Source organism: Lampetra fluviatilis, chromosome 63, assembly GCF_964198595.1.
Source record: "Lampetra fluviatilis chromosome 63, kcLamFluv1.1, whole genome shotgun sequence".
NCBI classification, from domain to species: Eukaryota; Metazoa; Chordata; class Hyperoartia; order Petromyzontiformes; family Petromyzontidae; genus Lampetra; species Lampetra fluviatilis.
The window spans coordinates 2,222,771-2,366,949 of NC_136337.1; the positions used below are offsets into that span (position 1 = coordinate 2,222,771).

Here is a 144,179-nt window from a genome sequence, read left to right on the forward strand (position 1 = left end):
CGATGTAATCCCTTAAAAGCGAGTTGAGGGGGGAGGGAGAGGGAGGGGGAGCTCATCAGACTATGGTAGCCAATGAAAGGAACGTATCGGGAGGGAGGGGGGGCGAGGCCAAAAGGGTGGGCGATGGACGTGGAAGCGCTTGTGCGCAAGCGGCCAATTACTGCACACGCCAACACAATGGAGCGATTGTGCGCAAGCGGCCAGCCACTGCACCCGCCAACACAATGGGCAGAGAGGAGGAGGGGAGGTCTAATACACATGATAGACAAAAGAACGAAAATGATGATGGGTACAAACTTAGGGGGAGCTCATCAGACTATGGTAGGAAATGAATGGAACGTATCGGGAGGGAGGGGGGGGCGGGGGGGGGGCGAGGCCAAAAGGGTGGGCGACGGACGTGGAAGCGCTTGTGCGCAAGCGGCCAATTACTGCACACGCCAACACAATGGAGAGAGAGGGGGAGGGGGGGTCTGATACACATGATAGACAAAAGAACGAAAATGCCCATGTTTATACCAATGCTGGCTGAACAATGAAGAGAGTACTGTTAAAATAACTGGGGATGTTAACACTCGGTAAAGTACAGTAAAATAGTGCCTGTCAGATAAGATGGTCCAAAAAATTTGTGATTAAGTCTTTTTGGCGTGGTTGATAACATCTTTCCAATGATTACGAAGTTTGTACCCATCATCACTTCAAAAGCTTCAAATCTAGAATTATAGTAGTGTAGTGTATAGTGGAGTGTATAGTGTAGTGTATAGTAGTGTAGTGTATAGTGTAGTGTATAGTGTAGTGCATAGTAGTGTATAGTGTAGTGTATAGTGTAGTGTATAGTAGTGTAGTGTATAGTGTAGTGTATAGTGGAGTGTATAGTGTAGTGTATAGTAGTGTAGTGTATAGTGTAGTGTATAGTAGTGTAGTGTATAGTGTAGTGTAGAGTGTATAGTGTAGTGTATAGTATAGTGTATAGTGGAGTGTATAGTGTATAGTATAGTGTATAGTGTAGTGTATAGTATAGTGTATAGTGTAGTGTATAGTGTATAGTGTAGTGTATAGTAGTGTATAGTGTAGTGTATAGTATAGTGTATAGTGTAGTGTATAGTATAGTGTATAGTGTAGTGTATAGTGTATAGTGTAGTGCATCGTAGTGTATAGTGTAGTGTATAGTAGTGTAGTGTATAGTGTAGTGTATAGTGTAGTGCATAGTAGTGTATAGTGTAGTGTATAGTGTAGTGTATAGTAGTGTAGTGTATAGTGTAGTGTATAGTGGAGTGTATAGTGTAGTGTATAGTAGTGTAGTGTATAGTGTAGTGTATAGTAGTGTAGTGTATAGTGTAGTGTAGAGTGTATAGTGTAGTGTATAGTATAGTGTATAGTGGAGTGTATAGTGTAGTGTATAGTGAAGTATATAGGATGAACGTTGAGATCTATAAAGGGCATGGGGTGACCAACGAGATCTGAAATTGCTCTGTAATAAGGTAGGGCACTGATAAGGGGTTGTCCAGGTATGTCCCGGTGCCCCCGGGGGAAGACAAAGGTGGAAAGAGGGCGTGGAATTGCTCTGCCCCAACCCCCACCCGTCCGTTCCACCCCTAGGACTCCGCGAAGCTACGCAAGGGTTGAAACTTCCTTTTAAATTTCGATTTAAAGCTTTCGTGACTGCAGGGATTCATCTTCTTGGTTCTTTCGGTAAGTCACGTAGAATGGAAATAATAAAATAATAAAAATAAAACATAATAAAATAATTATCACGACGTTTTGGCCACAACGCAAGCAGCCGTCCTCAGGTGGAGAACAGGTCTGTCGAGAAGACAGAGTCCTGTTCTCCACCTGAGGACGGCTGCTTGCGTTGTGGCCGAAACGTCGTGATAATTATTTTATTATGTTTTATTTTTATTATTTTATTATTTCCATTCTACGTGACTTACCGAAAGAACCAAGAAGATGAATCCCTGCAGTCACGAAAGCTTTAAATCGAAAAGCAAGTAGCCTTTTGATATCAACCCGTGTGTAACTTTTGAGCGTTACCCCCCGAATATTGTGGGGGTTTCCCTCCAGGCTCGAACGTGAGATCAGAATTCTTCCGGAAAAGAGACAAAAAAAAAACTCTTATTGAGACTCGGCAAAACTTTGTGTTAACTGGGTAAAACACGATGCATCGATTGAAATATATAGCCAGTAATTTTTTTTTATATAATTTTATTTTATTTATTACAGGTGTAATGTGAGGATATATCCGGTTTCTGATGGATCACACCTCGTTACGATGATTGGCTCTACCGGTCCTGGCCCATAGCCAATGGGGGGAAGTCTAGGGGCGTGGCCCTGACGTAATGGGAAGGTGACATCTGTAAGTAGAGGATTGGTTCTGCTGGCTTTAGCCACAGCCAATGGGGGGACGAGTCAGGGGCGTGGTCCTGGGAGCGTACGATGGAGTCTAGAAGATTCCATAGAGGTTAACTAGGATTGGCGGAAAGGTACCACGTGACCCGGGTATTAAAAGGGGTGGAGACGGACAACACGTGGTCAGATCTGGAACGAACGGAGGGTGAGGCCACGCTGGAGCGTGGTCCAGGCTGCCACGTGGTCCAGGCTGCCACGTGGTCCAGGCTGCCACGTGGTCCAGGCTGCCACGTGGTCCAGGCTGCCACGTGGTCCAGGCTGCCACGTGGTTCAGGCTGCCACGTGGCCGCGCGTGTCTCTCTCTCCCTCTCACGCTGTCTGTCAGCAGCGTGAAGGAGTAAGATGGGAGTGTTGTGAACGAAAGACAAATAAAGACCGGATTCCAGAAGTCGCTTCCACGACCTTTATTACACAGCGCTCTTCGTCAATCCACTGCTGGTCGATAAGCCTCCCCACGCTGTTTCGGATCGTTGGCCGTTGTTCGACCAAACCTCACCACGCCGGTGACAACAGCGGGACCCTCAGGGCCCCGTCATCAATGACTGCACGAAAAATGACACGGGACCGTCTGTCGGTATCTGCTGAAGCCCTCTCTCTCTCGTCATGGCCAGCAGCAGCAGCAGCAGCAGAGGCCTCGACATTGGCATGAGGCTCCTGATCATCTCGCTGCTGCTGCTGCTGCTGCCATCATCGCGAGCAAGAACAGAATGGGATGACTGTACACACGCACGAAAGCAGACGCACCGCGACAATACATTTTGGTTTGGCAATTAATTTGGCGAACAAAAAATTCCAGCTCCGATAATTAAAAGGTGTGCCATGAAGCAGGGCCATTGCTTGAAACGTCACATACTTATTTTTCTTGTTGATCTTCTTTCGCACCGTACGTAGCTAACCGTGCTTATCAGACGTGCGGGGAAAGGACAACAAACGATGGGTCTCTGTGTGAGTCTATGGGTCCTTGTGTGAGTCTATGGGTCTCTGTGTGAGTCAATGGGTCTCTGTGTGAGTCAATGGGTCTCTGTGTGAGTCTATGGGTCTCTGTGTGAGTCTATGGGTCTCTGTGTGAGTCTGTGTGAGTCTGTGGGTCTCTGTGTGAGTCTATGGGTCTCTGTGTGAGTCTATGGGTCCTTGTGAGTTTATGGGTCTCTGTGTGAGTCAATGGGTCTCTGTGTGAGTCTATGGGTCTCTGTGTGAGTCTGTGTGAGTCTGTGGGTCTCTGTGTGAGTCTATGGGTCTCTGTGTGAGTCTATGGGTCCTTGTGTGAGTCTATGGGTCTCTGTGTGAGTCAATGGGTCTCTGTGTGAGTATATGGATCTCTGTGTGAGTCTATGGGTCTCTGTGTGAGTCTATGGGTCTCTGTGTGAGTCTATGGATCTATGTGTGAGTGTATGTGTCTCTGTGTGAGTCTATGGGTCTCTATGCCAGTCTATGGGTCTCTATGCGAGTCTATGTGTCTCTATGCGAGTCTATGGGTCTCTGTGTGGGTCTATGGGTCTCTGTATGAGTCTATGGGTCCCTGTGTGAGTCTATGGGTCTCTGTGTGAGTCTATGGATCTCTGTGTGAGTCTGTGGGTCTCTGTATGAGTCTATGGGTCCCTGTGTGAGTCTATGGGTCTCTGTGTGAGTCTATGGATCTCTGTGTGAGTCTGTGGGTCTCTATATGAGTCTATGGGTCCCTGTGTGAGTCTATGGGTCCCTGTGTGAGTCTATGTGTCTCCGTGTGAGTCTATGGATCTCTGTGTGAGTCTATGGGTCCTTGTGTGAGTCTATGGGTCCTGGTGTGAGTCTATGGATCTCTGTGTGAGTCTGTGGGTCTCTATATGAGTCTATGGGTCTGTGTGAGTCTATGGGTCCCTGTGTGAGTCTATGTGTCTCCGTGTGAGTCTATGGATCTCTGTGTGAGTATATGGGTCTCTGTGTGAGTATATGGGTCTCTGTGTGAGTATATGGGTCTCTGTGTGAGTCTATGTGTCTCCGTGTGAGTCTATGGATCTCTGTGTGAGTCTATGGATCTCTGTGTGGGTCTATGGGTCTCTGTGTGAGTCTACGGGTCTCTGCGTGAGTCTATGGGTCTCTGTGTGAGTCTATGAGTCTCTGTGTGGGTCTATGGGTTTCTGTGTGAGTGTATGGGTCTCTGTGTGAGTGTATGGGTCTCTGTGTGAGACTATGAGTCTCTGTGTGAGTCTATGAGTCTCTGTGTGGGTCTATGGGTCTCTGTGTGAGTCTATGGGTCTCTGTGTGAGTCTTTGGATCACTGTGTGAGTCTATGGGTCTCTGTGTGAGTCTATGGGTCTCTGTATGAGTCTATGGGTCTCTGTGTGAGTATATGGGTCTCTGTGTGAGTCTATGGGTCTCTGTGTGAGTCTACGGGTCTCTGTGTGAGTATATGGGTCTCTATGTCAGTCCATGTGTGTATGTTGAGCTTCTTTCGCACCGTACGTAGCCAACCATGCTAATCGGAGGTGCGGGGGGAAGGAAAACAAACTGAGCACAAAAATCCGTTTCAAATAAATTCATTTTCAATGCAGATTATTTAAACGTGCACAGCTCCAGTGGCATCCCCAACGTCGAAAGGAAGAGCGTTCCAGACGGGCGCGGTGGCGCATCATGAAAGCGCGCGACACGTGGGATCGAGTGCCACGCGACATTTACTTTACCACGTGGGCTGGAGCAAGGGACATAAGATGCGGAGAACAACGACAGAGGCAATTGTCAAATGATTGATGCAATCTCCCCTTCCGTGGGGCGATTCGCTCTCAGACACACAGGGTGGTGCACTGCTCACTGCGTGCATTCCACAGCCTGGATACGTTGGCATCTCGTCTCGTGGCGGCGCAATTAGGAATAAAATATTGGCAACAACAAATAACAAAATCTATATTCTTAAAAAAAACTTCCTGGCAATGATAGCGTTTTAAGAAACAAATATAAGGTCCGCAAATTAATTAGTCTGTTCCAGCCATCACATTAGGGGTAAGCGAATTAAATGTTTGACCAAATAAAACGGGCTAATTTTTAAGTTGATGATTTTGTATGGCCCGCGAATGACGTTATATAAACATCCAAATGGCCCTTGGCAGAATAAAGGTTCCCTGCCAATGATTGTACAAGAACGAGAACGCCCGACTAATAATCTTTCCCATCCTAGATTTGAAGCTTTCGTGACTGCAAGGATTCATTTTCTTAGGTTTTTTCGGCAAAGTCACGTAGGTAAAAAAATTTAAATTTATAAAAGTAAAATTAAAATTACATAAAAATCACGACGTTTCTGAGGCAACACAGACGGAAGCTGGAAGACGGAAGCTTGTGTTGCTTCCGAAACGTCGTGATTTTTATTTTATTAAATCCTTTATATTAAGTTCACTTGCTTGCTTGCTTAGGACCGTGCAAATCTTTCGGTCGTTTTTTAACCCACTTCCCGTGATTCAATCGAGCTGACATTTTGCACACAGACTCGTTGTGCGTGACAATTAATGTTCGTGAATTTTTTTTCCAAAATTTTGCACTTTTTAGGACAAAAATGTTATATTTAATTACCAATTGCTTAATGCTGCCATGCAATCATCTGACCCATAGGTGGCAGCCATCTCAAGCCAGAGGACGAGAGGACTCTAGCCGCCACGCATATAAAGGATTTATAGTGAAAAACTTTGTTTTTACGGGTTATACTTGTTTTTATTTTACTTTTGTTAACTTTAATTTTTTACCTACGTGACTTTACCGAAAAAACCTAAGAATATGAATATTTCCCATCCGCACGAACCACCACACGCTGCACGCGATGCCCGATGGTCTGAAATCGCTGGAATCTGCACCACGGCGGGGTCAAGAAGACCGGAGTTGAGATGCAGCGGTGGCAACGAATCGCCGACTCCCATGCACCGGAAGATTCCTGGGTTCGATCACAGACTTTAATCGCCTTTTCCGCGTGGAGTTTGTATGTCCCCCACCCTCTTCCGCGTGGAGTTTGTATGTTCTACACCTCTTCCACGTAGAGTTTGTATGTTCTACACCTCTTCCACGTGGAGTTTGTATGTTCTGCCCCTCTTCCGCGTGGAGTTTGTATGTTCTGCCCCTCTTCCGCGTGAAGTTTGTATGTTCTGCCCCTCTTCCGCGTGGAGTTTGTATGTTCTACACCTCTTCCGCGTGGAGTGTGTATGTTCTACACCTCTTCCACGTGGAGTTTGTATGTTCTACACCTCTTCCGCGTGAAGTTTGTATGTTCTACACCTCTTCCGCGTGGAGTGTGTATGTTCTACACCTCTTCCGCTTGAAGTTTGTATGTTCTACACCTCTTCCGCGTGAAGTTTGTATGTTCTACACCTCTTCCGCGTGAAGTTTGTATGTTCTACACCTCTTCCGCTTGAAGTTTGTATGTTCTACACCTCTTCCGCGTGAAGTTTGTATGTTCTACACCTCTTCCACGTGGAGTTTGTATGTTCTACACCTCTTCCGCGTGGAGTTTGTATGTTCTACACCCTCTTCCGCGTGAAGTTTGTATGTTCTACACCTCTTCCACGTGGAGTTTGTATGTTCTACACCTCTTCCGCGTGGAGTTTGTATGTTCTACACCTCTTCCGCGTGGAGTTTGTATGTTCTACACCTCTTCCGCTTGAAGTTTGTATGTTCTGCCCCTCTTCCACGGGGAGTTTGTATGTTCTACACCTCTTCCGCTTGACGTTTGTATGTTCTGCACCTCTTCCACGTGGAGTTTGTATGTTCTGCACCTCTTCCACGGGGAGTTTGTATGTTCTACACCTCTTCCACGTGGAGTTTGTATGTTCTGCCCCTCTTCCACGTAAAGTTTGTATGTTCTACACCTCTTCCGCGTGGAGTTTGTATGTTCTACACCTCTTCCGCGTGGAGTTTGTATGTTCTACACCTCTTCCGCTTGGAGTTTGTATGTTCTGCCCCTCTTCCACGTGAAGTTTGTATGTTCTACACCTCTTCCGCTTGGAGTTTGTATGTTCTACACCTCTTCCGCGTGGAGTTTGTATGTTCTGCCCCTCTTCCACGTGAAGTTTGTATGTTCTACACCTCTTCCGCTTGGAGTTTGTATGTTCTACACCCTCTTCCACGTGGAGTTTGTATGTTCTGCCCCTCTTCCGCTTGAAGTTTGTATGTTCTACACCTCTTCCGCGTGGAGTTTGTATGTTCTACACCTCTTCCACGTGGAGTTTGTATGTTCTGCCCCTCTTCCACGTGGAGTTTGTATGTTCTACACTCTCTTCCGCGTGAAGTTTGTATGTTCTGCCCCTCTTCCACGTGGAGTTTGTATGTTCTACACTCTCTTCCGCTTGAAGTTTGTATGTTCTGCCCCTCTTCCACGTGGAGTTTGTATGTTCTACACTCTCTTCCGCGTGGAGTTTGTATGTTCTACACCTCTTCCGCGTGGAGTTTGTATGTTCTACACTCTCTTCCGCGTGGAGTTTGTATGTTCTACACCTCTTCCGCGTGTAGTTTGTATGTTCTGCACCTCTTCCACGTGGAGTTTGTATGTTCTACACCTCTTCCGCGTGGAGTTTGTATGTTCTCCACCTCTTCCGCGTGGAGTTTGTATGTTCTACACCTCTTCCGCGTGGAGTTTGTATGTTCTGCACCTCTTCCGCGTGGAGTTTGTATGTTCTACACTCTCTTCCGCGTGGAGTTTGTATGTTCTACACTCTCTTCCGCGTGGAGTTTGTATGTTCTACACTCTCTTCCGCGTGTAGTTTGTATGTTCTACACCTCTTCCACGTGGAGTTTGTATGTTCTACACCTCTTCCGCGTGGAGTTTGTATGTTCTACACCTCTTCCGCGTGAAGTTTGTATGTTCTACACCTCTTCCACGTGGAGTTTGTATGTTCTACACTCTCTTCCACGTGGAGTTTGTATGTTCTACACCTCTTCCGCGTGGAGTTTGTATGTTCTACACCTCTTCCGCGTGGAGTTTGTATGTTCTACACCTCTTCCGCATGAAGTTTGTATGTTCTACACCTCTTCCGCGTGGAGTTTGTATGTTCTACACCTCTTCCGCGTGGAGTTTGTATGTTCTACACCTCTTCCGCGTGGAGTTTGTATGTTCTACACCTCTTCCGCGTGGAGTTTGTATGTTCTACACCTCTTCCGCGTGGAGTTTGTATGTTCTGCCCCTCTTCCACGTGGAGTTTGTATGTTCTACACCTCTTCCACGTGGAGTTTGTATGTTCTACACCTCTTCCACGTGGAGTTTGTATGTTCTGCCCCTCTTCCACGTGGAGTTTGTATGTTCTACACCTCTTCCACGTGGAGTTTGTATGTTCTACACCTCTTCCACGTGGAGTTTGTATGTTCTGCACCTCTTCCACGTGGAGTTTGTATGTTCTACACCTCTTCCGCGTGGAGTTTGTATGTTCTGCCCCTCTTCCGCGTGGAGTTTGTATGTTCTACACCTCTTCCGCGTGGAGTTTGTATGTTCTACACCTCTTCCGCGTGGAGTTTGTATGTTCTACACCTCTTCCGCGTGGAGTTTGTATGTTCTACACCTCTTCCGCGTGGAGTTTGTATGTTCTACACCCTCTTCCACGTGGAGTTTGTATGTTCTACACCTCTTCCGCGTGGAGTTTGTATGTTCTACACCTCTTCCGCGTGGAGTTTGTATGTTCTGCCCCTCTTCCACGTGGAGTTTGTATGTTCTACACCTCTTCCGCGTGGAGTTTGTATGTTCTACACCTCTTCCGCGTGGAGTTTGTATGTTCTACACCTCTTCCGCGTGGAGTTTGTATGTTCTACACCTCTTCCACGTGGAGTTTGTATGTTCTACACCTCTTCCACGTGGAGTTTGTATGTTCTACACCTCTTCCGCGTGGAGTTTGTGTGTTCTACACCTCTTCCACGTGGAGTTTGTATGTTCTACACCTCTTCCGCGTGGAGTTTGTATGTTCTACACCTCTTCCGCGTGGAGTTTGTATGTTCTACACCTCTTCCACGTGGAGTTTGTACGTTCTACACCTCTTCCGCGTGGAGTTTGTATGTTCTACACCTCTTCCGCGTGGGCGTTTTCCTCCGGAGTCTCTGCTTTCCTCCCGCAATAACATTTTGTTTTCAAATTAAAAAAAAACCCCACATTGCATTGCGACTGCCGTGAACCGAAAAACATCCCCAAGCTGCGAATATCCCCTGCAAATCGCTCGATTGGGAGCGCACAAACTCGGCTTCCCCATCCATACATTGCGAAAAACTTCACAGGACATTCCTGCAAAAGAATCTTGAGACCTCTTCCCGGGCGAATGCTCTCTGGGTTAAACGAGTTCGGCGAAATCACCGACGCTGAGTCTTCGGGCCTTCAAATGGCGAGCACACACGCACACAAAGACCCCCCGCATAGCCTTAACAGACTGTAGGGGCAAGTGCTGTTAGCGAGCACCTATGAAGGCCGGAACGGTACACAGCACCACGCTCGACCGCCTTTGTCTCCCCAGTGGCGATGTTTCCACACTGCACCAGGTACTCATTTCAGGCTGAGTCGACCTAGGGGAGGCCCAGGACCGGTTCAGATCATCGTCACCGGTGTTGGCCGTGAGCGAGAATCGAACCCGGGTCGCCAGGTTCGTAGCGCAGCGCGCTAACCGCTGCACCACCGCTCCCCGCACACACACACACTCAAACGCACACACACACCCACACACACACTCGCACACACACACCCACACACACACGCGCACACACACACATGCACACACACACCCGCACACACACGCGCACACACACGCGCACGCACACACGCACACACACGCACACACACACACGCGCACACACACACGCACGCACACACACACACGCACGCACACACACGGGACATCTCCTAAAATTGCAGGGACCGAGTCTTTGAGCTGCAGTGGTCCCAACGATTAGCAGTGAACAGACGCACTCATGTCTGACACGGCTGCCGTTGACGATTTGCACTCCAATAAAACTAAAAATCATAGCAACAAATGTAGATTCATACTAATAAAGGTGTTTTTTTCATGTTCGCGAGAGCCTACGTGTTAAACTTAAAATGTAGATACATTTTTTTATCGTTGATTTTTTTTTTATTCCACACAATCCCCCCCTCCCCACGCCGCCCGCTCCCCAATCCTCGTGTTCATCCCTGTTGACACCGGAGCACCGCCGCCGTTGCCGGTCACCGGCCATGGAAGCACCTTCGCTTCCATGGCCGGTGACCGTGAAGACGCGGCAGGAGTTGAACATCACCCCCCGCGCCGGTTGCTGTTTGGCCGCCCTCCGTCACATCTTCTTGCGAAAGCTGAAGGGGTTGTCCTTGATGGGCAGCACTTGCACCGGCTCCGTCTGCGTTGCGACCGTCGCAGTCCTCTTGCCTCCCTGCGCACGCGAGGTCAACACCCCCACACCCACCCCGCACACAAAGATAAAGTAGTCTTAGTTATTTCGGTAAAGTCACGTAGGTAAAAAAATGAAATTATTTGTTATTATTTATTATTAATTTTCTATATAGTTCTTTATAAAATAGTTATCATTTATTAATTAGTTTTTCCATTTTTTATTTATTTTTGTTTTACTTTTTTATTTGTATTAATTTTAATTTCATTTTTTTACCTACGTGACTTTATCGAAAGAACTAAGAGTATGAATCCTTGCAGTCACGAAAGCTTCAAATCTAGAAATAAAGATAAAGATCCCCCGTATAGCCTCAACAGGCTGTTTAACAGGCTGTAGGAGGCTTTCACGACCAATACCAACACAGGTTTTTTTGGGGCGTTTGATCGAGTAAATATATGAATGTTGTGTCGTTAAACCCGCCACCACCCAACACAGCCAATTAGTAAGGGTTGTCACGTAAACAGAACGTGCCAATTCGTCACTAGTACAAAACTAGTGTATAGTGTAGTATATAGTGTAGTGTATAGTGCAGTGTATAGTGTAGTGTATAGTAGTGTAGTGTATAGTAGTGTAGTGTATAGTAGTGTAGTGTATAGTGTAGTATACTAGTACAGCACACGGAGAGCGCACGAGTTTTGTCGTCACATCTACGCCTCTATATGAGGAACGAAACAGGTGGACTTCTCCACACATCTGGCTGTCGCCTGATGAAGCTGGTTGTAATTACTGGCGAAACGTCGTACTCAGATTGTAAATGTTGAGGCTTGGCTCTCCAACACACCAGTGTGCTGTACTAATAATATACTACACTACACACTACACTATACACTACACTACTATACACTTCACAATACACTACACTACTATACACTCCACTACTATACACTACTTTACACTACACTATACACTTCACTATACACTACACTACTATACACTACACTATACACTTCACTATACACTACACTACTATACACTACACTACACACTAGTGCTGTACTAGTGACGAATTGGCCACGTTCTGTTCACGTGACAACCCTTACTAGTTGGCCGTGTCGGGAGGTGGCGAGTTTTAACGACGCATTTATATCTTTACGCGATCTCACCCGGCACCTACGAAGGCCGGCACGGCACACGAGGGGGTGGGTTGCCAGCACCACGGCCGGCCGCCTTTGTCTCCCCAGTGGCGATGTTCACTCTCTCTCCCTGCCGCTCATCTTGAGCCTCCTTCTCCATCCGTATCGGGGGGCTTCTGTCCAGGCCCCCCTGCCCTTCCCTCCCCGCTCACCCTGCCCCCCCCCCCACCCCGCCCTGCCCCCACGTCTGCTGCCCTTTGGAAGATTTGCTGGTGTATCCAGGATGTTTCTGTTGCACGTCGTCGCTTTAAGGTGTTCGCAGTTCATATTTAGTTTGTTGCGGTTGCACCCGACTCAAGAGCCGCATGGCTCACAGGGCTTATACCTAATAAACGAAACTTGAAAACTTGAAACAACCGACTCTACCCCCCCCCTCCCCCGTCCGGCGGTGCGCGTGGCCCGGACTTGACGTCGAATCGACACGAAAAGTAAAATAAGCAAACGGATCCCACGGCAGGATTTTCCCGCGCCCTCCGATGAGCACGGCCGGCTACGTACGGCGCGAAAGAATCTTCTTGGTTCTTTCGGTAAAGTCACGTAGAAGGGAAGTAATAAAATAATTAAAACAAAACATAACAAAATATATGCAAATATATGTTGCTAAGGCGCTCTTCTTCCCACCTCCCCCCCTCCAACCCAGCTTATATATACGCTCCTAGCTTGGTGGTGTTTCATTTTTCACCTGAGGACGGCTGCTTGCGTTGTGGCCGAAACGTCGTGAGAATTATATTATTTTGTTATGTTTTGTTTTTATTATTTTATTACTTCCCTTCTACGTGATTACTTTACCGAAAGAACCAAGAAAATGAATCCCTGCAGTCACGAAAACTTTAAATCGGTGCGAAAGAAGTTCCACGCATGCACGTACGCACGTGGGCACGCGGACACACACGCGGGCACGCACGCGGGCACACACACACACGCACGCACACACGGACACGCACGCGGGCACGCACGCACGCACACACGGACACGCACGCGAGCACGCACACACACGCACACACGGACACGCACGCGGGCACGCACGCACGCACGCACACACGGACACGCACGCGGGCACACACACACACGCACGAACACACGGACACGCACGCACGCACGCATGCACGCACACACGCACGCACGCGGGCACACACACACACGCACGCACACACGGACACGCACGCGGGCACGCACGCACGCACGCGGACACGCACGCACGCACGCGGACACGCACGCACACACGGACACGCACGCACGTCCTCACGCGCTCACCATGGACCTGAAGAAGCCCCCGAAGGCCGCGGCTGACGCGGACGAAGAGGAGCGAGCGTCGGAGAGGGACGCGGAGTCGGAGGGGAGCCCCTCGTCCGCCGGCTCCTGCAGGCTCACCGACTGCAGCCTCAGCAGCCCGCCACTGTGGCCCGCCCCGTCTGTCATGTCGCTGGGACCCTGGGGGTGGAGGGGGGGTGGAGGGGGGGTGGAGGGGGGGGTGCATGAGGGGGGGGTGCACGGGGGAGGGAGGGGGGGCACGGGGGGAGGGGGGGCCAAGGAGGGAGGTGGGGGACGCATGGGAGAGGGGGTGGGGTGTAAGGGTAGGTGGGGGGCGCATGGGGGAGGAAGGGGGGCACAGGGGGTGGGGGAGCGCATGGGGGAGGGGAAGTCACACGGGGGGAGCGGGGGGGCACGGGGCAGGGGGGGCACAAGGAGAGGGGGGGTCACACGGGGGGAGGGAGGAGGGTACAGAAGAGGGGGGGCACATGGGGAGGGAGGTCACAGGGGGGGAGGGAGGGGGGCACAGGGAGGGAGGGGGCACAGGGGGGAGGGGGGGCACAGGGGGGGAGGGGGGGCACAGGGGGGGAGGGAGGGGGGCACAGGGGGGGAGAGGGGCACAGGGGGGGAGGGGGGGCACAGGGGGGGAGGGGGGGCACAGGGGGGGAGGGGGGCACAGGGGGGGAGGGGGGGCACAGGGGGGGAGGGAGGGGGGCACAGGGGGGGAGGGGGGCACAGGGGGGGAGGGGGGGCACAGGGGGGGAGGGGGGGCACAGGGGGGGAGGGGGGATGCGAAGCGACGTGAAGCAGGAAGAGAGCAGCGGCGGCCGTTGTGTGGAAGAGGGGGGGGGGTACGGGGGGTAGGGGGAGTAGGGGGGGGGCCGTTGTAGAGGCGGTGGCATCCATTCGGGTTGCCACCGTCCTGGTTCTCCCAGGAGGTCTGCGTCTTCGAGGGACGTCACAAGCCCCGGTCTTGTTTTTGTCAGTGGCGTTGACAACGACAACGGCAGTGGTGGTAGCGACGATGATCCAAACAATCACGAGCAGATTTGTGCCGCGGAGTGTCACACCACGGGAATAGGAGGAGAGCCAAGCCTATAATAATAGTGTCATGTGCCGACCATATTCCTTGGGGTCTTTCGGTAAAGTCACGTAGATAGGTTCAAAGAAAATAACAAAACAAAAAACTACGACGTTTCGATCGCAACACAAGCGCGCAGTAATGTCTGTCCTTAACGCTCGTGACTTCGCTCCACGTCGAACAGCCCCCCTCATTAATATTCATGAGCAGGTGACGTCTTACAAATGGACACCCCCCCCCACCATTCATAATAATTAGCGGGTGACGTCACTCCACATGGGGGGGGGGGGGCCGAGGCGTCTCCTCCCCCCTCCTCAGCGTCAACTTACAACCCTCGCTACAAAGGCAGAACCCTCACGTCACGCGATCTCCGTCACGCTGTTGAGACATCGAAGTAAAAAGGACGTCGTGACGAACAAGGGATTATAACCTTAAAATAAAAGAGGTCTGTGTCACCGCGCCGCTTACAAATTGCACACGAATTGATGCAATGAATATATCACGTCGCGGTCTGCTTTTCGCTTGCAAGTTTCACGGCAATACACCCGTCCTTGGACAGGCAAAAGGCGAGTTTATATAACACGCACCTTCTTCAGGAAGCTGAAGAAGCCCTGCGGCTCCTTCCCGCTCGCGTCCGAGCCTGCCGCCTCTCCCGCCGCTTCGTGGACGTCCGCTCCGACCTCTGCCACCGGCTGCGGTGCGACACGCCGTGGTTGGTTACCCTTGCAGCGGTAGTAGTAGCGATGGCAGCAGCGGCAGCGGCAGTAGCAACGGTAGTAGCAGCAGCAGTAGCAGCAGTAGTAGTAGCAGTAGTAGCAGCAGTAGTAGTAGCGGTAGTAGTAGCAGTAGTAGCAGCAGCAGTAGCAGCGGCAGTAGCAGCGGTAGTAGTAGCAGTAGTAGCAGCAGTAGTAGTAGCAGCGGCAGTAGCAGCGGTAGTAGTAGCAGTAGTAGCAGCAGTAGTAGTAGCAGCGGCAGTAGCAGCGGCAGTAGTAGTAGCAGCGGCAGTAGCAGCGGTAGTAGTAGCAGCAGCGGCAGCAGTAGCAGCGGTAGTAGCAGTAGTAGTAGTAGCAGCAGTAGTATCAGCAGTAGTAGTAGCAGTAGCAGCAGTACTAGCAGCGGTAGCAGCAGCGGTAGCGGCGGCGGCAGCAGTAAGGTTCAGTTTCAGTTCATTCTGAAGAGCCCTGTGAGCTAAGATGCTGTGAAGTCGCGTGTCACACACCGTGTCCGTGACGGACGTAACGCATCAGAGAAAAAAAAGATAACAAGAAGTTTAGCACGTGGTGGTAGTAGTAGTAGGAGGCGTTCATGACCAATGTAATACACAACAGAGGTTGTTTTGGGTTATATCGCGTAAATATGAATGTGTCGTTAAACCCGCCACAACCCGACACGGCCACTTAGTAAGGTTTGTTGCGTAAACAGAACGTGCCGATTCGTCACTAGTTCAGAACACACCGGTGTGCTGGAGAGTAAACCCACTACGACGTTTTACAATTCGAGTATTATGGGGGGGAAATGGTAAGAAATCATATCAATGAAAAAATATTTTAAAAGAACAAAAATACCTTAAATTTTGATTTAAAGCTTTCGTGACTGCAGGGATTCATATTCTTGGTTCTTTCGGTAAAGTCACGTAGAAGGGAAATAAAATAAAATAATATGAAACAATAAAAATTCTCACGACGTTTCGACTGCAACACAAGCAATTATCATCAAGTGTGAAATGCATGGCAAGAAAATCTGAAAAAAATTTCAAATTTTCTTTACCGAAAGAACCAAGAATATAAAAAAAAATACACTAATAAATCACGACGTTTCGATAGGCACACAAGCAATCATCATCAGGTGACACACCACAGCAGACGGACTGCCGAGGAGGAAATGTTTGTGGTGGGTACAACCCAAGGGTAGGTGGGCGGGGCTAGGGATGGAATTTGCAAGTGAATGTAAGATCGCAGAGAGGGTAGGGGTAGGCGACCTCGGTTGTTTTTACACGCTTATATTTAACTCACTCTGTCTGTTGTCGTTGTTGTTGTTTTCGTCGTTGTTGTCGTTGTTGTTGTATCCTCAAATCTTGTAACTCGATTTTTACACACTTCCCAATGTGGTATCGACTGCAAACTTGGTATACTTGTGTCGTACTGATGACAATACTATATTCTATCATAAAAAATAAAAATAAAATATTTTAAAACATTATTTTTTACATGTTATGTTTCGGCTTGGGTCTATTTGTCCACGCTCAACTGACGTTGGCTGTAATTGACCACGGCCCCTTACGTTTGGACAAGCCTCGGGGCCACTTCCTGGAGTCGTGGAGTTCTTCCATTACCAGAGGTGTGGACTCGAGTCATGTGACTTGGACTCGAGTCAGACTCGAGTCATGAATTTGATGACTTGCGACTCGACTTGGACTTGCATAACAATGACTTTGTCCCACCTATGAGATGTGGACTCGAGTCATGTGACTTGGACTCGAGTCAGACTCGAGTCATGAATTTGATGACTTGCGACTCGACTTGGACTTGCATAACAATGACTTTGTCCCACCTCTGTCCATTACTAGTACGGTACATTTCATTAAAGCGTGTTTTTTTAAGTTGTTTTAAATATTACTTATTTTTCTACCTACGTGACTTTACTGAAAGAACCAAAGAGTATGAGTTCCTGCAGTCACGAAAGCTTCAAATCAAGATCTTTTAAAAGTTTTAGCCAACGAAGGAACAAAAAAAAGTGCAAGATTCGGCATAACAAGTGCCGGTGGTGAACCACGCCGTTTCCCAAGAAATACTAAATTGAAATCTCCAATAAAAATAAGAAGTACAGATGCGCCATCCATCAACGACGACATGGCTCGGAGGTCAGGGGTCTGTGCCGCTGAGAGCCTGGGATTGAGCCCCGGGTTTCAGCCGCTGCACATGATGAGACACCAGCTTCTCTCGTCTAGTGAGTCCATGGTCTCGGCCCGGTCACCGGTGGCTCACGTAGAGACCCACAGGTTCGCACACAGACCCACGGACTCACATAGAGACCCACAGACTCACGTAGAGAACCACAGGTTCGCACACAGACCCACAGCACCACACAGAGACCCACGCACTCACGTAGAGACCCACAGGTTCGCACACAGACCCACTGACTCACATAGAGACCCACGGACTCACATAGAGACCCACAGGTTCGCACACAGACACACGGACTCACATCGAGACCCACAGACTCACGTAGAGAACCACAGGCTCGCATACAGACCCACAGCACCACACAGAGACCCACGCACTCACGTAGAGACCCACAGGTTCACACACAGACACACGGACTCACATAGAGACCCACGGACTCACGTAGAGACCCACAGGTTCGCACACAGACTCACGGACTCACATCGAAACCAACAGACTCACATAGAGATCCATAGACTCATAGAGGCCTACAGACTTACATAGGGACCCGTAGACTCACAGAGACTGCCATAGAGACCCATAGACTCACAGAGGCCTACAGACTTACATAGGGACCTGTAGACTCACAGAGAGTGCCATAGAGACCCATAGACTCACAGAGGCCTACATACTTAGGGACCGATATATACTCGCTTAGGCTGCTTTGTGATGTAACTGGCTTCTCTCACATGGCGAGTTGGTCATCTCAGCCCGCTCAACAATTTGGTTGCCAGCTCTGAGAATTCCATACATCAGTTTGACCATTGTGTGATGAACTAGCGAGTGAGCGAGGAAGTGAGCGAGTGAGAGCGAAAGAGAGCGAGCGAGCGGGGGTGGCCGACGACTGTGGGGTCACCTGCGCCGCGCGTAGCTTCTCCGCGGATCTTCCCCGAGCGGCGGGCAGCGTCGTTTTGGCGGCGGGGCCGTTCATCGCCGACTCGGCTTTCCCCGCCGCGTTCTGCGCCGCCTCCTCGTCGGCCGCCGGTGCCGCCGAGTCCTTCCCGCCGAACATCTGCTTCAACGAGAAGGACCCTCCGCTCTCCTTCTGCTGTTGCTGCTGCCCCGCCGTGCCGCCCCCCGTCGCAGCCGCCGCCGTGTCGCGTCTCCCCGCCGGCTCGCGGGAGCCGTCCTCCCCCCTGTCGTTCTTCCCGTCGGCGGCGCCCGTCGCCTCTTTCCCCGAGAACATTTTGAAAAAGGAACCTTCCTGTTGCTTCGTCTCCTGCTGCTGCTGCTGCTTCTCCCCCTCGACGGCAACGCCGCCGGGCTTGGTGGACCCGGCATCGTCGTCGCCCTTTGCCTTGCCAAAGTCCCACATCGCCCGCTTAGGCTTCTCGGCCTGCTGATTCGCTACGGAGGGGCGCACGGAAAAAGCGAGAACGCGGCAAGCAAAAGAAGAACGAACGTGGACTCGGTGTAAGAAATGGGAAGCAGAATGGCCGAGCGTGGCCGGTCTCCGCGTCGCCCATCGTACAAGCGCAAGGGGCGGTCGTCACGGAGGAAGAAGTTCACAATCAGAAGTTTATATCGCATCCGTTGCAGTGCTGGACTAAGCTAGTTCAGAGCCTGTAGCATATGTTAAAACTCGCATAGTGAAGTAATTGTTTCTAGATTTGAAGCTTCCGTGACTGCAAGGATTCATACTCTTAGGTTTCTTCGGTAAAGTCACGTAGGTAAAAAATACAATAAAAAGTTAATAAAAGTAATAATGAAAATAAAATAAAATAATAAATCACGACGTTTCGGAGGCAACACAAGTCTCCGTCATCAGGTGGGACCGTCACAGCTAAAATTACTGCATCAAGTGAGACAAAACGTCGTGATTTATTATTTTATTTTCATTATTACTTTTATTAACTTTTAATTTTATGTTTTACCTACGTGACTTTACCGAAAAAACCTAAGAGTATGAAGTAATTGTGTTTCTTCTTTTGCTATACAGCCAGTAAACATGACAATCTCGTCGGATGGTGGTGGGATTATCATCACCATCACGTGGACATTTGTAGCAGTCAAATAGTCGAAACACGTGATGTTGATTCGAAATGTGGAGGGGAAACCCGAAGGACCCTGGAGAAAATCCAGGCGACCACGGGGAGAGAGAGAGACACGCAAACTCCAAATATGCATAGAGGCTTTTTTGGGTTAGATCGCGTAAATATAAAAATGTGTCGTTAAACCCGCCACCAGCCGACACAGCCAATTAGTAAGGTTTGTCGCGTAAACAACGTGCCAATTCGTGACTAGTTCAGCACTCACTGGTTGTGTGTTCGCAGAGTAAACCCACAACAACATTTACAATTCGAGGGTTGTGACATTTCACCGGTAATTACAACAACCAGCCTCATCAGGCGACAGCCACAGAATTGTGGATACATCCTCCTCCAAATATACAGCAGCAGGCGTCAGGGTCGGGATCGAACCCATGACCTCCTGTAGACCAGGCGAGGTAGTTAACATCTCCTAGCCACCGTGATGATGATGAGAGAGAGAGACACGCAAACTCCAAATATACAGCAGCAGGCGTCAGGGTCGGGATCGAACCCACGACCTCCTGTAGACCAGGCGAGGTAGTTAACAACTCCTAGCCACCGTGATGATAATGAGAGAGAGACACGCAGACTCCAAATATACAGCAGCAGGCGTCAGGGTCGGGATCGTACCCACGACCTCCTGTAGACCAGGCGAGGTAGTTAACATCTCCTAGCCACTGTGGTGATGATGATGAGAGAGAGAGAGACACGCAAACTCCAAATATACAGCAGCAGGCGTCAGGGTCGGGATCGAACCCATGACCTCCTGTATACCAGGCGAGGTAGTCAACATCTCCTAGCCACCGTGATGATGATGAGAGAGAGACACGCAAACTCCAAATATACAGCAGCAGGCGTCAGGGTCGGGATCGAACCCACGACCTCCTGTAGACCAGGCGAGGTAGTCAACATCTCCTAGCCACCGTGATGATGATGATGAGAGAGAGACACGCAAACTCCAAATATACAGCAGCAGGCGTCAGGGTCGGGATCGAACCCACGACCTCCTGTAGACCAGGCGAGGTAGTCAACATCTCCTAGCCACCGTGATGATGATGAGAGAGAGAGACACGCAAACTCCAAATATACAGCAGCAGGTGTCAGGGTCGGGATCGAACCCACGACCTCCTGTAGACCAGGCGAGGTAGTCAACATCTCCTAGCCACCGTGATGATGATGATGAGAGAGAGACACGCAAACTCCAAATATACAGCAGGAGCCAAGGTCGGGATCGAACCCGTTTGTTTGTACACTACTGTACGCACAATGCTGAACCTCTTTCACACCATACGTAGCCAACCGCCGCTCATCGGAGGTGCGGGGAAGGCGCTGTACAGTAATATGATAACATCGTACACCCGACAAAAGCACCGATCAAAAGAGATTTGCCCATATATTGAAGAAAGTGGATGTGGCTTTGGCCAAAAGGGGCGTGTCTTTGCCCATATATGGTCACCGTGCATCGTTAATCGAGAGATTAATTGTGATAAATTACTTGATACCCCTTCATTTAATCGACTAATACCTTTGTGAGTCTACGGATCTCTATATGAGTCTATGGATCTCTATATGAGTCTATGGGTCTCTATATGAGTCTATGGGTCTCTATGTGAGTCTATTGGTCTCTATATGAGTCTATGGGTCTCTATATGAGTCTATGGGTCTCTATATGAGTCTATGGGTCTCTATGTGAGTCTATTGGTCTCTATATGAGTCTATGGATCTCTATATGAGTCTATGGGTCTCTATATGAGTCTATGGGTCTCTATGTGAGTCTATTGGTCTCTATATGAGTCTATGGGTCTCTATATGAGTCTATGGGTCTCTATGTGAGTCTATTGGTCTCTATATGAGTCTATGGGTCTCTATATGAGTCTATGGATCTCTATATGAGTCTATGGATCTCTATATGAGTCTATGGGTCTCTATATGAGTCTATGGGTCTCTATGTGAGTCTATTGGTCTCTATATGAGTCTATGGGTCTCTATATGAGTCTATGGGTCTCTATATGAGTCTATGGGTCTCTATATGAGTCTATGGATATATATATGAGTCTTTGGGTCTCTATTTCAGTTTATGGCTCTCTATGTGAGTTTCTATTCGAGCCTATGGGTTTCGATTTAAAGCTTTCGTGACTGCATGGATTCGTATTCTTGGTTCTTTCGGTAAAGTCACGTAGAAGGGAAATAATAAAATAATAATAAAACATAATAAGATAAAATTCTCACGACGTTTTGGTCGAAACGTTTTGGCCGAAACCTCGTGAGAATTTTATCTTATTATGTTTTATTATTATTTTATTATTTGCCTTCTACGTGACTTTTACCGAAAGAACCAAGAATATGAGTCTATGCGTTTCTATGCGATGCAATGAGTTTCTATTCGAGCCTATGGGTCTTTATGTGAGTCTATGACTATACGTGAGTCTATGGCTATATATCAGTCTTTGAGTCTCTATATGCAAGTCTACGAGTCTCTGTGCGAGTCTACGAGTCTCTGTGCGAGTCTATTGTCTCTGTATGCGAGTCTATTGTCTCTGTGCGAGTCTATTGTCTCTGTGCGAGTCTATTGTCTCTGTGCGAGTCTATTGTCTCTGTGCGAGTCTATTGTCTCTGTGCGAGTCTACGAGTCTCTGTGCGAGTATATTGTCTCTGTGCGAGGCTATTGTCTCTGTGCGAGTCTATTGTCTCTGTGCGAGTCTATTGTCTCTGTGCGAGTCTATTGTCTCTGTGCGAGTCTATTGTCTCTGTGCGAGTCTATTGTCTCTGTGCGAGTCTACGAGTCTCTGTGCGAGTATATTGTCTCTGTGCGAGTCTATTGTCTCTGTGCGAGTCTATTGTCCCTGTGCGAGTCTATTGTCTCTGTGCGAGTCTATTGTCTCTGTGCGAGTCTATTGTCCCTGTGCGAGTCTATTGTCTATGTATGCGAGGCCTTGGTGACCGGGTTAAGTCACAGGCAGTGGCCCGAAACCCGGATTCGAACCCAGGTGGAGCCCTCCGTGGCGCCCGAGCCGCTCCCCGCCGCTCTTTCGCAATCATCTCTCTCGCTCGCACGACCCGGCGACCACTCCACACTCCGAACAAAACACTCACATGAGGCCGCGTACTACGGACGGACACCGTGGGGCAAAGCAGCCCAATGGAGACACGACCCCTGAATTCAGACACGACCCCAAATGGAGACGTGACCCCCAATGGAGACGTGACCCCAAATGGAGACGTGACCCCAAATGGAGACGTGACCCCAAATGGAGACACGACCCCAAATGGATTCACGACCCCAAATGGAGACGTGACCCCAAATGGAGACGTGACCCCAAATGGAGACGTGACCCCAAATGGAGACGTGACCCCAAATGGAGACGTGACCCCAAATGGAGACACGACCCCAAATGAAGACACGACCCCAAATGGAGACGTGACCCCAAATGGAGACGTGACCCCAAATGGAGACACGACCCCAAATGGAGACGTGACCCCAAATGGAGACACGACCCCAAATGAAGACACGACCCCAAATGGAGACGTGACCCCAAATGGAGACGTGACCCCAAATGGAGACACGACCCTAAATGGAGACGTGACCCCAAATGGATTCACGACCCCAAATGAAGACACGACCCCAAATGGAGAAGGGAACCTCGCTCCTAAGAGTCTGTGGGCAGTTTTTGTCTGTTTTCAACTGCGCCTTGAAACCTATCCACACGCTTCCGCTCATTCGTCTTCATCTTAATTCAATTCATAAAGCGCTTTGACCCAAGCGCCGCAACAGCTAACTGGTGATGGCACGGACGCGTTCCACGCGGGATGGCACGTGCGCAATGACTGTTCGAATAAATACGATGACGAAGAACGATGATGATGCTGGTGGTTGATGGTGGTGGTTGATGATTGATGATGATGCGTCGGGAGGAAACGGAGGTGAAGATGACGCCGATGGATGAGTACGAGGGGGAGGATGGCCGTGGGGGAAGTTGGGGGGTGGGGGATATCGGTGGGGACGTGGGGGAGGGGTAGACGAGGAAGGGAACAGGGGGGTGAGAACAGGGGGGTGAGAACAGGGGGGTGAGAACAGGGGGGTGAGAACAAGGGGATGAGAACAGGGGGGTGAGAACAGGGGGGTGAGAACAGGCGGGTGAGAACAGGGGGGTGAGAACAGGAGGATGAGAACAGGGGGGTGAGAACAGGCGGGCGAGAACAGGCGGGCGAGAACAGGGGGGCGAGAACAGGGGGTGAGAACAGGGGGGTGAGAACAGGCGGGTGAGAACAGGCGGGCGAGAACAGGCGGGCGAGAACAGGGGGTGAGAACAGGGGGGTGAGAACAGGGGGTGAGAACAGGGGGGTGAGAACAGGCGGGTGAGAACAGGCGGGCGAGAACAGGCGGGCGATAACAGGGGGGCGAGGACAGGCGGGCGAGAACAGGGGGGCGAGAACAGGGGGGTGAGAACAGGGGGGTGAGAACAGGGGGGTGAGAACAGGGGGGTGAAAACAGGGGGGTGACAACAGGGGGGTGAGTACAGGGGGGCGAGAACAGGGGGGCGAGCACAGGGGGGCGAGAACAGGTGGGCGAGAACAGTGGGGTGAGAACAGGGGGGGTGGGAACAGGAGGGCGAGAACAGGGGGGCGAGAACAAGCGGGTGAGAACAGGGGGGTGAGAACAGGGGGGTGAGAACAGGGGGGTGAGAACAGGGGGTGAGAACAGGGGGGCGAGAACAGGCGGGCGAGAACAGGGGGGTGAGAACAGGGGGGTGAGAACAGGCGGGTCCCCGGGGACAGGCGGGTGAGAACAAGGGGGTTGTGTTAGACTTTGAGGTCATTTGGTGAATGGTAGTAGGTGGTAGTAGTGGTTGGTAGTCGTAGCGGAAGTAGTGGTGGTGGTAGTGGTGGTGTTGGTGGGAGTGGTGGTAGTGTTGATAGTGGTGGTGTTGGTGGTGGTGTTGGTGGTAGTGGCGGTGGTGATAGTGGTGGTGGTGGTGGTGGTGTTGGTAGTAGTTGTGATCGGAGTGGAAGTAGTGGTGGTGGTAGTGGTGGTGTTGGTGGTGGTGGTGGTAGTAGTGGTGGTGGTGGTTGGAGTGGTGGTGGTCGTGGTGGTGGTCGTGGTGGTGTTGTTAGTGGTGTTTTTAGTGGTGGTGTTGGTGGTGGTGTTGGTGGTGGTGTTGGTGGTGTTGTTAGTGGTGGTGGTGGTGTTGGTGGTGGTGTTGTTAGTGGTGGTGTTGTTAGTGGTGGTGTTGGTGGTGGTGTTGATGGTGGTGTTGGTGGTGGTGTTGGTGGTGTTGGTGGTGGTGTTGGTGGTGGTGGTGGTGTTGGTGGTGGTGTTGGTGGTGGTGGTGTTGTTGGTGGTGGTGTTGGTGGTGGTGGTGGTGGTGTTGGTGGTGGTGTTGGTGGTGGTGTTGGTGGTGGCTTTCGCACTGTGAACGTGGACTGGTTATACCGGTGTCACGCGATGCCCCCACACACACACAGGAGACCAGGATGTGGTCTCCTGTGTGTGTGTGGACACACAAACACACAAAGACAAAGCTCCCCCCCCCACCACCACCGTGAAGACTTTGAACAGGCTGATGGAGCAAGTGCTGTTAGCGAGCACCACCTATGAAGGTCGGCACGAGGAGTTGGGGGAGTGGGGGGAGTGGGGGGGGGGGGCTATCACCATCACCACGTCCGGCCGCCTTTGTATCACCAGCGGTGATCTTTAAACACCGCACAAGCGTCAGCTGACTTGGATCGGAAAGCGACAATGCCCTAAGAGGGGCAGGGTGGGTGGGGGGGGTCGTCCCCCTCAAATCGTATAATAAATAAATAACTTCTACCTATGGAGCGGTGGCGCAGCGGTTAGCGTGCTGCGCCGACGGACCCAACGACCCACGTGTTCAATTCCCGCCAATTATACATCTGAACCCGGCTCCTGGGCCTCCCCTAGGTCGACTCGGCCTCAAATGAGTACCTGGTGCTGTGTAAAACGTCGCCACTGGGGAGACAAAGGCGGCCGGGGCAACCCGCACATAGTTGTGCAGTACCAACCTTCATAGGTGCTCGCGAACAGCACTTGCCCCAATAGCCTGTCAGAGACTATACGGGGGATCTTTGTCTTTGGTACTCGCTAACAGCACTTGCCCCAACAGTCTGTTAGAGCCTATACGGGGGATCTTTGTCTTTGATACTCGCTAGCAGCACTTGCCCCAACAGTCTGTTAGAGCCTATACGGGGGATCTTTGTCTTTGGTACTCGCTCACAGCACTTGCCCCAACAGTCTGTTAGAGCATATACGGGGGATCTTTATCTTTGGTCCACGCTAACAGCACTTGCCCCAATAGCCTGTTAGAGCCTATACGGGGGATCTTTGTCTTTGATACTCGCTCACAGCCCTTGTCCCAACAGCCTGTTAGAGGCTATACGGGGGATCTTTGTCTTTGTGGGTCACATCGGTGGGCAAGTTGACACATTTCAGGTGACAATTCCGGTTTGTAACAAATTACCAACTCAGGAATTTACATTTATTTATATATAAAATATATAAATATTATGTTATTGATTTAAAGCTTTCGTGACTGCAGGGATTCATATTCATGGTTCTTTCGGTAAAGTCACGTAGAAGGGAAATAATAAAATGATAAAAATAAAACAATAAAATTCTCACTGAGTGAGAAAATTCTCACTGAGTGAGAATTGTATTTTTAATTTTTATTATTTTATTATTTCCCTTCTACGTGACTTTACCTAAATAAACCAAGAATATAATTTTGATCAATATATATTTATACTTTTTTATATAAATATATATATAAGATAAATGAATCTGAAAGCTTTCGTGACTGCAGGGATTCATCTTCTTGGTTCTTTCGGTAAAGTCACGTAGAAGGGAAGTAATCAAATAATAAAAATAAAACATAAAATAATTCTCACGACGTTTCGGCCACAACGCAAGCAGCCGTCCTCAGGTGAAGACCAGGTCTGTTCAGATGCTGTCTCCCCGACAGACCTGGTCTTCACCTGAGGACGGCTGCTTGCGTTGTGGCCGAAACGTCGTGAGAATTATTTTATTATGTTTTATTTTTATTATTTTATCATTTCCATTCTACGTGACTTTACCGAAAGAACCAAGAAGATGAACCCAAGAATTATCACATCCACCCACCAGCACAACCAACACAACCGCCAATACTCAGGATGTGCGTGTGCCGCCTTCAAAGGCAAACACATCTCCAGCTATGCTACTTGTTTTATTTTACCAGCGTAAGGCCACACCGAACTATTCAAAAGCGACCTCGCAAATCACAGCTCAGCGAAAACGGCTTAGGGGCCGTCCATAAATGACGTCACGAGATTTTGGACGATTTTTGACCCCGCCCCCCTCGTCACACGGCGTCACAAAAAGTCAGACCCCCCCCCTCTTCAAATATGACGTCACAAAGCTCTGCCCCCCCCCCCCAAACCCATATTTCCATTTTGAAAATAAAAATGCTTCATATCGCTTTAAACTATTGTCATTGTAGTGCGTATTTAATGTGGCGCTGCACTCTGATGTTGTAGGAGAAAACATTGAAAAGTATATTTAATTAAGTAGAACGTGTTGTCTATATTTATTTAAAGTTGCGCATTTTGATGTGACGTCACATTTCTCAAACCCTCTCTCCTCGTCACACATCGTCACAAATGTCTGACCCCCCCCCCCCCCAGGTGCGTGACGTCATTTATGGACGGCCCCTTATCACCGTGTGGGCAATTACAGCAGACCCGCTCTCTTAACGCGTGCTTATAAATGTGTAGGGGGAAACCCGGTGGAGCCAAGTTGAAAATCCACGGGGAGAGAGAGACACGCAAACTCCAAATATACAGCAGGCGTCAGGGTCGGGATCGAACCCACGACCTCCTGTAGACCAGGCGAGGTAGTTAACATCTCCTAGCCACCGTGATGATGATGAGAGAGAGACACGCAAACTCCAGATATACAGCAGCAGGTGTCAGGGTCGGGATGGAACCCACGACCTCCTGCACACCAGGCGAGGTAGTTAACATATCCTAGCCACCGTGATGATGATGAGAGAGAAAGACACGCAAACTCCAAATATACAGCAGCAGGCGTCAGGTTCGGGATGGAACCCACGACCTCCTGTAGACCAGCCAGGCGAGGGAGTTAACATCTGGCCACCATGGCGCCAACACACAAAGGCGACGTTTCAGGCAATGTCCCTTCTTCATGGAACTTAAACAAATCTTCAGAAGACACACACATACATCTCTATGCCAAGAAGAAGGGTCATTGCCCGAAACGTCGCCTATGAAATATTTGTTTTTACCCTTGGAAGGCCCCACCGTGTTACATTATTTGACATGGGACGTGTTGGGTTTCATTTGTTTTATGTTGTTTGTGCTGTTGCGCCACTGCCAACGCAGCAGCGTCACCAAATAATGTATGGATGTTGAACTTTTTTCGCACCGTACGTAGCCGACTGTGCTAATTGGAGGTGCGGAGAGGGGCGGGGGGCAGGATAACAAACTAAACAGACGCACAAATCAGCTCTAAATAAACGAGCTTTCACTCTACGTTCCTTGAAAGTGCCATAAGCTCCGAGTTGCATCCTAATGTCGCAACGTGTTGTATGTCTCATCGTGCAGAAAGGTTGGGGGAGATGCCGATTGAATTCCGTCGTGCGCGTGTGCACACGTGTTGGTGGATGGCGAGTGAATTCGATCGTGCCCACAATGCACAAGGAGCGTCACCCCCATCACCCACCCAGCCCTTTCCCCCTCCCACCCAGCCCCTCCCCGCACCCACCCAGCCCATCCCCGCACCCACCCAGCCCTTCCCACCCAACTGCGAACCCTTTCTGAGTTTGCACAACGCCGTGAAAATCCGGGGGCGTTTGACGGAACATTCAAGGGACCTCGTTTGATTTTTTTAGAGCCCCGGTCTGTCCAGTTTGGCAACCCCAGACAATATTTGAATGTGGTGGATTGGCAGTGTGGATGGCCGGCTCGATGTGGGTGATGCTTCACAATGTACAGGGGTGGTGTAATATATAATTGGTGGTATATGTTACACTATCATAAACTACGCTGTACACTACATTATACACTACTATACGCTACAACTACGATGCACTACTATACACTAGTAGTCACCGGTGCCTGGAGGCGCGTGTGTGTGTGGGGAGCGACTCGCGTTGAACGTCGCTCAACAAGTCGAGCGATTTGCTGGGGGGGTGGTGTTGGTGCCACGGTGGGCACGAGTGAACATACGGCAGCGAATGAACACAGTACCAGTGAGCAGAGGTGTGGACTCGAGTCATGTGACTTGGACTCGAGTCAGACTCGAGTCATGAATTTGATGACTTGCGACTCGACTTGGACTTGCATAACAATGACTTTGTCCCACCTATGAGATGTGGACTCGAGTCATGTGACTTGGACTCGAGTCAGACTCGAGTCATGAATTTGATGACTTGCGACTCGACTTGGACTTGCATAACAATGACTTTGTCCCACCTATGAGATGTGGACTCGAGTCATGTGACTTGGACTCGAGTCAGACTCGAGTCATGAATTTGATGACTTGCGACTCGACTTGGACTTGCATAACAATGACTTTGTCCCACCTATGAGATGTGGACTCGAGTCATGTGACTTGGACTCGAGTCAGACTCGAGTCATGAATTTGATGACTTGCGACTCGACTTGGACTTGCATAACAATGACTTTGTCCCACCTCTGCCAGTGAGTGAACACAGCCGCAGTGAGTGAGTTCAGGGCTCACCTGCACTGCCGGCATGAGCTGGAGACTTTGAATTGGAGTCGGCTTTGTGCGCCACGTCCTGAAACGAGCAACAGAGACGCACGGGCAATCAGGGATTGTCGTGATCATCATCATCATCATCACTGCCCCCCACCACGGTCATCGTCAACAGTCACGCTCGATCCACTGCTGGATTAAGGCCTCCCCCCCCCCTCATCGATGGGGGGAGGAATCATCGATGGGGGAGGAATTCCAAGCATTCAATGGAGGAACGCCCCCTCCCCCCCCATCGATGTGTGTCCTGTGTGTGTGTTCTGTGTGTGTGTACTGTGCGTGTGTACGTGTGCGTGTGTACTGTGTGTGTGTATTGTGTGTACTGTGTGTGTGTACTGTGCGTGTGTACGTGTGCGTGTGTACTGTGCGTGTGTACTGTGTGTGTGTACTGTGTATGTGTACTGTGTGTGTACTGTGTGTGTACTGTGTGTATGTACTTTGTGTGTACTGTGTGTGTGTACTTTGTGTGTACTGTGTGTGTACTGTTTGTGTGTACTGTGTGTGTACTGTACGTGTGTACTTTGTGTGTACTGTTTGTGTGTACTGTGTGTGTACTGTACGTGTGTACTTTGTGTGTACTGTGTGTGTACTGTTTGTGTGTACTGTGTGTGTACTGTGTTTGTACTGTGTGTGTGTACTGTGTGTGTGTGTACTGTCTGTGTATACGGTGTGTGTACTGTGTGAGTGTGTACTGTGTGTACTGTGTGTACTGTGTGTGTGTACTGTGTGTGTGTACTGTGTGTGTGTACTTTGTGTGTACTGTGTGTGCGTGTGTACTGTGTGTGTGTACTGTGTGTAGTGTACCGTGTGTGTGTGTACTGTGTGTGTACTGTTTGTGTGAACTGTGTGTGTGTACTGTGTGTGTGTACCGTGTGTGTACTGTATGTGTACTGTGTGTGTACTGTATGTGTGTACTGTGTGTGTGTACTGTATGTGTGTACTGTGTGTGTGTGTACTGTGTGTAGTGTACTGTGTGTAGTGTACCGTGTGTGTGTACTGTATGTGTGTACTGTATGTGAGTGTACGGTGTGCGTGTACGTGTGGCCACGTAGAATGTTCGAACGCTCACTGCGGAGGAGAGGCTGCCACTCCTCTGTCGGGAGCTGGACCGGTACCGCCTAGATCTCTGTGGCATTCAGGAGGTCCGGTGGACCGGCTCTGGCTCCTGTCACCATGAGGAGTGGACAGTCCTCTACTCGGGCAGGAGACTACCAAACAACAGGGTGTGGCTCTTCTTCTGAACAAAAGAGTGAGGGGGGCGTTGGAGCGTGGCGGTGAGGTGTGGGAAGCTGTAAGCGCCAGGCTACTTTGGGCTCGCCTTCCTATCAACCAGAGGCGAGGAGTGGTGGTCGTGGTTACTTATGTCCCCACTGAAGACGAACATCCGTGGAGGGATGCAGGCAAGGCCGATGAGTCAGATGCCTTATATGACCTCCTGTCACAGGTGCTAGCTATAGTTGCCCCTCGGAATTACAGTCATCTTGTTGGGTGACTTCAATGCAGAGTTGGTCATGATGCTACTAGCAGCTAGTCTGGAGTGATTGGAAGGCATGGGCCAGACCAGCTCAATAACAAGAGCAGGAGGCTGCTAGATTTTTGTGCAACCCATGGGCTTGTAATTACCAACACGCTGTTCCGGCATCGGCGCATCCACACAACATAATGGATGCATGCCGGGTCCAATCAGGAACATCTGCTGGACTACATAGTGATGGAACAGCGGATGCGGGCCCATGTCCTTGACACCAGGACCTACCGTGGAGCTGATCTGCCCACTGACCATCGACTTGTCATCTGTAAGATGCGCCTGCCATTCTTCCACTCCGGTGGTGGGTGTACACCCAAGACCCCTTTCAGACCCTTAGTGACATGGTCTCAGCTAGCTGATTAAAGTTGCAAGCGAGAATTTCATCATCGCTTGCGGCTGGGGTTGGCATCGTCCCCCACTACTCCTGATGTCGAGGGGAAATGGGCGAGGTTTAGGACTGTGGCTCATGCAGCTGCAATGACTACTTTGGGTACACGGTCCAGACCTCCCCAGAGACCCTGGCTGACAGAGAAAGTGTTAAAGCTGACTGAGAAAAAGCGACAGGCCCACTCTCATTGGCTACAGCATCCCACATCGAAGAATGAGGAGGCTTACCGCAGCCTTCGCTCGGAGGTTCGGAGAGCCGTGAGGCGCTGCAAGGATGGGTGGTGGTCGCGGGTTACTGAGGAGATGGAGTCTGCCTCAATGGCCCGCGATCACAAATCGCTCTTTAATTCGATAAAAAAAGCAACCTGCAGCGCCACACCTATTACCATCATTAGAGAAAGAATGGTGATCAAATCTCCGACCCCCAGGAGCAGGTTTGCAGATTTGCTGAGCATTTCTTTGAGGTCCTGGGGGAGGGGTAATCCCTCAGCCTGGAAAACATCATGGCACAAAGTGGGGATAACTCTGCTGAGGCTGCGGTGCCTCAAATATTGGAAGAGGTCACCACCTGTGAGTGGCTGGTTGAGGTGCCATCTGTGGAGGAAGTACTGAAGGCGATCCGGAGTCTGAGACCAGGACAGGCACCGGGCAGAGATGATCTCTAAAGTGAAATGCTGAGGGAGGGTGGCCTTTGTGCACAGACTGCCCTACATGACATCATAACAACAGTCTGGACCACTGGACGGGTTCCACAGGATTGGAAGGATGCCCTGGTGGTCCCCCTCTTTAAGAAGGGGAACCGCACAGACTGTAACAACTACAGGGGCATCTCACTCCTCAGTGTGCCGAAAAATATCCTGGCAAGGATTATTCAACATCGCCTTGTGAGGCACGCTGAGGAGAGGCTTGCGAAGCCCCAATGAGGTTTCAGGAAAGGGCAGTCTTGCACAGATAACATATTTTCTGTCCATCTGCTACAGCAGAGGTGTAGGGAATTCCAACAAGACCTACATCTCTACTTTATTGACCTGGTCAGGGCCTATGATACCATCAGTAGGCCTGGGCTCTGGGTCGTTCTTCGTGCTTTCGGAGTCCCTGACACTCTGCTCACGATCATTAAGGACCTTCATGATGGTGAGCGGGCCCGGGTAAAACTACGTGGCCAGGAGTCAGAACCTTTCCCTGTACACCTTGGGGTGCGACAGGGATGTCCTCTGCCTCCCACATTATTTAACATCTATTTCGACCACGTAGTTCATGAAGCCTTCAATAGCTGTACCGGAGGAATTTCCATCTGGTACAGATACAATGGGAGGCTGTTCGATGCCCGGGTGCGATCAAGGGTTGGCTCCCTATTGCTCAACCAAGTTATGTAATGCCGATGATCTGGTAATTGCTGCTAACTCAGAGGAGGAGTTGGAGGCGCTGTTGCTGAACCTGGAGCTTGCCACTAAGAGGTGGGGCCTTACCATCAGCCCCACCAAAACTAAGCACCTGCCTGGGTATTTTGTACCATCGGACACTCCACCCCCACATCTCCCAATTGGTGATAGGGCAGTTGTGGAGAGAGTGGAGAGTTTCCCATACCTGGGCAGTGTGCTCATGACCGGCTCCGGTTTAACAGCAGAGGTCTTACTCCGAATCAGTCGAGCGGCATTATCTTTTCATCGGTTGTGTAATGCTGTGTGGAAGCTACATGGTCTGTCGCTCCGCACGAAGCTTCAAGTCTTCTCGGCCACAGTCATTCCCTCCCTTCTCTACGCTTGCGAAACGTGGACCACCCTTATGGAACATCTTCGCCGGAAACATTTAGGCTGGCCTGCCTATGATCCATCCTGGGTTTAACCAGGCTGGATTGTCTGAGGAGCTCACAAATCCTTGAAAGATCTGGACAAAGTACCATCAGTGAGCTACTCCGGCAGGCAAGGCTGCGTTGGTTGGGCCATGTAGCCCGCATGCCCAGCCACCGCATGCCTAAACAGCTTTTGTTCGGCCGGATCGAGGGGGCTAAATGGGCACGGCATGGGCTAGAGAAGAGATAGAGTGATGTGGTACAGAAGGATGTGGAGCTGAGTGGACTTGCCGATGACTGGTACCAGTGGTGTCAAGGTCGGCCTTTGTGGAGGAGGCTCGTGAAGGACGCTACTGGGCAGTTAGAGGCAGTCACCCTCCAACAACAACAGAGGACGGAGGAGTGACGCTCACAACAACGAGCGGAGCACCGGGTGGCTAAAGCACAGCAAGTTGGCACAGTAGGGGGCACAGGTGGTGCATCAGCCAGTCGTCTCGGTCAGTCGACCCGTGGCAACTGGGTCTGCCCCATGACCTCCTGCCAGCGGTCGTTCGACATTTCACGTGGCCTCAAGGTGCACATAGCCTAGCACAAGCGTCGTGGTGACGTCACCGCCACTTAGTGGCGAATGGCGGCTGTTGTTGGTAGTGATGATGGTGGGGTGGTGATGATGATGATGATTCTGGCGGTGGTGGTGATGATGTTGATGATAGTGGTGATGGTGGTGGTGGTGATGATGATAGTGGTGGTAATGATGCTGATGATCGTGGTGGTGGTGGTGGTAATGATGATCATGGTGGTGGTGGTGATGATGATGATGATGGATGTTGATGATGATAGTGGTGACGGTGGTGATAATGATGATCACGGTGGTAGTGGTGATGATGATGATGATGGATGTTGATGATCGTGGTGGTGATGGTGGTGGTGGTGATGGTGGTGGTGATAATGATGATCACGGTGGTGGTGATGATGATGATGATTGATGTTGATGATCGTGGTGGTGATGGTGGTGATAATGATGATCACGGTGGTGGTGGTGATGATGGATGTTGATGATGATAGTGGTCACGGTGGTGGTGGTGATGATGATGATGCATGTTGATGATGACAGTGGTGACGGCGAGCATCTGACCAGATGCTTGCGGTTCTCGCTGTGCTGGTACGAGTTGAGAACGATGCCCGGCGGCTGCTCCTGCACATCCTCTTCCGGCTTCGCCTCCGTGTTGCCCATCGTGGGGCCCAGGGGTAGATGGGGATGAGGAGGAGCCCAGGGGTCGACGGGAGATGAGCAGGGCCCAGGGGTCGTCGTGGATGAGGAGGAGCCCAGGGGTAGATGGGGATGAGCAGGGCCCAGGGGTAGACGGAGATGAGCAGGGCCCAGGGGTAGATGGGGGATGAGGAGGAGCCCAGGGGTCGACGGGGATGCGGAGGAGCCCAGGGGTCGACGGGAGATGAGCAGAGCCCAGGGGTAGATGGGGGATGCGGAGGAGCCCAGGGGTCGACGGGGATGAGAAGGGCAGCAGCGGCCGCGTTCCGCCACGTGCAGTGTGCGACTCGCTCCTGGGAGGAAGAAGACAAATGACATCATCGACTCCTTCTCGTCGTCGTCGTCGACTCATCATCGTTGCCATCGAGCAAAGTTGACTCTCGCGCTCTCGACCACACACGTCCAACCGTGCGTCGGAGAATCAATTGTTACCATCACCACCGGATTATGTTGGGGGGACTTCAACAAGGTTGTACGAGCGTCGAATTAACAAGCGAAGTCCACCCATCGGCGATGGCGCCGTCACCTTTCACGAATCGTGGACATGATCTGGAAGAACGATGTGCCGACAAACGGGGTGGAACAACGCGGGCGCACGAAATAATATAACGCCTCGATGGAGACCCTCCAAACATTCTCGCATGGACATTCCTCCTCGTAGACACTGCCGGAGGCGGTGTGACCATCAACAGCATCATTGGGACGTCAACAGCAGGCAGTGAGCGCACTCCTCCTTGATAAATGTGGACAATTAAAGAGCGGAGCCACAATCTGCTCTTTGGTTCTTTCGGTAAAGTCACGTGGGTAGAAATAAAATAAAATAAAACAATTCACGACGTTTCGATCGCAACACAAGCAATGTTTTTTTTAAAGCTTTCGTGACTGCAGCGATTCATCTTCTTGGTTCTTTCGGTAAAGTCACGTAGAAGGGAAATCATAAAATAATAAAAACATCAAACAATAAAAAATTCTCACGACGTTTCGACTGCAACACAAGCAGTCATCATCAGGTGTGAAATCTGTGGATGATGATTGCTTGTGTTGCAGTCGAAACGTCGTGAAAATTTTGTGTTTGTTTTATATTTGTATTATTTTATCATTTCCCTTCTACGTGACTTTACCGAAAGAACCAAGAAGATGAATAAGCAATATTTTGTTTTATTTTATTTCTACCTACGTGACTTTACCGAAAGGAGAGTATGGATTCCTGCAGACACGAAAGCTTCAAATCAAGATTGAACCGGAGCCACAGTGGAGCGCGATTGTGGTCACGCGACCCAAACTGTGGACCCATATCGTAAACCCATAAGAGACACAAATCGATGCACAGAGACTCGTAGAGATGCAGACTCATCGAGATGCATATTGATACTCACAGAGACCCGTAGAGATACATCAAAGGCCCGAGTCACAGTGTTGTGATTGTCGCCATGCAACCCAAACTATGCACCGTACAGTGAACCCATAGAGACCCCACAGAGACACATGAAGATGCATTAAAGACACATGAAGATGCAATCGACATCACTGCGGTCTGCGCTCCTTCAACGGAGGAGGGACAGCGAACACGATCTCTGTCTCTTTCTCTCTGCTGAAGCCCTCTAGTCGTGACCAGCAGAAGCAGCAGGAGACCTCCACATTGGCATCATCGAGCTCCCGAACCACATTGCCATACACAGAGACACATTGCCATACACAGAGACACATATACATACACAGTGACTCGTGATGATACACAGAGACACACAGACATACACAGAGACACACCGACCTACACAGAGACACACAGACATACACAGAGACACATAGACATACATAGAGACACACAGACATACACAGAGACACACAGACATACACAGAGACACACAGACACACATAGAGACACATAGAGATGCATTAAATGCGAGCCACAGTGGTGTGACTGTGACCATGCAACCCAAGATTTGCACCATACACAGTGAACCCATACAGAACCCATAGAGACCCCACAGAGACACATGGAGACATTAAAGAGAGGCCAGTCAACACCGCTGTGGTGTTCATATTCTTGGTTCTTTCGGTAAAGTCACGTAGAAGGGAAATATTATTTCTTCTACGTGACTTTACCGAAAGAACCAAAAATATGAATCCTTGCAGTCACGAAAGATTTAAATCTAAATTTAACCGCTGTGGTGGTCTGTGCTCCTGCAACGGAGGAACGACACGACACGAACTCTCTCTCTCTCTACTGAAACCGTCTCGTCTTGGCTAGCAGCAGTGGATCTCGATATCGGCATCGAGCTCATGAACATTTTGCTGTTGTTGCTGCTGCTGCTGCTGCCACCATATGCAAGAATAGAACGGAGATCTTGCCAGTCTCCCCCATACTTCGGGAATGCGCTCGTGTTGTTCTTGTTGTTCCAAACGCCAAGCCGGCGGTGGAAATTCCACATTCCTGCGGCAGGAAACCCCGCCGTGTCGCCACCACAATGTTTCGTTTCGGAATGTTGAAGTGAATGTGTGAAGGATCGTAGCTTCGTTTCCGTGCCCACTGGGCGTATCGCATCGCCCGACTCTTGTGTGTGTGAGCTGTAACTCTTAAAATAGAATCGGAGGCATACGCCCATCGCACTACTATTTCTATATATATGACAACATCAAAGCCTCGGGCTTTCTGGCTGGCTACTGGCCGGACTTCTCTGCAGCCCACCTGTAAGTCTGTTGTTAGTTGTGGGTCGTTGGAATCCCAACTAGCTGTCATTTGTGGCCAGCTCGCTTCTGAAAAAAATATGTTAACGCCTCGCCGAAGCGCCCTGTTTTCACATCCAAGTGCGCCGTAGTTTGCCGTCATCATCACGTGGACATCTATAGCAGCCACATTCTCTCAACGCGTTGTGTTGATTCTGAATGCGGAGGGGAAAACTGGAGCACCCGGAGAAAAATCCAGAGATATGCAAACCTATTCTTAGGTTTTTTCGGTAAAGTCACGTAGGTAAAACATTAAAATTAATAAAAGTAAATTAAATTAAAATCACGACGTTTCGGAGGCAACACAAGCTTCCGTCTCCAGGTGGAACCGTCACAGCCACGACAGCTGTATCAAGTAAATGAGAGATTGCAAGAGCTACCACTCCGTATATATAATGGTTGGAGAGGGGAAGGGCCAAGTACGGCACACTTTTTATTAACCTAAGAATATGAATCCTTGCAGTCACGAAAGCTTCAAATCTAGAATATATGCAAACCTGCATTGTGATGTTTGGCCAATGCTACTGTGCACAGCTACGCCCTGTTTTCACATCCAAGTGCGCCGTAGTTTGCTGTGATGTTGCCGTGCCGAATCCCAAGCGAGTCATTTAGCAGGTACAAATGTTTCGAATGTTGGCCGCATTTGGACCCAGGACCCCGACCCACGGTGGCCTCGTTTCGAGTGAACCAGACGTAGCATTTTACGATTAAACCCCCCCCCACCTCGCATTGAGATAATTTACATTCCTTTGGAGTGCTATAAATGTTAAAAATGGATGGGCCATTTTGCTGTGGGTGCGGGTCCTTGCCATCGAAACTAGAGCTGTCACTTGTGGCCAGGTCGCTTCTGAACAATAAGTCAACACCTTAGTGGGCTCTGCCTGGTAGGATGGGGGGGGGAGGGTTCGTTGTTGTACGTGTGTGGATGGTTTGTTTACCTTTCCTCTACGTTACATTCCTATCGTTTTTGTGTCACTGCTGTTGTATTATGGGGAGCGGTAGTGTAGCGGTTAGCGCGCTGCGCTATGAACCTGTCGACCCGGTTTCGATTCCCCGCTCACGGCTAACCAGTGACGATTATTTGAACCGGTCCTGGGCCTCCCCTAGGTCGACTCTGCATCAAAGGAGTACCTGGTGCGGTGTGTAAACATCGCCACTGGGGAGACAAAGGCGCACTTCCCCCTACAGTCTGTTAAGGCTATACGGGGGATCTTTGTCTTTGTAACGCGCTTACCCCGTGCCCCGACTGGACATCTGTGACAAAAAAGCTTTATAGCTCATCGGATTCCTCCTGCAGTCGAACTATAAGTCAAACATATTCTTAACTGGCAAGAATGGATTTTCCGTGTGATGAAAATAAAATGAAACATTTCTCAGTCGGCCGAAGTCTGTTACCAAAAGTGTGCACACTGCTGCATGTTGGCACCGCCAGTGCCGGCCTAAGCTAGTGCGTGGCCTGTAATATGACGTTAAAAAGGAGCCCTAAATAAATAAAAACACACGAAAATATTAAAACACAAATTTTTTACTTGCGAAGTAAAGTTATTGGGTTTTTTTTTCACTTGCTATACAGCCAGATACTACGACAAATCGCTCACCTTAAACACCCGGTCGTTCGTAAAAGTCGAAGGCGGTATAGTACTATAGTAATAGAGCAAGTGCAGAATCACTGAACCGGAATTGACAGCTTGAAAGCATTTAGCGCGGGGCCCTTGAAAGTGCGTGGCCCGTAGCATATGCAGCTACCTTTGCTACGAGGATCATCCGCCACTGCCTGCTACAGCGATAATGGAGTTGGGCACAGCCAACGCCAGGCGCCGGATCTCCACACACATCGCCGCCAAGAAACCGCGGCGCAAACGTTGTCCCGTGCTGTCCCGGATCAAACCCCAGGGCACCTGGGACCCCCAGGGCACCTGGGACCCCCAGGGCACCTGGGACCCCCAGGGCACCTGGGACCCCCAGGGCACCTGGGACCCCCAGGGCACCTGGGACCCCCAGGGCACCTGGGACCCCCAGGGGCGGAATCTCGACTCGGGGCTTCCAGCAACTGGGCGCCCGAGGTCGAACCGTCCCCGACCACCCCCAGACCCACAAGGGCAGATCTCGGATGAGGTTTTTTTTTTTGGTAAACTGGGAAATATTTCGCGTCCTATTTTTTCCGTTTAATGTGTTTTGAAGGCGTGTTTTTTTTCAACGGAGGCATGATTATTCGGTATTCTTAGGTTTTTTCGGTAAAGTCACGTAGGTAAAACATTAAAATTAATAAAAGTAAAATAAAATAAAAATCACGACGTTTCGGAGGCAACACAAACTTCCGTCTTCAGGTGGAACCGTCACAGCCACGACAGCTGTATCAAGTAAATGAGAGATTGCAAGAGCTACCACTCCGTATATATAATGACGAAAGCTTCAAATCTAGAATAAATGATTATTCCGGTTTGTCGGTACGTCTGTCCCAATTAATGGTTCTGAGATAAAATAGAGGCGACGTGTTTCAGAAATATATATTTGTCCACGACAGCTAGATGATATTTGAGTCCTATTTACGATAAAAAAAAATTGCGGGAAATAAAATATTTTACTTTAATAGATTCTCAAAAATCTTAAGAAAATATGAATTATAATTTATATTCCCTCTGTACGCGCACGGGAATTGAAATAATGACATTCTTTTTTTTTTACCCCCCCCTTGATGCACCACCACCAACAACAACGACAACAAGCGCCATTCGCCACTAAGTGGCGGTGACGTCACCACGACGCTTGTGCCAGGCTAGGTGCACGTTGAGGCCACGTGAAGTGTCGAACGCCCGCTGGCACGAGGTCACGGAGCAGACCCAGCAGGTGCCACGGGTCGAATAACTGAGACGAGTGGCCGATGCACCACCTGTGCCCCCCCCTACTGTGCCAACTCGCTGTGCTTTAGCCGCCCGACGATCCGTTCGGTGTTGTGAGCGTCGCTCCTCCGCCCTCCGTTGTTCGAGGGCGACTGCCTCCAACTGCCCAGTAGAGTCCTTCACGAGCCTCCTCCACTGAGGCCGATCTTGACACCGCTGGTACCAGTCATCGGCAAGTCCACTCAGCCCCACATCCTCCTGTACCACATCACTCCATCACCACAACCACCCCCTCCCCCCGATCCGGGTCGAACATCTCAGCCGTGATTCACTTCAAACAGCGGGTGACTTAATCGGTCGTTGCAAGCGCGAGAGACAGGGAGTGGTTGGTGAATGGTTGCGACACGCATGCTGCAACTCTCCTTGTCACGTGGGGCGATGATTTTTTGACAGAAACTGACTCGTGACATAAGAATAGGTTTTATCCTTTCTGGCAATAAAGCAGTTGTGTTAATGTGTTAAGGTACCAGGATGTAGCTGCTCACCCCGAGCTCTCAATGTCCTCACAGTGACATTGTCTCTGTGCTGTTCGCCTGTTTGGCGTCGTCCTCTGGTCTAACGCCGTTTGAGACGAGGCTCTAAAGAAAGCTGTCTCTGGTGTGGACCAATCAGTTTCAAAGACAATGCAAAATAAATTTAAACAACAAAAATATTAATTTATTTATTTTCGATTTAAAGCTTTCGTGACTGCAGGGATTCATCTTCTTGGTTCTTTCGGTAAAGTCACGTAGAATGGAAATAATAAAATAATAAAAATAAAACATACTTTATATTTATATTTAAAGCTTTCGTGACTGCAGGGATTCATCTTCTTGGTTCTTTCGGTAAAGTCACGTAGAATGGATATAATAAGATAATATTAAGAAAACATAATAAAATAATTCTCACGACGTTTCGGCCACAACGCAAGCAGCCGTCCTCAGGTGAAGAACAGGTCTGTCGATAAGACAGAGTCATTCAGACTCCTCACCTCCCCCCCACCTGAGGACGGCTGCTTGCGTTGTGGCCGAAACGTCGTGAGAATAATTTTATTATGTTTTATTTTTATTATTTTATTACTTCCATGCTACGTGACTTTACCGAAAGAACCAAGAAGATTATTTATTTTCATTTATTTTGTTTTATTGTATCTTTTACCTACGTGACTTTGCCTAAAACAAAGAGTATGAATCCTTGCAGTGACGAAAGCGTTAAATCTAAAACAATGCATCATCATCATACACTATCAGAGCATGTTGTTTTGTGTTTGCATGTTCACCACAATTACGTGGTTAATGCAGACGTGATTCCTTGCAAAAGGTTTCAGTTTGGTGTTTTAACATCTTAACACAACTGCTGTACTGCCGGAAAAAGGTTAAAACCCTCTTCTTATAACTCCCCTTGATGTCTCATATTTTTTGTCGCCCTTTCGGTATTTCTGACCACAGCACGCTGACACTCGAGGCTAACTGGAAGTGTCCTATCGAGATTTGAAGTTTTCGTGACTACAGGAATCGATACTATTGGTTCTTTCGGTAAAATAAAATAAATTATAGCCTCTTGTCACGGCAGCCCTTTTGCCCACTTCAGCAATTGCTTCTTGATTTGTGGTTGTCCCACCTGATGACGGACGCTTGTGTTGCGCCCGAAACGTCGTGAATTAATACACATTCCTGCGGAGGGAGCTGGTAGGAACGTTGGGTTGCTCGGTCAATGGCCAGTGATGTATTCCGCAAATATGCCCGACTGTGAGGGCGGGCACAATCCGGCGTGAGTAGGTTAAACGTTGAGTTTTACAAGGGCACCACGGGGTGACCAGCCCCTCCCCACCCAGCCCCACCCCTCCCACCCCCCACCCAGCCCCACCCTCCCCACCCCGCCCCACCCAGCCCCTCCCCACCCAGCCCCACCCTCCCCTCCCCACCCAGCCCCACCCTCCCCACCCAACCCCTCACCACCCTCCCCTCCCAACCCAGCCCCTCCCTGCACGACCGACACAATAATCCCATGTGGGCTTGTGTAACCAGGAGGTTCCTACCAGTATAATTTTATTTTTACCTACGTGACTTTACCGAAAGATCCAACGAGTATGCAAGTGACCTCTTCTTTGTGTGATTCGCGTTGTCCCTCGCGCGCCCGCACCTCCGATGAGCAAGGGTTGGCCTGCTTACGGTTGCGAAAAAAGTTCACCGTGCATAAGTCCACACGTGGCATTCATTAAAAATAAATCAAACACGTTCATATTTACTGCTGCTGCTGCTGCGGCTGCTGCGGCGTCATTGGCAGTCGTGCACAGGAAGCGTTTGACAATGAAGATGTATAATCACAACACCGCCGATTACAACAGCGCGCGTGAGTGTGCGCCCTTAAAAATAGATATTTAATCGGCGACATTTCGTCAAATGTCCTTTAATCGTAACGCGTGTATTGATGTGTGCGCTCTGAAGAAGGGCCAGTGGCACAAAGAAAAAAGGTCGATAGTGATATTTTATTTGTTTCGCCTTTTTACGGCAGTGTTATTGAGAGAATGTGCCGAGTCATTCATAAAACCGAATGATTTCTTCGGCGCTATCATCCGTATGCATTGGCAGACCGCGCTATTAATCGGAGGTGCGGAGCGGGTAGGATAAGCATGGGCATAATATGACTTTGAACCCCCCCCCCGCCCACCTCCTACGCATTATCCATGAATATGCTAAATTCCTCTTGATATGCACATTATTTTTGTTAAGGCGCTCTTCTTCCACCTCCAACCCAGCTTATATATAAGCTCCTAGCTTGGCAGTGTCTCATTCTTCACCTGAAGACGGCTGCTTGCGTTGTAGCCGAAACGTCGTGAGAATTATTTTATTTTATTATGTTTTAATTTTATTGTTTTATTACTTCCCTTCTACGTGACTTTACCGAAAGAACCAAGAAGATGAAACTAAACACAATTTAACACGTAGGCTTTCGCGACCAATATTATTCATAATATAGGTTTTTGGGTTTAGATCGCGTTATTTATAAATGTGTCGTAACCCCCCACCACCCGACACGGCCAAACAGTAAAAAATGTGTCACGTTTTCAAAGGACAAATTAATTGACTTCTTTAGCCCACAGCAGATCTGTGATGCAGGAAGACGCGGGGTTTTATCACAGTCTGCAGCATCGCAGAACGATGCGGTGTTGTTCCCTGTGATTAGTCTGCTTCTGATTCTGTGACTCATCTCAAAGTGACATCAAACCACAAGACGCAGTTCTAGCGCGGGGCTGTGATGGAGAAAGACGCGGGGGGGGATCACAGACAGCCTGCGGCATCGCATACCGAGGCGGCGTTGCGCCCTGTTGTGCTGCTTCTGATTCTGTGACTCATCTCGATCCACCACCGCGTCTTCAACCCTCTGTCCGCCTCGACTGCTTTCCAAACCCAACGCGGGGTGATCATCACCACGGTCCTTCTCAGACCACAATGTTGAAACAAGAACCTATACGGCACGTAGAAGGGAAATAATAAAATAATAAAAATTAAACATTACAAAATACAATTATATAATAAAATAATAAAATAACAATATAATATTATAATATTTATTTTTATTATTTTATTATTTCCCTTCTACGTGACTTTACCGAAAGAACCAAGAAGATGAATCCCTGCAGTCACGAAAGTTTTAAATCGGAACACAACGCCGTACGTTGCGAGTGAAGGGGCCGTAGATTTTCATGCGAAAGAGAGACAGCCTGAAAGCCCGGCTAACAGTCTTGCCCGCGTGAACTACACTATTAATGCGGTACAGGTGTAGAGGAGTAAAATGGGGACGTGACGTCAGGTGTGCCGTTCAGTGCGATGGCGTCACGTCTCCTAGGCTACTTAAGGGAGACCCCGTGACGTAAGCGGGGTCACTGTGGGAACGGGTAGAGTGAGCAGGGTGAAGAGGGAACCAGGGGTAGAGAGAGGGATCGAGTGGTGAGTCTGGGGAGAAGCCGGTGGTAGCCGTAGAGGTGTTTCTCTCTCCGCTCGGTGGAGTCGGCAGAGTCCACGATCCGACACGAGAGAGAGAGACCGGAGCTAGCCGGCAGGGACCCGGACTCAGAGTAGGAGCTCTAGCCCCTGGGAGTTGTGTACCCTGCTGTGTAATATTGCAACAGCTTTAATAAACCCTGGCGGAAGCCCTTAACTTACCTGCGTCTACGAGTACGTCCGTTGGAACTTCTCTACACAGGTAAAGGGACGATTAATCATTTGTAAGGCACAACGATACTCGCTCGCTCTCTCTCTCTCGGACAGAGACGACGACTCGAAGGTGCCCGTAGGACAGAACCACGGGCGAGTGAGGAGGCCGATGCCAAATTCCTCCCCAAGCTCTGCGATCCTCTAGATTATCGTGAAGGTGTTGCCGGCCGACTAACGAGAGTAAAAAATGAAATAAAAATTAATAAAAAATAAAATAATAAAAATCACGACGTTTCGGAGGCAACACAAGTCTCCGTCATCAGGTGGGACCGTCACACCTGATGACGGAGACTTGTGTTGCCTCCGAAACGTCGTGATTTTTATTATTTTATTTTTATTAATTTTAATTTCATTTTTTACCTACGTGACTTTACCGAAAAAACTAAGAGTATGAATCCTTGCAGTCACGAAAGCTTCAAATCTATGACTAACGAGTGCTTACACGTGGGAGGAAATCGGAGCACCCGGAGAAAACCCAACGCGTGCGAGGGGGCAACGCTCTATCCCCATCGTACAGATGGAACAAGTGGAGTGGAAATATTTGCTGTACCGCCTTCTCCCGGCGAGCCAGGGGCTATGATATCTCCTAGGACGCACGGTGACAACTTTGCTTGAATGACCACGAAGAGAGAGAGAAAAAGTAGAGAAAACAGCTCGCGAATTTAAAAAAAACATCAACAGGTTTGGGTGTTACGACTTAAATAAAGTGATGAGTAACATTAGTCAGATTGTTAACAACACATACACGTTCAAAGCACAGCAACACCAATATCACGTTAGCGTCTGTTCCACACCAATGATTTGGTTTTGATAAAACGATGGCTTTTTTATCAGTTGGGTGAATGTCCCCGGCGTTACAACTTCCACATGAATGCCAACACCCACCCAAAGTGGTAACAAATTAGGAAATGTACAGTGGACACCTAAGGGCATTCTGTCCATGGATCGTGATGATGACCCACCCAGAGACGGCCTGCACAACGGCGACCTTAGAAAAAGTTGAACGCAGAGGAAAGGTTCCGAACGCAATCGAGTAACCGGTACCTTGGGTTCAAGATGCCGGCTCTGTTGGTTCAGGTGACCGGCGGGTCGCACACCTTGGATGGGATGACTCTCAACACCTGATGGGGTCGGTGGCCACGGAGAAACTCGCTCGCTCGCTCGCAATCGGTGCCAAAACTCGAGTGACGAAGCTTGTGCCTCGCCCCTTCGTGTGTAGAGAGAGAGAGAACACGTGGCCAGCTATCCTTACACACCCCCGACGCCACCGCCTTTCGTCACAGCCGCACCCAGTGTCACCTCCACCCACCTGCCCTCCTACACCCACACTCCTCTTCACCCTCCACCACCACCCACCCACCCACACCATCCACCCACCCACCCAGCTCTTCTTCCCCACTACCACCACCCACCCAACCAACCAACCTCCCTCACCATCCACCCACCCACTCACTCTCCTCCACCCACACACCTCCTCCTCATCCTCCACCACCACCTACCCACCCACCCACCCTCACCATCCACCCACCCACTCCCCTCCACCACTCATCCACCCTCCACCACCCACCCTCCTCCACCACCCACCCTCCTCCACCACCCACCACCACTCACCCACCCTCCTGCACCCACCCACTCTCCTCCACCACCTACCACCCTTCACCCACCACCCTCCACCACCCACCTCCACTCACCCTCCACCACCCACCACCCACCTCCATTCACCCTCCACCACCCACCCACCCTCCCCCTCCACGCTTGAACCCAGGTCAGTACAGTATTGCCAAATCCTCAAAGTGGAAAGTTGCCCAAACAAAAGCTCAAAGTTTCCGAAATAAAAAAAAAAGTTTTGCCAAAAGTCACCGGGTGACTCTGACACGGCGCTAGGCGGCGCGTTTCGTCGCTCGTTGCAAAAGGGGGTTCCCGGTTCGAATCGGCCAGGCCGCCCTGATTAATCAGAATATTTATTTAGACTGCAGGAGGAATCCGATGAGCTATCAAGCTCTTTTGTCACCGATGTCCAGTCGGGGCACGGGGTAAGAACGTTACAATAACAAGTGACACAAACACGATAGGAATGCAACGTAGAAGAAAGGTAAACAAACCACCCAAACACGTACACCCCCCCATCCTACCAGGCAGAGCCCACTAAGGTGTCAACTTATTGTTCAGAAGCGACCTGGCCACAAATGCCAGCTCTAGTTTCGATGGCAAGGACCCGCACCCACAACAAAGTGGCCCATCCGTTTTTGACATTTATAGCACCCAAAGTAATGTAAATTATCTCAATGCGACGAAGAGGGGGTTAGTGTAATCGTAGAATACTGCGTCTGGTTTACTCGAAACGAGGCCACCGTGGGTCGGGGTCCTTGGTCAAAATGCGGCCAACATTGGAAACATTTGTACCTGCAAAATGACTCACTTGGGATTCGGCACGGCAACATCACAGCAAACTACCGCGGGCTTGGATGTGAAAACAGGGCGTAGCTGTGCACAGTAGCATTGGCCAAACATCACAATGCAGGTTTGCATATCTCTCTGGATTTTTCTCCGGGTGCTCCGGTTTTTCCCCTCCACATTCAGAATGAACATCACGCGTTGAGAGAATGTGGCTGCTATAGATGTCCACGTGATGATGATGATGATGACGACGAGCCCACTTCGTTGAGCTGTCGTTCGTGATGGGCAGGTCCGCTCTGAAAAGAAACCCAGCTACGTAGCTCAGCGTGCCTTAACCTGGTGAAATAATTCAGTTGTTTACACGCTTTTATTTCACTCACTCCGTCTGTTGTCGTATCCTTAAAAAAATATTGTAACTCAAGTTTTACCCACCTCCCAATGTGCTATCGACTGCAAACTTGGTATACTGTCATACTGATGACAATACCATATTCTATCATTAAAAAATGTAACTATCTTTTTACACGCTTTTATTTAACTCACTCTGTCTGTTGTTGTCGTATCCTCAAATCTTGTAACTCAATTTTAACCCACTTCCCAATGTGCTATCGACTGCAAACTTTGGTATACTTATGTCATACTGATGACAATACTATATTCTATCATAAAAAATTAAACTATCTTTTTACACACTTTCTATGAACTCACTCTGTCTGTTGTCATATCCTCAAATCTTGTAACTCAATTTTAACCCACTCGCCAATGTGGTATCGACTGCAAACTTGGTATACTTATGTCTTACTGATGACAATACTATATTCTATCATAAAAAATAAAATAAAATATTTTTTAACATTATTTTTACACGCTTTTTATTAACTCACTCTGTTGTTGTTGTCATATCCTCAAATCTTGTAACTTAATTTTAACCCACTTCCCAATGTGGTATCGACTGCAAACTTGGTATATATTTTAAACATTATTCTTTATATGTTATGTTTCGGCTTGGCTCGATTTGTCCACGCTCAACTGACGTTGGCTGTAAATCACCACAGTCCCTTACGTTGTGGCAAGCTTCGGGGCCACTTCCTAGAGTCGTGGAGTTCTTCCATTACTCGTACATTTCATGAAAGCGTGTTTAACAAAAGTATTTTTTAAATATTACTTATTTTAGTTTATAAGCAGGCTGACATGGGGGAACACCGAGTTAGTGTGGCCAGTAACCACGCCAGGCCACCTTTGTCTTCCCCAAAGTGCCGATGTGGTGGACACACGACCACCAGACGCTCATCTAAAGGCCGACTCAAGGCCCCATGACCGCACCTGCTATCACGTTCGCCGTGGGGCCGTGCAGCACGCAACCTCCGACTCGCACGGCTGGCTACGTACGGCGCGAAAGAAGTTGAACGTGCACCGGACGTGCCATTCGCGTGACCCGCGCCTCGGTTCGAAATCGTTCGGATTGCGAAAAAATTCAGACGAGCACAAAGCAGGAACATCGTGATTAAAAAGGAGGCGTCTTTTATTAGCTACGTTTACACGCGCGAACCGGTTACCCCCGAATATTTGCGGACGCACTTTTAAGACCGAAAAACACCGATTCGTCGCGGCCAACTACACCGCCGTTGGCCACTGCACTCGTGTCAAGACGAATCGCACCGTCGTTATTGACAAACTCATTTGCTTTACAACTGCTTTGTTGTTATTGTTGAGTTCGTTGTCCTTCCCCCGCAACCTCCGATGAGCACCGTTGGTTACGTACGGTGCGACAGAAGTTCAACTTACATACGTGTCGAGGTGGTGGTAGCTGCATGATGAGGAAGTGGGGGGGGGCGTGTGACGTTGATGATGTGGCCGTCTGGAACGTTCTTCCTTCCGATATTATGAAGCCACTGGAGCTATGAAAACTTGCTGCTTTGAGTTTAGTGGGTTGTCCTCCTCCCCCCACCTCTACGTATAGTCCAACAGATGTTCAACTTACATAGTGGTGGTGGTGGTGCTGAGGTGGTACCTTCATGGGGATGTGGAGGTCAATGGTGGTGGTGATGATGGTAGTTATGTTGATGATGCGGCCGCCTGGAACGCCCTTCCTTCCGATATTATGAAGCCAGTGGAGACTACGTCCAGATTGAAAAACACGGAGCTTTGCGTGTCCAGTTTGTTGACCTTCGCACGCAACCTCCGATGAGCATGGTTGACTCCGTACGGTGCGAAATAAGTTAAACATACGCACATGATGGTGATGGTGGTGATGGTGGCGATGTTGAGGAGGCACCTGCATGATTTGGAAGTGGGGGTGTGACGTTGATAGTGGTGATTATGATGAGGCGGCCGTCTGGAACGCTCTTCCTTCCGATATTAGGAAGCCACTGGAGGCTATGCACTTGACTGAAAAACAGAGAGCTTTGCGTGTCCAGTGTGTTGTCCTTCCCCCGCAACCTCCGATTAGCGCGGTTGGCTACGTACGGCTGTGCGAAAGAAGTTCAACACACGTCCACGGCGTCGCTGCGACCAAAGGGACTCCACACGCCACCTCAATGCCATCACAACGCGTGGACACGGGCACAAGCGCAGCCCTGTCAGCCGCGGGCTCGTCAAATGCAAAGCAGACCTAGATGCGGGCGAACGGAGGTGCAGTACAACAAATAATTTGGCTGCAATGCCCACAACGACGTAGCTCCCCCTCCTATTATCCCGAGCGCGACCCCAGGCCCTTTGACATCCGGCTTTAGGTTGCCGGAGATCGTCCCGACGGCATCGGCCGTAGGTTCAGCAGACGGGCACCACGACGCGCGACAACGACCGGCTCTCAATTCACGCAATCCGATGGGCCCGTATCAACGGAGGCCACGCGAACATCTGGCAAACGGTGCAACGGGCCCCCCAAAAAAATGAATAAAAAATAAACCGGCGCTACACAAGACGCGCCCCGCACAGGAGCGCGACAGCTAAAACACAAAGCAGCCGATAATTGTTTTTTACCCTTCTATCTGGCAACAAAACTGACACCTTTTTACAAGGAGTCATGTTTGCATAGACCGCAATACCTGCAGTCATAATGCAAACAAAAAACACAACTCTGATAATGTATGCACTGTCCTTGAAGTTGATTGGTCCACACCCGAGACAGCTTTCCTTAGAGCCTAGTCTCACATGGGTATGCAAACATGACTCCTTGTAAAAAGGTGTCAGTTTTGTTGCCAGATAGAAGGGTAAAAAACCAATTATCATATTTTTACTGGCAAATGAGGTTCCCATAACAAAGCAGCCGATCGCGTACACAAAAACCACGATGACCCCCCCCCGGTGCAATGCCCCGACCGCGCGCGCTCCACGTACCCACGCCGATTCTCGGTCCGCGATTCCCAGCGGACGTAGACCGGAGCTGGAACAGACACCCGCGTATAGGAGAAGCGAAACTCTTCGGCCGTGCCGACTTGCTCGCGACCGCTAATCTCGGCAGCCCCGCTCGCTTCTTGACGGTCACCACGGATGTGCTGTTAAGTTAGTTGTGATCAGTTGGTTGTGATTAGTTAGTTGTAATTACTGGCAAAAAGGTCACGGTAATCGGATTGCAAATGTTGCAGTGGGTTTACTCTCCAACACACAAGCGGTGTGCTGTACTAGTGACGAATTGGCCACGTTCTGTTTACGTGACAAACCTTACTAGTTGTCAATGTCGGGCGGTGGCGGTTTTAACGACACATTTATATTTACGCGATCTAACGCAAATAAAACCTCGATTATGGAGCCCTACCACGTGTTAAACCAAATTTACTGTTGCTGGCCACCCCAATGACTTTGGAATCACGAAAGCGATGCCTACTCTGGTGGTAACAAGCGGATGGATGCCCCCCCCCCCCCCGACTCGGATCCCGCGAGGACATTTCCCACGCGAGAGGCAACAACGCAAACACCGCCTCTCGCGTACAACAACAACAGCAACAAACAACAATCGTTGCGTGAACTGTAAGAATATTCGTACACCCATTTTCGTGTAAAAACCACCGACGAAGTCTGGTCAAACAAACCTTCCATGGGCCACCCACGTGGGGAGACCCTTTATCCAGCAGCGAATTGACAAGGGCCTATCTATATTTGAAGCTTTCGTGACTGCAGGAATCCATACCCTTTGGGTCTTTCGGTTCAGCCACGTGGGTAGAAAAATAATGGATCGCGACGTTTCGAACGCAACGCAAGCGTCCGTCATCAGGCGAAAAATGGTGATAAAGCTGCTGCAAGCAAGGGGTTATGTAAGTAACTAAGGCTAGCATGTAGAGCGGGTGGGGATGCAATTTACAGAAGGATCGGTGGCATCCCCACCCGCTCGCTCGTTATGGCAGCCTCTCCCATCCCATCCCCCCCCTCGGATTAGCTGACGCTTGCTCGCCTTGTTTGCTAGCCTTACAATTTACTTATACAACCTCTTGCTTTTTTCCGATTTAAAGCTTTCGTGACTGCAGGGATTCATCTTCTTGGTTCTTTATTGTTTAATTTTTATTATTTTATTATTTCCCTTCTACGTGACTTTACCGAAAGAACCAAGAAGATGAACCTCTTGCTTGTAGCAGATTTCTCACCATTTTTCGCCTGATGATGGACGCTTGCGTTGCGTTCGAAACGTCACGATCTATTACTTTTCTACCCACGTGGCTTAACCGAAAGACCCAAAGAGTATGACAAGAGGCTGTTGATTACACTGGTCAACAAAAAAAATAATTTTTTTCTGGCCTGGGCTTTTGCAGCTGTTTTAGACTAATTTCAGGGTGCCGATTCCAAATCTGATCTCAGATTTGCTCTATCACATCTCATTTTTATGCTATCGGCATACCCCATTTTCATTGATTTTACCCGAAATTGATTGCAAGTTGTTGCGAGTCAGTGACTGCTTTAGTGTTAACATATGGTGCTGTATTTTTAGGATAGTGTGTTTATAATATCATTTTATGTAGATATCCACATTTACTTAATATATTTCTTCTGCAGTTTTTATTGAAAATGCAATATATCTCAAAAACCAGATTTGGAATCAGCACCCCAAAATTACCTTAAAACCGTTGGAATACCTTATGCCAGAAAAAGTGTGTTGACCAGTGTTATTATTGTTGTTGTTGGAGTTGTAACCTTTTACGGTTTAGTGACCCGATGCAAATATTGCCAAGCGTAAAAAATTGACGACGACGACAAAGCGAGGTGTGGGTTGAGGCCAAGACGTCTTGGGGGCCACCGCCGCCGCCCATACCGGACCTCACTCCGCTTGACCCTTCCCCGTTTCTTGGACGCAAGTCGGTTCGGACCGGTGGCACCGTCTCCCCAACGCGCCGAACAAAAGGCTGTGAAACCACAACGCATCGTCCCCAACACGCGAGCCGACACGCCGCGGGGAACTCCAACCTGGGTGACACAAACACAGAGAAATGTGGGAACTTATACCGGGGGGGGGGAGGGTGCCAGAGGTTGCAAACGGGTTTTGATTCCTCACCCGTACCTGGCCGCACCAGGGTCGAACCCGGCCGGATACGGGTAGCCGGGCATCGGGTAGGGTACGGGTATCGGGTACTCGGTTACGACCTCTGGTGGGTGCCCAATTGCTAACAAAATCGCGCGATCGTGACGATGGTGGCTTCGTAACGTAATTGCAACGCGATTGGTCGTGGCGAGGATACATGTGGTTTAAGCAGGCGATGCTGCTGCTGCAATCGTAACAACGGTGGAGCCGACCCAACGACCCACCCCGGTCTGACAAGAGGGGGTCTCAGCTGGACCCGCTCGCCGGCACGACGACGACTTGCATCGCTGGGCGACTCTGGCGAGCGCCACGGCATTTGCCGAGGGGCGTTTGTGGGGGGAGGGTGTTTGTGTTAAAGAGAGCCGCTCTGGAGAAGCGCGCAACTCGCTGGGAGCGACACGTTTGGGTTGGGTGGGGCGAGCAGCAATTCGCTGCACGCGGCGGTAACAGCGGCAGCTCCACGCAGTGTCGCCCCCCCCACCCCTCACCCCTGCGGCCTAAACGAACGGCGCCAAATGCTTCAATGGGATGGGATGCTGCGAGTCCAACGCCCCCCTCCCCTCCCACTCCCCTCCAACTCCCCCCTCTGCTCGCCTCTCCCTGCCCAGCTGTGTATGGACAGCGTGCAGTCACACGCTCGTTTAGCAGGATTTGCCAAAGCAACCCGATGCAGCGGGACCCCAAAAGAATGCGTCTCGAGACCCGGGGAAGGCTTTGCTTGGTAAATAACGACACGCTACTTTTTGTTCATGATAACAAGACCATCCCCCGCCTCCCCCGCCCCCCGACTTCAGAGCGGATCACGTTAAATTTAAAAACCAGTCGGGCGAAGATCATGCACAAACGCGTGGCTAATACAACGCTTTCCTACATACGCCTCGTCTTCGAAAGTAACTTGCGGATACACAGGCCAGGAGGCAGCGGTCACGGGAGAATTCATGAGCAAAGTTTTATTCCTATCCAAGCACCCCACCCCGCCACCGCCCCCCCGGCAATTATAAAGCGTAGGAAAAAAAATCCCAAATGACGTTTACAGCGACGTCATGCGGCCAATTCGACTTGCGAACGCACGATGGGTTGGAAGCGGGAGCAGTCCGGTGGAGCGGTGGGGGGCGGTGGAGGGGGTAGGGGGGGGCGAGGGGATGCGGTGGAGGGGGTAGGGGGGGTTGGAGAGCCAAAGCATGCTCACCCACTCCCCCAACGCCGGATTGCGAGCGAGCGAGAACCTGGGCGACGCCGTGCCGGACCCGTCAAGCCGCGGTGCGAACCAGGGCTGCTCAAGGGCGATCGCTGGCAAGTCGTCACTGGCAGAAGACAGTTTCACCGCCGTTTCATATTCGCGAAGAATAGTTTTAGTTTTTATTGTGCCCAAAAGCTGACTGTGAATGTGATTTTGGGGGGAGGGCGGTGGGTGGGGGGGCCCTGGTGAACGACTGTGGGAATGGCGACTTCCAATCGGTTTACAAGAGCGTGGCGCTAACGTCAGTAGCACCCGGGTCAAAACTATTCTGCGCTCCAAGGCCACCGAGTGCAAAGCGGCCTTCGGTGGCGGATGTCGTCTGCGGGCCGTTTCCAAGCGGTGGGCCCGACGCACCGCACGTGGCCAAAGCGTACTAATCGGGGAGGTGCGGGGGTGGGGGGGGAGGAAGGGAAAATCGGGAGGTGCGGGTGAAACAGCCACAAGCCGGATACACAGCCCCGCGCGCTACGCCGTGCAGGTTTCACGCACGCCTGCCATAGACCAATCGTTTCTCACCATCACACTAAATTCCACAAAACCCCGGATTTTATTCGGCAGGACATCAACTCCCCATCGCTCGACGCCACCGCCTCGTACAAACGGCCGCACGACAATGATCGAATTTTCCGGTAAATACGCCGACCGACGACCGACTGCCTTAAAAACCCCCCCCCCCTCAACTCCAGTCCTCCACCACCCCCCGCTCACCCCCCTCCCGCAGTGGTAAAATCAATCCGGTGAATGGTGCGCGCGCACACACACACGTGGATGGGTGGGTGAAGTGAAAGAGATACAAAAAAATGGCAAACGTGGGCTCGGTGGAGTGGGGTGGGGTGTCAAGGAGCGGAGTTGAAAAGCACCGCCACCTCCACCCGTGGCACGCCGTGGCACAGATGGCTGCACGCCGACGGAAATTCAACACGGCTGACGCCACGGGGGGATTAGCGAGCGTGCCGTCACGTGGCCTCTCTCTCTCTCGCTCCGAAGCGTTCTTCCGGGTGGTGCCGCGCATTGGTCGTAGGGCACGGTGCCTCCCACATTCCCCCCTTCCCGTGGCCGGGGGAGGGGGGAAAGAGGGGGGGGAGGGATCTTTCTTCAGGAACTTCGGTTCCGGACATCCTGCTGGACAACAACAACACGCGGCACGACCCGGCCAACAAACACGTGGCAGAGGCCAGGTGGGTGGGTGGGTGCGAGTGGGGGGCGGGCGGGGAGTTTAAGGTGGAACCCTGAGATAGCGCGACCGTACGGAACCGACGAGACCGGCGGCGGCGGGTGACAGCGTCGGCACGCGGCGACCGAGCTCAGTGCTTGCGCCGCTTGTGCGCCAACTGCTCCTGCCCGTTGGTGTTCTCCAGGGGGGCGAGCGGCGGCTGCTGCGGGTACGCGTCGTAGGCGGCGCGGTTGGCAATGTCGTCGTCTTCCTCTTCCTCCTCCTCGTCTTCCTCCTCCTCCTCGTCCTCCTCCTCCTCGTTCTCGTCGTCCTCGCCGTCGTCGTGGTTGACCTGGCCGCCGGCTCCGGCTCCGTGGCCGCCACCGGCCGCGCTGCCGGCATCGCCGCCGCCGCGCTCGTACACGGCGATGCCCTGGTGGTTGATGACGACCGAGGGCAGCTCCTCGTCCTCGTAGCGCTCGCTCGCGCCGCCTGTCACGCGAGGCGGAGCAGTGGGGGGGGGGGGGGGCGAGCGCCGACAGCGTTAGGCCCCGAGTCGAACAAACGGCAAAAAAACGTTGCCGTGGCGCGCGGTGACCGGCACGGGACCGCGACGGCATTGGCGGGTGCCGGAGCGCGAAGCCGGCACCGCCGAGTTTTCCCGAGTTCGAATCCGGGTTTCGGGCGCTCAACCGTTATGTAAGCAGGCTCTCGCGAGTGGGTCTCAGTCTGGTTGTCCACTACTCGGATAGCTCTACACGGAGAGCCATAGACTCGCGTAAAATGGGCTGTGATTAAACCAGGTTGTCAAGTGTAATCACTTAGTGGTCTGAGCCCGATCACCAATGACTGCACACCAGAGGTCACAAACGGGTTTTGATTCCTTACCCGTACCCGGCCGCACCAGGGTCGCAAACGGGTACCCGTACCCTACCCGATACCCGGCTACCCGTACCTAGCCGGGTATCGGGTAGGGTATGGGTACGGGTACCCGATCGCGACCTCTGGGATGAAGCCATGTTGCAGGCGCGGGTGGGTTGATTCTAGGAACTTCAATTGTAAGAGACAAGACGTTGGGAAATGAGTGACAAACAGTTACCAGTGACTCCGGTCTACCCGTACCAGGCCGCACCAGGGTCGCAAACTGGTACCCGTACCCCCGTACCCGGCCAGGTACGGGTAGCCGGGTAGGGTACGGGTATCGGGTACCCGGTTGCGACCTCTGCAGCACACAAAACCTATAACATTCAATTTGGTGATGTACTTAATTTGGCTATATTCCAACCCTCAGAATTAAACATGTTGGCATTCAATTAGAGAGAATTAAGTGCATCTCATCATCCAGAGAATAAGATATATTGACGTCCTTGTTTGATGTTGCGTGTGCGCAGCAGCTGTAGGCTCCAGATCATCTTTCCTCTCGTTAACCCAGGAAATACTCACCGAGTCTCAACTCGCTTTCAGGAGGATCCTGCCACGTTTTAGCCGTCGGGGACAATGTTGCGACATGCAATTCCAATTGAGTAATTTGTAGGCAATGTTTAAGAATTGTGACGTTTGGGCAATACTGGTAACTTTTTACGCGTGATTATTTTTGTAGATACGGTAGGAAATCAGTTCAACACGTAGGCTTTTGCGAACAATATCATCCATAGGTAGGAAACCACACGCACAAAGGCACCCCGAGAGGGGAATAAAACCAAGGGCCTATTTGCTGCGAGGCACGAGTGGAAATTACTGCGCCACTTTGCCGCCGAGATGGAGATGATCAAGTTTTCCAGTCTCGTGTAACACGCAAAGGTGGCTTAGGCTCGTGGCTGGAATGCATAGGCAGAGTTGCGAGACTAGGTGTGGAGAGCAACGCCGTCAATCAACCAAAACTCGCCAGGGTTTTGGTCACAACGCACGGGTGGAACCGCACGTGTGAGAATAGACTTGTTATTTAATCGAACGATGTGAAGATAATATGCTAAATCAACGAATGATCGCCGAACAAATCGCATTCATACAGCGACTAAATGCAAGACGCTGTAAAACCAAACTTTTCCAAAAAAGAATCAATGCAAATGAACATGTCGTAAGCTTGATTGGTAACAATTTATCAGATTGCTGGTGGGATTGCTGCTGATAATTACACACCTCATGATAAAATATAAACTATATTTATTTTACCGGGTAAGGCCCGCTGAGCCATGTAGCTCCTTGTCAGAAGCGACTTGGCTATCACAAGTAATACCTCAAGTGGCTCACATCACGTGGAAATTTATAGCAGCCAAATACTCTCAACGCGTGATCTTGATTCTAAACGTGGAGGGAAAACCGGAGGACCCGGAGAAAAAATCACGCGAGCACGGGGAGAGAGAGAGCCACGTAACGTCCAATTATAAAACAGCCGTGAGGGTCTGCGGTTCGCACCCATGACCTCCTGCGTACCAGGGCGAGGGAGTTAACATCTCGCCGCCGCCGCCGCCACGAGACATTAAGCGATAACGGACTTGACGCGCCCGTCTGGCGGAGAGAAATTCCCCCGACGACGACGAAAAAGAAGAAGAAGCCGCTGCCGCCGCATTCCAGTTACTCGGCGAAATCCACCAGCGGCGTGTTACCTGACACAGGATAACGGGAGGCGCGAGCTGCCAACTGTTGCGCGCACTGCCGCCGCATCATCACGGTCGCCGTGCCTGTGCTGGAGCCGGCCTTGCGCTTGCTGCTGGCGCGGCCGTGCGTGCTGGCGCTCAGCGAGTTGAGGAAGGCCTCGGGGGAGGTGAGCCTCTGCACGGACAGAACCAGCTCCGTCAGCTGCTGCACCGTGCCCAGCGTGCGCCGGATGTCTGCCTCGCTCGTCGCGCTAGCGCCCTGCAAGACGCAGCAGCAGCAGCAGCAGACGTGCACGCTCACCCCTCCCCCGCACTTGTGCAGCTCGGGTTTGCTTTGTGTGTTTGTTTTGTTGTCCTTCCCCCGCACCTCCGCCGAGCGCAGTTGGCTAACGTACGGTGCGGAAGAAGTTCAACGTGCGTACAGACAGGATTGTTTTCACATGTCGTGCTCTGGGCGATCTGCGAGCATGCTTACACGCCAGATGTGGAACAAACCAGCGCATGCGTGAGTTAGGGACGAGCATTATATTTAAGAATTTCAGATTTTGGAATTTTAAGCGAAATATTGGAGTTTCGGAACATTTACAAGTAATTTAACGAAGTCTCTGTGCCAACGAAAGCCAGGTTAGACGATGCCATGCGACACCGCTGGACAGGATAAGCGCAGACGCGATGCCATTGTAGTGACATTACCTCTCGTGATTTAATATTCCAATCGAAAATTAGTTTTTCTAGTAATCCAAAATGTCCTATTGCGGCCAGATTCAAATTTTTCAGATTAACCTTAACATCGGAAACACAACAATCGTGTCTTTGCCGTGTGTATGCATGCATATGTATATGAATATCTTACAAAGAGGTACCGACTGCTAAACGTCATGAACACGAGCAGCTGCACTGCTCTGCGAGGGATCGGAGCGGAGAATTCCGTCTCTCGACATGATGCCAATAGCGCAGGGATTCGCACCTCTGATCGAGCATGGTCGGCTACGTGCGGTGCGAAAAAAGGTCAAAATGCAGAAATGCAAGGAGTAAAAAAACAACAGAAAAATTACAAAAAACTACAATATTACAGAGCTATAAAACTAAAAACTAAACTTTTTTTATTTTACCAGGTAAGGCCCATTGAGCTTTTTCAGAAGTGACCTGGTTATTACAAATGATAACGAAGTGGCTTACCATGTGGAAATGTACAGCAGCCGCCAAATTCTCTAAACACAAGTTGATTCTAAATATAGAGGGAAAAACCAAAGGATCCGGAGAAAAATCTACATGACCACAGGGAGAGAGAGAGAAAGACATGCAAACTGCAAATACGCAGCAGGCGTCAGTGTCGGGATCAAACCCACGACCTCCTGTACACCAGGCGAGGGAGTCAACGTCCCGCTAGCCAGCACGGCTCCCCACAAGCTATGCACGGGGGGGGGGGGCGGGGCTCGCCAACACACCGACGAGACTACCGTCGCTCCGTACCCTCGCGGCCGGGTGCGGTTGGCGCCGTGGTGGCACCCCGTTGACGACGCGGCGGAAGATGGCGTAGTGCGCGAAGGGCAGCCGCTCCTTGGCGACGGCGAGTAGCTCGGAGCGCACCTCCGCGTCCTCGGTGCACGCCAGCAGGCAGTCGTAGTCTGCGATGCCCAGGTCCGTGGCGAGGGTGCGCGCCAGACCAGGCTTGACGCCCTGCGCGCCCAGCCAGCCCGTAAAGTCTCCGCGCGGGTCCACGTCCACCGTAGGTGGCAGCTCCTCTTCCGCCGGCGCCGCCATGGTTTGTTGCTGTGGTGTCGCTGTAGCAGAGGGTCAAGGGAGTCAGTCGGTGATATCGTGCAGCGTGTCCGCGATCATCCAAGCGCCCGCCGCTCGGTTTGAAATCGTGAACGTTTGTGTTAATGAGCTTTGGGTGGACTGGTGGTGAGCACACTGCACCGTGATAATTAACTTATCTTAAAGGGAATTTATAAAGCGCATTAACCAAGGCGCTTTACAAACAATTCACAACAGTACAACGTATGAATGCAATGGTGAAGATGAGATGAAATAGATGAGAGGAAGCGCGATGGGTGCAAATCTGTGTTGATGCGTCAATTCGGTGAAAGCGAAATTGATGACAGTGAATGATGATGATGAACGGATTAAATGAATGGAGTTAACGAGTGAAAGCCACGCAATGACAATATGAAGAGGGAACGGTAACGGTGGAGGTTATGAGGGGGAAACGAAGGGGTCGTCGAGTGAGATAGGGAAAAAGAAGTGAGTCTTGAGTGAGCAGCGTGAACTAGCGAGCAAAGGCGAAGTTTGTTCCGACGAAAAGGCCACCTCCGTTCGATTCCCAGCCACGGTTAACATCGTTTGACGAGTTGTTTTCTTTTATCACAAGCGGACGTTCACTTCCTTCTTGTCACATCAAACCAGTGACAGCAAGGTCAAGTACAGTACGGGCAAGGCCCCTACGTGTTCAGTTCCTGGGGCCAGTTCGTAAGACGAACGCAAGTCGGAACACAACCATGTACAGTATTTAAACGTGCATCCGGTCAGTGTTTTACCGTTCGACAAAGGGAAGCATTGTTAAACGCGTAAGAAGATATGCTGTACACATTTGCACGTGACGCTGTAAACAGTGGGCTCGCAAATTGGATGGTTAAAAAAAATAAAACACCTCGTGGTAAACTCGTTCGTCAGTGCGAATATTCGCAAGTCGTACGTTCGTAAGCCGGGGGGGGGGGGCTGGCTGCCTGTATTATCAAATAACCCCCCAGGACGGACACGGCGTACAAAGGCCTGGATCCAAACGTGCTGAAAATAACTGTACAGCAGCATAATAGTAGTTTTTTACCATTTTTTCTGGCAACAAAACTGAAACCTTTTTTTACAAGGAATCGTGTCTGCATTAACCACAATACCTGCAGTCAGAATGCAAACAAAAAACACACTCTGATAATGTGTGCATTGTCCTTGAAATTGATTGGTCCACACCAGACAGCTTTCCTTAGAACCTAGTCTCATACGGTGTTCGACCAGAAGACGCCAAAAGGCGCACAACTCAAAGACAACGCACTATCAGAGTAATGAGGGCTTAGGGTAAGCATTCAAGGACAATGCATACATTATCAAATTGTGTGTTTTGTTTGCATTCTGACTGCAGGTATTGTGGTTAATGCAAACATGATTCCTCGTAAAAAAAGGTTTCAGTTTTGTTGCCAGAAAAAAGGGTAAAAAACCTATTATTAAATATTGCTACTGGCAAAGGAGGTTTCATGATGTAAATAACTGCACAGCCTTGATGCTTGCAAGCACCGCTGTGGAAATTGGTGGCTATCAGAATGTATGCAGCCTGGGGGAAAAATCGAACTTTCTCCGGCGTGTCGATACTTCGATGCGGAATCTCTCTGCGTCAAAGTCGAGGGCCAAATCAGAACTCAAAGCGGATGGCCATTCCTGCCCCAACGCCTTATGCAACAAGGGTCTTCGTACAGCTCCAAAGGTGCTATACTGGTAGGAACCTCCTGGTTACACCAGCCCACAGGGGATTATTGTGTCCGTCGTGCAGGGAGGGGCTGGGTGGGGAGGGGCTGGGTGGGGAGGGTAGGGCTGGGTGGGGAGGGGCTGGTCACCCCGTGGTGCCCTTATAAAACTCAACGTTTAACCTACTCACGCCGGCTTGTGCCCGCCCTCACAGTCGGGAATATTTGCGGAATACACCACGCCGCCGTTGACCCTGGCCATTGACCGAGCAACCCAACGTTTCTACCAGCTCCCTCCGCAGGAATGTGTTAAATCACATCAACTTTGTTCATGAAAACCACTGTCGTCTCTACACAATCCACTTGTCTACGAGGGACCCTCCCCCCCCACGACTTTGCGCGTCCGTGGGCTATTGTTTTTGTCACCACATTGCCCCAACACATGCGCGGTAATAGAAGTACCATACAACGCAGTGGGTATTGTGCTCTACAGTACTCCCCTCCGCTACCCACACGGTGGCCGTACATCCAAACACAACTTAAGTTTGTTTCGAGATCTGTGCGCGTCTCTACGAAGGTTCCCGATTTATATTGTGATGGTTAAACCCAAGGAAAGCCTCTCTCTTCTCCAGGTAGATTCCTGCCAAAAAAAATGTCGAAGTACGTTTTGGGGGGGGGGGGGGCGATGACCGCCACTGCTTCTGCTATCAACGAAATTAATCATCACCGCCACCACCGTCGATTTTGCACGATATTTATCTTTCAAATAATCATGCTGAAGATAATCATGCCGATGATCGACGGATCGATACATCGCTACACAGCGCAGTGTTTACAGCTTTTACATAATCGTCAGTATGATTATCATCTGAATAATTATATGAACGCAATCATCATGCTGATAATAGCTTTCATATTATACTCATCATGCGGACATCGATAATCATGCTGAATATAGAAAAGCTGTAAACGCTGTGCATTGTGGCGATAACATCATTGCTGATGAGAATCTTCATGCTGATGATCATAATCATATTTGCTGATGATAGCTTTCATACAATCTTTCATATTATCAGCATGATGATTTTAATCGACGGATCGATACATCGCTACACAATGCAGAGCGTTTATAGCGTTTATATAATCAATCATCCTACTGAGTTTGTGGCTCGGGCATTGCACGTTGTAGGGTCTCTACATTATGGGACCTCCTTTGCCAGTTTCAAGATATGATAACAGCGTTTTCCCCATTTATCTGGCAACAAAACAGGTGTTTAGATGTTAAAATGCCTTTTAGAAGGCGTCCTCTGGTCGAACACCGTTTGAGACGAGGCTCAAAAGAAAGCGGTCTCTAGTGTGGACCAATCAGTTTCAAGGACAATTCTAGATTTGAAGATTTCGTGACTGCAAGGATTCATACTCTTAGGTTTTTCGGTCAAGAATAATATAAATATTATTTCAATTATATTTTTTTATTATTTATTTTTTACCTACGTGACTTCAAGGACAATGCCAATACATTACCAGAGTTTGTTTTGTGTGCATTATGACCACAAGTATTGTGGTCAATGTAGACATTATTCCTTGTAAAAGGTTTCAGTTTGGTGTTTTAACATCTAAACAAAGCCGTTTTGTTGCCAGATAAAAGGGGAAACCCCTATTATCGTTGTAGGGTCTGTTTATGGCTTTTATATACTCGTCAAGCTGATGATAGCTTACATATAATCATCATCGCTGATGATTATATGGAAACTATGTACTCGTTACGCTGATGATAGCTTCCATATAATCTTCAGCATGCTCATGATTTTACGGAAGCTATCATCATGCTGAAGCCATCATGCTGATGATTTTATTGAAGCAATCAGCGTAACGGGTATATAGCGTCAATATAGTCATCAGCATAAGGAGTATATGGAAGCCATCATCATGCTTATTATTATATTGAAGCTATCAGCGTGAAGAGTATATAGCTTCATATAGTCATCAGCATAAGGATCATATGGAAGCTATCATCATGCTTATTATTATATTGAAGCTATCATCAGCGTGAAGAGTATATAGCTCCATATAGTCATCAGCATAAGGATCATATGGAAGCGATCATCATGCTTATTATTATATTGAAGCTATCATCAGCGTAACGAGTATATGAAGCTACCATGCCGATGATTACATTGAAGCCATCGTCAGCGTAACGATTTTATAAAAAAAAGCTCTGATGATGAAGAGACCGTTCTCAACGACGCAAGGCCCGACCCACAAACACCGAGGAGACGTCGCCTGGCCCGGCCACATGAACGCGATATTCTAATTCGACGACATCGGCCACACGAAAGACGAAGAAACAACAGCAGCAGCAGGGGCCATGCTCTTTCCATTGCTGGATGAAGGCCTCCATCCTCCCCTCCGAGCGGCCACCATCCTTCGCGATTTGCCGCGCGCTCGCAACGATTCCTCACAGCTCACGCTCACCCCCCACACCCCAGTCTCATTCTCTTCCTAAGCGAAGCAACGAGAGGGGGGGGGGGGGTTCGAGTCGAGGTACCCGCGTAGGTTGAGTCGAGGCGGAGGGGGGTTGGGGGTTGAATTTGAACCGCGAGACGAGAGCGGCCGCCTCGGAGCGAGCGAGCGAGCGAGCGCCGTTACCTGCGAGAAGCCTTCGCCTCGCCTGACTCGCGCGATATGGCGCCAGAGACGGAGTCGCCGGTTGGTTGGAGAAACCCCCCCCCACAACCCCCCACCAAGCCCCTCCCCCATCCCCCACGAACCACCCCACCCCCACCAACCGCCAACAACCACCCCCACCAACCCCCACCCCCAACAAGCCCCTCCCTAACCCCCCACTAACCACCCCCACCAACCCCCACCGACTCCCCCACCAAGCCCCTCCCTAACCCCCCACCAACCCCCACCAACCCCCCCACCCCCACCAAGCCCCTCCCTAACCCCCCACTAACCACCCCCACCAACCCCACCAACCCCCCCCACCAACCACCCCCCACCAACCCCCCCCACCCTCCACAACCCCCCACCATCCCCCTCCCTAACCCCCCAACCCCAACAATCCCCCCGACCCCCCCACCAATCCTCCCAATCCCCCCCACCAATCGCCCCCAACCCCACCACCCGCAACCACCCCACCCCACCAAATCGGCGATTATCGAAAGGCGGCGCCACCCCATTGGTTGAACGTGGAGAGGCACATCGGCAATGAAAGGCGCTTGCCGATTGGTTGATAGGTCGACATGAGGGGGGTGGGGGGAGAGGGGGGGCAACGACGATGAACCGACGACGCTGATTGGCGCTAAAGATCTGCGTACGTTTGAAAGGAAATCGCTGATTGGTTGGCGGAGATTAGTACGTGATATGAAGAAGGGTCTTTTCCCGAAACGTTGAGGCGGCAACAGCAGCAGCGAGCGTTGGTGGATCACACGCGGATTGGTGCCCATACCCCTGGCTCGCCACGGGATGGCGCTACTGGACTGGACTTATTCTTTGGTTCTTTCGGTAAAGTCACGGAGATAGAAAATTAAAAAATAACAATTTTACATTGAAAATTAATCCATTCAAAACATTATAAATTAATCATGGGCTTTGATTGTTTCTGAACATTATTAACTTAAAAAAACTGGTAATTTTTTGTAATAACAGAAATCAAATACAGTTACATCCACTAAAAAAATGAATACAGCGTGACGCGTCACAAGAGCCGAGACGATATCCATAAATCTTGACTTAAAGCTTTCGTGACTGCAGGAATTCATATTCTTGGGTCTTTCGGTAAAGTCACGTAAATAGATAGGTTCAAAGACTAAAAATAACAAACAAAAAATTACGACGTTTAGATTGCAACACAAGTGGTCGTCTTCAGGAAAAAAAGCATTTCTCCCTCGCCTTTCCCACGGACAGAAGAATATGATATCCATAAATGCATTTGTCGCAAGAGTCAAAACGCAGTTAACCAAAAAAAGCTGTACCAATATTTGTTTATTGTTTTATATTTTATTATTTTATTATTTCCCTTCTACGTGACTTTACCGAAAGAACCAAGAAGATGAATCCCTGCAGTCACGAAAGCTTTAAATCAAAATATCCCCATATTCTTGGTTCTTTCGCTAAAGCTGTACCGCTAACATGACGTCATGCAGTGCGTGACGTCAAACCTCCGGGAACCAATTAAGTTCCCGCCCTCCTCCCACAATCCTGCGCGCGGCTGCCCGGGGGCAACAGCGAAGAGCCGGCGCCATTAGAGGCGCGTCCCCTGCCCGGGCTTTGCCTCATTCGCCCGCGACTCTCATCGAGGAAGAATCCGCGCTCGCGGGGCGCCATCCGCACCGCCACCATGGTGAGAGGCGGCTCTTCGCATCGCCGCCGTTGTGCGCTGCCGTTCGGCGCTGTTATTTCGCGCCGTCGATTTGCCGCGCCTCTCCCCGCCGCACAGAAGGCGATGATAGCACGAAGCTAGGCCTAACGTCCCGGGCTTAGCGAATGCGGCCGCGACTTTAAATGATGCGGTGATCCGTGTCGCGCGCTTTCTCCATTTTTTTAAGATGTTCAAAGATTTTAAACAACTTGCGTCTACGCGTTGCGGAGGTTTTATACCTTTGGCATTTGTAAAACCGCGGGGTTTTTTGTTTAAACTATCGTTGGCTCGTATTGCTTGGGCCTAATTCAGGCTTTTTAAGCGATGCTTCCCCAATGAATGGGGGCACCGTTGTGTTGAAAGTTTTATTTAAATCGATAAATTCGGACAGGGTTTAGCACTTGAACGCTGCATTTTTAACGTCGTCGATGAAGAACTGGGCGTCGTAAAATGGTGTTGGAACGTTGCGGGCGATGGCACTTGTACAAAGCGCGTGATGGCGCCAATTTTCTCCGATTTTTTTTGTTACAAAAAATCCCCGAGCTCGTTTAAAACAACGCCTGCCGCTGCCGCCTTTGTCAATTCACTGCTAAATCCTCACCGCCACCACCACGAGGGATGGTGAAGCAAAAAGATGCAACGAATAATTGGTGTTGCTACCCCCTCCCCCCCCCCCCCAGCAATTTAAACGACGTGGCCTAAAACGGCGTTGGTTACCCATCGGAGCGTTATGGAGGCTCAATAAAAAATCCTGCTTCGCTACGATCAGGCGATGTAGTGTAGGAGAGCATTGGAAGCTATCGGAATACGGCGTGGTTATGTGTACCGCGTTGATTAGTGCCAGAGACGAGGCGAAAACCCATGCCGATTGATTACGATATCGTGTACAGTCTTTGACTTTTACCAATATTCGCGAAAACTATTCTGTAAAAAAGGCCAAACTATTCTGTAAAAAATGTACCTTTTTGCCAGTATCAAGATATGAAAAAATAAGAATAGGTCTTTACCCTTTCTGGAAATAAAACAGGTGTTAAGATGGTCAAACGCCAAATAGAAGCATGCACTGATCATATATGCATCGTCTTTTAAACTGATTTTCATACTTTGATACTGGAAAAAAGGCCCGTTTTGTAGCTGCTCACCCCAAACATGTGACACGTGTATTGATTGTATTTGTGTTCGCCTTGTGGTGTTCTTTGGTCTGACACTGGTGATACCAGATCATACAGAAGGCCAATCAGTTTCAAAGACATTGTATCGATAATTATCAGAGCATGTTTGTTCACATGTTCAACACAAGTTGCGTGTGGTTAATGCAGACGTGATTCCTTGCAAATGGTTTCTATTTGCCGTTTGAACGTCTTAACACCAGTTTTATTGCCATAAAGGGTCAAACCTATTGTTATTCTGTTATCTACATTTGATTTATAGGCGCGTTGCTTGCTAATGCCACCTTCATTGGAGCACAGGGCGGCAGCTGGTTCAATGATGACTTAAATTTGGCATGTATTATCCGATCACGGTGACGACTTGTAAGGTTAACCTGAGAACCATGCTGACCAAGCCACTCGCAGATGTGCGACGTTGCATTAAATCCGCGTTAGTTTTTTTTTGTGTAACAGCGGTCCAGAGGAATATGGCCAAATAATGGATCGCGGAAGCTAACAACAATGTGACTGCGCTTGCATAGTGCATGCATACATACATTTTTTTCTTCTTGGTTCTTTCGGTAAAGTCACGTAGAAGGGAAATAATAAAATAATAAAAATTAAACATAATAAAATAATTCTCACGACGTTTCGGCCACAACGCAAGCAGCCGTCCTCGGGTGAAGAACAGTTCTTCAACGCAAGCAGCCGTCCTCAGGTGAAGAACAGTTCTTCACCTGGGGACGGCTGCATGCGTTGTGGCCGAAACGTCGTGAGAATTGTATTTTATGAAGTTTTAATTTTATTATTTCCCTTCTACGTGACTTTACCGAAAGAACCAAGAAGATGAATCCCTGCAGTCACGAAAGCTTTAAATCGAAATTTATACATTTTTGTTTAAACGTGTGCTGCTGCAGGGTTAGGTTGTGAGCAGCAGAGGGCAGTGGAGCGAATCCCCATTTGTACCCTGTACTGTGTGGAGGCTTTTCATCCATCAGTGAATTGACAGAAGGGCCGTACGCGTACAAGTGCACGTTGTCGGACCCAGTACTATCATTGTGTTCTTGTGGTCATTAACGCAGACGGATGTTTATGAAGATGGACGGTGCACGAACGACGGGGTGTGTTTGGCTGGATTTAGTTGAAAGCGTTTCGTTATCCACGCGTGTTTACTGTTAACACCGTGCGCCTTGCTCGTTCTGTTTGTGCCTGGCCCCTCTTAAGACGGTGGGACGCAGCAGCAAGATGCTGCAGCACATCGACTACAGGATGCGCTGCACCCTGCAGGACGGGCGCATCTTCATCGGCACTTTCAAGGCGTTCGACAAACACATGAACCTCATCCTGTGCGACTGTGACGAGTTCAGGAAGATAAGGTGTGAGACTCGCCGCGTTGTTGTCTGGTTGTATTTTCTCGCCCACCGTAGTCTTCTTCTTCTTGATTCTTTCGGTAAAGTCACGTGGAAGGGAAGTAATAAAATAATAAAAATAAAACATAATAAAATAATTCTCACGACGTTTCGGCCACAACGCAAGCAGCCGTCCACCGTAGTCTTGGCTGCAGGCGGCTGTGGTTGGCCAATAGACATGTGACAACTCTTGCCTCCTTGCGGTTCTTGAAAATTGTCACGAGTTGGTGGGTGGGAGTGTTTCGATTGAAGAAAATATTTTGTTTACGGTTTTTTAAAATGTATTTAAGTTGGCTTGGGCAGTCCTTGTTAGCCCTTGGGCGAGACACATTACTGGGAGTGGCAGCTGTGGTGGATGTTGAAGCGACAATTGGCGTTGGTGCAAGAAACTCGGTGGTTTCTCTGGCGGAACCATGAATTGACGATGGCTTGGAGGTCTTCATTAATCGGTGGCTGCACTGGGCACAAACACGGAGTCATTTAATCTATTCTTTCTCCCACGAAGGTGATGCGTGTATCATAGAACGTAATCCACTTTAAATGACGAGTTGCTTGTCTGATGGCGTAGTGCTCGTCTTATAAGTTTGGGATTTCATATCCCCTTGTGGGTGGACTGGGTTCGTCATCCCAGATGTGGAGTTCTGGGTTGGGCACAGTGGTGGGCATTCTTCTCTTTCCCCAAGCATTCCCTACGCTTCACAGCGGAAACGCATCAAGAGTTGAAACGAGGAATCCCAGCTGGTCCTTCACAATTATTAACTTGTCTGGTTCATCCTGCTTGTGCGATTGGACAACGACTGACTGGTCACCGTCCCAGGCATACCCAGTTGCCTGTGTGGGCCTGTCCAGGCATGCCCAGTTGCATGTCTAATGACCTCTGGAAGGGCTCTTTCCAAATTTTAACTTTGCTTTTATCCGTCGTCTTTTAAAACATTTACTGGTTGTGGCTTTGACTGGCTTCTGTGATCCCATAGCACTCGGTGTCAAATATCACTGGTGTGTTACACTCGCTACGAGCGCACGTACAAGTCTGTCCCGGTTGCGGAGCACACATAGACGGGCAACGGCACGCAACGAACAGCGCAGAGGCCCTGGCAGGAAAGGAGAATAATTTGGCTCGTCAGATGCAAATGATATTAAAAATAATTGGTAAGAGTCCACGGCACAAATGGATGGGTGAAGGGAATAGGGGCAGCAGAGGAGAGCAGTCTCTTAATTTTGATTGCGAGTTGATATTGAATAGAGGGGAGAAATCTATTATTAAATCGTAGCAATTAAGCAAGTCCCCCAGGAGGGGGAGTGAGTGTTACTTGCCTGCTTGCCTTGAGAATCTTGCTTTACGTGCAACGATTTTCTTAGTCACCCTTTGCATGCCAGTGTTGTTTCAGGTCCAGTGATGATTGACCTTGGCTAAAACCTCCGTGTTGAAACATTGTGTACAAAGCAGGATTACTCTGAGGACCTTGAGACAACACCAAAAACATGCGTTTTTTAAAGTCAAATCGTTTGGTAGTAAAAGTCTGCGCCCGTGCATAAATGATGCCGCAAACCATATTGAGTTGGGATTTTTTTCCGCTCTCCCCTTCCCCCATCTAATTTCATTGTCCGAGTTTGGGGATGGTTGGGGTGCCAAGTGGTCCGGGTCGGTCGCGTTTGCTGAGCTTGCTCGTCCTGACACGCCGCTTCTAGGCCCAAGAACTCCAAGGCTGGGGAGCGTGAGGAGAAGCGTGTCCTGGGTCTGGTGCTGCTCCGTGGAGAGTCTCTGGTCTCCATGACGGTGGAGGGGCCTCCACCTAAAGATGTGAGTTTGTTCTCAAAGGGGACCCTACTTTGCACATTTCAACAAAAAATAATACATGTGCTTTTTAAATCCTTTATATTAAGTTCGCTTGCTTGCTTACGACCGTGCAAACCTTTCGGTCGTTTTTTAACCCACTTCCCGTGATCCAATCGAGCTGACATTTTCCACACAGACTCGTTGTGCGTGACAATTAATGTTCGTGAAATTTTTTTTTCTAAATTTTTCACTTTTTAGGACAAAAATATTATATTTAATTACCAATTGCTTAATGGTGCAATGTAATCATCTGACCCATAGGTGGCAGCCATCTCAAGCCAGAGGACTCTAGCCGCCACGCATATAAAGGATTTTTGAGCTATTAAATTAAGTGGTCTGTGATCAATTTAAATCGTAGGGCTGTCTTAATGGGCAGGGACTGTAAAAGCACCTCTCATCCACCATCAGTAGTGGTGTCTCGTTACAGAAAAACGATAGAATCCCTGTTCTCTGACCTTACAATAGCCCTATTCATACTCTTTGGTTCTTTCGGGAAAGTCACGTAGGTGAAAATAATAAAATGTAATAAAAAATGAAAACGACTAAATTAAATCGACGTTTCGGGCGCAACACAAGCGTCCTTCATCAGGTGGGAACCACCACAGCGAAAACGCCTTTACCGAAATAATCATTGCAGTCACGAAAACTTCAAATCTAGAAATAACCCTATTCTACGAAGGTACAAAAAGCTGACTTCTATTGCCTAATGTATGTTTCCTTTTTCATTCAACTTAAATTTGTTTTGTATTCTGTGTTTTTTGTTTGGTTCAGGCCACCCATTTCCCCAGACAATCTCGAGTTGACTGTATAGTCCACTTTACCCTGGTAATTGTCACAGTCGACGACGACGATGATGTTGTGGGTGTGCGTGTGCCTCAGCGTTGACCGGTGTACCCCCCTCCTGCGTTGTTCCGCGTGTGCAGTCTGGCATCGCGCGCGTACCGGTGCCCGGGGCGATGGGAGGGCCGGGCATGGGCCGTGCGGCCGGGCGCGGCGTCCCCGCTGGTGCCCCCGTGGCACAGGCCCCCGCCGGCCTGGCCGGGCCGGTGCGTGGCGTCGGAGGCCCTTCCCAGCAGGTAAACGGCCGCGTGGTGTTTGCCGTCACGCCGCCTATGTCCCTTACATTGTCCGTCACACACACGTCGGATCTTGCGCCTGTGAGAATGGTGATTCGTGAAAGTGATGTGCTCATTTCACTAAGGTTGCCAATAGCACGGTTGGCTGCATACGGTGCAAAAGGAATTGCTGCGTACAAACAAGGCAGTGCTTGGCAACAATGCATTTATGTAAAGTGAGAGTTAGTTTAAAATTCTCTGTTTCGGATGAATTTGGACGTTGATGGGCGGCAGCTGGTTCAATGATGACCTAAGTTTAGCATGTATTATCCGATCTCTGTGAGGACCTCTTTTTACCCTGAGAACCAAGCTGCCAGCCACTTGGGAATGTGTGACATTGTTTAAAATGTTTTGTCAGTGGGCTGCAGAAGAAATGAATGGAAAAATAACTTAAAATCAATATTTTTATGAAATCGGTGTTCTTGGTGAAATTCGGTTTTGTCGTTCACCTAACAAATTGCCGAGTAATCTTTGCAACATTCGTAGAACGAGTATTTAACATCCGACCTGCTTGTGCTAGGAAGTGGCTGAGCAAAGTGCCACTTCCTCATTAGCCGCACAATCACCCGCATCTTTCAAAGTGAAACGTGCATCACAAGTCGGTGGACTTGCCCCGGCAATGCACACTAAAATCTTATCGAAGCATCGTTTCCCGGAAGCTGCCCCTATTTATTTGCGTTGGTTACCTGTATTCCAGAGGTCGCAAATGGGTTTTGATTCATCTTCTTGGTTCTTTCGATTCCTTACCCGTACCCGGCCGCACCAGGGTCGCAAACGGGTACCCGATACCCGGCTACCCGTACCCGATTGCGACCTCTGGGATGAAGCCATGTTGCAGGCACGGGTGGGTTGATTCTAGGAACTTGAATTGTGAGAAGAGACAAGACGTTGGGAAATGAGTGACAAACGGTTACTCACCAGTGACTCACGGCCTACCCGTACCCGGCCGCACCAGGGTTGCAAACGGCTACCCGGCCGGGTACGGGTAGCCGGGTATCGGGTATCCGATTGCGACCTCTGCTGTAAACTTATTTTTGCCGAGGGCTCGCCCGCGACGTGTTTTGTGACGATGCGTCGTGTTGCGCGCGTGCCAGGTTATGACCCCGCAGGGCCGCGGAATTCTGGGCCCCACCATCAGCGGATCGCCACAGCAGTACCCGGGCCCGCCACCTCCTGGCGGGCGCGGAGGCCCCATGCCCATGGGGCGTGGAGGTCCCCCAATGGGTGAGTAACGGCGGTGGAAGATAAAACGCCCGGTTCCCGACCAGCGGTGTAGCGACGCATCGGCGGTTTTTGTACCGATTGTTGAGCTCTTTGTTTCACGCGTTGGATCTCGCGCCTGGTGAGAATGGTGATTCGTGAAAGTGATGTACTCATTTGACTTTGAGGTTGGTAATAGAACGATTGGCTGCGTACATACAAGACTGCAAACAAGGCAGTGCTTGGCAACAATGCATTTACGTAAAGTGAGTTGATTTTAAATTCTCTTAATCTTTCGGATGAATTTGGACGTTGATAGGCGGCAGCCAGTTCAATGATGACCTAAGTTTAGCATGTATTATCCGATCTCTGTGAGGACCTCTTTTTACCCTGAGAACCAAGCTGCCAGCCACTTGTAAATGTGACATTGTTTAAAATGTTCGAGTCGACGGGACGCGGCAGAAATTGCTGGGAAAAAAAACTCTTCAAATCAATATTTTTATTAAATCTGTGAAATTAGTTTTTCCGTTCTCGTACTAACAAATTGCCGAGTAATCTGTGCAACATTCGTCGAACGAGTGTTTCACTTCTGACCTGTTTATGCGAGCGCATCGGTTAAATTATTTTGTGACTCTGCCCCCGTTAGTGGTGGGAGGGGGAATTATTTCCCACGTTGCTAACCAGCAGTTCCTGTCGTGGCTTGTCTGCATGTGTGCCCAGGGATGATGGGCCCCCCAATGGGCATGCGTCCACCCATGGGCCCTCCAATGGGCATGCCTCCCGGCCGGGGCCCCATGGGAATGATGCCCCCGGGAATGAGACCCCCGCCGCCCGGCATGAGAGGTGAGTTTTCCATGCCTTGCACACGCGGCCAGTGCCCGGCAGAATTTTCCTCGTGAAAATATGCCTTTGTACGGTGTATATGACTTCACGTTCTAAGCTTGTGTATTTTAAAGAGCTGATATTTTGGACTGTGCCAGTCCGAGTGAAGAGCACACACAACAAGGGCGATTTGCCTAAAACCGAATTGTCTATATACATATACACACAAGGTTGATTTTAGCACACCGTTGTCCGAGCACAAACTATTTGACGCTGCAATGTCGGCGATGTTACGAGCGCGACTCGCAGCGACTCGGCACATTGGTCAATAACACCGGCCTTAGAAAATAAAAATACAGGTGACAGTCTTGGGCAAATGGTCCTTTAGCAGCACACGGGGTGGAGGGGGAGAGGCGCACCGTTCTCTTGATGGCCTCTGTTATGTGAAAAGCCTTTAGGGGCCATCCATTTTGTACGTACGCAAAAATCTTGTCAACTTGACCCCCTCCCTGTACGTACGCGTGACGCACGCCCCCTCCCTGCCCGAATCCTATAGAACGGCTGATATTTAATCCATGCAGAAACGATCAAGGATTAATAACATTAACGTGTTTAAGCAAACATATAGTCCACCACCGAACTAACTCATTTGAAGGCCAATGGAGACAAATTATTATCCAGGTTCCACCCCCCCCCCCGTTTCCTATGCGTACATTGTCAGTAGACCCCCCCCATACACAAGCGTACGCATTTGGGTAACCCCCTCCATGCGTAAGTACTACATGGATGGCCCCTTACTTGGAACCTCCTCTATCATGTGCCTTGTTTTCGTCCAAGCACAGTTCTGATATAAGCGACTGTTCCCGTTAGACTGGTAGGGGGTGGTCACATTCGTGTGATTGAGGCACACAGATATAACAACATATGGGAGTCTACGTAAAGCCATCGTACTATGTTTAAAAGCTTACAAGGCAATATTTGACTGCGACCAATAGCAGTAGCGTGTTAATACATTTCGGCATCTGCTTGACAACCACATATTCTGAAATACTGTGGCCTGGAAGTCGACTGGATGTTTTTTTAAATCCTTTATATTAAGTTCGCTTGCTTGCTTGCGCGCTTACAACCGTGCAAATCTTTCGGTCGTTTTTTACCCCACTTCCCGTGATCCAATCGAGCTGACATTTTGCACACAGACTTGTTTTGCGGGACAATTTATTTTCGTGAAAAATTTTTTCCATAACTTTACACTTTTTAGGAATTTTTTTTTAATATTTAATTACCAATTGCTTAATGGTGGCAGGCAATCATCTGACCCATAGGTGGCAGCCATCTCAAGCCAGAGGACGAGAGGACTCTAGCCGCCACGCATATAAAGGATTTATAGTGAAAAACTTTGTTTTTACGGGTTAATTTTTTTCTTCCACATGTTGTTGTTGTGTGTGCGTGAGGAGAGCGGCCCTGAGCCTCGCTCCGCTGACTGTGCACGTGGTGCCCGTCGTTCTCTCTGTTGCAGGGCCCCCGCCTGGCATGAGGCCTCCACGGCCGTAAGGATGCAGCGGAGGGAGAGAATCCTGCTTGTTGTTTATATAAAGAGCCGCGTTGGGCTGGGCGGGTGTGAGAAGAAAGTCGTTGATTTGTGGGCTGTGAAAGATGATGGGGGGGGGGGGGGTAACCACAATTGCAACTTTTCGCTCCGTTTCGGACAAGCTGACGAGTGGTGAGAGGTAAATGTCATTGTGCCCGAGGACAAAAAACGCGTCCTCTTGCTCCAAAAAAATTACGGGGGCAATGTTGTTGTAAGCGATCTGCGGGGACGACGCTTTTGAGAATTTCTTGGCCGTCTGCGACGTTACCCCTGAACGTTGAGTCGTCTGCGTTTGGCTCTGTGTGGGGCTACTGGCTCGCAAAAAGTTTGTCTTGTCTCCGTTGGCTCGTGCGATCCTGCGAGTTTTATATTTTGTTCCCGTGGCCCGAGTTTTTTAAAAAATTAAATCACAAGTGTGTCCTGGAAAACCTGGTCTCAGCTGTTACTCTTCATGCGTTGTTGTTTTCTCCCCCGGGCAAGTTCTTCGACTTTGCAAGCAACGTCTGAGGCATCTACTGCCATATATCTTGACTTGTCTCTGTGACGTGGGGGAACAATAACTAAAACAATGTGAAAAAGGCTTCCCCAAAAAAACGACAGCACTCAAGGATAATTCCACCCCTGTGGCCCCCAGGCCAAGACCTCCCAGGTGAGGTGGTGGTCATGTGACCTCATGGCTTGTAACGTCACTACTAATACTGACGAGGGCAAAACCACGACATTTGCAATGACGATACTTTTTAAATTTCGATTTGAAGCTTTTGTGACTGCAGGGATTCATATTCTTGGTTCTTTTGGTAATGTCACGTAGAAGGGAAATAAAATAATATTTCCCTTATTCTTAGGTTTTTTTCGGTAAAGTCACGTAGGTAAAAACATTAAAAAGTAAAATAAAAATCACGACGTTTCGGAGGCAACACAAGCTTCCGTCTTCAGGTGGTACCGTCACAGCCACGACAGCTGTATCAAGTGAATGAGAGATTGCAGGAGTTACCACTGCGTTTATATAATGGTTGGAGAAGGTGGTGGGGCAAGGGCCGCATACTTTTTATTAATATGGTAAGGTGAGGCTTAAGACTAAGAATAGAATGCATAACAAAGGCTGAGCCTTTGTTATGGAGAGGTGCGGTTTGTGACTACCTGTAACAGGGAGCCCACCACTAAACATGGTAAAACAGTAATGGTTGTCTGTCAAATAAGATTGGCAAATAAGTGTAGTTAAATCTTTTTTGCATGGTTAATCACATCTTTCCAATGATTACTCAGTTTATAACCGTCATCACGGTTGAAATTATGTCTGTGTTTGTATATTTGTATGGCTTCGTGTACAAACCTTTGATGGTAGCCAGGAGGTTTGCAGAGAACCTTGGTCTCGGAAAATACAATTTCATGAGAGCCCACCGAGTTGTAGCAATGATCGGCAACGGCCGAAGAATCAGTTCTGCCGTGTTTCAGATCTGACTTGTGTTCGCGGACACGATCAGAAACATGACGTTTCGTTTCTCCAATGTAGCAATCACCACAAATGCAACTCAATTTGTAGACTCCAGGATACTGTAAGTCAGGAACGACATCCTTCACAGATGGAATCAAATCACGGATTTTATACACTACTGAATCGGACTTGGATCTTACGTTTGTTTAGAATTTTGGAGATCTTTTTGGTCCTTGTGGAAGAGGTATGTGTATAATAGTGTAGAAGTGTGTAATAGTGTAGAAGTGTGTAATAGTGTAGTCGTGCTGAAGTTTTGTGACCAGGCTAAGGAGGTCTGGACCGCCACGACTCTACACGCTGCCGCCGCGACCCTGGCCAGGACAAGCAGATTGAGAAACGAACGGAGGCCGCTGGGCTGAACTCATAACGAATTGCAATGTTTTTACGTGACGGACCTTACTAATTGTTGGGTGGTGGTGGGTTTAACGACATTTCCACAATCTATAATTGCATTTTATAAAGCGTCATTCGTGTGATTGCATCCCACAATGCTGCACATCAATTCGCCAGTTTGTCACGTGGTACAAAATACAAAACCCGCGGACTGCTTGGCAAGTCAGGAACTAAAGAACGAACAGACGTAACGAGAAAAAAGTTATATTTAAAACAAACTTAATAAAACACGCTTTTATGAAATGTACTAGTAATGGCAAAACGCCCAAGAAGTGGCCCCGAAGCTTGCCATAACGTAAGGGACCGTGGGCAATTGCAGCCAATGTCTGTTGACCGTGGATAATTAGACCCAAGCTGAAACATAACGTAAATAAAGTTTAAAAATATTTTTTATGATAGAATCTAGTATTGTCATCCGTATGACAAGTATACCAAGTTTGCAGTCGATACCATGTTGGGAAGTGGGTTAAAATTGAGTACAAGGTTGGAGGATACAATAACAGACCGAGTGAGTTAAAAGAAAGCGTGTAACAAATACACAAACCAAATTATCACAACCCAAAACACCTGAATTATATTGGTCGCGAAAGCCGTATTGCTTCGTGTTGAGCTCGCAATCCCTAACTTTTAGTTTTTACAGGTAGGAACAACGGGTTCCACACTGCCCACCAGGGATTATTTGTCTGTCGTGCATATCCGGAATTCCGCCCACCCATGCACCTCCCCACCGAACACTGAGCTACGATGCGATTGGTTGACGATGTCGGGGAGGGTGGGGTGGGCCAACACGCCCACTCATCCAACTGCCCCCGCCCTGAACGCCGTGCTGTCCAACCAAGTTCCTACCTGCCCACTCCCAAGGAACGTTTAACCTACTCACGCCGGCTTGTGCCCGATGGGAAGGGTGGGGAGGGGCTGGGTGGGGCTAGGTGGGAGGGGTGGGGCTGGGTGGGGAGGGGCTGGTCACCCCGTGGTGCCCTTATAAAACTCAACGTTTAACCTACTCACGCCGGCTTGTGCCCGATGGGAAGGGTGGGGAGGGGCTGGGTGGGGAGGGTGGGGCTAGGTGGGAGGGGTGGGGCTGGGTGGGGAGGGGCTGGTCACCCCGTGGTGCCCTTATAAAACTCAACGTTTAACCTACTCACGCCGGCTTGTGCCCGCCTTCACAGTCGGGCATATTTGCGGAATACACCACGCCGCCGTTGACCCTGGCCATTGACCGAGCAACCCAACGTTCCGACCAGCTCTCTCCACACAAATGTGTTACCAATACCAGCCATTCGCCACTAAGTGGTGAATGGCACCTGGCCTGTATTAGGCCCAGGTGCACGTTGAGGTCACGTAACAGACCCAGCAGGTGTCATGGGCTGGCTGGCTGATATGGCGGGTCGATGAACCAGCTGTGCCCCCTACGGTGCTAACTTCAATATTCGCCACTAAGTGACGGTGAGGTCACCACGGCGCTTGTGCCAGGCCAAGTGCACTTTGAGGCCACGTGAAGTGTCTTAGGCTCGCTGATGGGAGGTCTCGGGACAGACCCAGGTGCCATGGGTCGGCTGACTTGAGATAACCGATAGATGCACCACCTGTACCCCCTTACTGTGCCAACTTGCGTATTGGGGGGAAGTCCATAAATGACGTCACGCAACTAGGGGGGGGGGTTGAGAAATGTGACGTCACATCAAAATGCGCAACTTTCAATAAATATAGACAACACGTTCTACTTAATTAAATAGACTTTTTAATAAATGTTTTCTCCTACAACAGAGTGCAGCGCCACATTAAATACGCACTACAATGACAATAGTTTAAAGCGATATGAAGCATGTTTTATTTTCAAAATGGAAATATGGTTTGGGGGGGGCAGAGCTTTGTGACGTCATATTTGAGGGGGGGTCTGACTTATTGTAACGAGGGGGGGGGTCAAAAATCGTTCAAAATCGCGTGACGTCATTTATGGACGGCCCCTTAGCCGTCCGGCTGTCCGCTCGTTGTGAACGTCACCACGGCGCTTGTGCCAGGCCAAGTGCACCTTGAGGCCACGTGAAGTGTCGAACGCCCGCTGGCAGGAGGTCACGGGGCAGACCCAGCAGGTGCCACGGGTCGACTGACTGAGATGACTGAGATGACTGGCTGATGCACCACCTGTGCCCACTACTGTGCCAACTTGCTGTGCTTTAGCCACCCGGCGCTCCGCTCGCTGTTGTGAGCGTCGCTCCTCCGCCCTCCGTTGTTGCTGGAGGGCGACTGCCTCCAACTGCCCAGTAGCGTCCTTCACGAGCCTCCTGCATAGCATGCACGTTTATGAAACTGCTGCACACAGCGTTGGTGTACACGGTGCTTTTTCTGCAATATTTTGCTGTCTTTTCTTGGATTTTATGTTTGCACTTAGTCATATTAACTTTCAGATGTTTTCATGTTTGTGTTTTTTGTTTGTTGCGGTTGCACCCGATTCAAGAGCCGAATGGCTCACAGGGCTATACCTCTCGATTTAAAGCTTTCGTGACTGCAGGGATTCATCTTCTTGGTTCTTTCGGTAAAGTCACGTAGAATGGAAATAATAAAATAATAAAAATAAAACATAATAAAATAATTCTCACGACGTTTCGGCCACAACGCGAGCAGCCGTCCTCATTCAGACTTTGTCTTCTCGACAGACCTGTTCTTCACCTGAGGACGGCTGCTTGCGTTGTGGCCAAAACGTCGTGAGAATTGTATTTTATTATGTTTTATTTTTATTATTTTATTATATCCATTCTACGTGACTTTACCGAAAGAACCAAGAAGAGGGCAATACCTAATACTTGAACTTGAACCGCCCCGAAACGTTGGCAGCTCGCATGCGTGCCCGGCTTGAAGTCGCCCAACGTGAAACCGTTTTGAAACGGGCGTGGAAATACAGCGAGCACACGAACATTTTTATTGTATTTTTTTGCAAAACGTTAATTGGGCCGCACCGTTGTCACGAGAATGTGGTGGGGATTTCCCACAGCCCCTTTGAGTCGTGGCCGGTTGTTTTTTTTCTTCTTTTGCTTCCTCCGCAAGACGACCATCGGCGACGATAAAGAAAGTTGCAGATGTTCGGAGTTGCGTGCAAGTAAAATAAAAAGAAAGCGAGCGAGACTTTTTTTTTATTTACGGGAGATTTCACACCACCCAGTGCCGGACTAAGCTAGTGTAGAATATGTTGTACTGGTAGGAACCTCCTGGTTACACCAGCCCACAGGGGATTATTGTGTCCGTCCGTCGTGCAGGGAAGGGCTGGGTGGGGAGGGGCTGGGTGGGAGGGGTGGGGAGGGGCTGGTCACCCCGTGGTGCCCTTATAAAACTCAAAGTTTAACCTACTCACGCCGGCTTGTGCCCACCCTCACAGTCGGCCATATTTGCGGAATACACCACGCCGCCGTTGACCCTGCAGGCCATTGACCGAACAACCCAACGTTCCTAGCAGCTCCCTCTGCGGGAATGTGTTAAAGGGGCCCTAATTGAACCAACAACACGTAAATATTAAAACACACATTTTTAACTTGCAGAGTAAAGTTATTTTTTATTTGCTATGCAGCCAGATAATACGACAAATCGCTAACCTTAAACACCCGGTCGTTCATAAAAGTTTTAAGGCAGTATAGTACTATAGTAATAGAGCAAGCACAGAATCACTGAACCGGAATTGATAGCTTGAAAGTTGGTAGGAACGTTGGGTTGCTCGGTCAATGGCCAGGGTCAACGGCGGCGTGGTGTATTCCGCAAATATGGCCGACTGTGAGGGCGGGCACAAGCCGGCGTGAGTAGGTTAAACGTTGAGTTTTATAAGGGCACCACGGGGTGACCAGCCCCTCCCCACCCAGCCCCACCCCTCCCTCCCCTCTCCACCCAGCCCCACCCCTCCCATTTTTGGATGCACGACGGACGGACGGACACAATAATCCCCTGTGGGCTGGTGGAACCAGGTGGTTCCTCCCAGTAAGAGCAGAGCAGGTAAATGAAGACAGGAGGGTGGAACTCACGCCGCGACCTCTACTGGATGGCAACTCGTGTTGCGATGATTCAACTCTTCCGATAATCCAGATGTGTTTTTTTCCCAAAGCAATTCCAAGAATCGGGTTGGGCCAGCCGTCTGCAAATACATTTGCATGTCTGCTAATTAAACTATTTACGTACAAAAAAATATATGTATATATATAAAGTGGCTCTTGCAATTATTTCAGATTATGTTTTTTTTAATCGTAAATTTCGCGATGTGACTTTTGTGGCTGAATGTGAAAAACGGAATCGAGGTCTCGTGGATTTTTCTTCGGGATCCTCCGATTTTTTTTTTTCTCCCTCCACATTTAAAGTCAACATCACGCGTTCAGAGTACATCGGCTACCATGCACATCGACGTGATGATGATGATGAGAAGCTAGATTTGAAGCTTTCGTGACTGCAAGGATTCATATTCTTAGGTTTTTTCGGTAAAGTCACGTAGGTAAAACATCAAAATTAATGAAAATAAAATAAAACAAAAATCACGACGTTTCGGAGGCAACACAAGTCTCCGTCATCAGGTGGGACCGTCACAGCCGAATTAGCTGCATCAAGCTAATTCGGCTGTGACGGTCCCACCTGATGACGGAGACTTGTGTTGCCTCCGAAACGTCGTGATTTTTGTTTTATTTTATTTTCATTAATTTTGATGTTTTACCTACGTGACTTTACCGAAAAAACCTAAGAATATGATGAGAAGCCACTTTGTTGGGCTATCATTTGGGCCCAGGTCGCTTCTGATATAAAAATACAAATCTCTCCAGCTCAAGCGGGCCTTACCTGGTAAAATACAAAATTGTTTAGTCATAGTTTAATTTTACATGGCCCAATTGTTTTTTCATCACACATATTATGTTTAACACGTGAGGCTTTCGCGCCCGATATTATTCATAATAAAGGTTTATAGATTTCGATTTAGAGCTTTCGTCACTGCAGGGATTCATCTTCTTGGTTCTTTCGGTAAAGTCACGTAGAAGGGAAGTAATAAAATAATAAAAATAAAACATAATAAAATAATTCTCACGACGTTTCGGCCACAACGCTGTCTTCTCGACAGACCTGTTCTTCACCTGAGGACGGCTGCTTGCGTTGTGGCCGAAACGTCGTGAGAATTATTTTATTATGTTTTATTTGTATTATTTTATTACTTCCCTTCTACGTGACTTTACCGAAAGAACCAAGAAGATGAAAGGTTTATAGGTTAGATCTCGTAAGTATACCCAAAAAACATTTATTATGAATATATATTATCCCTACAACATATACATTTTCCTCCAGCAGACGCTGTCTTTCCGACAGACCTGTTCTTCACCTGAGGACGGCTGCTTGCGTTGTGGCCGAAATGTCGTGAGAATTATTTTATTATATTTTTATTATTTTATCATTTCCCTTCTACGTGACTTTACCGAACGAACCAAGAAGATGAATCCCTGCAGTCACGAAAGCTTTAAATCGAAATTTTAAAGAATCATCGCACACGTGTGCATTGAGAAAAAGTGACAGGCCTATTGGGAGGGTCACAGAGCCCCACGGCTCTGCGAGGATGAGTGGTAGTCGCGTCGCTCCCGAGGAAATGGAATCTGCCCCAGGTAGCTGCCCGCAATCACTCACTCTTTCATCCCACCACAAACGTGACTTTGCAGCGCAGTTGGAGGCAGTCGCCCTCCAGCAACAACGGAGGGCAGAGGAGCGACGCTCACAACAACGAGCGGAGCGCCGGGTGGCTAAAGCACAGCAAGTTGGCGCAGTAGGAGGGCACAGGTAGTGCCATGAGCCAGTCATCTCGGTCAGTCGACCCGTGGCGCCTGCTGGGTCTGTCCCCGTGGCCTCCTGCCAGCGGGTGTTCGACACTTGTCGTGATCTCAAGGTGCACCTAGCCTGGCACAAGCGCCGTGGTAACATCACCGCCAATGAGTGGCTAAAGGCGGTGGTTGTTGTGGTTATTATTATTGTGATCTGCAAAGTTTTCAAAGAGTTAGACAAACGTTTAAAGACGCAATAAACCAGCGCTCAACGGAGTTAGGCTCGGGCGATAATGTTATTTAATGTATTATCGCTAATTACACATTCCTGCGGAGGGAGCTGGTAGGAACGTTGGGTTGCTCGGTCAATGGCCAGGGTCAACGGCGGCGTGGTGTATTCCGCAAATATGCCCGACTGTGAGGGCGGGCACAAGCCGGCGTGAGTAGGTTAAACGTTGAGTTTTACAAGGGCACCACGGGGTGACCAGCCCCTCCCCACCCAGCCCCACCCTCCCACCCCCATCCCCTCCCCACCAAGCCCCTCCCTGCACGACGGACGGACGGACACAATAATCCCCTGTGGGCTGGTGTAACCAGAGGTTCCTACCAGTATAACACTGGTCTCCAATGTTCTAGACGTCGTCTGCTTCAGAGATGAAATGTGCTGATTATTATGGATTTTTACGTGCTGAATTCAAATATGACCATGAAAACAACTGATTGGCTACTGTTCCCAAGATATTTAAGTTTTTTACATTTTACGTCTATGTATATTGTGTAGATAGCAGAGTTTTACTCATAAATTGTAAACCCAGGTCTTTTATGTGTTTATGGTTGCTTTACATGATAATATGTCACCTGTCCTGTTCATGTAACACTTTAAAAATCAGTAAAAGGGTTGAATAAATAATATTTATTATGAAACAAAAGGCTAAAAAATATTATGTATATACAAGTACATAGTTTATTCCTTATACTGGTAGGAACCTCCTGGTTACACCAGCCCACAGGGGATTATTGTGTGCAGGGAGGGGCTGGGTGGGGAGGGAGGGGCTGGGTGGGGAGGGAAGGGGCTGGGTGGGGAGGGTGGGGCTGGATGGGGAGGGTGGGGAGGAGCTGGGTGGGGAGGGGAGGGTGGGGAGGGGCTGGGTTGGGAGGGAGGGGTGGGGCTGGGTGGGGAGGGCCTGGACACCCCGTGGTGCCCTTATAAAACTCAACGTTTAACCTACTCACGCCGGCTTGTGCCCGCCCTCACAGTCGGGCATATTTGCGGAATACACCACGCCGCCGTTGACCCTGCAGGCCATTGACCGAGCAACCCAACGTTCCTACCAGCTCCCTCCGCAGGAATGTGTTTTAGTGTCTTGGCTTGTCTCTTGTATTCATTAAATGGAGCATCTCTTGTCAATGTCCAGCAATAAATCATTAGCGAGTTTAAACACAACGTGGGAGAGCTTTCGAGAATCCAATGCGTGTTGCACGATTTTTCCTCCCTGCTTTTTTAAAAAAAAATCGCATTCTAATTGTTTTTACTTCATCCGAGGAAGACTCTACAGCTCGCTACTCTCCCCGCATGTCGGCGTCACGCCGCCCTGCCCTAAGAGAAACGGCCCGCGAAAGCAGACGCCAAAGAGCTACCCCCTGAGATCCCTTCACACGTTGACCTCCGATCCACGCGGTGTGTGTGGTGGGGGCGGGGCTCTGTCACGTGAGCATAATGTTTGTGACGTAACAACCACAAGCATGGCTGCCGAGGGCACGTATAGTGATGTGCATTGGTCGTTCGCTCGCTCCCGTGTGGATTGTTAGAAGTCTACACGGATGTATGAGTGTCTGCGTGGTGTGTGTGGTGTGTGTGGTGTGTATGGTGTGTGTGTGGTGTGTGTGTGTGGTGTGTGTGTGGTGTGGGTGTGTGTTGTGTGTGTGGTGTGTGTGTGTGGTGTGGGTGTGGTGTGTGTTGTGTGTGTGGTGTGTGTGTGTGGTGTGTGTGTCCGTGGTGGGGGTGTGGTGTGTGGTGTGTGTGTGTGGTGTGGGTGTGGTGTGTGTGATGTGTGTGTGGTGTGTGGTGTGTGTGGTATGTGTTGTGTGTTGTGTGTGTGTGTACGTGGGGAGTGGTGGTGTGTGTGTGTGTGTGGTGTGTGTGTGGTATGTGTGTGGTGTGTGTGTGTGGTGTGTGTGTGGTGTGTGTGTGTGTGTGTTGTGTGTGTGTGTGTGGTGTGTGTGTGTGGTGTGTGTGTGGTGTTTGTGTGTGTGTTGTGTGTGTGTTGTGTGTTTGTGTGGTGTGTGTGTGTGTTGTGTGTGTGTTGTGTGTGTGTTGTGTGTGTGTGTGTGGTGTGTGTGTAGTGGTCAGCGCTGCGCTGCGCTACGAACCCGGCGACCCGAGTTCGATTTTTGCTCACGGCCACCACCAGTGACGATCATCTGAACCCGCCCTAGGCCTCCCCTAGGTCGACTCAGCCTCAAACGAGTACCTGGTGCGGTGTGTAGTAAACATGGCCACTGGGGAGACAAAGGCGGTCGGGCGTGGTGCTGGCCACCCACCCCCTCGTGTGCCGTTCCGGCCTTCATAGGTGCTGCTCGCTAACGGCACTTGCCCCTCCAGCCTGTCACAGGCTACACGGGGGATCTTTGCTCGTGTGCCCAAGTCGGTGTGGCTAGTGTTCGCCAAGTCGGTATTGAATTCGTAGAGCCGTAATTTTGCCACGTGAATGAAATCAATTCTCAGTACCGTTTCATTGTTTGTTTTGTTTCACGGAGCTTATTACTTTGGTTTTTCTTCTGCATTTCCCATAAATATGCTAAAATTCCTCTGGATATGCAAATTATTTTGTCAAGGCGCTCTTCCTCCTCATTCTCCCAGCTTAAATAGACGCTCCAAGCCTGGGGTGTGTCATTCAGACTCTGTCGTCTCGACAGACCTGTTCTTCACCTGAGGACGGCTGCTTGCGTTGTGGCCGAAACGTCGTGAGAATTCGTTTATTATGTTTTATTTTTATTATTTTATTATTTCCATTCTACGTGACTTTACCGAAAGAACCAAGAAGATGAATCCCTGCAGTCACGAAAGCTTTAAATATAAATATAAAGTATGTTTTATTTTTATTATTTTATTATTTCCATTCTACGTGACTTTACCGAAAGAACCAAGAAGATGAATCCCTGCAGTCACGAAAGCTTTAAATATAAAGTATGTTTTATTTTTATTATTTTATTATTTCCATTCTACGTGACTTTACCGAAAGAACCAAGAAGATGAATCCCTGCAGTCACGAAAGCTTTAAATATAAAGTATGTTTTATTTTTATTATTTTATTATTTCCATTCTACGTGACTTTACCGAAAGAACCAAGAAGATGAATCCCTGCAGTCACGAAAGCTTTAAATATAAAGTATGTTTTATTTTTATTATTTTATTATTTCCATTCTACGTGACTTTACCGAAAGAACCAAGAAGATGAATCCCTGCAGTCACGAAAGCTTTAAATCGAAACTTTGGTGTTTTTTTAAAGCCACCGTCGGCCGGGCTGAGTCCATGGACTCACCGCCCTTGAGACGCGGGTTTAGTCGCGGGCACTGGACTCGAACTGAGACTCCCAGCGGCGTCGCTGAGATCTGAGTCACGTGACCACCGCTGGTCTGTCATCGTAGCGGTGTGGTGTGTGGTGTGGTGTGTGTGGTATGTGTGTGTGGTGTGTGTGTGGTGTGTAGTGTGGTGTGTGGTGTGGTGTAGTGTGGTGTGGTGTGTGGTGTGTGTAGTGTAGTGTGGTGTGTGGTGTGGTGGTGTGTGGTGTGGGGTGTGGTGTGTGGTGTGGTGTGTAGTGTGGTGTGTGGTGTGTGGTGTGTGTGTGTAGTGTGTGGTGTGGTGTGTAGTGTGGTGTGTGGTGTGGTGTGTAGTGTGTGGTGGTGTATGTGGTGTGTGGTGTGGTGTGTGGTGTGGTGTGGTGTGGGGTTTGTGTGTGTGGTGTGTAGTGTGTGTGTTGTGGTGTGTGGGTTGTGGTGTGTGTGGTGTGTGGTGTGGTGTGTAGTGTGGTGTGTAGTGTGTGTGTGGTGTGTGGTGTGGTGTGTAGTGTGTAGTATGTGTGGTGTGTAGTGTGTGGTGTGTAGTGTGTGGTGTGTAGTGTGTGGTGTGGTGTGTGGTATGTGTGGTGTGTAGTGTGGTGTAAGGGGCGTGGTGTAGAGGTGTAAGGGGCGTGGTGTAGTGGTGTAAGGGGCGTGGTGTAGAGGTGTAAGGGGCGTGGTGTAGTGGTGTAAGGGGCGTGGTGTAGTGGTGTAAGGGGCGTGGTGTAGAGGTGTAAGGGGCGTGGTGTAGTGGTGTAAGGGGCGTGGTGTAGTGGTGTAAGGGGCGTGGTGTAGAGGTGTAAGGGGCGTGGTGTAGAGGTGTAAGGGGCGTGGTGTAGTGGTGTAAGGGGCGTGGTGTAGAGGTGTAAGGGGCGTGGTGTAGTGGTGTAAGGGGCGTGGTGTAGTGGTGTAAGGGGCGTGGTGTAGAGGTGTAAGGGGCGTGGTGTAGAGGTGTAAGGGGCGTGGTGTAGAGGTGTAAGGGGCGTGGTGTAGTGGTGTAAGGGGCGTGGTGTAGAGGTGTAAGGGGCGTGGTGTAGTGGTGTAAGGGGCGTGGTGTAGAGGTGTAAGGGGCGTGGTGTAGAGGTGTAAGGGGCGTGGTGTAGAGGTGTAAGGGGCGTGGTGTAGAGGTGTAAGGGGCGTGGTGTAGAGGTGTAAGGGGCGTGGTGTAGAGGTGTAAGAGGCGTGGTGTAGAGGTGTAAGAGGCGTGGTGTAGAGGTGTAAGGGGCGTGGTGTAGAGGTGTAAGAGGCGTGGTGTAGAGGTGTAAGGGGCGTGGTGTAGAGGTGTAAGGGGCGTGGTGTAGAGGTGTAAGGGGCGTGGTGTAGTGGTGTAAGGGGCGTGGTGTAGTGGTGTAAGGGGCGTGGTGTAGTGGTGTCAGGGGCGTGGTGTAGAGGTGTAAGGGGCGTGGTGTAGAGGTGTAAGGGGCGTGGTGTAGTGGTGTAAGGGGCGTGGTGTAGTGGTGTCAGGGGCGTGGTGTAGTGGTGTCAGGGGCGTGGTGTAGAGGTGTAAGGGGCGTGGTGTAGAGGTGTAAGGGGCGTGGTGTAGTGGTGTAAGGGGCGTGGTGTAGAGGTGTAAGGGGCGTGGTGTAGAGGTGTAAGGGGCGTGATGTAGTGGTGTAAGGGGCGTGGTGTAGTGGTGTAAGGGGCGTGGTGTAGTGGTGTAAGGGGCGTGGTGTAGTGGTGTAAGGGGCGTGGTGTATTCGTGGTGTTGTTTCCTGCGGGGCTGCGCTGCGAGATTTCGCCAAAGTTGTTCAGTTGATGGATCTGAGCAGGCAGACTGAGCAGAAGCATTAACTCACTCACTCATTCACTCACTCACCCATTCACCAACTCACTCATTCACTCCCTCACTCATTCACCAACTCACTCATTCACTCCCTCACTCATTTACCCACTCACTCATTCACCCACTCACTCATTCACCCACTCATTCATTCACTCACTCACTCATTCACCCACTCACTCAGTCACTCCCTCACTCATTCACCCACTCACTCATTCACTCCCTCACTCATTCACCCACTCACTCATTCACTCACTCACCCATTCACCAACTCACTCATTCACTCCCTCACTCATTCACCAACTCACTCATTCACTCCCTCACTCATTTACCCACTCACTCATTCACCCACTCACTCATTCACCCACTCATTCATTCACTCACTCACTCATTCACCCACTCACTCAGTCACTCCCTCACTCATTCACCCACTCACTCATTCACTCCCTCACTCATTCACCCACTCACTCATTCACTCACTCACTCATTCACCCACTCACTCATTCACCCACTCATTCATTCACTCACTCACTCATTCACCAACTCACTTATTCACCCACTCACTCATTCACCCACTCATTCATTCACTCACTCATTCACCCACTCACTCATTCACCCACTCACTCATTCACCCACTCACTCATTCACTCACTCACCCATTCACCCACTCATTCATTCACCCACTCATTCACCCACTCACTCACTCATTCACCAACTCACTCATTCACTCACTCATTCACCAACTCACTCATTCACCCACTCACTTATTCACCACTCATTCACCCACTCATTCACTCACTCACTCATTCACCCACTCACTCATTCACCAACTAATTCATTAGTTCATTACGTGTCGTTCCTCCGAGGGTCTGCTCCGTCCTGAAGATCGCGTGGGCTGGGTCGAGCGAGAAGAAACTCGTGGAAGGTGGGTCCGTGAGTGAGTGAGTGACCAGGTGAGTGAGTGAATGACCAGGTGAGTGAGTGACCAGGTGAGTGAGTGAGTGAGTGAGTGAATGACCAGGTGTGTGAGTGACCAGGTGAGTGAGTGAGTGAGTGACCAGGTGAGTGAGTGACCAGGTGAGTGAATGACCAGGTGTGTGAGTGACCAGGTGGGTGAGTGAGTGAGTGACCAGGTGAGTGAGTGACCAGGTGAGTGAGTGAGTGAGTGAGTGACCAGGTGAGTGAGTGACCAGGTGAGTGAGTGAGTGAGTGAGTGACCAGGTGAGTGAATGACCAGGTGTGTGAGTGACCAGGTGGGTGAGTGAGTGAGTGACCAGGTGAGTGAGTGACCAGGTGAGTTAGTGATCCAGGTGAGTGAATCCGTGACCCAGACTGGTTTGTACGTAGTAAGTTGTATGCAGTTCATAATGTAGAGTATATAGTATTAATGTAGTGTATAATGTAGTGTATATAGTATTAATGTAGTGTATAATGTAGTGTATAATGTAGTGTATAATGTAGTGTATATAGTATTAATGCAGTGTATAATGTAGTGTATAATGTAGTGTATAATGTAGTGTATAATGTAGTGTATGTAATGTTTATGTATTGTATAATGTAGTGTTTACAATATTTAAGTAGTGTATAATGTAGTGTATATAGTATTAATGTAGTGTATAATGTAGTGTATATAATATGTATGTAGTGTATAATGTAGTGTATATAATATGAATGTAGTGTATAATGTAGTGTATACAATAATTATGTAGTGTATAATGTAGTGTATACAATATTTATTTAGTGTATAATGTAGTATATAATGTAGTGTATACAATATTTATGTAGTGTATAATGTAGTGTATAATGTCGTGTATACGATAGTTACGTGGTGTATAATGTAGTGTATAATGTAGTGTATAATTTATAATGTAGTGTAGATAATATGTATGTAGTGTATAATGTAGTGTAGATAATATGTATGTAGTGTATAATGTAGTGTAGATAATATGTATGTAGTGTATAATGTAGTGTAGATAATATGTATGTAGTGTATAATGTAGTGTAGATAATATGAATGTAGTGTATAATGTAGTGTATACAATATGAATGTAGTGTATAATGTAGTGTACAATGTAGTGTATACAATATTCATGTAGTGTATAATGTAGTGTATAATGTAGTGTATATAATATGTATGTAGTGTATAATGTAGTGTAGATAATATGAATGTAGTGTATAATGTAGTGTATAATGTAGTGTATACAATATGTATGTAGTGTATAATGTAGTGTAGATAATATGAATGTAGTGTATAATGTAGTGTATACAATATGAATGTAGTGTATAATGTAGTGTACAATGTAGTGTATACAATATTCATGTAGTGTATAATGTAGTGTATAATGTAGTGTATATAATATGTATGTAGTGTATAATGTAGTGTATATAATATTTATGTAGTGTATAATGTAGTGTATAATGTAGTGTATAATGTAGTGTAGATAATATGAATGTAGTGTATAATGTAGTGTATACAATATTCATGTAGTGTATAATGTAGTGTATATAATATGTATGTAGTGTATAACGTAGTGTATACAATATGAATGTAGTGTATAATGTGGTGTATAATGTAGTGTATATAATATTTATGTAGTGTATAATGTAGTGTATAATGTAGTGTATAATGTAGTGTATAATGTAGTGTATACAATATTAATGTAGTGTATAATGTAGTGTATAATGTAGTGTATAATGTAGTGTATACAATATTAATGTAGTGTATAATGTAGTGTATAATGTAGTGTATACAATATTTATGTAGTGTATAATGTAGTGTATATAATATGTATGTAGTGTATAATGTAGTGTATACAATATTAATGTAGTGTATAATGTGGTGTATAATGTAGTGTATACAATATTTATGTAGTGTATAATGTAGTGTATATAATATGTATGTAGTGTATAATGTAGTGTATACAATATTAATGTAGTGTATAATGTAGTGTATAATGTAGTGTATACAATATTTATGTAGTGTATAATGTAGTGTATATAATATGTATGTAGTGTATAATGTTGTGTATACAATATTAATGTAGTGTATAATGTGGTGTATAATGTAGTGTATACAATATTCATGTAGTGTATAATGTAGTGTATACAATATCAATCTAGTGTATAATGTAGTGTATATTGTATTTATGTAGTGTATAATGTAGTGTATACAATATTTATGTAGTGTATAATGTAGTGTATACAGTATCAATGTAGTGTATAATGTAGTGTATATTATATTTAACACTGAACTCAAGAAAAAGCTGCTTTTATTGTCACGCTACACGGTGCCGATCGCCGGCAGCAGCCGGATAATCGCGCGGTGCCGGATAACTTATGATCGGCTGTGTATAGCGGGTGACGTTTTAGGCAATGTCCCTTCTTCATGCCCAAACGAAGAAGGCTTTAGAAAGAAAGCCCATTGCCCAAAAGGACTTTTTATTTGAAGGCCATACACACACACACAGTGCTATTGACGAGCACGCGGACCTTACTTATCGTATGGAGCAGGTCACTACGATGTCTGTAACGGGGGCGTCGTCCTCTCTACCCCGTGTCTCTGGGTGCGATCCCACGACTCCGTTCGTGCAGCCTTTATCAGACTGCTGTTCGTTCCAATGCCTCTCAGACTGCTGTTCGTTCCAATGCCTCTCAGACTGCTGTTCGTTCCCTTTTGCGAACAGAACTCAAATTTCACTCTCATAATCCCCGATTCACCTATCGAAAAAAGAAAAATATATATAGATCTGACACAGCCGTCAAACAAACAAATCCACGAGAACTTTCGTCTGTCTCCGACATATATCATCGCGCATATAGATACATAGATATATGGGCATATCGTTAAATAAGTTGTGCAGAGACTCTTCTACTTACGAACGAGGTAGGTTCCAGAGGTCTGTTCGTAAGTCGAATTGTTCGTATGTCCAACTTTACTCTCTGTCGATTCCAAACATGTTGGACGGCATGCACACTAAAACACGGGGGGTGGCTTTAAAGTTGTAAATATCCTGTAGATGTAGATGCCACTGGTTCTTCGCGTTCTGCAGATGTAGATGCCACTGGTTCTTCATGTTCTGTAGATGTAAATGCCACTGGTTCTTCGTGTTCTGTAGATGTAGATGCCACTGGTTCTTCACGTTCTGTAGTAGCGGATGCTACTGGTTCTTCATGTTTTCCAGATGTAGATGCCACTGGTTCTTCACGTTCTGTAGATGTAGATGCCACTGGTTCTTCACGTTCTGCAGATGCCACTGGTTCTTCATGTTCTGCAGATGTAGATGCCACTGGTTCTTAACGTCACTGGTTCTTCATGTTCTGCAGATGTAGATGCCACTGGTTCTTCACGTTCTGCAGATGCCACTGGTTCTTCACGTTCTGCAGATGTAGATGCCACTGGTTCTTTATGTTCTGCAGATGTAAATGCCACTGGTTCTTCATTTTCTACAGATGCAGATGCCACCACCGCCATCTATTGCGCGGCAATTTAACTTACGACTTTCGGTTCGAACAGCTGCCACTAGACACACGGGACGGGTTTGTTCGTATCTCTGAATATTCGTAAGTAGAGAAATCCGTTTACAACATTCGTGTGTATCATTTTAATCGGGGAATGATCGTTGTAGTGGTTAGCACGCACAGCGCTTCGAACCCGTCGACCCGAGTTCGTTTCCCCTCTCGCGACAAATTACAGTGACGGATTATAATTTTTTTCAACCGGGCCTCCTCTAGGTCGACTCAGCCTTGAACGTGTAAAAAATCCGCACTGGGTAGACAAAGGCGGCCGGGCGTGGAACTTGGCTTGCGTTGTGGCCGAAACGTCGTGAGAATTATTTTATTATGTTTTATTTTTATTATTTCCCTTCTACGTGACTTTACCGAAAGAACCAAGAAGAGTTGGCCTCAACACTTAAGGGCTATACGGGGTGGTGGTGGGGGGGTCTGCATCTTTTGTGTAAGTCGCCTATCGTATCGGCGGCTTTGGAGGGAACGGCATTCATCGAGCAGTGGATTGTCCCGTAGCTGGGTCCGTGACCCGGCTGGTGATGATAATGATGATGATTATTTGAGCGTATTTTTTGTAATAATGGAACAACGTGGAGATGGACCATTATCAACCCGCAGCATCATCCCCACCATCATCATCATCATCAGTCATGATCTATCCACTGCTGAACGAGGGCCTCCCCTGCATGCCACTGCGGGTCTCGTTGTGGGGAAATAGGAGTGTGTGGGTGTGGGTGTGTGTGTGTTATTTATTGTGGGGAGCGGTGGTGTAGCGGTTAGCGCGCTGCGCTATGAATCTAGCGACCCGGGTTCGATTCCCGCTCACGGCCAACCCCATTGACGATTATCTGAACCGGTCCTGGGCCTCCCCTAGGTCGAGTCAGCCTGAAATGATTACCTGGTGTGGTGTGTAAATATCGCCACTGGGCGTGGTGCTGGCCACCCACCCCCTCGTGTACCGTTCCAGCCTTCATAGGTGCTCGCTAACAGCACTTGCCCCTACAGTCTGATAAGGCTTTCCGGGGGATCTTTGTCTTTGTTATTTCTTATCGTCTTGATCTTAATTTGTTCAAGCCTCGAGCAAGGCGCCGAACAAAGAATTCGCTACTCTTTGGTTCTTTCGGTAAAGTCACGTCGGTATAAAATAAAAAAACAAATACATCGACGTTTCGGGCGCAACACAAGCGTCCGTCATTGTGTTGCGCCCGAAACGTCGCAATTGATTTTGTTTTATTTTTCTACCCACGTGACTTTACCGACAGAACCAAAGCGCTTGGATTCCCCTGCATTCACGAAAGCTTCAAAAATCAGGAAAGAATTCGCTACTTGCACGGCGGAATAGTGGTAGCGAGATGAGAGGCACGGCACGTGAGTGTGATGAGTGAAGTTAACGACGATGAGAGTGACGATGTGTGGTTAATGACACGAGCGAGTGAGGGGGGGGGGCGAGTGGGGGGGGGCGATTGGGGGGGACGAGTAGGGGGGGGGGGCGAGTGGGGGGGGGCGAAGGGGGGGGGGCGAGTGGGGGGCCGGAAGTGACGCGCATCCGATGATTTGACCATACTTCACCACGCTGGGCCACTGCGGGTCTACAGCCTGAGGTGCAATATGAGTCCTGTTGCAGTGCAGTACAACCAGTGGCGGCTCCTGCAAAATCTCTCAGGGGGGGGCAAATGTCTGGATGATTGATAAGGATAAGGTCCACCCATGCAATGGATAAATTAACAGCTTAAGCATGTAAAGGCAACTTCACTTCTTTAATATTAATGAAACATAAAGTGACTCTTACAATACATCTTGTTTGTTTCTATACTCACTATTAAAACAAACCACTCAAGTTTATTTTATTAAAGATTCCACTAGGTGGCGACAAATTATATTGTTGGAGGAAACGTGCTTACGTATGATGACGTAAGCACGTTACGGCGAGCCCTCCCGGAAGCCATAGAGAATGCATTGCAGCGCCCCCGTTCGAAAAAAAACATCTTTGAATGTAAGTCTGTGGGACCACTCGGGGCGATTCTCAGCCATAGTGAAATCGCCCAAAAAGAGGCGGTACTCCACAGAACGTAGCATGACGCTGATTGGACTATATCCAGAGGCACAGTGACGGCTAGCGTGACTCTGTGGTTGAATGACATTGGTGGTGCGTCGCCCAATCGCCCTAATGAAGAAACCGCCCCTGAGTACAACGGTGTCGTTTGCTGCACGCGTGAGCAGCCCCACGTGACGAGGCGATGCTGGGAACCGGGACGTATGCAGTGCGGAAGAGGAGGCGGCCGATTTCCAAGCGGTATTCATTCAGTCGCCTCGTTCATTCACTCAGTCATTCGGCTATTCGTTCACTCAGTCAATCGTTCACTCAGTCATTCAGTCAATCGTTCACTCAGTCATTCGTTCACTGCGTTGTTCGTTCAATCAGTTATTCGTTCACTTTGTCGCTCATTCAATCAATAATTCATTCACTCAATTATTCAATCACTCAGTCATTCGTTCACTGAGTCGTTTACTAATTTACTCATTCGCTCATACATGCATTCACTACACTCAGTCATTAATTCAGTCATTTGTTCACTTAGTCATTCACTCAGTAAGTCATTCACTCAGTAAACCAGTCATTCAGTAAGTCATTCACTCAGTAAGTCAGTCACTCAGTAAGTGATTTACTCAGTAAGTCAATCACTCAATAAGTCATTCAGTAAGTCATTCACTCAGTAAGTCAGTCACTCAGTAAGTGATTTACTCAGTAAGTCATTCACTCAATAAGTCACTCAGTCAGTCATTCACTCAGTAAGTCAATCACTCAGTAAGTCATTCACTCAGTAAGTCATTCACTCAGTAAGTCATTCACTCAGTAAGTCATTCACTCAGTAAGCCAGTCATTCAGTAAGTCATTCACTCAGTAAGTCATTCACTCAGTAAGTCAGCCATTCACTCAGTAATTCACTCAGTAAGTCCTTTACTCTGGAATTCACTCAGTAAGTCATTCACTTAGTAAGTCCTTCACTCAGTAATTCACTCAGTAAGTCAGCCATTCACTCAGTAATTCACTCACTCAGTAAGCCATTCACTCAGTAATTCACTCAGTAAGTCACTCACTCAGTAAGCCACTCACTCAGTAAGCCACTCACTCAGTAAGTCCTTCACTCAGTAACCCACTCACTCAGTAATTCACTCACTCAGTAAGCCATTCACCCAGTAATTCACTCACTCAGCAATTCACTCACTCACCACCCCCCACCGCACCCCCACCAGGCCGGCCCCTTCCCCGCCCGACGATCCGGGCAGCGGAGGCGCCTCGAAGCGCCACCGCCAGCGGCTGAACGCGGAGCTGGAGCGGCTGGCGGCCGCGTTGCCCCTGCCCCGCTCGCTGTCGTGCAAGCTCGACAAGCTGTCCGTGCTGCGGCTCTGCGTCGGATTCCTTCGAGCCAAGCGACACCTGCAAGGTGGCACCGCGCACGGCAGCAGATCGGAGTGCAGATAGCCACCAGCAGCGCCACTCTGCACACACACACACCCACACACCACCCTGCACCCACCCTGCACCCACCCACCAACCACCCTCCACCCGCCCACCAACCACCCTCCACCCGCCCACCGACCACCCTCCACCCGCCCACCGACCACCCTCCACCCGCCCACCGACCACCCTCCACCCGCCCACCGACCACCCTCCACCCGCCCACCGACCACCCTCCACCCGCCCACCCACCAACCACCCTCCACCCACCCACCACCCACCCACCACCCTCCACCCACTAACCACCCACCCTCCACCCACCCATCAACCACCCTCCACCCACCCACCACCCTCCACCCACCCACCACCCTCCACCCACCCACCACCCACCAACCATCCACCCACCACCCTCCACCCACCCTCATAGCGTCCACCCAGTAGGATTACTTCATAGCCTCCACCTATTACGTGTTAAGAATTTACATTTCCTGTGGTTCATTTGTACATAGTTTGGTTGAACAAGTCCCCAACCCTCACCGTATAGGCAATCTTGAATTTATCATCTTTGCTATTTGTAATATTTTTATTTCCCAATTTTATCCCTATTGGTCAATTAATTAATTCGTTAATTGGCTAACTGATTAACTGCCCGATTGGTTATTTGATTGCTTAGTTTTGCAGACACATGGCTTAATTATGTACTCATTCGCTAAGTGGTCGATGCATAAGTTCACTGGCTGATTGCTTGGTTTGGTTGCTTGATTGGTAAATTAGTTAATAAATTAATCAATTATCTCCGAAGTTAATTTGTTGTTAACCAATCGGCTGGCTTCGGTCGCTTTACGTGGCTTACGGTTTTGGTCGGTTGGTGGTTCATCGATGGACCGACCCATACGACGATCGATTGCTTGTTACTGGTCAATCGCGGTCAATCGGTGACTTGCTTGAGAGATTCCCAGCCGCTGCATCTCACCACGGCCCCCCCCCCGCACCACGCCCCCCCCGCCCGCACCACGGCCTCCGAGACCTCCTGGCAAGGGGGGGAGGGGGAGAGAAACGACCGTGGTGACTTCACCCGCAGATGGCGAAGATGGGGGAAAGTTGGGGGGGTGGGGGAGGGGGGGAAAACCCGCGCTGGATTTGAGCCAGAACGGAGAGGAGGGCGGGGGGGAGTGTGGAGAGGGGGGGTGGAGAGGGGGGGTGGAGAGGGGGGGATGGAGAGGGGGGGGATGGAGAGGGGGGGGATGGAGAGGGGGGGGGGGGTGGAGAGGGGGGGGATGGAGAGGGGGGGGATGGAGAGGGGGGGGATGGAGAGGGGGGGATGGAGAGGGCGGGGATGGAGAGGGGGGGGATGGAGAGGGGGGGATGGAGAGGGGGGGGATGGAGAGGGGGGGGATGGAGAGGGGGGGGATGGAGAGGGGGGGATGGAGAGGGGGGGGGGATGGAGAGGGGGGGGGGGATGGAGAGGGGGGGGGATGGAGAGGGGGGGGATGGAGAGGGGGGGGATGGAGAGGGGGGATGGAGAGGGGGGGGATGGAGAGGGGGGCGAGGAGAGGGGGTAGTGGAGAGGGGAGGATGGAGAGGGGGGGTAGTGTAGATGGGGGGCGAGGAGAGGGGGGGGGGCGCGTGGCGACTGCGCCCCACGGCGTGAGTCATCGCGGCGGGATTTCCACTGGGCGCCCAGCAGCTGGTGCCAGCCGTGCGCGCAGCACCTGCAGATTCCGCGTCTCGATAGCGCGTCACGATTCTCACGCGTCCCGACTTACGCAAGTCCCGACTTACGCAAGTCCCGACTTACGTAAGCCCCGACTTACGCAAGTCCCGACTTACGCAAGTCCCGACCTACGCACGCACAGCGATGGTGCAGCGGTCGGCACCACCACTTGCTGTCGAACCGAGATGAATGTCCGAGCGCTGAGCTCACGGGAAAGGCGAGTAGGAGGAGGAGGAGGAAGGGGGGGATAACGCCAGAAGGGGGAGGCGGATTTGCTCTTGGGCGAGAGTTTCAGGGGTTGCAGTCCTGCTCAGGGTGCATCCCCGTCAAGCCCCTTATCAGTCAGTGCCCTACCTCACCACAGACAAACTCAGGACACTATTGGTCAACCCGCGCCCCTTATACATCTCAACGTTCATTCTATACACGACACTATACACTATACTATACACTACTATACACTACACTATACACTACGCTACTATACACCACTATACACTACACTATACACTACACTATACACTACTATACACTACACTATACACTACACTATACACTACACTATACACTACTATACACTACTATACACTACACTATACACTACGCTACTATACACTACACTATACACTACACTATACACTACTATACAATACACTATACACTACACTATACACTACTATACACTACTATACACCACACTATACACTACGCTACTATACACCACTATACACTACACTATACACTACACTATACACTACACTACACTATACACTACACTATACACTACACACTACACTATACACTACTATATACACTACACTATACACTACACTATACACTACACTACACTATACACTACACTATACACTACACTATACTCCACTATACACTACACTACACTATACACTACACTATACACTACACTATACACTACACTACACTATACACTACACTATACACTACTATATACACTACACTATACACTACACTATACACTACACTTTACACTACTATACAATACACTATACACTACACTATACACTACACTATACACTACTATGCACTACACTATACACTACACTATACACTACACTATACACTACACTATACACTACTATACACTACTATACACTACACTATACACTACACTATACACTACACTATACACTACTATACAATACACTATACACTACACTATACACTACTATATAATACACTATACACTACACTATACACTACACTATACACTACACTATACACTACTATATAATACACTATACACTACACTATACACTACACTATACACTACTATACACTACTATACACTACACTATACACTACGCTACTATACACCACTATACACTACACTATACACTACACTATACACTACACTACACTATACACTACACTATACACTACACACTACACTATACACTACTATATACACTACACTATACACTACACTACTATACACTACACTATACTCCACTATACACTACACTATACACTACACTATACACTACTATATACACTACACTGTACACTACACTACTATACACTCCACTATACACTACACTATACACTACACTATACACTACTATACACTACACTATACACTACTATACATTCTAGATTTGAAGCTTTCGTGACTGCAATGATTCATATTCTCAGGTTTTTTCGGTAAAGTCACGTAGGTAAAACATTAAAAGTAATGAAAGTAAAATAAAACAAAACAAAAATAAAAATAAAATTCACGACGTTTCGGAGGCAACACAAGTCTCCGTCATCAGGTGGGACCGTCACAGCCAGATTAGCTGCATCAAGTGATGCCAGATTAGCTGCATCAAGTGATGCAGCTAATCTGGATGTGACGGTCCCACCTGATGACGGAGACTTGTGTTGCCTCCGAAACGTCGTGAATTTTATTTTTATTTTTGTTTTGTTTTATTTTACTTTCATCAAGTGATGATGATTTTACATCAAGTGATGCAGCTAATCTGGCTGTGACGGTCCCACCTGATGACGGAGACTTGTGTTGCCTCCGAAACGTCGTGAATTTTATTTTTATTTTTGTTTTGTTTTATTTTACTTTCATTACTTTTAATGTTTTACCTACGTGACTACTATACATCCCTGTCAACCCCTTTATCAGTGCCCTACCTTATTACAGACAAATTCAGGACCTTATTGATCAACTCGTGCCCCTTCTAAATCTCAACGTTCATCCTACAAAGTGCCATCACAAGGGAGACACACAACTAGACAACACTTTTGCCCCGATTGAAACGGCTGTACGCTAGATCTGAGAACTCATTTCCCACGTGCAAGAACACGGGGTTACTGCCCTTATGGGTTAACGCGGTTTGAGGGGCGTGAATTCAAATAAGGTTTTTTTTTAACTTTGGTTAGTAGTTGTTAATACAGCTCTCACACTTCAAAATGGGAAGGTTACATTTGTTTTGTTTATCGCGAACCGCATCGCCAAAGAAAGAGAGGGGGGGAGGGAACACACACACACGCGCTCACACACACACACGCTCACACACATGCGCTCACACACACGCTCACACACACACGCTCTCACACACACACACGCTCACACACACACACGCTCTCACACACGCTCACACACGCGCTCACACATACACACACGCGCTCACACAACCGCCATTCGCCACATAGTGGCGGTGACGTCACCACGGCGCTTGTGCCAGGCCATGTGCACCTTGAGGCCACGTGAAGTGTCGAACGCCAGCTGGCAGGAGGTCACGGTGCAGACCCAGGTGCCACGGGTCGACTGACTGAGATGACTGGCTGATGCACCACCTGTGCCCCCTACTGTGCCAACTTGCTGTGCTTTAGCCACCCGGCGCTCCGCTCGTTGTTGTGAGCGTCGCTCCTCCGCCCTCCGTTGTTGGAGGGCGACTGCCTCCAACTGCCCAGTAGCGTCCTTCACGAGCCTCCTACACAGAGGCCGATCTTGACACCGCTGGTACCAGTCATCGGCAAGTCCACTCAGCTCCACGTCCTCCTGTACCACATCACTCCATCTCTTCTCTAGCCCGCGCCGCGTCCGTTTAGCCTCCTCGATCCGGCCGAACAAAAGCTGTTTAGGCATGCAGTGGCTGGGCATGCGGGCTACATGACCCAGCCAACGCAGCCTTGCCTGCCGGAGGAGCTCACCGATGGGACTTTGCCCAGATCTTTCAAGGATTTGTGAGCTGCTCACACAATCCAGCCTGGTTAAACCCAAGATGGATCGTAAATGTTTCCAACCCGGCGAAGATGCTCCATTAGAGGGGTCCACGTTTCGCAAGCGTAGATAATGGAAGGAATGACTGTGGCCGAGAAGACTTGAAGCTTCGTGCGGAGCGACAGACCAGGCGGCTTCCACACAGCAGCGTTACGCAACCGATGAAAAGATAATGCCGCTCGACTGATTCGGAGTGAGACCTCTGCTGTTAAACCGGAGCCGGTTATGAGCACACTGCACAGGTATGGGAAACTCTCCACTATCTCCACACACACACGCGCGCTCACACACACACCGCCGCCCCAATCGTGAGTGGCGACTTGGAGACGGTGTTTCTTTGAGATTAAGACGAGTCTTGACTTTCGTCCGCATTTTTTTTGCTTTGTTCCAGGAAGTACAACGACGCACATTTATTATTATTTTGCCACACACTCGCCGTGCGCCTGCTTTGGAGGTTAAGTTTAAAATAACCGCAAACGGGTCGGTTACTTTACACTCCGCTGCCTCGCTACCCACCGCGCCAGCTGCGCAGAGGTTGTGAGACCGCGTGGTGGTGGTGAGGTGGTGGTGGCGAGGTGGTGGTGGCGAGGTGGTGGTGGCGAGGTGGTGGTGGCGAGGTGGTGGTGGCGAGGTGGTCGTGGTGGTGAGGTGGTGGCGAGGTTATACAGCAGGTGTCAGGGTCGGGATCGAACCCACGACCTCCTGCACACCAGGCGAGGTAGTTAACATCTCCTAGCCACCGTGATGATGATGAGAGACACGCAAACTCCAAATATACAGCAGCAGGCGTCAGGGTCGGGATCGAACCCACGACCTCCTGCACACCAGGCGAGGTAGTTAACATCTCCTAGCCACTGTGATGATGATGAGAGAGAGAGACACGCAAACTCCAAATACACAGCAGCAGGCGTCAGGGTCGGAATTAAACTCACGACCTCCTGTACACCAGGCGAGGTATTTAACATCTCCTAGCCACCTTGATGATGATGATGAGAGAGAGACACGCAAACTCCAAATATACAGCAGCAGGCGTCAGGGTCGGGATCGAACCCACGACCTCCTGTACACCTGGCGAGGGAGTTAACATCTCCTAGCCACTGAGTCAAGGCGGACAGCGCCCAGCACTTTGTCATTCGCATGCACAGCAGTGATAACCAGGGCGATCGCCGGGATCGAACCGGGAATCTCTCTACTCTGCCAATCCACGCCGCCCTCTCTCACATCTCCCTCCCACCTCCCACGTGACGGAATGCAAATGGCCGCGGGTGCAAATGTGTTGGCATCTCTCCCCAGCGCGTGAGGATTCGTGTTGTTGTTGTTGTTGTAGTTGTTGTCGTTGTTGTTGTTGTTGTAGTTGTCGTTGTTGTAGTTGTTGTTGTTGTCGTTGTTGTAGTTGTTGTTGTTGTCGTTGTTGTTGTTGTAGTTGTTGTTGTTGTAGTTGTTGTTGTTGTCGTTGTTGTAGTTGTTGTTGTCGCTGTCGTTGTTGTTGTTGTTGTTGTTATTGTTGTCGTCGTCGTCGTCGTTGTTGTTGTTGCCATCTGTTGTATTTAAACGTCGACATTGTGCATCACATGTGTCCGCATACATCGGCGGGGTTGTTTTTTTTCACTCCCATGACAACCGTGAACCCGGTTCATTGACCCGGAAAATTGATTTCCGCACCCGGCACACCGCATCCAGGATGCCCCCTCGCGCTCCGGCTGTGGGCGACTCCGTGAGTCACCTGACACCTACTCCTCTAGTCACGTGACACCTTCACTAGTCACGTGGCACCTACTCCACTAGTCACGTGGCACCTACTCCACTAGTCACGTGACACCTTTACTAGTCACGTGACACATTCATTAGTCACGTGACACCTTCATTAGCCACGTGACACCTTCACTAGTCACGTGACATCTTCTCCACTAGTCACGTGGCACCTTCTCCTCTAGTCACGTGACACATTCTCTAGTCACTTGACACCTTCTCCTCTGGTCACGTGACACCTTCTCTAGTCACGTGGCACCTCCACTAGTCACGTGACACCTTCTCTAGTCACGTGGCACCTTCTCCTCTAGTCACGTGACACCTTCTCTAGTCACGTGACACCTTCTCTAGTCACGTGACACCTTCTCCACTAGTCACGTGGCACCTTCACTAGTCACGTGACACCTTCTCCACTAGTCACGTGACACCTTCTCCACTAGTCACGTGACACCTTCTCCTCTAGTCACGTGACACCTCCTCCTCTAGTCACGTGGCACCTTCTCCTCTAGTCACGTGACACCTTCACTAGTCACGTGACACCTTCTCCAGAACGACGCGAGGACTTGGAGGTCGCGAAGTGAGAAACGAAGACCCTCCCCCCCCTCATCGCCCCGCCTCTTGCCATCGGAAGGCCTCCGAAGGCGTCTCTCTCCCTGTCGGCCTCCAATCCACACATTCCGGCCATCGCCATTGCAGCAATACCTCGCTTTACGTCCAGAGGGGAGGGGGGATGCGTTCCTGAAATGCGCAGACAACGAATATCGAAACGACGTAACATGGAAGCGATCCACAGTGGTAGTAGTGGGTGGTGGGCCGTGGTGGTGGTGGTGGTAGTGGAGGCGAAGGTTGAGAGGTCACAGATAACGAGGAAAAGTGACGGGACGGATGCTGTCAGCCGACGCGAGTGTGTGGTGGGGGTGGGGGTGGTGGTGGTGTTGGGGAGCGGTAGTGTCGTGGTTAGTGCTACGCTGCGCTACGAACCCGGTGACGATTATCTAAACCGGTCCTGGGCCTCTCCTAGGTCGACTCAGCGTCAATTGAGTATCTGGTGCGGTGTGTAAACATCGCCACTGGGGAGACAAAGGCGGTCGGGCGTGGTGTTGGCCACCCACCCCGCATGTGCTGTGCCGGCCTTCATCGGTGCTACTCGCTAACAGCACTTGCCCCAACAGTCTATTGAGGCTATACGGGGGATCTCAGTCCTTTTGATCTTTGGTGGTGGTGGTGGTGGCGACGCTAATAGGGTGGCGGGGTTGGTGATGGAGTGACGACGTATTTGCGAAACGACGAAAATCTTGGTATTTGCGACACTCACGACTCTGTATTCTATTTCAAACACGCGTCAAAGTTGGCCTCGTGCTCACAGCAACTTCCTTACTAGCGTCGAAAATCATGCGCCGTCAAACGACATTGACCAGTATTCTTAGGTTTTTGTCGGTAAAGTCACGTAGGTAAAAAAATCAAATTAATAAAAGTAAAATAAAATAAAAATGGTCATTTTTTACCTACGTGACTTTACCGAAAAAAAACCTAAGAATATGAATCCTTGCAGTCACGAAAGCTTCAAATCTAGACATTGACCAGGTGAAATCTTACAAAGTGGGCGACATTTTTGACTTGGTATTTACTAGATAGGGTTGAACCCCATCGATGTGATTTGCCCACACGCGCACGTGTACGATCCCACCATCGCGGTGAGCGGCTAGCACCTTGTGGCTCGCACAGCAAGAAGATAGGGACCCTGGGTTAGATCCCCAACTCGGGCACCTTGTTTTTTCGTGCGTGGAGTTTGGCTCGTAGAAATGTCCACGTGATCAAAGCCACTCCCGTTGAGCTTTCATTTGTGGTGGCCACGTCGCTTGTGTTAAAGAGCCACGTAGCTGCTCAGTGGGGCGTTACTTGGCAAAATAAAAACAAGTTTAGTATCTCCAAACAACTCGTTACGCCCGTTACATGTATCTCGGCGTGTCTAAACGTGCGGCAACACGGTTTTTACCGGTTTTTTCCATTCGGTTACAAATTTTCGAGAGAAAATGTTTCTATTTTAGTTTAGCCCATCTCTCTCTCGATACCCTGTTCACATCCCAACGGTGGCCCAACGTTCCATGCTCACTGGGCATAGTTTGAGTTGCAGCGTCGTTAAAATTGGCATCATTCTGCCATTGATGACAGAACGATGATTGCATCACCATCATTGTCGTCATCATCATCGTTATCATCGTCGTCATAATCGTCGTCGTCATCGTCGTCGTAATCATCGTCATCATCGTTATCGTCATCATAATCGTCGTCATCATCACCATCATCGTCGTCGTCGTTTTCTACGCCATCATGCGAATCTCCCATGATGAACCACAGAACTACAAAATGGGGGGAGTTTAAGGAGGGAGGGCCGTCAGCTGCGATGAGACAATGGCGCCTCGTGGCGTAGCGGCCTTGTCAGGGAGGCCTCGTAGCGTAGCGGCCTTGTCAGGGAGGCCTCGTAGCGTAGCGGCCTTGTCAGGGAGGCCTCGTGGCGTAGCGGCCTTGTCAGGGAGGCCTCGTGGCGTAGCGGCCTTGTCAGGGAGGCCTCGTAGCGTAGCGGCCTTGTCAGGGAGGCCTCGTAGCGTAGCGGCCTTGTCAGGGAGGCCTCGTGGCGTAGCGGCCTTGTCAGGGAGGGCCTCGTAGCGTAGCGGCCTTGTCAGGGAGGCCTCGTGGCGTAGCGGCCTTGTCAGGGAGGCCTCGTGGCGTAGCGGCCTTGTCAGGGAGGGCCTCGTAGCGTAGCGGCCTTGTCAGGGAGGCCTCGTGGCGTAGCAGCCTTGTCAGGGAGGCCTCGTGGCGTAGCGGCCTTGTCAGGGAGGGCCTCGTAGCGTAGCGGCCTTGTCAGGGAGGCCTCGCCTCGCCCGGCAGGCCCCACCAAGGCTGAGCCGAGCCGGGGTGCTTCTAGCGTCGGTTCAGTCTTCTGAGATTTGGGCAGTCACCCTTTCGTCAATTCTCTGCCCGCTCTTCTCCAGGGCAAGTCACCAACTAGCAACACGACCTCATACCGAAGTCCTTTGCTGATATCAAGATGGTATTCCATACCCATCAACCCCTTATTACAGACCAACTCAGACCTTAATGGTCACCCCGTGCCCCTTATTAATCTCAACGTTCATCCTACAAAGTCCCATCACAGGGAGAGAAACACAAACAAGTAGACAACATTTATGTTTTGCCCGCAATGAAACGGCTGTTACGCCGTATGGACCTGAAAACTCAATTTCCCTGTACAAGAATACGGGCTTGGTCCACCGTGTTGGTTCACAGCTATAGACTTTTGCTCGACAGAGAGAGTTATACGCTTAACCCACGTTCGTTTACAGGCGTGCAGACCCCAGTACACGTGAGGCGTTGGGGTAACATTGCCCCAATGGTTACAACGCACACGCCAACGTTGGCGGGACGTGCACTGGGATAGAGAGAGAGACCAAACGGACGGAGCCAACGCATCAACAACTTTTGGAGAAAAAAATTGTTTAAATATCTAAACCACATTTTTTTTTTTCTCGTGAGCACGGTTCGGGCGGCTCTAACTTCTCTAACACGTGACACTTTTCCTTTTGCCTCCCGCAGCCGTTGTGCCCGCCGTGTGGCAAGACCCGGTCCCGTCAGAGTCGCCGCCTCATCCCTGCCACTCGGAGGGAGAACTCATGCTGCAGGTTTGGATGGCCCCGCGTGTGCGTGTGTGCGTACGTGCACGCGTGTGCGCGTACACACGCGTATCTGTGTACGTGCGCGTGTGCGCGTACACACGCGTGTCTGCGTACATGCGCGTGTGCGCGTACGCGCACGCGTGTGTGCGTATGCCCCGCGTGTGTGCGTCACGGGGCAGACCCAGGTGCCTCAGTAGACCCGTGGCACCTGGGTCTGCCCCATGACCAGAGGTCGCAAACGGGTTTTGATTCCTTACCCGTACCCGTACCCGGCCGCACCAGGGTCGAAAACGGGTACCCGTACCCATACCCTACCCGATACCCGGCTACCCGTACCCGGCCGGGTATCGGGTAGGGTACAGGTACCCGATTGCGACCTCTGGGATGAAGCCATGTTGCAGGCGCGGGTGGGTTGATTCTAGGAACTTGAATTGTGAGAAGAGACAAGACGTTGGGAGATGAGTGACAAACGGTGACTCACCAGTGACTCACGGTCTACCCGTACCCGTACCCGGCCGCACCAGGGTAGCAAACGGGTACCCGTACCCGGCCGGGTACGGGTAGCCGGGTATCGGGTAGGGTATCGGGTACCCGGTTGCGACCTCTGCCCATGACCTCCTGCCAGCGGGCGTTCGACACTTCACGTGGCCTCGAAGTGCAAATGGCCTGGCACAAGCGTCGTGGTGACGTCACCGCCACTTAATGGCGAATGGCGGTTGTTGTTGTGTTGTTGTGTGTGCATACGCGCGCGTATGTGTGTACACACTAAAAGCAATACTAAAGAATTCTAGTTTCCAATCTAGATTTGTGTATCAAGATGATAACTCAGGACAGGGGAGTCTCATTTGCAGAAGATGAGGAGCCTTATTTATTGGACATCTGTGGACAAGAGTTTAAATCATTATTCTAATTCTGCAAGAGTGGCCTGGGTAGTAACCAAAAAATAATAATCACAAAATCAAAACGAATAAAATCAAATGCAGCAGTGCAGCATGAATGTGTAAACAGCAGACCAACTTTCCTGACATGATGCACGTGCAAAGCGGAGATTCGGAAAGCGCGCCAAGGCCTCTGATTGGTGCAGGGAAGCCTCAAAGAGGATTGGTTGGGGTCAGAGCAGCGTGCTTCAGCCGCACCGAAACTCACAATGGCTCCTCCCACCCTCAACCAGTATATATACAAGGACTGTTTTCTTGGAATTTCTCTCACTTGATACAGCTATCGTGCTGTGACGGTTCCACCTGAAGACGGAAGCTTGTGTTGCCTCCGAAACGTCGTGATTTTTATTTTATTTTTATGTAACTTTTATTAATTTAAATTTTTCACCTACGTGACTTTACCGAAAAAAACCTAAGAATATGGGGTCAGAGAATTGAACTGATTGGTGGAGAGAAATTCAAACGTAAAGGGCGGGAAGCGAGGGTTGACTGTGGGGGGTGGGGGGTGGGTGTGACGGTTGACGACCGTTGGGGAAGGAGGGCGGGGATTGGCTGAGGGGAAATGACGTGAGCCGTCCATAAATGACGTCACGCACCGGGGGGGGGGGGGGGCAGACATTTGTGACGATGTATGACGAGGGGGGGGCGGGGTTTGAGAAATGTGACGTCACATCAAAATGCGCAACTTTAAATAAATATAGAATTGTTATAACAACACTAATTGTTATAACAACACTCCTACAACATCAGAGTGCAGCGCCACATTAAATACGCACTACAATGACAATAGTTTAAAGAGCTTTGTGACGTCATATTTGAGGGGGGGTCTGACTTTTTGTGACGCCGCGTGACGAGGGGGGGTTAAAAATCGTCCAAAATCGCGTGACGTCATTTATGGACGGCCCCATACCTATTTAACACCTAGCAGGCTTTCGCGACCAATATCATCCATAATATGGTTTGGGTTAGATCACCTGAATATAAATGTTGTGTCGTTAAATCCGCCACCACCCAACACAGCCAGTTAGTAAGGGTTGTGTCACATAAACAGAACGTGCCAATTCGTCACTAGTACAGCACCAGTGTATAGTGTAGTATATAGTGTAGTGTATAGTGTATAGTGAAGTGTATAGTGTATAGTAGTGTGTAGTGTATAGTGTTGTGTATAGTGTTGTGTATAGTGTAGTGATAGTGTAGTGTATAGTAGTGTAGTGTATAGTAGTGTAGTGTATAGTGTATAGTAGTGTATATTGGAGTGTATATTGTAGTGTATATTGGAGTGTATATTGTAGTGTATAGTGTAGTGTATAGTGAAGTGTATAGTAGTGTATAGTGTAGTGTATAGTAGTATATAGTGTAGTGTATAGTGAAGTGTTTAGTAGTGTAGTTTATAGTGAAGTGTATAGTAGTGTAGTGTATAGTAGTGTATAGTGAAGTTTATAGTAGTGTATAGTGTAGTGTATAGTGTAATGTATAGTAGTGTATAGTAGTGTATAGTGTAGTGTATAGTGTAATGTATAGTGAAGTGTATAGTGTAGTGTATAGTGAAGTGTTTAGTAGTGTAGTTTATAGTGAAGTGTATAGTAGTGTGGTGTATAGTAGTGTATAGTGAAGTGTATAGTAGTGTATAGTGTAGTGTATAGTGTAGTGTATAGTAGTGTGTAGTGTAGTGTATAGTGTAGTATACTAGTACAGCACACCGGTGTGTTGGAGAGAAAATCCACAAGATTTACAATCTGAGTACGACGTTTTGCTAATAATTACAACTAGCTTCATCAGTGCCCTACCTTATTACAGACCAATTTAGACCTTACTGGTCACCCCGTGCCCTTTATAAATCTCAACGTTCATCCTACAAAGTCCCATCACAAGGGAGAAACACAAATAGACAAAAATAGATGATAATTTTTTGTTACCCGTATTCAAACGTACAAGAATAGGGATATAAACCGTATGAGTTGACATGGTATTGTATGGTGTAGTGTATAGTGTAGTATATAGTATCGTGTATAGTGTCGTGTATAATAGTGTATAGTGCATTTTATAGCAAACCTATCAACCCTCTATCACTGCCCTACCTTATTACAGACCAATTCAGACTGTATTGATCACCCCGTGCCCTTTATACATCTCAAAGTTAATCCTATACACTGCACTATACACTACACTACTATAGACTACACTACTATACACTACACTACTATACACTACACTACTATACACTACACTACTATACACTACACTACTATACACTACACTATACACTACACTATACACTACACTATACATTACTATACACTACACTATCCACTACACTATACACTACTATACACTACACTATACACTACACTACTATACACTACACTGTACACTACACTACTATACACTTCACTGTACACAACACTACTATACACTACACTATACACTACTATACACTACTATACACTACACTATACACTACACTATACACTCCAATATACACTACACTATACACTACACTATACACTACCATACACTACACTATACACTACACTATACACTACTGTACACTACTATACACTACACTATACACTACACTATACACTACTATACACTACACTATACACTACACTATACACTCCAATATACACTACACTATACACTACACTATTCACTACTATACACTACACTATACACTACACTATACACTCCAATATACACTACACTATACACTACACTATACACTACCATACACTACACTATACACTACACTATACACTACTGTACACTACTATATACTCCACTATACACTACACTACACACTACACTATACACTACACTATACACTACTATACACTACATTACTATATACTACACTACTATACACTACTCTACACTACACTACTATACACTACACTATACACTACACTATACACTACACTACTACACACGACACTATACACTACACTATACACTACTATACACGACACTATACACTACACTATACACTACACTACAATACTATATTCTACACTATACACTACTATACACTACACTACCATACACTACACTATACACTACTATACACTACACTACTATACACTCCACTACTATACACTACACTATACACTACACTACACACTACTATACACTACACTATACACTACTTTACACTACACTACTATACACTACACTATACACTACACTATACACTACACTACTATACACTACACTATACACTACACTACTATACACTACACTACTATACACTACACTACTATACACTACACTACTATACACTACACTATACACTACACTATACACTACTATACACTACACTACTATACACTACACTACTATACACTACACTATACACTACTATACACTACACTACTATACACTCCACTACTATACACTACACTATACACTACACTACACACTACACTACTATACACTACACTATACACTACTCTACACTACACTACTATACACTACACTATACACTACACACTACACTACTATACACTACACTATACACTACTATACACTACACTACTATACATACCTATCAACCCTTTATCAGTGCCCTACATTATTACAGACCAATTCAGACCTTATTGATCACCCCGTGCCCTTTATAAATCTCAACGCCGTATGGACCCGAAAGCTCAAGTTCCCTGTCCAAGAAAATGGGGTACAGAGCGTCTGGGTTGACACGGTTAAACGCGTCGGTGTCCACCAACAGTGGTTCTTGAGTAAAAACAAAAGTCCTATAGCGCTAGGAACTCACTGCTAAGATGACCAAAGAGGCCACGAGTGGGTTTATTGGCGAGAGTGAACCCTGAGCTCCACCTGGGCCCGTGCTTCAAGTGACAGACGGAAGAAAAAAATATGTAGATCCAGCGAGGTATACTTACAACGTGTTACCTTATTTGTATTTTTGTATTCTAAGATTGTATATTATGGCTAATTCACATTTTACATTTCACATTTTATATGGTCTATTCATAATTTTAAATACTTTAGCCCGTTAGTATTAGTTATACTTTGTAACGTTAGTATAGTTAGACTCCATATCACTTATTCGAGTTTTTAAGATTGCTCAATGTTGAATGTATGCACCTTCCGGCCATAGTAAATTCCGTGTATGTGTAGGGGTTATTACGGGAGAAACGGCGGACGAGAAACACAGGGGTGTGTGCACTCACACGGGTGGTCGCACCGACGTCCGCATCCGTGATCCCCCACGCCCCCAGCCCTCTGAGGGGATCCCTATAAAAGGCGGGGAGCCAGAGAGCTCGAGGCAGTACGACACGAAGCTGACCAGTGAAGATCGAAGACTCGGAGATTAGGCCCTGGGACTCCCCTGTCTCGCTGCCCTTGTCAGGGCCGAGCTGGGTAAGCCAGCGGCGCGGCCCAAAAGCTCCCGGACCTCTGCCCTTGTCAGGCAAGGCCGGCTTAGCTGGTGCCGAGATCTGTGCTTGCCAGGGCCAGATCAGTCAGCCTCCCGTAGCCCACTAGAGGAGGACTGGGGGACAGGACAGAGGGCATAGTACTAGGGTGGGGTTCCCATAGTACGGGTGAAGGGGCCGTTACCCCTTCAACTATTGTGCCTGTCACTGAGTTAATAAACAGAGTGTGCCTCAACTCCGACCTCGTCTCCTCGAACTTACTACATATGTGTAAACTTTCATGGCGATTAAAACCGTTTCTGATTCTGATTCTGAAGCATGGAGGAGAGAAAAGCTGTCACCACGCGAGACATCTGCAGCGCGAGGCAAATAAGCGGAGTTCTTTCTTTGTTTGTAAATAGAGAGGATGAATATCATATTCTTGGTTCTTTCGGTAAAGTCACGTTGGAGGGAAACAATAAAATAATAAAAATATAAAACGATAAAATTCTCACGACGTTTCGACTGCAGGTTTGAGAAACACAGCAAGGAAATGTGATTTTTATTATTTTATTATTTCCCTTCTACGTGACTTTACCGAAAGAACCAAGAATATGAATCCCTGCAGTCACGAAAGCTTTCGATAAAAATTTACGATGAACATCGTTGTATTTGATACATTAATTATTGTATCGTCTTGATTGGAAGTTTTCGTGACTGCAGGAATCCATACTCTTTGGTAGGTTTAATTTATTTTATTTATTTTATTTACTTATTGTATAGTTGCATTTTATACTTCGTATGAGTTTGGTAATTAGTAATTAGTATTTTGCACAAGTTGGTTCGTTTATTTCTCCATTCCGTGTTTTAATACACCCCAGCAAGGCCGTACACACCCCCCCAAATATTCAAATATGCTCAAAATGCCCCCCGCCCCTCCCCCCAATATATTGCTATAAAATAGATTTCTGTTTACATGATTGTGGTTATGGTTGTACTTTATGAATCCATAATCTCTGCCATTACGTACAATGAAACAAGAAAAGGTAAACAAGAACAAACAGAGCAATGTAATTCAATACACTATTAGACATTATTGTAAAAAAAATAATAATAATAATAAGTCCATCCTGTGTGTTAGTGAATTTTTTAATATTTTAGGCAGGAAATTCGTTTTCAAATTAAGAATTTTTTTTTCTGGGGGGGGGGGGCCCAGACCCCCTGGAAGATTTGCCCCCCCCCCCCAATGTTGACTCCATGGCTACGGCCTTGCACCCCAGTAAAGTAATGACTATGACTGCTGCAGTTATTGTGTTTTGTTTAAGTGTGTATATACTGTATATATACTTGGTTTTATCCGCATTCGAAGCACCGTTTAATAGTGACTGCGTCCACCCGATTATAAGACGCACAGCGCACATTTCTCTCACGATTTATAAACGCAGAGTGGGTGGAGAGGGGGGGGGGATAAAAGGTTACGTCTTATAATCTGTAGCGCGATGTCAAACATGTCATAAGTTATTTTTACTATTGATACTTACACGAATGAACGAACGGGTCTGTAGAATGTGAACAAGAATTCTAATGTCGTTGATTGTAATATACACTGCACTGCTAGAGAAGCCAATCGGATTGTTATAAGATAAAATAATAAATTAAATTAAATACTAGCATACGACGTTTCGATTGCAACACAAGCAATCATCATCAGGTATAAATTAAATAGAAAGGCAAATCTAGTGTACTTAGAAATGTAATGTAATACAACAGAGAGTCGGATAACATAACAGTCAACGTAATCAACCAGGTATAGGGTGTTGACTGTTATGTTATCCGACTCTCTGTTGTATTACATTACATTTCTAAGTATACTAGATTTGTGTTTCTGTTTAATTTATACCTGATGATGATTGCTTGTGTTGCAATAGAAACGTCGTATGCTAGTATTTAATTTAATTTATTATTTTATCTTTATACGTGACTTTACCGAAAGAACCAAAGAATAATTCCTGCAGTCACGAAAGCTCCAAATTAAGATTGTTATAAGAGTTTGATATTACCGCTACAATCATTAAAAGTCGCTTCTTAGTACCATCTATGCAGTATCTACACACACACAGTACGCATACTCTGTGTGTGTATATACACAGAGCACATTTGCTGTATATGCAATGTGTGTAGAGTATATTATATTTAACACAAAGTGTACACATATTGCTTATGCAGTACAGTATACAATTTTATTTTAGGCGCCGTTAATACTAATATATAAATAGTATAATATTTTCTACAGGCTATTTGAAGTTATCTTAATCGTTTACTAATAGTCTTAATATAAATATCAGCATTGTACTGTATTAATTAGACTAAAATATTAATTAAACTATGGTGGTCAAATTATATATAATATACACATGTATAAACATTAACATATACACATTCCACCACATAGGCTAATTACAAGATTAATAGTGGAATCAGTTAAAATTGGGCTGTATTTTTTTGATATGAGTATTACACAAACAAATATATTGTTAATGTCTACACAATAACGTGCGTTTGAATGATAATGCAATTAAAATTGTAAAAAATGTAAAAGTATATATTTATAGGAGTACATTTCAGTGGCATTAACTTAATGAAACAATTACATTTTTACAAGTTAGGACATGAATTCAACACGGTAATTTACATTACCTAATCAGATATATTACGTATGTAAATTCAACGACTGCACTGAAACTGAGCGAAAATAATTTTGCTATGATTTGCAAAATTTAATTGGAAATGCATTAAAATCGTGTGGTTTAACACATATTTACATATATAAGGGGAGCGGTGGCGCAGTGGTTAGCACGCCGCCCTACGAAACCAGCAATCTAAGTTCAAATCCCGCTCGCGGCCACCACCACCAGTGACGATTATCTGAACCGGTCCTGGGCCTCCCCTAGGTCGACTCGGCCTCAAATGAGTACCCGGTGTGTAAACATTATCACTGGGGGAGAGACAAAGGCGGCCGGGGGTGGTTCAGTCCCCCACCGTCCCACCCCCTCGTGTGCCGTGCCGGCCTTCATAGGTGCTACTCACTAACAGCACTTGCTCCAAATCTGTTAAGACTATACGGGTGTGTTTGTTTTTTTGTATGTTTATATGTGTATAAAATAAAACTTACAGACGTTCTTGCCTGTCGAAAACAATCATCACTAGAATATTACGAGTCACATAAATAAATGCGTTCTTTGATACATTGAATCCAATTAATTCGGCTGATCTTTTCTAAATTCCCAACAGCGTTTTTGTAAAATTAAATTCCAGTCAAATGTACGTGGCAGCTGGCACGTGCTCTGGGCGTGTACATCCGTCCGTTCCTCCAGCCAGTAAAACTTTTTTTATATACATATATATAACAGAGTACTGTACTGTACGTATTTAAGGCTTACAAACAATTGTTGATACATCTTATTGGTTCTTTCGGTAAAGTCACGTAGAATGGAAATAATAAAATAATAAAAATAAAACATAATAAAATAATTCTCACGACGTTTCGGCCACAACGCAAGCAGCCGTCCTCAGTTGGAGAGTAGGTCTGTCGAGTAGACAGAGTCATTCAGACTCTGTCTAATCGACACGTCGTGAGAATTATTTTATTATGTTTTATTTTTATTATTTTATTACTTCCCTTCTACGTGACTTTACCGAAAGAACCAAGAAGATGAATCCCTGCAGTCACGAAAGCTTTAAATGGAGAATTATTTTATTATGTTTTATTTTTATTATTTTATTACTTCCCTTCTACGTGACTTTACCGAAAGAACCAAGAAGATGAATCCCTGCAGTCACGAAAGCTTTAAATCGAAATTTAATTGTTAATACAATTATTACGCTATTTAAAAAGTTTTTTTAAAAAGCCATCACGGTCCTGTGATGTTTATTTTTAACGCAATGAAACAAAAGAGTATGTAATCAAGCGTAGTTTTCCAACTCGTATCGTCCACTCTCTCTCTCAGCTGGCTCCTCGATTTATGTTGCCACTCAGTAGGGCCATTGCCCGAAACGTCGCTAATTATATCTTTATTCCAATGACATCAAGAATAATGTCATCAACCTCAAGCTCACACACCGCATCGACTAACGTACAACACAGCCATTGAGATACCATCACCAGCATCACCACCACCATCATCATCATCATCAAGCAGGTCTCCCTCCCCTCCTAACCTCCAAGCCGTCACGAGCTCGCGATGTTAATCATCCACCCAGCACCTGGCAGCAGCCCGCGAGCTGAATCATCACCATCGCTCCATCTCCCTCTGTGGTGCGTCCTCACTTGACGTCAGTTTAACACGTAGCAGGCTTTCGCGACCAATATTATTCATAATCAACGTTTTTGGGTTTAGATCGCGTTATTTATAAATGTGTCGTAACCCTCCACCACCCGACACGGCCAATCAGTAAAAAAGTGTCACGTTGACAAAAGACAAATAGTTCACTGCTTTAGCCCACCGGTGTGTTGAAGCGTGAAACCACAACATTTACAATTTGAGTTGTACGACGTTTCGCTGGTAATTGCATCCAGCATCATCGGGCAATTCGCCAGAATGGTGAGGCTCTGCTGTGTCTCCCGTTCTTATATAGAGCAGCAGCAGGGTGACGTCATCATTAACTCATTAACTCACTTGACGTGTTTTACTTTCACCCTCCATCAAGCTGCCAGCACTTGATCGTCGTCTTTGTGCACATTGGGGGACTTCGATTTTCCGCGTCTCGGGGCCAACAGCGGCGGCGATTATCGGAAGCCGGTCCCGGGTTTCCCCTGCGTAGACTCGGGCTTTGCTTAAGCCAGGCATGTCCAAAGTCCGGCCCGCGGGCAGATTTCATACGGTCCGCGGGCAGATTTCATACGGCCCGCAGCTTCGGTCTTATAATGTGTTAGTTATGGCTCGCCAGCTCTGTCAGAATAAATACATCATATAAAACTCATGGAAATGTAAGGTATTCTATACAGTTTGTTCAATGTTATCTGACTGAATGAAAGGCAGAATTGCGTTTTTAGAGTTGTTCCCGTCTGCCTGAGTGGCTTATATTTGGTTACATTGTCATTTGAAAAATAAAGGTAATTGTGACAATGAAAATTGTTTTATAACAATGTGTATTTCCACGTAACTTTGGTGGTTAAAACAATGTCAAAAGGAACTATTGGCCCCCGGGCATCTTCACTTTATCAAATGTGGCCCTCTTTGCAAAAAGTTTGGACACCCCTGGCTTAAGCGGAGCGCGGTAAACATCGCCACTGGCGGAGAGACAAAGGCGGCCGGGCGTGTAGCCCTTCCGACCTTCATAGGTGCTCGCTCGCAGCACTTGCCCCTACAGTCGGTCGAGACTACACGGGGGATCTTTGTCTTTATATGTATACGCATTGCTGTATCCATAATATATGTTTTTTTTTCTTGGTTAGATCGCGTAAACAGAAATATTTTTATTTTACTTTTATTAATTTTAATTTTATTTTTTTTTTACCTACGTGACTTTACCGAAAAAACCTAAGAATATGAATCCTTGCAGTCACGAACGATTCAAATCTAGAAAGAAATATCACCGTACGTGACACAAACCTTAACAATTGGCTGCGTCGGGTGGTGGCGGGTTTAACGACACATTTATATTCGTCGCGAAAGCCTGCTCCTACTACGTGTTAAACTGACGGTACTTGCGTGTATAGATGCGGGTGTGTGTGCACACGTGTCTGTGTTATCGCGTGGTGACTACTCTGTGTGTATTTAGCACCGCTGTGTGTATGTATATCGTCTTTGGCAATGTGCTTGGATGTGTGCGACGTTGACAATGCACCGCACACGGCGTAAATCTACTGCTGCTTTTTTTAATTACTTACCATTAGCTCATCAACGCGCCCGTCTAGACATTATCAGTATTTACATTTTCCGTGAAATGTCACGAATTCAAGGGGCCCCTTCCCGTATGTTCTACACAGACAATGACAAAGATCTCCCGTGTAGCCTCACCCAGACTGTAGGGGCAAGTGCTGTTAGCGAGCAGCACCTATGAAGGCCGGCACGGCACACGAGGGGGGTGGGTGGCCAGCACCACGCCCGGCCGCCTTTGTCTCCCCGAGTGTTTTTGGGATCGAAACGTCGTAGTTTTTCGTTCTTTTTTTGTTATTTTCTTTTAACCTATCTACGTGACTTTACCGAAAGACCCAAAAAATATCACTTCCTGCAGTCACGAAATATTTAAGTCAAGATTTTAAAACAGTTTAGTTTGGAGTGACAATTTTGCGCTTTTCTTTGATTATATTTTCCACGGTGGACTCAGCGCCACTCCCCAATTTACAGCGCTGGAAATTCCCAGGGCTTTATCTGGCTCAGGGCTGCGGTCCCTAGCGTTTCCTCCTCGGTGTGCAGAGGCATTGCCGGAATCAAACGACTGCCACACGAATGTTTGAAGTGCGGGCTACGGTGGCGGTGGTGGTGGGGGGAGGGGAATAGGAAAATGATGTTATTTAATTTTTTTCTGAATTTATCGTAAATTGAAATATTTTGAATCATTCTAGATTTGAAGTTTTCGTGACTGCAAGGATCCATATTATTTGGTTCTTTTGGTAAAGTCACGTAGGTGAAAATAAAAAATACAAGTCATTTTCTATGTTCTTTTTTATTTAAAATAAAATAAAAATAAATGTACTTATTATGTAAAATAAAAATTAAAATATGTTTATTTCTTATTTTCACCTTATTTGGAATCGTTTGAGGGTTGCGTATGGAGCCGATAGCTTTGCGAGACGGTGAAGGGTTGATAACGTCGTCATCCAGTAGTGGATTGATCCTGGCTGATTGTGGTGGTGGTGGTGGTGATGAGGCACTGCTCATGGGAAATTCCCTGCGTTGTTGTTGATGTATTTTATTGATGTGTCTATTATGGTTTGCGGTGTTGATTAGTTCGGTGGTGTTTGTTTACTTGCTGGTTGTTGATTCGTGTTGGTCTATTGTTTGTGTTGAATGATGTTGTGGTGTTTGCTGCTGCTGTTGTTGGTTGTTGTTGTTGTTTATTGTTGTTGTTGTTGTTTCGCAGGCGCTTGACGGGTTTGTCATTGCAGTTGCGAGCGACGGTCAGATTTTCTACGTGTCACCCAACGTGCTGCATTACCTGGGCTTCCCGCAGGCAAGTCCGGTGCCCCTATCCGCCTTGGTCAATCCACTGCTGGATGGAGACCTCCCTTACCCCCACCACCCCCACGTCACCCCCCACACGTAGCAGCTTCATTCTTGAGTCACTGGCACGGGACGAGGTCCGACTGACGCGAATCGGGCAACGGGGCGCGTGGCCACGGAGTGATCCAATGTCTGTCTCGTTGCTGTGATGGCCGTCGTCAAATGTAGCAAACACGTTCACCGTTTACGTCTCATCTTATCATCTCACCTGGTCTCTCGTCTCGATATAGAGGGGTTGGGGTTGTCATAGGGGTAGTGATAGTGATTGGGGTAGTGATATAGGGGTTAGGGTAGTGATAGGGGTTGGGGTAGTGATGTAGGGGTTAGGGTAGTGATAGGGGTTGGGGTAGTGATAGGGGTTGGGGTAATGATGTAGGGGTTGGGGTAGTGATAGGGGTAGTGATGTAGGGGTTGGGGTAGTGATAGGGGTTGGGGTAATGATGTAGGGGTTAGGGTAGTGGTCGGGGTAGTGATGTAGGGGTTGGGGTAGTGATGTAGGGGTTGGGGTAGTGATAGGGGTAGTGATGTAGGGGTTAGGGTAGTAATAGGGGTAGTGATAGGGGTTAGGGTAGTGATAGGGGTAGTGATGTAGGGGTTGGGGTAGTGATAGGGGTAGTGATGTAGGGGTTAGGGTAGTGATAGGGGTTAGGGTAGTAATAGGGGTTAGGGTAGTGATAGGGGTAGTGATGTAGGGGTTGGGGTAGTGATAGGGGTAGTGATGTAGGGGTTAGGGTAGTGATAGGGGTAGTGATGTAGGGGTTGGGGTAGTGATGTAGGGGTTAGGGTAGTGATAGGGGTTAGGGTAGTGATAGGGGTAGTGATGTAGGGGTTGGGGTAGTGATGTAGGGGTTAGGGTAGTGATGTAGGGGTTAGGGTAGTGATAGGGGTAGTGATAGGGGTTAGGGTAGTGATGTAGGGGTTAGGGTAGTGATAGGGGTTAGGGTAGTGATAGGGGTAGTGATAGGGGTTAGGGTAGTGATGTAGGGGTTAGGGTAGTGATAGGGGTTAGGGTAGTGATAGGGGTAGTGATAGGGGTTCAGGTAGTGATAGGGGTAGTGATGTAGGGGTTAGGGTAGTGATGTAGGGGTTAGGGTAGTGATAGGGGTAGTGATGTAGGGGTTAGGGTAGTGATCAGGGTAGTGATGTAGGGGTTAGGGTAGTGATGTAGGGGTTAGGGTAGTGATAGGAGTAGTGATGTAGGGGTTAGGGTAGTGATGTAGGGGTTATGGTAGTGATGTAGGGGTTGGGGTAGTGATAGGGGTTGGGGTAGTGATGTAGGGGTTAGGGTAGTGATTGGGGTAGTGATGTAGTGGTTAGGGTAATGATGTAGGGGCTAGGGTAGTGATAGGGGTAGTGATGTAGGGGTTAGGGTAATGATGTTGGGGTAGTGATGTAGGGGTTGGGGTAGTGATGTAGGGGTTGGCGTAGTGATAGGGGTAGTGATGTAGGGGTTGGGGTAGTGATGTAGGGGTTGGGATAGTGATGTAGGGGTAGTGATAGGGGTTAGGGTAGTGATCGGGGTAGTGATGTAGGAGTTGGGGTAGTGATGTAGGGGTTGGGATAGTGATGTAGGGGTAGTGATAGGGGTTAGGGTAGTGATCGGGGTAGTGATGTAGGGGTTGGGGTAGTGATGTAGGGGTTGGGATAGTGATGTAGGGGTAGTGATGTAGGGGTTGGGGTAGTGATGTAGGGGTTAGGGTAGTGATTGGGGTTAGGGTAGTGATAGGGGTAGTGATGTAGGGGTTGGGGTAGTGATGTAGGGGTTAGGGTAGTGATAGGGGTTAGGGTAGTGATAGGGGTAGTGATGTAGGGGTTGGGGTAGTGATGTAGGGGTTAGGGTAGTGATAGGGGTAGTGATGTAGGGGTTGGGGTAGTGATGTAGGGGTTAGGGTAGTGATTGGGGTTAGGGTAGTGATAGGGGTAGTGATGTAGGGGTTGGGGTAGTGATGTAGGGGTTAGGGTAGTGATAGGGGTTAGGGTAGTGATAGGGGTAGTGATGTAGGGGTTGGGGTAGTGATGTAGGGGTTAGGGTAGTGATAGGGGTAGTGATAGGGGTTGGGGTAGTGATGTAGGGGTTGGGGTAGTGATTGGGGTAGTGATGTAGTGCTCAGGGTAGTGATGTAGGGGTTAGGGATCGAACTGGGTCTGTTCGTCACTGGGGGCCGGTGGCAAGGGGCAGGAATGGGCTCGACAAAGCGACGACCACCAGCAAACTGCAACAAGAAGCGCCATTTATTTAGAATTTTGTTGAAAAAATACTCAATATTTGAAGAGCCACAAAGCGTGTGAATACGAGAGACGGCGGTTGCTTAATCGATAATTATCAAAACATCCATTTAGACTGCGGGAGGAATCCGATGAGCTGCGAAGCTGATTTTTTTTTTTTCACAGATGCCCAATAGACGTCACGTAGACATTTGGGATGGGCAGTAAGAGACGGGGAGGGGGGGGTGTTCGTGTTGTAAGTGAGGAAGGGACTCACATTTGTGCAACGCACGAGCGCACAAGCGAGCGGAGACGTCAAAATCCACCCACCCCCCCCATTAACCAATTAATTTTAAATTGGCCCAAGACGTCACCTTGGCGTTTCCCCCCCCCCCAACCATCGCCGATTGAAAGCGCGCCCACTCGCCCGCTCGCTATCTCGCCGCAAGTCGGCTGTGATGAAGAGGGGAATTTTCCTTGCGGGTCTCTCTCTGCGGTCTCGCGAAAAGAGTGACCCCCTCCCCCATCGCATCGGCCGGTGGCGCTGATGCTGCTGATGCTACTGTTGCTGCTGCTGCTGGTGGCGCTGCTGCTGCTGCTGCTTCTGCTGCTGGCGCTGCTGGTGCTGGTGCTGCTGCTGCTGGTGCCGCTGCTGCTGCTGCTGGTGCTGCTGCTGGCGCCGCTGCTGCTGCTACTGCCGCTGCTGCTGCCGCTGCTGGTGCCGCTGCTGCTGCTGCTGGTGCTGCTGCTGGCGCCGCTGCTGCTGCTACTGCTGGTGCTGCTGCTGCTGCTGGTGGCGCTGCTGCTGCTGCCACCGCCGGCCACCGCTGCCACCGCCGGCCACCGCTGCCTGGATGAAAGTCATGCCAGTTTTTTTATTTTATTTCTTTCATTCTTTCTTTCATTCATAATTCATTATTTCTGTCATAAATTATTTCAATCTTTCTTTCGCTCGTTTTTCCATTAATTCTTTCATTAATTATTTCTTTCTTTCGTTCGTTTTTTGTTCATTCTTTCATTCTTTCTTTAATTTTTCATTCGTTCTTTCATTCATTCCGCCATTATTTATTTCATTATGTATTTCCTTCTTTCATTCATTCTGTCATTCTTTTTTTCATTCTTTCATTCATTCCCCTGGCTGTCACCGGCGGCGCGGCAGTGAGGCCGCGTGGAGTGCGGCGACATCCAGCAGCGAGGGGGGGAGGGGGCGCCACGAGGCAGTCAGGAGTCTGCACAACGATAACACGACAAGAGACGCGTTCTGGTCGAATTCGGTCAAACAAAAACAACAACAGCAAGTTGGCACACTCAGCCAACCCATGGCACCTCCTGAGGTCTGTAACGTGACCTCCTGCACCTAGCCTGGCACGGTAAGGCGGGTTGCAGGTGGTGCCATCTTTCGGTCATCTCAGTCAGCCAACCCATGGCACCTTCTGGGGTCTGTCACGTGACCTCCTGCACCTAGCCTGGCACGGTAAGGCGGGTTGCAGGTGGTGCCATCTTTCGGTCATCTCAGTCAGCCAACCCATGGCACCTGCTAGGGTCTGTCACGTGATCTCCTGCACCTAGCCTGGCACGGTAAGGCGTGTTGCAGGTGGTGCCATCTTTTGGTCATCTCAGTCAGCCAACCCATGGCACCTTCTGGGGTCTGTCACGTGACCTCCTGCACCTAGCCTGGCACGGTAAGGCATGTTGCAGGTGGTGCCATCTTTCGGTCATCTCAGTCAGCCAACCCATGGCACCTGCTGGGGTCTGTCACGTGACCTCCTGCACCTAGCCTGGCACGGTAAGGCGTGTTGCAGGTGGTGCCATCTGTCGGTCGTCTCAGTCAGCCAACCCATGGCACCTTCTGGGGTCTGTCACGTGACCTCCTGCACCTAGCCTGGCACGGTAAGGCGTGTTGCAGGTGGTGCCATCTTTCGGTCATCTCAGTCAGGCAACCCATGGCACCTGCTGAGGTCTGTCACGTGATCTCCTGCACCTAGCCTGGCACGGTAAGGCGGGTTGCAGGTGGTGCCATCTGTCGGTCGTCTCAGTCAGCCAACCCATGGCACCTTCTGGGATCTGTCACGTGACCTGCTGGGTCAGCGAGCCATCGACACTTCACGTGGCCTCAAAGTGCACCTAGCCTGGCACAGGCGCCGCGGTGACGTCACCGACACATAGTGGCGAATGGCGGGGTGTTATTATATTATTTAGATGTATGTTGAACTTCTTTCGCAACCTACGTAGCCAATCGGAGGTGCGACATGTAGGTAACGTCACGAAGCGCTCCACCCAGCGGTGGCTAGGAGATGTTAACTACCTCGCCTGGTACACAGGAGGTCGTGGGTCCGATCCCGACTCTGACGCCTGCTGTGTATTTGGAGTTTGCGTGTCTCTCTCTCTCTCTCTCATCATCATCACGGTGGCTAGGAGATGTTAACTACCTCGCTTGGTACACAGGAGGTCGTGGGTTCGATCCCGACTCTGACGCCTGCTGTGTATTTGGAGTTTGCGTGTCTCTCTCTCATCATCATCACGGTGGCTAGAAGATGTTAACTACTTCACCTGGTAGACAGGAGGTCATGGGTTCGATCCCGGCCCTGAAGTCTGCTGCTGTATATTTGGAGTTTGCGTCTCTCTCTCTCTCTCATCACGGTGGCTCGGAGATGTTAACTACCTCGCCTGGTACACAGGAGGTCGTGGGTTCAATCCGGACCCTGACGCCTGCTGCTGTGTATTTGAAGTTTGCGTGTCTCTCTCATCATCATCACAGTGGCTAGGAGATGTTAACTACCTCGCCTGGTGTACAGGAGGTCGTGGGTTCGATCCCGACCCTGACGCCTGCTGTATATTTGAAGTTTGCATGTCTCTTTCCCATCATCATGACGTTGGCTAGGAGATGTTAACTACTTCGCCTGGTGTACAGGAGGTCATGGGTTCGATCCCGACCCTGACGCCTCCTGTATATTTGAAGTTTGCGTGTCTCTGTCTCTCTCTTCCCGCAGCTGCGTGAGATTTTTCTCCGGGTCCTCCGGCTTTTGGCCAATCACATTTAGAATCAACGTCGCGCATTTGTAGAATTTAGCTGCTGCTCTAAATGCCCACGTGATGAAGATGACAACCCCCCTTCGTTGAGCTGTCATTTGTGACATCCAGGTCATTTGTGACATCCAGGTCATTTGTGACATCCAGGTCATTTGTGATATCCAGGTCATTTGTGACATCCAGGTCATTTGTGACATCCGGGTCATTTGTGACATCCAGGTCATTTGTGATATCCAGGTCATTTGTGACATCCAGGTCATTTGTGACATCCAGGTCATTTGTGACATCCAGGTCATTTGTGACATCCGGGTCATTTGTGACATCCAGGTCATTTGTGACATCCAGGTCATTTGTGACATCCGGGTCATTTGTGACATCCAGGTCATTTGTGACATCCAGGTCATTTGTGACATCCAGGTCATTTGTGACATCCAGGTCATTTGTGATATCCAGGTCATTTGTGATATCCAGGTCATTTGTGACATCCAGGTCATTTGTGACATTCAGGTCATTTGTGACATCCAGGTCATTTGTGACATCCGGGTCATTTGTGACATCCAGGTCATTTGTGATATCCAGGTCATTTGTGACATCCAGGTCATTTGTGACATCCAGGTCATTTGTGACATCCAGGTCATTTGTGACATCCAGGTCATTTGTGACATCCGGGTCATTTGTGACATCCAGGTCATTTGTGACATCCAGGTCATTTGTGATATCCAGGTCATTTGTGACATCCAGGTCATTTGTGACATTCAGGTCATTTGTGACATCCAGGTCATTTGTGACATCCAGGTCATTTGTGACATCCAGGTCATTTGTGATATCCAGGTCATTTGTGACATCCAGGTCATTTGTGACATCCAGGTCATTTGTGACATCCAGGTCATTTGTGACATCCAGGTCATTTGTGACATCCAGGTCATTTGTGATATCCAGGTCCGCTTCTGGAAAAAGAGCTACCTAGCTCAGTGTAGTCCTTACCCTGGTAAAAATAAAATAGTTTAATAGTTTAGTTTAAGTTCATCACGTAGGCTTTCGCGACCAATATTATTCATACTAAAGGTTTTTGGGTTAGATCGCTGTATGTATAAATGTGTCGTAACCCTCCACCACCCAACACAGCCAGTAAGGTTTGTTACTAAACAATGCACCAATTAGTTACTAATATAGTGTATTGTGTAGTGTACAGTAGTGTAGTGTATAGTGTATTGTATTGTATAGTAGTGTATAGTGTAGTGTACTGTAGAGTGTAGTGTATATTAGTGTGTAGTGTATAGTGTACACATCCAGCATCAGCGGGCGATTTGCCAGAATAGTGAAGAAATCGCCCGCTGATGCTGGATGTGTCATTACCAGCGAAACGTCGTACTACTCAAATTGTAAACGTTGTGGATTTAGTCTCCAACATTCCGGTGGGCTGAAGAAGCATACTACGCCATACACGACTATAAACTACACCATAAACTACACTATACACTACTATAAACTACACAATACACTACACTATACAATACTATAAACTACACTATACACTACTATAAACTACACTATACACTACTATAAACTACACAATACACTACACTATACACTACTATAAACTACACCATACACTACTATTAATTACACCATACACTACTATAAACTACACTACTATAAACTACACTATACACTACACTATACACTACTATAAACTACATCATACACTACTATTAACTACACCATACACTACTATAAACTACACTACTATAAACTACACTATAAACTACACTATACACTACTATAAACTACACTATACACTACTATAAACTACACTATACACTACTATAAACTACACTATACACTACTATAAACTACACTATACACTACTATAAACTACACTATACACTACTATAAACTACACTATACACTACACTATACACTACTATAAACTACACTATACACTACACTATACACTACTATAAACTACACTATACACTACAATACACTATACGAGTAACTAATATGGTGCGTCGTTCACGTGACAAACCTTACCGGCCGTGTCGGGTGGTGGAGGGTTACCGACACAACATTTATACTTACAGCGATCTAACCCGCAAAAAAAGCTCCCCACCTTGATCATGAGTTTAGTTTAATCTATCCTTGAGCTGCTGCCGAGCCGGGCGACCCTCTGCGAGTCGGACACTCTGGTTTGACCCCGAGTCGATTTCCCTGCGGCGTTGCAGACCGACCTTGTCCAGCAGAGCGTGTACGACCTCGTCCACGTGGAGGACAGGGAGGGCGTTCATCGTGAGCTCAGCTGGGCGCTGAGCGGAAACGACGCATCGCAGGTCACCGGTACGTCGGCCATTTTTTTAAATCCGTTATATTAAGTTCGCTTGCTTGCTTGCGTGCTTGCGTGCTTGCTTGCTTGCTTACGACCGTGCAAATCTTTCGGTCGTTTTTTAACCCACTTCCCGTGATCCAATCGAGCTGACATTTTCCACACAGACTCGTTGTGCGTGACAATTAATTTTCGTGAAAAATTTTTTTTCAAAATTTTACACTGTTTAGGGAAATTTTTTAAAATATTTAATTACCAATTGCTTAATGCTGGCAGACAATCATCTGACCCATAGGTGACAGCCATCTCAAGCCAGAGGACAAGAGGACTCTAGCCGCCACGCATATAAAGGATTTAGAGTGAAAAACTTTGTTTTTATGGGTTAATTTTTTTATCCTTTATATTAAGTTCGCTTGCTTGCTTAGGACCGTGCAAATCTTTCGGTCGTTTTTTAACCCACTTCCCGTGTTCCAATCGAGCTGACATTTTGCACACAGACTCGTTGTGCGTGACAATTAATGTTCGTGAAATTTTTTTTCCAAAATTTTACACTGTTCAGGACAAAAATATTATATTTAATTACCAATTGCTTAATGGTGGCAGGCAATCATCTGACCCATAGGTGGCAGCCATCTCAAGCCAGAAGACGAGAGGACTCTAGCCGCCACGCATATAAAGGATTTATAGTGAAAAACTTTGTTTTTACGGGTTAATTTTTACTAATTATTTTTATTTTTATTTCTTTTGTTTTTTTTCTTCACCCGGCACTCACCTCTCCCCACTCTCCTCTTACATCTCCCCCATTCCCCGCTCACCTCTCACCTGCCCCCTCACCTCTCCCCACTCCCCTCTTACATCTCCCCATTCCCCTCTCACCTCTCACCCTCACCTCTCCCCACTCTCCTTTCACATTTCCCCCTCTCACCTCTCACCCTCACCTCTCCCCACTCTCCTCTCACATTTCCCCCTCTCACCTCTCACCCTCACCTCTCCCCACTCTCCTCTTACATCTCCCCCATTCCCCTCTCACCTCTCACCCTCACCTCTTACATCTCCCCACTCTCCTCTCACCCTCACCTCTCCCCACTCTCCTCTCACATCTCCCCCTCTCACCTCTCACCTGCACCCTCACCTCTCCCCACACTCCTCGGTGCACTTTTCCCCCTACGATTCGAACGCAGTCCACTCTGTGTCTGCTTGTGGACCCGCATGCGCCCTTTTGAGTGCGTGTCGAGCGAACGACGCCACGAACCCAGCGACCTGGATTCCATTCCCGCTCACAGATAACGCCAGTGACGATTACGGGAACCGGTTCTGGGCCTCCCCTAGGTCGACCCAGCCTCAAATGAGTACCTGGTGCGGTGTGTAGTAAACGTCGCCGTTGGGGAGACAAAGGCGGCCGGGCGTGGTGTTGGCCACTCACCCACTTCGTCTGCCATGCCGACTTTCATTGATGGTACTCGTTTACAGCACTTGCCCCAACAGTCTTTGAAGGCTACACGGGGGATCTTTGCCTTTTGCCACTTAACACCCATGAAAATCCTTGCCAACAAGATGTCCCATCTCCAGGGATTTTCAAGGTGATTTAAACTAAAACTATTTTTGGTTTATTTTACCAGCTAAGGACCCGCTGAGCTGTCTATCTCTTTTTTCAGAAGCGACTTGTCCATCACAAATGATAGCCCAACGAAGTGGCATATCATCATCATCACCCCCACGTGGACATTTACAGCAGCTAAATACTCTAAACGCGTGACGTTGATTCTAAATGGAGGGGAAACTCAGAGGACCCGGAGAAAAATCCACGCGACCACGGGGGGAGAGACACCACAAATTCCAAATATACAGCAGCAGGCGTCAGGGTCGGGATCGAACCCACGACCTCCTGTAGACCAGGCGAGGTAGTTAACATCTCCTAGCCACCGTGATGATGATGACAGAGAGACACACAAACTCAAAATATACAGCAGCAGGCGTCAGGGGTTGGGATCGAACCCACGACCTCCTGTAGACCAGGCGAGGTAGTTAACATCTCCTAGCCACCGTGATGATGATGACAGAGAGACACACAAACTCAAAATATACAGCAGCAGGCGTCAGGGGTTGGGATCGAACCCACGACCTCCTGTAGACCAGGCGAGGTAGTTAACATCTCCTAGCCACCGTGATGATGATGACAGAGAGACACACAAACTCAAAATATACAGCAGCAGGCGTCAGGGGTTGGGATCGAACCCACGACCTCCTGTAGACCAGGCGAGGTAGTTAACATCTCCTAGCCACCGTGATGATGATGACAGAGAGACACACAAACTTAAAATATACAGCAGCAGGCGTCAGTGGTTGGGATCGAACCCAAGAACTCCTGCACACCAGGCGAGGTAGTCAACATCTCCTAGCCACTGTGATGATGATGACAGAGAGGCATACAGACTCAAAATATACAGCAGCAGGCGTCAGGGGTTGGGATCGAACCCACGACCTCCTGTAGACCAGGCGAGGTAGTTAACATCTCCTAGCCACCGTGATGATGATGACAGAGAGACACACAAACTTAAAATATACAGCAGCAGGCGTCAGTGGTTGGGATCGAACCCAAGAACTCCTGCACACCAGGCGAGGTAGTCAACATCTCCTAGCCACTGTGATGATGATGACAGAGAGGCATACAGACTCAAAATATACAGCAGCAGGCGTCAGGGGTTGGGATCGAACCCACGACCTCCTGCACACCAGGCGAGGTAGTTAACATCTCCTAGCCACCGCGGCGTTTTTTTCTTTTTTTAGCAATTCAAGTAAATACAAAATTTAAATCAGCGGGCTCACTTCTCCTCCCCCCCCTCCCTTCCTTCGGTTCCGAATGTTCGACCTCAACGAGTGAGTCACCACCGGCCCCCACTCCCGCCACTCTGAAGCCAGAGCTGGGACGATTCGTCACTCGCACCGCTCCGGGTTTTCCCGAACGACCCGAGGTGCGGTCGGAGAGACTGGAAGGCGTCCTCTGGTCTAACGCCGCTTTGAGACGAGGCTCGAAAGAAAGATGCCTCTGGTGTGGACCAATCAGTTTCGAAGACAATGCATTATATACTATCAGAGTGTGCTTTTTGTTTGCATTCTGACCACAAGCATTGTGGTTGATGCAGACACGATTTCCTTTTAAAAGTTTCAGTTTGGTGTTTTAACATCTTAACACAGCTGTTTTGTTGCCAGAAAATGGGGGATAATCCTATTGTCATGGATGGCGGTTATTTTTATTTGTTTTTATTTGTTCGTGTTGGTTGCGAATCGACGCGCGGCGTCTCGCGACAAATGACAGTGGAGAGTTGGGGGGGAGGGGGGGGGTCCACGTGTCTTGTTCAGTCACTCGTGAACCCCCGGGTTGAGGACTCACGGGGTCAAAGTTGAGTCTCTTTGGGTGACCCCCTTGGCGGCGGCGGTGGGAGGGGGGTCAAAGGGCCCCCACCACCACCACCCCCACCGCCCCCACCACCGCTCCCCCACCACTCAAACACCACCACCACCCCAACCAACAACCCCACCGCCCCGACCACCACCACCCCCACCACTCCCCCACCACCACCGCCCCCACCACTCCCCCACCACCACATTTTAATAATCCGAAACACTTTTGTGTGCTAAGAGTTGTCCACCCGTGTAAAATTGTGAACACGGCGTAATGATCAAGAAAATGCTCGGTGTAGTCGGCGCTTTGCTGCGTTCTTCATTTCGTTTTTTTGTTGTCATGCTTCGCTTTATGTAACCTCTCCCCCTTAAGGTAAGGAGAGCAGAGCGTGACGTTTCTTGGATTTTCTGTTTGCACATAGTCACTTTAAGATGTTTTCTTGGTCATGTTTTTGTTTTTTTGTTTGTTGCGGTTGCACCCGATTCAAGAGCCGAATGGCTCACAGGGCTACACCTAATAAATAAACTTTGAACTTTGATCTATTGTGACCTCTGCCTCTGTGCGAGCCTCTAGGCGCCCTGCCGGAGGAGACGTCTCCCCTGCTGGAGCGCAGCTTCGTGTGCCGCTGCCGTTGCCTCCTGCAGTGCGCCGCGGGGTTCCTGGTGGGCGCCAACACGCGACGGCGAAATAGTCACTCCCCTCACTCTCACTCCCCTCACTCCCTTCACTCACTCTCACTCCCCTCACCCCCACCCTTCACTCCCTCCCCTCACTCCCTTCCTCCCTCCCCCTCACTTTCCTCCCCCTCACTCCCTCCCCTCACTCCCTCCCCCTCACTCCCTTCCCACCCCTCACTCCCTCCCCTCACTCCCTCCCCTCCCCCTCACTCCCCTCACTCCCTTCCCTCCCCTCACTCCCCTCCCTCCCCTCACTCCCTCCCCTCTTTCCCCTCACTCCCTCCCCTCCCTCCCTTCCCCTCACTCTCTCACCTCCCTCCCCTCCCCCTCACTCCTTCCCCTCCCTCCCTTCCCCTCCCTCCCTGCCCTCACTCCCCTCACTCCCTCCCCTCACTCCCTCCCCTCCCTCCCTCCCCTCGCTCCCTCCCTTCACTCACTCCCTCCGCCCCTCACTCCCTCCCTCCCCTCGCTCCCTCCCTTCACTCACTCCCTCCCCCCCTCACTCCCTCCCTCCCCTCACTCCCTCCCCTCACTCACTCCCTCCCTCCCCTCGCTCCCTCCCTTCACTCACTCCCTCCCCCCCTCACTCCCTCCCTCCCCTCACTCCCTCCCCTCACTCACTCCCTCTGCCCCTCACTCCCTCCCTCCCCTCACTCACCCTCCCCTCGCTCCCTCCCTTCACTCCCCTCCCCCTCCCTCCCTCCCCTGACTCCCTCCCCTCCCTCCCTCCCTCCCCTCACTCCCATCCCCACCCTCCCTCCACTCACTCACTCACTCACCCCCTTCCCTCCTCCCCTTCCCTCCCTTCCCTCCCTCCAAAGGCCGTACATTGAACATTCTTATCGTTTGCTAGAACGTTGCATGCTATTTAGTTATCCTGTTCACGGACTAACTCTGCCGTTGCGTATGATGGCAGCAGCCGCGTTGTGGTTCAGGAGCTCGATGATGCCGATGTGGATGTCTCCTGCTGCTTCTGGTCACGACGAGAGGGCTTCAGCAGAGAGAGAGTTATTACAAATATTACATAGAAAACAGAGGGAACATAGACATGGAGTAGGGAGAGGGGGGGAGTAGAGAGAGAGGGGGTAGAGAGAGAGAGGGAAGGGGTATGGAGAGCAGAGCGTGAAATCTTTTGTGAAATCTTTAATTTAAAAAGGAGGAGGAGGGGGGGTTTACATAAAGCAAAGCATTAAAACAAAACCGAAATGATGAACGAAGCAAAGTGCCGACTACACCGAGCATCTTCTTGTTTCCTCTGATCGTAAAAAAACAAGAGAGAAAGTTCGTGTCGTGTCGCTCCTCCTCCTCCGCTCAGGCAGCGCGGGCCACAGCGGTGGTTCACGAGCCGGTCCGCAGTTTCGCCGCGGTGCTGTTGTCGAATGCGCGGAGTCGTTTCGTCGTTTTTGTTTTCTTGCGCGCCACGGCCAACGCAGCAGCGACAGCGATATCACCAAATCATCAGTTCCAGCCAGGGGCTGCCTCAGGTGTGCCCTGGGGGCTTGCTCAGGGGTGCCCTGGGAGCTTGCTCAGGGGTGCCCTGGGGGCTGGCTCAGGGGTGCCCTGGGGGCTTGCTCAGGGGTGCCCTGGGGGCTTGCTCAGGGGTGCCCTGGGGGCTTGCTCAGGGGGGCCCTGGGGGCTTGCTCAGGGGTGCCCTGGGGGCTTGCTCAGGGGGGCCCTGGGGGCTTGCTCAGGGGTGCCCTGGGGGCTTGCTCAGGTGTGCCCTGGGGGCTTGCTCAGGGGGGCCCTGGGGGCTTGCTCAGGGGGCTCTGGGGGCTTCCTCAGGGGTGCCCTGGAGGCTGCCTCAGGTGTGCCTTGGGGGCTGCCTCAGGGGGGGGGGGTCCCTGAGGCTTGCTTGGGGTGCCCCCGGGGCTTCCTCGGGGGGCGGCACTTCGCCAAAAAACAACCCCCCCTCCCCCCCCCCACTTGCTCCCCGTGTGAGGGTGCAGAAGCTGCACGTGAGGGGACGTCTGCGGCTCCTGCACGGACAGACGCCGCCCCCCAGCGCGCGCCCCCCGGGCTCCCGCAGGCTCTCCCGCCAGCCCGCCAGGCCCCGGAGGCAGCCTCACCTCATCCTCGTTGCCGTGGCGACGCCCGCGGCCCCCTCCGAGTCCTCGCCCGTTGCCGCCGGCGACGGAGGAGGAGGAGCGGAGTCGGTACCCGGCGGCCGCGTGACGCAGGGACCGGACGCGCGAGTCAGGTGACCGCCGTCCGAGTGTTCGTTGCGCGGCGTGGGGCAGAGGTCGCAAACGGGTTTTGATTCCTTACCCATACCCGTACCCGGCCGCACAAGGGTCGCAAATGGGTACCCGTACCCGGCCGGGTAGGGTACGGGTAGGGAACGGATACCCGTACCCGGCCGGGTATCGGGTAAGGTACGGGTATCGGGTACCCGGTTGCGACCTCTGGTGTGGGGACGGGTAGGGAACGGGTACCCGTACCCAGCCGGGTCTCCTCTGGTGTGGGGACGGGTAGGGCACGGGTACCCGTACCCGGCCGGGTACGGGTATCTGTTCTCTACCTGTACCCGTTCCCTAGCCGTACCCGCACCCTACCCGAAATGAGTGACAAACGGTTACTCACGGCCTACCCGTACCCGGCCGCACCAGGGTCGCAAACGGCTACCCGTACCCGGCTGGGTACGGGTAGCCGGGTATCGGATAGGGTACGAGTATCGGGTACCCGGTTGCGACCTCTGGTGTGGGGATCGTCGTGCGAAAGGCGCAGTCCCTGCAACCGCCTGCTTCACGCCACTGCTGGCGGAAGGGGCCTTAGCCAGTGGGAGCTCTGGAAAGCCCCGCTGGGCCGGGTATGTGCGTGCCGACTCTTTCACGCTAATATGAATAAGTATTTATATTGTTATTTTTCTAAAATTCTAGATTTGAAGCTTTCGTGACTGCAAGGATTCATACTCTTAGGTTTCTTCGGTGAAGTCACGTAGGTAAAAAATAAAATTAATAAAAGTAATAAAAGAAGTAATTATTTTATTTCTATTATTACTTTTATTAATTTTAATTTAATTTTTTTTAATTAATAAAAGTAATGATATAAATAATTAGTTTCTTTCTATTATTACTTTTATTATTTTTAATTTTATGTTTTACCGCCGACGAAATAATTATTTTATTTCTATTATTACTTTTATTAATTGTAATTTTATTTTACCTACGTGACTTTACCGAAGAAATCTAAGAGTAATTTTTCTAAAAGTTTATCCCAAGTCGGGTTTGCACGGTTGGCTACGTACGGTGCGAAAGAGGTTCAGCGCACATCCATGCCCTGCACGCACACGGGCCGCGGGACTAAGAATCCACTTGGATCTCTCGCAGAGCATTGCGGCTCTTGGCGCCGGAGAGCGGCCCACGGAAGTGGATACTGTAGAACTACCTCCCGAGATGCTTTCACCTGACCACTGGGCCACACGCAGCACCCCACCGCTGCCACCACCAGTGATGTTCTTCGCTTGACAGAGATCGGGAAATTCAGGCAAATTTGGTCTCGAACCAAATCTTCACGTGAATGTTTCTCGTTTTGATCGGTGATTTGTGACCGGGCCGAGACCATCAACTCCGCTGCACTAGAGAACCCGTTTTAATCAAAAACTCGATCTATGCACGTCCATGGATCTCTACGCGAGTCCATGGGTATCTGTGCGAGTCAATGGTGACCGGGCTGAGACCATCAACTCCGGTGCACTCGTGAACCCGCTATCATCACAACTCACTCTACGCACGAGTCTACGCGGTCTGTATCCACGCTAGTCCGTGGGTCTCCACGCGAGCTCTATGGGTCTCGGTCTAATCGATCGGTGAGCGCACCACGTTTGTCGAACCCAGGTTCTCAGCGGTGTTGGCGCGGCGCTCTGATGTTCGCGTACGGCCGCCGATAACCACGCGGTTCACCGTCCCTCTGCGGCAGCGGCGCGGACGGGGGCGGCAGGCGTCGGCGCGGACTCGCCCGGAGCTCCTGCGGCTCCTCCTCCTCCTCCTCGTCCTCCTCCTCCTGCTCGTTGTCGTCCCTCGAGGCGGCTCCCCGCGGACCCCGCGAGGTCTTCCCGGCCGCGCCGCGTGCTCCCCTCGCCGGCCCGCGCGTCCACGGCTCGGCCGCTCCCCACGCGGGAGGCCTCGGCGCTGCCACCGGCGAGGACGTCGGGAGCTTGCGCGCTCGCGGCAGCCCTCGCCACCCGGCGATTTCCGGCGCCGACTGCGGCCACCACAACGACGACCTGGGCCCGACGTGCGGCGGCGGCGAGTGGGCCGCGGGCTCCGAGGACGACGGCATCTCCGACATGCTGCAGAGGTACGGCCTCGACCGCGACGACATCCGCAGCGCCCTGGCCCATGACATGTTCGCGCCCGTCGACCTGAGCCTCGTCAAGTCGGAGGGCGCGGAGGACCCCCCGCCGGGCTGCTGGCAGGAGGCCGGAGGCCGCGCGGTCGTCGGACCGCAGCGGCCGCCGCCGCCGTCGCCACCGCGCCGGGGAGAGCTCATCGTGAAACGCGAGCGGGGATTTACGTTCCCGCCGGAAGAGTCGTCGCCCTCCCCCCCGTCGTTCCCACGTGGGCCCGGTTGCCCGGCCCCGCCGGACGGGCGACGGGAACGGCACGGAGGCCCTGCGCCGGCACGCCCGGGCGAGGCCTCGGCGTTCGGCCGGCAGCAGGAGGCGGCAACCATTTCGCGAGCGGCCCCCGGGGGGGGCGGTGGGGGGTGGCACGCGCCGCGGCCGTGCCAGCGGGGCGGGCACTGGGAGAGACGCCGCTGCATCCTCAAGTGGGAGGCCCACGACTGCGCGGTTCAACTCAGAGCGGACGGTTTCTATGCAGACTTGTAGCGGGGTGCCGGGCAGGCGGACGCCAGTGACTGGCTCTAACCACCACACACACACGTATAAGAATAGGTTTTCCCCTTTCTGGCAATTAAACTGTTGTGATAAGATGTTCAAACACCAAACTAAAACCTTTTGCAAGGAATCATGTCTTTGTGGTGAAAATACAAACAAAAAACTTGCTGACAGTATGATGCATTGTCTTTAAAACTGATTGGTCCACACCAGAGACAGCTTTCTTTAGAGCCTCGTCTCAAACAGTGTTAGACCAGAGGACGCCAAAAGATAATGCATATACTCATCTTCTTGGTTCTTTCGGTAAAGTCACGTAGAAGGGAAGTAATAAAATAATAAAAATAAAACATAATAAAATAATTCTCACGACGTTTCGGCCACAACGCAAGCAGCCGTCCTCAGGTGAAGAATGAAACACCACCAAGCTTGGAGCGTATATTTAAGCTGGGTTGGAGGGGGGGAAATCGAAATTTAATGCATATACTGTCAGAGCATGTCATTTGTTTGTATTTTCACCACAAGTATCTGTGGTTATCTTCTTGGTTCTTTCGGTAAAGTCACGTGACTTTACCGAAAGAACCAAGAAGATGAATCCCTGCAGTCACGAAAGCTTTAAATCGAAATTTATCTGTGGTTAATCCAGACATGATTCCTTGCAAAAGGTTACAGTTTGGTGTTTTAACATCTTAACACAACTGCTGTATTGCCAGAAAGGAGAAAACCTATTCTTATATTTTGATACTGGCAAAGGAGGTCCCATGACACACACACACACACACGTGTTCACGAACGCCATCGCCGGCTGTGATCTCTCCACTGTTGGCCGAAGGTCTCCAGCCGTCGCCATTCATTGCAGTCGCACCGTTCTCTCTCTCCGAGAATTCGCTGCGAGGAGCGATTTGAACCGAGACCCATTTGTTCGCAAAACGAGCTCAATGTTCACATAACGAGTGGAGACTGATCAATCAAATGCGTTGCGTGGCGGCAGGGGATGCACCGCGGCCCGCCGCAGCTGTTTGTTGCTTGCATCGTTGTGCGGCGCTTTCAGATGCGCTTCTGCGACCGTCTGGTACCGTAACGCTTTCTTCCAATATTGGGAAACCATGAGCTTTGCACTTTTAAATCTAAAACTTGTTTCTTTAGAACTGCTTTGTGTTCAGTTTGTTGTTCTTCCCCCGCACATCCGTTTAGCGCGGTTGTCTACGTAGTGCCAAAGACGTTCAACATACGTACGTACAAGCCATCGAACAAAGACGTGCCACTGCACCGCGCAACACTTTCAGATTCTAGATTTGAAGCTTTCGTGACTGCAAGGATTCATACTCTTACTTTCGGTAAAGTGACCTAGGTAGAAAATGATTTTTATTCTATTTTTATTAATTTTAATTTCATTTTTTACCTAAAAAATGATTTTTATTTCAATTTTTTACCTACGTGACTTTACCGAAAGAACTAAGAGTATACTTTCAGATTCGCTTTTGTGGCCGCCTGGAACGTTCTGCCTTAATCTTAGGAAGCCACTGGAGCTATGCACTTTTAAATCGTCTAGATTGATAAACTCATTTCTTTAGAACTGCTTTTCGTGTTTAGTTTATTTTGTTCTTCCCCGCACCTCCGATTAGCGAGGTTGGCTACGCACGATGTGGGAGAAGGGTGACGCTGAGGACAGGCACCTGCAGAAACTGCGGCTCTCCATGTGTGATGTTACACTTGATTTTTTATTGCTTCATTTAAAAATCTGAATTAGCATTTCTCACGTTAAAAAGGTTGTCCAAGAGTGGAACATTTTGGGGCCGAAACGCAACTCGACGTTTTAACATGGCAGTCGATGGGAAAACGACTTATCGTTTAACGAGTTTTCCCTTAACACGCCTGCATCATGATTATTATTATTCATAGCCAAGGCAAGTTTATTTGTTTAGGCCGGTGGGAACTCAAGAGAGCGGATTGGTCTCATTTGCAAGTCATCTTCATCACAATGGTAAAATCGATTAAATTAAATACAGCCACTAGCAAGATAAAGGGGTACAGGTGTGTGTACGATTAGTACTTGAAATCAGGTCTTCAAATTCCTGCGTACAACCTAGACAAAATCTTCACTTTTGGACATTGACACTTTACATGAAGTCAGTGGTTCTTCTTAACCTGTGCTGCACGCTGCACCCCCTGGGGGTGCGAAATGCCCTTTCTGGGAGGGGGGGGGAGGTGGCGAGACGTGGCCAGATTTTTTTTAGAAGGCAAATATTAGATACCACAAATTTAACACGGACACGTTAAGTTACAACAAACTTTGTCATCAAACGCTATGTATGAACAAACATACATTAATTTACCGATTGAGAATCAAAAGGGGTGCAAGGCTGCAGTAACGGCTAGGAACCACTGCTTTAATGGGACCGGACATGGTATAGCAGCAAGGTAATACTGTTAATATGGGTTGCCTTCACTTCACTTGCAACACGTGACACATTTCACGACCCTATACAAACAGAAGGGACACGTGCAATTATAAGGTTTTGGAGGGAGCGGGGAGATTTGAAAATATAAAAAATTGGACAGTTGTGTAGGATTTGCTGATGAAAGTTGATTGGTATACGTTGTACGATGGTTCGCGCCTTTGATTTTGTTTTCCTAGTCAGCATTGTTGATTTTGTAGCATTGTTGATTTCTCAGTTCACTGCTGGAATATGGACCTTCCTTTTGTTCCAGCATGTGGGGCCTATTTGACCATACCTCATAACACTGGTCAGGTTGGTGAAGACGTGGAAGCATAGAGGTACAGCACAATGGGTGTTGCTGCATTGCGATCTACTGCCCACTGTGTAACCCTGTAGCATTGTTTACTGTGATTACGTCTTAAAAATGCAATATTTTGCTTACGACTAGTGACAATCATCTTGCGGTTGCTATGAAATGTTTTCTCCATACGTAGTAAATACCTGTAATTTCTGCATCACTTTGTTTACGTGTTATTTTTAACAATGACTCGTGTGCGCGCGTGCACGTGCGGTGTGTGGACGAGTGGGCGAGGTGACTCAATACCATTTTATTCATTTATTAAGCGACCGACACATTACAATTCACAAAGTATTCACGGAAGAATCTGGAATTTCCAGAACACCGTGGCATGCCATTCAACCGCCCTCCCTGTACCCCCCCCCCCCGCCCAAATATTACGTATCACTTGCAATGAGGGTCCACTGCACACCCCAACTTGACTGCCTTGACACGAATGCAAGCTACTAAATGCAAGTCCCACATTAAATTTTCATATCGTATACTACAGAAACTCTCTCAATTGCCCCCCCACCCCCCCATCTAAATATCGAACCTATATACATTTCTAAAGATCCGGATTTAGTTTTGCTCCGGATTAACCTGAAAACATTACATCACTTTCGTGCTACTCCCCCCCCCGAACAAAAAGTAACGTCACGTGGCACTATTGTGGGAAGGGAGATATTTAAAACAGTACACAAAGTAAATTATATATTTTTTAAAACAGCGCAAATGGTCGTCACATATCTTTTACATCGTCCGTTCACTCCGTTAGCCTAAAACGTAACGCGAGTGTCATTTCCACGAATGTTAAACAATGAATATTACGGGTGTAATTATTCTCCGTGTATCACGTCGAGTGGAAGAATCAATTTTAATCGATGAATCGTCACATGGCCCTGGGTCGTGGCCTGCGATGTCTCCGACCGGTTGTGTCTTCAGGCCACGGCGCCCTCGCCCACTTGTGGATCTAACCGTTGGGGCCCTTCCGATCGCCTGAGGCGGCATTTTTGTAACTGGCTGCATTTCGAACATGGAAACCTTCCAAAACATCTGGCACACAATGCCAACAAATACGATTTTTGGTGGTGGCGTCAATCCATTCTCAAAAGCCGCCACTCAGGCGCTGCTTCCTAAACACGCTGAAAACCGCTGGGTTACAGGCAGCACCAAACCGTGTTAGCCTGCCGACAACCAATACTCCTTTCCACTGCCAGGGTTTATTGAACAGTTACTTTCGTGAAAATCCACCGCTCTACGACAGCAACAGCAGTGCAATCAATCCATTCCGGGCCCGAAACTTCCCATAAGCATATGGGGAATCGAGTGAGTGGCTTAATTTCAGCCGGGCCCGCGACCTGGCACACCACATCCGGTATACCACCCCTCGCTACGGCTGTGGCTACTACTAGTCACGCGCACACAACACACTCCGGTCCTGGCCAGCGACCCGCGACACATTCGCCGAGAAATTCAGCCCTGGTAACGACGGCAACGAGAGCGACGGTAACGAGAGCGACGGCACGCATCACTCCGCTGGTGGCGCCGCCGCCGCCGCGGGCTCCTGAGCGAGCGACCGTTGCCCCCGCACGGCGCCCGCCCGCTCGCACAGCTGCTGGGCACGCTGCAGGCAGAAGCGGAGCGCCTGCGCCGCGTCCGTGCCCACGCGCTCGCGCCAAACCCGCTCCAGCTCGTCAAAACGGCGTAGCGTGGCCTCCAGCGCCTCCTGCACCGCGCGCTGCTCCTCCAGCTCGGCCTGCAAGCGAGCCCTGCGGGGTGGGTGGGTGGGGCAGGGCGGTAGCTTGTTCAGAGCATCAGAGGGTAACGTCGGTTCGTCTACGGACATTTTCACCGGTTGGCGATAACGCGCAGATCTGCCGGCCGTGCTGGTCTTCTTCCTTACACCCGCTCCTGTCCTGGGCCATGATTTTTTTACCAAGTGAGAGCCTAGTGAGCCAATTCGTGTCCAAATGCAGGAATGACATTTCACAACTTTTAATTATGGAGGGTAATGAATGGGGTGGAGGCATAGCCCCGGATAAAACAAAAGCACGGCAGCGTGCGAGCGTGGCGTGCGTGGCGTGCGTGACGTGCGTGGCGTGCGTGGCGTGCGTAGCGTGGGTGGATAACGGGCAGCGCGTACTGGATGGCCATCTCCTGCCGGTGCCGACTGCGCATCTCGGCGAGCTCGGCGTCGAGCTGGCGCTCCTCGTCTGCGTCGTTGGCGAGGGGCGCGGCGTGGAGCTGGTCCTCGGGCAGCAGCACGCCGGGCGGCACCGTGAAGACGCGCTCCGCCATGTAGATCTCAATCAGCTCGAACGTCATGTCCAGCTGCGACTGTTGGCGAGGTAGAATGAGAATCGTTGAACCTACGCGTGTTCTCCTCCCTCGCTCTCTCGCTCACGCACGCAAGCACGCGAGGTCTTCTCTCCCCCAGGCACTCTCGGGATTTTCCTCGCAAACCGAACAAAATCTTTAGGTTTCCTGCAGAAGCTCCCAAGCACGTGAAGCGAAACGTCGGACATCGTGCTAAACAACCCACAGCAAGCACATCGGAGCTGCTAAATAGCACGACCACCAAACTGTGCGCAGTAGTGTTTGTCGAATGCAAACAAAGTAAATCGAGTATGCACAAACATTTGTTATTCTGCACTGTTACGAGTCCAGTCCATCATGGATGCGTGCCGATCGCGCGTCGCAAGCTCTTCGGAATAACACGGTTTTTCTGCCCGTTGTAAAAAGCTGGCTCGGAAACTCCCAAGGGGTGGGATGTTGAACATCCGCCCGTGGCCGACGCGCACCTTCATGTGGTCGATGAGCAGCTGGGTGCCTTGGCGGACCTTCTCCACGGAGGAGGATTGGCTCCCTCCGCGCGCCACGTTCTCCAGCACGCAGTCCTCCACCGCCTTGAGCACGCTGTAGATGTATTCCTGCACCGCGTTGTACATGCCGTCCAGGCACGACTGCGGCGTGAAGCCAAAGTGCTGCGTCTCGTACATCATCAGATTGCCGTCCGACATAGCGAACGCGTCTGAGAGAGAGACACGGGCGATCAGAAAGGGGGCGGGTAAGATTATTAACGATTTCCCAACAAACTCAGATTCGTCAACACACAATATACACCATTTATACACTTTTTATGTTACCAGTTTAGGCCCACTGAGCTATACAGCTGATAGCTCAACGAAGTGGCTTATCATGTGGAAATTGAATACAGCCAAATACTCTAAACGCATGTTTCTAAACGTAGATGGAAATATCGGAGAGAAATCCACGTGACCACGGGGAGAGAGAGCATGTAAACTCCAAATATACAACAGGTGTCAGGGTCGGGATCGAACCCACAACCTCGTGTACACCAAGACACATTTTTTATAAGCGACGTTTCAGGCAATGCTATTTCTCCATGGCATATTTTCAACGAAGGATGAACGCGTTTGTGCATTTAGTGTCTGTCAATGCAAGGAGCTACACGCCTTTGAGAGCAACGCCACCTTTTTCCAGAAATTGAGGGCAAAGTAAGCTCGGATGGGCAACGACCACCAGGCATAAAGTACAGAAAAGCTCAACACACTTGTCAATATATGCGACGTTTCGTCCTCTCTTTAGGTGAGAGTGAGTGAATACTTTGCGGCGGTACATTCAAAAGTTGACTGATTATTTCCCCTTATTATTAGCTCTGTCCGTGTGGTCAACAATTCACTGCTCCATAATATATTTTTTGGGTTAGATCACGTAAATATATTAACGTCATTAAAACCCGCCACCACCCAACACAGCCAACTAGTAAGGGTTGTCACGTAAACAGAAGATGCCAATTCGTCACCAGTACAGCACACCGGTGTTGGAGAGCCAAGCCACAACATTTACACTGCTGTCCATAATTTAGGTTTTTGGGTTAGATCGCGTAAATATAAATGCGTCGTTAAAGTCGCCACCACCTGGCACAACCAATTAGTAAAGTTTGTCACGTAAACAAAAACATGCCAATTCGTTACTAGTTCAGCACAACGGTATGTTGGAGAGTAAACCCACATTTACAATTAGAGTAACGAATCAGAACGTTTTATTTACGTGACAAACCTTACTGCAGTAATTGGCTGTGTCGGATGGTGGCGGGTTTAACGACACATTTATATATACGTAATCTAACCAAAAAACCTCTATTGTGGATAATATTGGTCGCAAAAGCCCGACTACTAAGTGTTCAACTAATCCACTGCTGCACAGTGATGCCATCTCTTGGCCACTTCGCTCACGGCTACCACAATTAGGTCCTGGAACAGACCAGGCGCATTCTCAGCTGAGCTTTGGCGACTCTGCAAAATGCCACTTCACCATCACCAACACCACTGTGTCTGTCTGTTCAACAATCCACTGCTGCACAGTGATGCCATCTCCTGGCCACTTCGCTCACGACTACCACAATCAGGTCCTGGAACAGACCAGGCGCCTTCTTAGCTGAGCTTTGGCGATTCTGCAAATGATACTTTATCATCACCAACACCACTGTGTCTGTCTGTTCAACAATCCACTGCTGCACATTGACGCCATCTTCTGACCACTTCGCTCACGAATACCACAATTCAGAACTGGAACAAACCAGGCACATTCTTAGCCGAGCTTTGGCAACTCTGCAAATGCCACTTCACAATCACCACCACTGTGTCTGTCTGTTCAACAATCCACTGCTGCACAGTAAATGCCATCTCCTGGCCACTTAGCTCACGACTACCACAATTAGGTCCTGGAACAAACCAGGCGCATTCTTAGCTGAGCTTTGGCGATTCTGCAAATGCCACTTTACCATCACCAACACTGTGTCCGTCTGTTCAACAATCCACTGCTGCACATTGATGCCATCTCCTGGCCACTTCGCTCACGACTACCACAATTCAGAACTGGAAGAGTCCATACTCTTTGGTTCTTTCGGTAAAGTCACGCAGGTATAAAATAAATAAATCACGACGTTTCGATTGCAACACAAGCAATCATCATCAGGTGGGAAAACCACAGCAAGAAGAGACCAGGCGCTTTATTAGCCGAGCTGACTCTGCAAATGCCACATCACCATTACCGCCCCCCCCCCCTTGTTCTGAAGAAGGGCCGTTGCCAGAAACGTCAGTAAGTTATACTTAATTTAGCTTATAAGGTGACTTTGGTTACACATAACAGAAGCATGGAACGTGTGTATGTACTACAGTACGTTGGACTTCTTTCGCACCGTACGTAGCCAAGCGCACGAATCAGGAGCTGGGGGGGGGGGGTAAGAACAAACTAAAGACACACAAAACAGCTTTAAAAACATGAATTTGTCCAATCTTGATTTAAAAGTGCTTAGATCCTGTGGCGAACTAATATCTGAAGTTAGTGAACGACGAATCGATACCCCGATTCGGCAAAATACCACCACCACCACTCATTTGGCTCATCAAACTCCCCGATGTTAACGCTGCTGCTGTTGCTCGACAGCTAACGGAACAAAGAAGTAGGTATAAAAATAAAATAACTTTAATCACGAAGTTTCGAGCGCAACACAAGCGGTCGTCATCTGATCATCAGATAACGGAAGCTTGTGTTGCGCCCGAAACGTCGTATTTTATTTTATACCTACGTGACTTTACCGAAAGAACCAATAAATAAATTAAAGCTTCAAATCAATAAATAAGTAGACGTTTATAGGAGGGGGGGGGGGCTAGCGACGATTTGCGATATTATTAAAACCTGGCGCGCTGTTTCTACACAGAGTTTTACGAGAAGTATCTCCTCATCGCGCCCCTCTCCTAACCCCCACCAAGCTGCTGATGCTTTTAAAACACAAGGGAATCAAGCTGCGTCTTTACAATCCCGAGAATTCGGCGAGCGCGAAGTGTATATAAGCTTCAAATCTAGAATTAAGTGTATACAGTGTTGAGGTGATCGACAGAGGTAGGCCCGTGAAGGGCTCTGGCACGGGTCAACGTGGCTTAAACTCATCTAAAGCAGGGGGGACGCCCCGTAACGCATCGGCTAATCTGAGGCGAGAGTAAAATCGCCTCAGTTTAGTCGATAAATTGCCGCCGCCAGCTGTAATCGTCGAGGAATCAACTCACTTGGGTCGCGTGGAACTTGAAGCCTGCGAGTCGTCGGTAACTTTTTCCCGCCAAATTTACGAACGGGTTTAAATAATTAAATAATCGGCGTCCAGCTTAACCTTACGGAAAGCTAGCGGGGCCAAGTGTCCGCTGTTATAAACGAAACGCGTTTTATTTAATATAAACTATAATAAATTTCTCTTTTACCAATGAATCGCATTAGAGTATTTGTTGATCTACGTACCTAAGAACAGGGGTCCTTGTATAGCTCTCAAAGTGTGTAAAAAGGGACTCACCCTGATTATTGTTGTTATTATTATATATCCCAAGAGCTTGGGGTAAGGAACAACTTTAACAATGATTCGTAGCTTTCGTGACTGCAGGACTTACTCTTTGGTTATTTCGGTAAAGTCACGTGGAAAATAAAATCTAATTATACTTGTAGGAACCTCCTGGTTACACCAGCCCACAGGGGATTATTGTGTCCGTCCGTCGTGCAGGGAAGGGCTGGGTGGGGACGGTGGGGAGGGGCTTGGTGGGGAGGGGCTGGGTGGGGGGTGGGAGGGGTGGGGCTGGGTGGGGCTGGGTGGGGAGGGGCTGGGTGGGAGGGGTGGGAGGGGTGGGGCTGGGTGGGGAGGGGCTGGGTGGGGAGGGTGGGAGGGGTGGGGCTGGGTGGGGAGGGGCTGGGTGGGAGGGGTGGGGTGGGTGGGGAGGGGCTGGATGGGGGGTGGGAGGGGTGGGGCTGGGTGGGGAGGGGAGGGGCTGGGTGTGGAGGGTGGGAGGGGTGGGTGGGGAGGGGCTGGGTGGGGGGTGGGAGGGGTGGGGTGGGGTGGGTGGGGAGGGGCTGGGTGGGGGGTGGGAGGGGTGGGGCTGGGTGGGGAGGGGCTGGGTGGAGAAAGTGGGGCTGTGTGGGGGGTGGGAGGGGTGGGGCTGGGTGGGGTGGGGCTGGTCACCCCGTGGTGCCCTTATAAAACTCAACGTTTAACCTACTCACGCCGGCTTGTGCCCGCCCTCACAGTCGGGCATATTTGCGGAATACACCACGCCGCCGTTGACCCTGGCCATTGACCGAGCAACCCAACGTTCCTACCAGCTCCCTCCGCAGGAATGTGTTAATATAATACGACGTTTCGATTGCAACACAAGCAACCATCATCAGGTAAGAATGAATGAGAAAAACAAACATAGTAAACTTAGAAACACAATGCTGTTGTGTTGGCTGGTTCTCTGTGTTGTGTTGCATTGTGTAGTGTAGAGTAGTGTATAGTGTAGTGTATAGTGTAGTGTATAGTGTAGTGTATAGCAGTGTATAGTGTAGTGTATAGTAGTGTATAGTGT

General features: G+C 49.1%; 4 protein-coding genes across 4 annotated transcripts; 1 reads left to right on the forward strand and 3 right to left on the reverse strand.

The window, feature by feature from the left end:
- Positions 1–10,596: 10,596 nt before the first annotated feature.
- LOC144951645 (uncharacterized) lies at positions 10,597–45,015 on the reverse strand. Its single transcript, XM_078881936.1, has 7 exons — positions 44,836–45,015; positions 33,834–34,261; positions 28,959–29,016; positions 18,031–18,521; positions 14,820–14,924; positions 13,155–13,331; positions 10,597–10,749 (listed from the first exon to the last, which is right to left on the reverse strand). Exons 2-7 carry the CDS (start codon positions 33,930–33,932, stop codon positions 10,654–10,656), a joined length of 1,026 nt encoding a protein of 341 aa, XP_078738062.1. The 5' UTR covers positions 33,933–34,261; positions 44,836–45,015; the 3' UTR covers positions 10,597–10,653.
- Positions 45,016–53,653: 8,638 nt separating this feature from the next.
- LOC144951619 (uncharacterized) lies at positions 53,654–62,864 on the reverse strand. Its single transcript, XM_078881901.1, has 4 exons — positions 62,795–62,864; positions 58,161–58,471; positions 56,697–56,946; positions 53,654–54,582 (listed from the first exon to the last, which is right to left on the reverse strand). Exons 2-4 carry the CDS (start codon positions 58,449–58,451, stop codon positions 54,242–54,244), a joined length of 882 nt encoding a protein of 293 aa, XP_078738027.1. The 5' UTR covers positions 58,452–58,471; positions 62,795–62,864; the 3' UTR covers positions 53,654–54,241.
- A 1,482-nt stretch (positions 62,865–64,346) lies between these two features.
- Positions 64,347–74,058, forward strand: SNRPB (small nuclear ribonucleoprotein polypeptides B and B1). The gene is made up of 7 exons (XM_078882077.1): positions 64,347–64,493; positions 66,884–67,035; positions 68,758–68,869; positions 69,829–69,981; positions 71,115–71,244; positions 71,941–72,063; positions 73,559–74,058. The coding sequence occupies exons 1-7, from the start codon at positions 64,491–64,493 to the stop codon at positions 73,591–73,593; spliced, it is 708 nt and encodes a 235-aa protein (XP_078738203.1). The 5' UTR covers positions 64,347–64,490; the 3' UTR covers positions 73,594–74,058.
- A 63,255-nt stretch (positions 74,059–137,313) lies between these two features.
- On the reverse strand, positions 137,314–142,901 carry MIS12 (MIS12 kinetochore complex component). The gene is made up of 4 exons (XM_078881897.1): positions 142,860–142,901; positions 139,569–139,798; positions 138,911–139,104; positions 137,314–138,536 (listed from the first exon to the last, which is right to left on the reverse strand). Exons 2-4 carry the CDS (start codon positions 139,785–139,787, stop codon positions 138,296–138,298), a joined length of 654 nt encoding a protein of 217 aa, XP_078738023.1. The 5' UTR covers positions 139,788–139,798; positions 142,860–142,901; the 3' UTR covers positions 137,314–138,295.
- Between the last annotated feature and the right edge of the window lie 1,278 nt (positions 142,902–144,179).

Excerpts from the sequence above, each read along its gene's own strand:
- LOC144951645 (XM_078881936.1), bottom strand. The coding sequence starts at position 33,932 with ATGGGCAACACGGAGGCGAAGCCGGAAGAGGATGTGCAGGAGCAGCCG. Across the intron at positions 14,925-18,030 it reads AGAAGCTACGCGCGGCGCAG|CCGGTGGCAGAGGTCGGAGC; the intron begins GTGACCCCACAG and ends GTCGCACCGCAG. Across the intron at positions 10,750-13,154 it reads GGGGCTTCTTCAGGTCCATG|GGAGGCAAGAGGACTGCGAC; the intron begins GTGAGCGCGTGA and ends TCGCGTGCGCAG.
- LOC144951619 (XM_078881901.1), bottom strand. The coding sequence starts at position 58,451 with ATGGCGGCGCCGGCGGAAGAGGAGCTGCCACCTACGGTGGACGTGGAC. Across the intron at positions 56,947-58,160 it reads AACCGCACCCGGCCGCGAGG|GGCGCTAGCGCGACGAGCGA; the intron begins GTACGGAGCGAC and ends TGCGTCTTGCAG. Across the intron at positions 54,583-56,696 it reads CTCCCGTTATCCTGTGTCAG|GCGGCGCGAGCGAGCGCTAC; the intron begins GTAACACGCCGC and ends CTCGCGTGACAG.
- SNRPB (XM_078882077.1), top strand. Across the intron at positions 68,870-69,828 it reads AGGGGCCTCCACCTAAAGAT|TCTGGCATCGCGCGCGTACC; the intron begins GTGAGTTTGTTC and ends CCGCGTGTGCAG. Across the intron at positions 72,064-73,558 it reads CCCGCCGCCCGGCATGAGAG|GGCCCCCGCCTGGCATGAGG; the intron begins GTGAGTTTTCCA and ends TCTCTGTTGCAG.
- MIS12 (XM_078881897.1), bottom strand. The coding sequence starts at position 139,787 with ATGTCGGACGGCAATCTGATGATGTACGAGACGCAGCACTTTGGCTTC. Across the intron at positions 139,105-139,568 it reads TGCTCATCGACCACATGAAG|TCGCAGCTGGACATGACGTT; the intron begins GTGCGCGTCGGC and ends CCTCGCCAACAG. Across the intron at positions 138,537-138,910 it reads CGGCAGGAGATGGCCATCCA|GGCTCGCTTGCAGGCCGAGC; the intron begins GTACGCGCTGCC and ends CCCACCCCGCAG.